Source organism: Convolutriloba macropyga, chromosome 7, assembly GCF_964194025.1.
Source record: "Convolutriloba macropyga chromosome 7, txConMacr16.3, whole genome shotgun sequence".
NCBI lineage: Eukaryota > Metazoa > Xenacoelomorpha > Acoela > Convolutidae > Convolutriloba > Convolutriloba macropyga.
In genome coordinates this window covers 14,770,598-14,914,776 of record NC_134474.1, presented here as the reverse complement: position 1 = coordinate 14,914,776, position 144,179 = coordinate 14,770,598, and the positions used below count along the sequence as shown (strand labels likewise).

The 144,179-nt window shown below is 35.1% G+C and overlaps 3 protein-coding genes across 7 annotated transcripts in view; 2 read left to right on the top strand and 1 right to left on the bottom strand.

Annotated features, from left to right (window-relative positions):
- Positions 1 to 45,184, top strand: part of LOC142342638 (DNA-directed RNA polymerases I, II, and III subunit RPABC3-like) — a 569,350-nt gene extending 524,166 nt beyond the window's left edge. For both annotated transcript variants that reach the window (XM_075394071.1, XM_075394070.1), the window contains exons 2-5: positions 35,642 to 35,795; positions 39,988 to 40,131; positions 44,424 to 44,608; positions 44,940 to 45,184. In XM_075394071.1, the coding sequence (XP_075250186.1) occupies positions 35,733 to 35,795; positions 39,988 to 40,131; positions 44,424 to 44,608; positions 44,940 to 45,021 (474 nt within the window). In that variant the 5' untranslated portion in view covers positions 35,642 to 35,732 and the 3' untranslated portion in view covers positions 45,022 to 45,184. The remainder of the gene's footprint in view (positions 1 to 35,641; positions 35,796 to 39,987; positions 40,132 to 44,423; positions 44,609 to 44,939) is intronic.
- Positions 19,717 to 35,242, top strand: LOC142342630 (uncharacterized). Of its 4 annotated transcripts, none has more exons than XM_075394053.1 (3): positions 19,717 to 20,026; positions 30,039 to 30,684; positions 34,850 to 35,242. In XM_075394053.1, the coding sequence occupies exons 2-3, from the start codon at positions 30,067 to 30,069 to the stop codon at positions 35,138 to 35,140; spliced, it is 909 nt and encodes a 302-aa protein (XP_075250168.1). In that variant the 5' UTR covers positions 19,717 to 20,026; positions 30,039 to 30,066; the 3' UTR covers positions 35,141 to 35,242. The 4 variants fall into 4 exon arrangements, with proteins under 4 accessions (XP_075250168.1, XP_075250169.1, XP_075250167.1 ...); XM_075394054.1 differs by lacking the exon at positions 19,717 to 20,026 and adding an exon at positions 27,799 to 28,388 and having other exon boundaries at positions 30,065 to 30,684; XM_075394052.1 differs by lacking the exon at positions 19,717 to 20,026 and adding an exon at positions 28,403 to 29,253.
- Positions 45,185 to 104,536: 59,352 nt separating the features above from the next.
- LOC142342629 (ephrin type-B receptor 4a-like) lies at positions 104,537 to 143,967 on the bottom strand. The gene is made up of 17 exons (XM_075394050.1): positions 142,635 to 143,967; positions 139,049 to 139,116; positions 138,117 to 138,277; positions 134,724 to 135,241; positions 133,740 to 133,914; positions 133,364 to 133,520; positions 133,000 to 133,126; positions 130,620 to 130,829; positions 126,942 to 127,028; positions 124,689 to 124,913; positions 116,529 to 116,687; positions 115,655 to 115,846; positions 111,607 to 111,773; positions 111,190 to 111,303; positions 106,363 to 106,536; positions 105,470 to 105,753; positions 104,537 to 105,056 (listed from the first exon to the last, which is right to left on the bottom strand). Exons 1-17 carry the CDS (start codon positions 142,771 to 142,773, stop codon positions 104,714 to 104,716), a joined length of 3,300 nt encoding a protein of 1,099 aa, XP_075250165.1. The 5' UTR covers positions 142,774 to 143,967; the 3' UTR covers positions 104,537 to 104,713.
- Between the last annotated feature and the right edge of the window lie 212 nt (positions 143,968 to 144,179).

The following is a 144,179-nucleotide window of genomic DNA, read 5'->3' as shown; positions in this document are numbered from 1 at the left end:
TAGAACTTGTACAATAAGAGGAAAAAAATGATGTACAATTGACCTTTGATGACTCATATATATGTTTTGTGAGCAAAATTGATGGTTTTTAAAGTAGCTTTGTGTTAGTTTTTAATATTGGAACAACTTTTCCTGAAGAAACTTTTCTCTAGGACTTGTACTTTAAGAGGAAAAAAATGATGTACAATTGACCTTTGTTGACTCATATATATGTTATGTCAGCAAAATTGATATTTTTTAAAGTAGTTTTGTGTTAGTTTTCACTAAAGGAACAACTTTTCCTTAAGAAACTTTTCTCTAGAACTTGTACAATAAGAGGAAAAAAATGATGTACAATTGACCTTTGATGACTCATATATATGTTATAAGAGCAAAATTGATGTTTTTTAAAGTAGTTTTGTGTTAGTTTTTACTAATGAAACAACTTTTCCCTAAGAAACTTTTCTCTAGAACTTGTACATTAAAAGGAAAGAAATGATGCACAATTGACCTTTGATGACTCATATATATGTTATGTGAGCAAAATTGATGGTTTTTAAAGTAGTTTTGTGTTAGTTTTTAATAATGGAACAACTTTTCCTTTAGAAACTTTTCTCTAGAACTTGTACAATAAGAGGAAAAAAATGATGTACAATTGACCTTTGATGACTCATATATATGTTATGTAAGCAAAATTGACGTTTTTGAACGTAGTTTTGTGTTAGTTTTCACTAATGGAACAACTTTTCCTTAAGAAACTTTTCTCTAGAACTTGTACAATAAGAGGAAAAAAATGATGTACAATTGACCTTTGATGACTCATATATATGTTATGTGAGCAAAATTGATGTTTTTGAACGTAGTTTTGTGTTAGTTTTCACTAATGGAACACCTTTTCCTTGAGAAACTTTTCTCTAGGATTTGTACATTGAGGAAAAAAATGACGTACAATTGACCTTTGATGACTCATAAATATGTTATGTGAGCAAAATTGACGTTTTTGAACGTAGTTTTGTGTTAGTTTTCACTAATGGAACAACTTTTCCTTAAGAAATTTTTCTCTAGAACTTACATTAAGCGGGAAAAAATGATGTACAATTGACCTTTGATGACTCATATATATGTTATGTGAGCAAAATTGATGTTTTTTGAAGTAGTTTTGTGTTAGTTTTCACTAATGGAACAACTTTTCCCTAAGAAACTTTTCTCTAGAACTTGTACAATAAGAGGGAAAAAATGATGTACAATTGACCTTTGATGACTCATATATATGTTTTGTGAGCAAAATTGATGGTTTTTAAAGTATTTTTGTGTTAGTTTTTAATAATGGAACAACTTTTCCTAAAGAAACTTTTCTCTAGGACTTGTACTTTAAGAGGAAAAAATGATGTACAATTGACCTTTGATGACTCATATATATGTTATGTCAGCAAAATTGACGTTTTTGAACGTAGTTTTGTGTTAGTTTTCACTAAAGGAACAACTTTTCCTTAAGAAACTTTTCTCTAGAACTTGTACAATAAGAGGAAGAAAATGATGTACAATTGACCTTTGATGACTCATATATATGTTTTGTGAGCAAAATTGATGGTTTTTAAAGTATTTTTGTGTTAGTTTTTAATAATGGAACAACTTTTCCTAAAGAAACTTTTCTCTAGGACTTGTACTTTAAGAGGAAAAAAATGATGTACAATTGACCTTTGATGACTCATATATATGTTATGTCATTAAAACTGACGTTTTTGAACGTAGTTTTGTGTTAGTTTTCACTAATGGAACAACTTTCCCTTAAGAAACTTTTCTCTATAACTTGTACAATAAGAGGAAAAAAGTGATGTACAATTGACCTTTGATGACTCATATATATGTTATGTGAGCAAAACTGATGTTTTTTAAAGTAGTTTTGTGTTAGTTTTCACTAATGGAACACCTTTTCCTTCAGAAACTTTTCTCTAGGATTTGTACATTGAGGAGAAAAATGACGTACAATTGACCTTTGATGACTCATATATATGTTATGTAAGCAAAATTGACGTTTTTGAACGTAGTTTTGTGTTAGTTTTCACTAATGGAACAACTTTTCCTTAAGAAACTTTTCTCTAGAACTTGTACAATAAGAGGAAAAAAATGATGTACAATTGACCTTTGATGACTCATATATATGTTATGTGAGCAAAATTGATGTTTTTGAACGTAGTTTTGTGTTAGTTTTCACTAATGGAACACCTTTTCCTTGAGAAACTTTTCTCTAGGATTTGTACATTGAGGAAAAAAATGACGTACAATTGACCTTTGATGACTCATAAATATGTTATGTGAGCAAAATTGACGTTTTTGAACGTAGTTTTGTGTTAGTTTTCACTAATGGAACAACTTTTCCTTAAGAAATTTTTCTCTAGAACTTACATTAAGCGGGAAAAAATGATGTACAATTGACCTTTGATGACTCATATATATGTTATGTGAGCAAAATTGATGTTTTTTGAAGTAGTTTTGTGTTAGTTTTCACTAATGGAACAACTTTTCCCTAAGAAACTTTTCTCTAGAACTTGTACAATAAGAGGGAAAAAATGATGTACAATTGACCTTTGATGACTCATATATATGTTTTGTGAGCAAAATTGATGGTTTTTAAAGTATTTTTGTGTTAGTTTTTAATAATGGAACAACTTTTCCTAAAGAAACTTTTCTCTAGGACTTGTACTTTAAGAGGAAAAAATGATGTACAATTGACCTTTGATGACTCATATATATGTTATGTCAGCAAAATTGACGTTTTTGAACGTAGTTTTGTGTTAGTTTTCACTAAAGGAACAACTTTTCCTTAAGAAACTTTTCTCTAGAACTTGTACAATAAGAGGAAGAAAATGATGTACAATTGACCTTTGATGACTCATATATATGTTTTGTGAGCAAAATTGATGGTTTTTAAAGTATTTTTGTGTTAGTTTTTAATAATGGAACAACTTTTCCTAAAGAAACTTTTCTCTAGGACTTGTACTTTAAGAGGAAAAAAATGATGTACAATTGACCTTTGATGACTCATATATATGTTATGTCATTAAAACTGACGTTTTTGAACGTAGTTTTGTGTTAGTTTTCACTAATGGAACAACTTTCCCTTAAGAAACTTTTCTCTATAACTTGTACAATAAGAGGAAAAAAGTGATGTACAATTGACCTTTGATGACTCATATATATGTTATGTGAGCAAAACTGATGTTTTTTAAAGTAGTTTTGTGTTAGTTTTCACTAATGGAACACCTTTTCCTTCAGAAACTTTTCTCTAGGATTTGTACATTGAGGAGAAAAATGACGTACAATTGACCTTTGATGACTCATATATATGTTACGTGAGCAAAATTGATTATTCATATGTATATTAAGTGACCAAAACTGATGTTTTCCGACTACCTTGTTTTGATCCGTGGATGAGTTATATAGGTTGAAATGATGGAGGAGCTACATGAAGACAAAAGAAATTTTTAACTTACTTTGCACAAGTTTTCTGTTTTGAACCACTCCTCTTGCTTAGGGATTCTTGATGCGCTCTGATGTTAGACAAACAAAATCCTGTTCCTCTCGTTTCCAGATGTTCTCCTTTTTTTTGTTTCCTTATGCCAATTTGTTTTTGAAGCGCTCGGAATTCAAACAAGGTTTTTTCCGTCTTTTGTGTCTTTGTATTCTCTGCAACCAAAGTGACAAGATGTTGTTACACCCAACTGTTCTTCTTGACACTACTCGTTTTTCTGATAGATCCTTCAAAACTAAAAACAAGATGTTTCTATACTTTTCGGATTCCTCAAGGACCTAACTTCTTAGTATAACTTCAAACGATGATTTCTCTTCAATTAATGAATTAACCTGATTTAAATCGCGGGGGGGGGGGGAGTAGAAGTTGCTCTCAACTTGTGTTCTTTCTAATCGAAGATTGTCTTCCCTGTCAACTGATCTTTGCTGGACAAAGCAACAGTTGAAGAGGTCAAAGTTTAAGTAAAGTATTATCTTTCAGAATGCTTTTTTTGTTCCTTTTTTATATAAATTCTATTGAAGAATCAATTACCTCCTTTTATCGTGTTCGAACTTGTTGTTTTCGGATACGAATTTCGTCAAAATGTAATAGGTCTGAGTCATATGGCTTATTGTGTAATAAATGAAAGGGAAGTCTATTAACAGTCTGAGCCAGACGAGTTCGAGTTTGAGTTTGTGTTCTAAAAATAGCCCTTAGGTAATAATTTCATCAGAAAGTAGAACGCTTCCTACCCAGACGTTTCACATGTAGTTGAAAAACAAAATCTTCAACGTGAGACTGCATACGCAATACCAATACATAGATTATTCACATTAGACACCGAGATTTCTGCTACTGCGCAAAAGTGTTCACTGGATTTATAGCCCGCAAACGTTTGTATACAAACAATCTTCTTCACAGGGTTTAAATATCCCTTATAAACTTATAAACTTGTGTGCTTCAAAGTTGCGTATGCAGGAATTAACCCTGATTACGCAATACCAATATATAGTTTATTCACATTAGAAGCCCAGATTTCTACGCAAAAGTGTTCATGACAAATATAGAGTGGATTTAAAGCCCTCAGGCAATTGCCGGGTTTACAGACAGTATTCTCCACAGTGTGTTTATATACCTTATTAAAGAGGCAAGCCAACATGTCCTGTTCAAAAAGGTAAGTCTATTACAAATTCAGGCAACAATCCTAACATACAGGGAATAATTGCCAAGAACTTATCATCCGCGCGCATGATCGAACATGTTTGGGGAAAATGTGCCAAAAAGTGATCTCAGGTGTACACAATTCTTACTACTGACACACTTCAGGGGGAAGGTTATAACTTCAACATCTATGAGATGCTCAAACTTGAGCTGGTCGTTTTTCGTTTGTTTATGCGAGGATTACGCGCCCTATATCAATAATACTACTCGCAACCCATCTGTCAGAATGCAACAAACATAGCTGGCAGATTGCCAGAAAATAGATGCGGTAGCTTCGTAGATCTGCAGTCTCAGAAAAACAGTAAAGACACCAAAAAAATTCGTCTTTTCATTGAAGGCTGATATGTTATATTTTGATTAAAAATCTGTATAAGTTTTGCTGCCTCTATTAGCTGCTCTCAAATAACCTTCATTTAGAGTCACACACATCCATTTGACCTTATCTCTTTGAATTTGAAGTAAATAAAAGTCAATTTCAAAAGGAGGAACTCATTTTTGAGAGTGAGGTAAGTCAAGTGTTAACAAAAATTTAATCACGCGAATGAGCAAAAAAACTCGCGCCACTAAGAGCGAAAAATTACGTCACGCACGCACTTCAGTTGAAATTGCACGAATGAATGAACAGAAAGCAGATTTGAAGTGGCTGTGACGTCAATTGGCACAATTGGCACAATTGTAACAAAAATCGCGACGACGAAATAAAAAAAACAGCCGGAAAAATTCCGGAAGCGACTCGAAGCGTCGAGACTTCACAAAAAACCGTAAATGCATTTATTGAATATTTTTTTATTGAAAACGTTTCGGAACGTTTAAATTGTCCGAAATAATTAGGATGGTTAACATACAGATAGGCTGAAAATACTGACAGGGCTATCAATTGCACTCAAATAATTCATGATTCTACTCTCAAAAAGATCGCGAAAGCAAAGGGCAGATAAATCTTAGAAACCAAGTTAATTTTTTCAAAAATGCCGAAATTTAAGAATCAGAAAACAACTACAATTAGATTTCTAACCATTGCCATTAGGACAAAAACAACACACTTCTTCCTTGTATATATATTGTAGACAACATGATTTCTTATTAATTGAAAATCAAAAAAATCATAGAAAAGACAAGCAACAGAAAAATATTCAAAGGCCAAAATTCGTTTTCAAGCAATTTAAAAGCAAGGCCGGCAGAAAATTGCAATAAAAAGTTATAAATGAACATTTTGGAAAAAGCTTTTTTTTACCAAACTCTCAGTATTGCCTTAGGTTGAATTAAATCCATTGCAAACCAAAGAAATGTCGAAATTCTAAAAAGCTGAAATCCTTCAATTTTTTAACGACTGAAAAATTCAATATAACGAATATGATTGTAGGTGCTAGGACAAAACTAGAATGATACAAACTAAAATTTGAAAAATATGGACAAAATGTAAAGAACATCGTAACAGTCTAAATCTGATTTTTGAAAGTTCAAAATGGAAATAAAGAATGCTGAAAATTTCATTGTCCAGCATTCGATATAAGAAAAACAACCTTGTCTCGGATAGAGTCCTCCGAGACAAAGACGCATCCTCCTGAACAGGACAAAGAAAAAGAAAAGCAGAAATCAAATATACGAATCAATGAAACATTTTCCAATATAGGTCAAAAAAAATTTTGAGACTGCATTTAAAAACAATTACTGCTTAAAAAACAATTAAGCAATAGGTGCCAATATTGAACTTGAAACGCATTTTACCGCATTGCAAAACACTGTGGTATCAATTTTCATGGTTCAAATTTCTATACAGCATCGATTAAAAATCATTTCTACAGAAAACGAAATCACAAGCAAAAAAACTAGGCCACTTAGACAAAAAAACGGCTAAAAACGGTTATTTATATATATATATATATATATATATGTATATATATATATACATATATATATATATATATATATATATATATATATATATAAATATATATATATATATATATATATATATATATGCCATTCAGTCAAAAACTACTTTTCAAAGTCAAAAGTCCTTCACTAAACGCAGCGCATGGTCACAAAACTTCTCTTGATCAGAAAAAAATTAGTTCACCGACAATTTTACTCACTTTCGCTTGTAGGTCGTCTGAACGAATAGTAATTACGGTGAAAAAAAAACATTAAGAAAACCAATACTCCTCTTCGAGTCGTAAAAAAACCAAGAGAAGGCCAATAATAGCCCTAGATATCGCTGTGCGGGTATTGAAAAAGATCGTGTCTCAACTGAATCTCACATGCCGACCAAGACTTAAGTTTAAAAAATATAGTTAATCAACAGCTATAAAAAACAAATATATTCAATCATCACAATTATCATGATTTCAATTGCTCTCACTCCGTAATAAAATGTGAAAATGTGTTGTGGAAACAAAACCGATTGTAGAGTGACGATGACAAGGCCCTGATAGTCGAGTGGTTAATGCCTCTGTTCAGGTGACAGAATCCCACTCAGGAGGTTGGTAGCTTAGTCTCTAGCTTTGGAGCCCATAAACAAATTAATCTAAGCCCTGCCCCTGAATTAAATTGCGCCGCCTGTATTTCGAGAGCAATCAAAAAGAAGTGCGTGAAAAAGTCACTTGAGAAGTCAACGATTATTCTAGAAGAAATGCGCAAAAACGGTCAAGCAAAAATTTGCATAAAAATGACAAACGTTTACAATCATTCGAGAGCAATTACAACAAATATATTCGATTATCAACTAAAACAATATTGACTGTAATTCAATTAACAACATAGTCTAGATTATTTCAGCACGATCACTTGACTGTGAAGTCCTTAGACATAAAAGATAGCGCCCTTTTTAAATTTCCGTCCATTATTAAGATCAACAAAAAACCAAGTATCAATGAAAACAATATTGACAGATTATGACATTTCTTCGAACCAATTCGACTGTGCCCTTAATGGAAAAGGACAGCTGAGTACAGGCTTCCGTTAGGGCACTGTAGATAAAATGACCAATGCTAATCCGCAGAAAGAAACGTATTATTTAGAATTATAAAGATTGCACTCTCTTCAAATTTCCACCCATTATCGAGATAATAACTCCATTGTAATCTTCAGTTGGACCATTCAAACAGAATCTACAATTAACGTTACCTTCTGCAATTTGAAATTCTTCACTCAGCCACGAAAAAGTATCGATATCCATTCTAGTCAATGTCAGCTTTTGATGTACAACATGGGCTTCTCCGACACCTGATACAACCAACAGCTTGACAGGATGCGAATTAATCAGTTCCCCCTTCTTGGCATCCATTTTTCCATATTCAATCTGCTATCGTGGATAAAATTGACTTCGTTCTCGTCGTTTTCCGCACACTGTTTCGAATGCAACAGTAATTTCAGCATGTTCAGCTAAAAACTATCAGGCGTTAAACCCAGGAGACAGTTCACTAACACAAGTATAGATTACGTGACTCTGCATTAAGTGATAAAGAGCTTTTGGTGTTCACAGGAACCACGTAGCGGTTCGAGAGGTTAGGCCAGAATTCTAATTTTCCGCATAGTAACAAATTTTGATAACAGGGAAAATAGTTAAATTTTCCTGGTTTAAAATATACTACTTGCAAGTTTCAAAATGTCGAAAGTTCATGGAAGTCACATTTTGGCTAAGAACATAGGAACTTCTGGAACTGCACTTTCAACATTTCACAACTTACTATCTTTTCTCAAACATTGATGGACCGCAAATCGGCGTTCCTGAGTTAAAAAAAAATTTTAGCCTGACATATTAGATGGGTTTATTACCGATTGAACAATTTTCAGTAAATGGTCGTGATAAACAGGATATTAATACTGATAGTCTGATAGAGCTTTAAAACTCACTACCATCAGATTTTTGCATAAACTTGAAATGGAACTTATTGTACTTTATATCGTACTTTATATTGTACTTTAAAATGAAATTCAATCCCAGATGAGAAATTACTTAGATAAGAACTACTATTATCCAACTTTACCGAAACTGTGCTTTTACTTGTTTCATCATCAAAATGAAGATTTACCTTGGTAACATTTGTGTAGGCCTGATGGCTTCGTTGTCTGCCCTCTCCAGCTTAAAAGTCCAGCTTGACTCTATTGTTAGTATCCTTTCTTGTTTTGCATATCTGTTACCGTTTTTGAAAGTTGTTATTTCATTTAGTACTGGAGAAATAAATTCTTTCTTTCTTTCTTTTTTTATAAACAGGAAACAGTTGCTCTAACAGTGCGAATTTCCAGGAACTCCAGATTTTGAAATCGCTACAAAATAGCCGGAAAAAGATCTGTCCAAACTTCGTCCAAAGTTGCCGTGAAATTCACAATAAGCGTTTTCAGATCTGATTTGAAAGTAAGCAACTGTTACGTCATATCACCCGGATATATCTCATCAACTGTTAAATTCTTCGCGCTCTCACACTTGGCAAATAAAACAATAACAATAACGATAACAATACGTCTGAGGTACCTATAACAGTATCACAGTGCGGCAGTAGATTAAAATAACAATCATGAGGGATATATCTGTCAAAACAAGACAGATTGGTAAATTGTAAATTAGGAAATATCCTGGGAAGATCTTCTGCTAAGTTTATTACGTTCTTAACAGAATCATCAAAACAAGCGAAACGAGTAACACCCGGCAACGACAGATCTTTACCTCAACTCAATTAGAATTGATTTTTGGAGCTGTAAACATTATGCATGAATGAGCCACACAATTCGTGTTTTTTTCGCAGACTTTAAATCAAGTATTTACTGTAGAGTGAACAACAACCTTATATTTCAAATGAGTTGTCACCTCTGACACCATACGAGTCCACCAATTCTTACGTACTAGCAGTTCGAAGATAAGAGACCATTTTCTAAACAATTTTTAAATTATGCTTTTTTAGTTACCATAAAATACACAACTGATTATTGTCTTCATTTAGACGGGTTCAGAGAAACCAATAAACAAAGCCAACAGATTGTCAGATGGAAACTAAAGAAAAATAAAAAGAATTTTCAATCAAACACAAAAACAGAAGAGAACCGCCGGTAACGGAAAGCTGCCATTAAACAAACCATAGAAACAATTTTGATTAGAAAAAAAATGCGGAGGGGTATATTTTAAAACCCAGGCAGACTCATGTAACAAAAAAGTTGCATACAAACTCAGTTCCGGAGCTCTAAAAGACAATGACAAATTCGATTTTTGACTTGATGGTGCATGATCAAACGACCGTAGCTAAATTCGATAAGGCGAATGAAAAAAAATAGCACGACAAGTCATGAAATTCAAAGAACATTCGTTGACTTGAGCTCGAAGGGACCATAAATTGATTTGGAAAAGACTTCAGAAAATTTGAAAAAAAACATAGAAAACGGTTTGAAAAAAGAAGTAAAGGAGCCGCTCATGAACAAAAAGCACTATCAACAAAGCAATTTTTACCAGAACCATTTCATCGTTTTAGTTTAAGAGAAGAGACAAAATTTTACGTGACCAAAATAATCACTCCAATTTGAACTGATAATTTTTCGAAAGGTGTACACACAAAGCGGTGGTGGTCAAGCAAGCCGATGGGCAAGCAAGCCGAATTTTGAAAATGAGGTCAAGTAATCCGAAAAATTTTGAGATACCCGTATTTTAATGCCCGCGGTTTCCGGATTAAATCCCACAGCGGATGAGAGGCATGGCCATGGACAGCGGTCCGCTGAGGCCCGTACCCACTAGATGTCTAAAAGTTGACGTATTTTTGTTTCTTTGGTGCTTTGGAATACATTATGCACTTAAATACTACGCGCGGTATTGATTGTAACGGCTAACAATGTATTATTTCTGATAGATTACATAACTATTACATAACTTTCGGCTTCCTTTTCTGTCGGCTTCCTTTGCGTTCGCCACATAAAGATTGAGACAGAGCCTCAAGACAATTCAAATTACTCGAATTAATAAAAAAAAACGACGAGGACAATAATAAACACGCTATCGATTCCAAAATTAATCTCAAAGTGCTTGTCGCGGGTTGTAAAACGCATTTTTTTACGGAACTGGCAACGGAACTTATGTCAATGTACATCAACAAACGACAGCTCTTTCGTTACAATTAGACTTTTTTAAATGAATTGGTCGGCCAGTGAATTTTAACAATATCCATTTATCTTTTGCAACTTCGAAAAAAGACGTATATTCAAAGGTATGAAAACGTATAAACTACAATCAATTTAAACAGATGATAAACACAAAAAATTTGGAAACCAACAAATACTGTCCAGTGAGTTGCTCTTAAACGATTGGTTAACACTCTCTTCGGTAGTAACCAGATTGAACTTGATCCTGTGAGGTTGAATGGAGGTAAATCTCCGGGATAGCTGATAAGCGAATGCGAACAGTACGTAACCGTTTATCCCCAGTGTTTCCCCCAAAACCGAATTTATATAGTTCAAGTTTATACTATCTGCAGAAGTCATCTCTCCGAGCTGATTTTTCTTAATTTTTAATGCCAATTAATGCCAAAAAATTCTATTCACTCTATTGCGTGTGAAATATCCAGCCACACACATTAACATATTTGCTGGATTAGACCACACCTTTGTAATATATTACAAACCAACTGCTATATAGTTATACCGTACCACTACACAAACAACAAAGCTCCGAAACAGTTGTCTCTCTGAAGCTCGACATTAAAGCAGAAAATATAACAAATTCCAGCGCATCCTAGATTTTCGAACCAAACAATCGCCTCAAACATTTAAATTTTCAGACTTACTAAAAGCTTTGGAAAATCCCATCATTTAGCTGATTTTAACTATAAGCTATAGATTTTACAATCTTCTATACTTTTAGCACATCAAATTTACAGGCTGTCAGGCTTTCTAAGTAAGTCAGAGTTCGATTATCAATGCAGTTCTTTTGTCCAAGAGGCCAGAATATCACCTGAATGAGCCAGCCTGCGGGTTGTCTTTGGAACCAACACAGGCCTTTGACTGGGATAGTAAAATCTATTTATACATAGGTAGCAAAGCCTGAATTTTCCTAGATTATAGCACGTTCAAGTTTCGTAAAACTCATTGACCCTAAAAATATTGAATGAGCTCTAGATAAATCAGGGTTTGATCAAAACCTTCTGATATTCTAAAAACATACACTAGCAGATTCGGGTTTCGCTTTTGCACTTGCTAATACGTGCTAAAAGATCTTCGTTAAGGCAAAAATTTAGATCCCTATATTCCTAAGGTCAGGCTGCTTCTCTGCGATAAAAAACAAATCCTCCCTACAATGCTGAGCATACAAAAAACAAGTTGAAAAACAGAATTCAACAATTCATAAAACACCTGAAAACAAAACCGCTGATAACACTTCGAAAAAAAAACATATGCAACCAACATTTAAAAAACTCAGTAGAAAAAACAATAGCTATAGAGCTATCCTCACGTGAAGTACACGTAATCAGCCCTAGTACAATGAATTTTGAAACGAAAGCAAACTCCAAAGCCTGAAGCGACAATCCAAAAGCGGTGCAAAGCTTCAAAGCACAAATCATAAAAAATTCATGAAATCTTTGAGAAACTGCAACTCAAAGAAACTGCTGCTTGGCCACTTGCATAGTGATCTAAGTCGATTTCAACCTCACATTGTTCTCCAGCAATGGCACTGATGCCCTGATAAGCTTTCAAAAAGGACATATAGTCAATAAAGTTGCAAACACTCAGCGGATAAAAGGTCAAAACTGGAACCCATCTTTAGATATGCTTGTCTTTGCGAAACCAAAACTGAATTACAATGCAAGCTACAACATAGAAATAACTTGAATTCAATAAAGGTCAACAATAACAGAACGGTGCTAACATCATTCGAGGTCAAACAAAAAGAGCAAAATCAAAGCAACTGATCGTAAAGACGAAAATTCAAAGTGCACTGTGTGCTGTTGGAATGAAAAATGAGCACCACGTCTGCTAATGAAATAAATTACCAGTCAGTTTCTGGAGGTCAAAGTTCACGTTAGGTTTCAAATTAGGTTTATATGTACAGATTTATGGGTTGACTTCGGCATTAAATGCACAGGGTGAAGACTCCTCCTTGTAAGAGCGTTGTCCTCTGTGGCCTCTTATACAAAGGATTGTGCTTCTAAGTAGGGCGAAGCTCAGGGATGTTCTGATGAAATTTATGACGTTAGGATACGTGTCTTTCGTCTTTTCAGCAATTCTTGATGCAAGTCGTTTTATAACTATTGTGGAGCCGGGGCCGCTTCCTCCTGTGGTCGAGAAGATCAGAGGGATAAAAGAGCTATGCTCAACTTCAAAAATTCTGTCCAGGTATTTGGTTTTCTTCGTCGTTTCGTGGAACTTGTAGCTCTCTTTGATTCCAATACGTCTGTTTGTTGGAGCAAACGGGTTGAAGACTTTAACATCATAGTATGATTTCTCAAAGCGAGAACCCCATAGGCCTTTAGCTGAGATATCTAATCGTGCTTCCTCGTCCTTGCAGGTTGCGGGTTTTAGGCTCTCATTGCTGAGAGGCTGCAGGTGAGGTTCAACTTCGATATCGTAACAAGTTTTTCGCATAAGCTCGGCGAAGAGATCTCTTACTTCATTATGCCAGGTTATTGGATATCCTCCCTTAGGGCAGTGAAGGGCATGGGATACAAGAAACTTCGAGCCACACGCACACTTCTCGGGAATATTTTTGAATTCCCAGCCATATCGAATGCATAGGGCGTCTCTGAAGTCGGTTTTGGTTAACCAAAGGTCATGTCGTTCTATTGGCAGTGCATTCAACCATGCAGACGCGCCTTTCTCACTGGCTAGTTGTACTGAATATTTGAGATCTTCGGTCATGTTTGCAAGAATGTCTTCTGACTTCTGTTTGTTTTGGGTTTGTTTTTGTCTTCGTATGTCTGTTTTGATTCTCTCTTGATGTAGTGTCGCTGTTGTTACGTCAAAATGATCTAGTGGGCTGCTGAGAAGTTTCGATTGGTCATACGCGGGGACTAAATCGTCAGGAACTCTGATTGCCATCCCGCCATTCTTTACAGGTAGACTTAACAGGGATCTCATACCATCATCGGAGGAGTCCTGGTCGGTCATATTCGGTATTAGGCTTCTACGTATGATGTTCTCTGAGTCAGCTAGGATGGTATCAGCTTTTGGGGTTGTACGTAGTAAGAATGGAAATTTACTTTGAGCGCCTCGGGAAAAACAGTGATAGGCTGCTTGCGGTGACGATTTGGCAAACTCGCTTAGGTTCTTCAGAAGTTTTTGTTGTGTTTCTGATTGCTCTTGCACAAACTTCTGGCAGGCTGCTTCAGACCCTATTACAGAGCCGAGAACTCGTGCACCGTCAACGATTTGTACGTTTGTGTTATTGAAAATATGTTTCGCTTTTTCAATGGTGTGAGGCTTGACAATTAGCTGGCATTTGGGGGCGTTGACAAAGTATCCAAATCCTTCACCAATTTTGTTCAGCTGCTTGAAGAACAACAGGAGTTTTTCAATTGTTCCCGCTGCAGTGCCATCGTCAGCGTACTATTTTTGCGAAACTAATTCCATGTTCATTCTGTCTATCAGCGGCCTTGACGCAATGCCATACATTAGCATTGCCAAGGGATCCCCTTGTGTACATCCTTCCTGGGAAAGAAGGGTCTGCTTGTCGACGTACAGATTGCTGGGGGTTTGGTAGGAGTTGTTTAGGGCGCAGTAGATAGAAGGGCAGATTCTCCTTATGTTTTCAAGCGCTGTTGCTCTGTTTAGGTTGTTGAAGGCATTCGTTTCATCTATAAGTAGCAGAGCTTCACAGGAGTCTTTCTCAAATTCGGTTCGCAGGGAGTGAATAGAGTACTCGATTCCCGCGGTCTGACCCATGCAAAGCTGGTCGTTTCCGCCTATTGAGCGTAGTTCTGCATTCACACTTTTGGCGATACATCTTCCGACTATCCTCCGAAGTACTTCACCAATTCCTATCGGTCTAACTCCAGGGTTTTTGTCCAGAGGAATAAGTCGGCAGCTGTTGTATGGCATCAGGGTTACTGATTCGAGTTTTTGGGTCGCGATTCGTTTGGCAATAGCTGCGACTGTGTTCTTAAGGTTGTCAGAGTTCTTTTCGAAACAGGTCAAAATCCTTCTCCATTGCGCTGAGTCTAAGCCGGACGGACCATGTGCTCCGTTAGTGCGCAGGACAGTTTTTTCAACCAATGCTGCATCGATTCTTTTGAAGACTGCTGGGTGGTAAGCAAGGGGTTGTTGTCCTGTAACAAGACACTGTTCGTTCAACGAGGATGCAGGTGGGTGCTTCGAAAGAAGAATACTCAAAACATCGCTGTCTCCAATCTTGTGTTTCAACGGAAGGACTCCTCCTTTTTCGCCGGCCAGCACTCGCATCGCGCCTGAGACATTTCCTTCTTTCATCATTTCATTGAAACGTTTGATTGGTTTGGGCTCACTTACTTTTTGTTTGGCTACTGGCTTTCGTTTTTGCAATGCTCTTGCCTCATGGAAAAGTTCCGTCAGTTTTCCACTAAACCAAAGGTCGAGACGTCGGCTTAGCGTTTTATTGGCAGAGTTGTCGTCGGCCTTCTTGGTCCGGCAGAGCAGTAGGTGGGGCATGATCATGGCAGCGAGCAATGAGAAGGGGGAATTTGCTGATTGGTCTGCAAGAGGTTTAAGGGCGTCGTTTAGTGCGTTGGTAAAAGAGTTGCCTGCTTTGCAATTGTTGATTCTCATGAAGCGGAATGAGCTGTTGATTCTCTTTGAAATCGACTTAGATCACTATGCAAGTGGCCAAGCAGCAGTTTCTTTGAGTTAAAGTTTCTCAAAGATTTCATGAATTTTAACGTGGTCGTCTACCTCTCGTTGCTACTCGAACAAGTCCGTAACTGCTTACCATTTGATGATTTTCAACCTCAACTTTTTTATGAGTTGTGCTTTGAAGCTTTGCACCGCTTTTGGATTGTCGCTTCAGGCTTTGGAGTTTGCTTTCGTTTCAAAATTCATTGTACTAGGGCTGATTACGTGTACTCCACGTGAGGATAGCTCTATAGCTATTGTTTTTTCTACTGAGTTTTTTAAATGTTGGTTGCATATGTTTTTTTTTCGAAGTGTTATCAGCGGTTTTGTTTTCAGGTGTTTTATGAATTGTTGAATTCTGTTTTTCAACTTGTTTTTTGTATGCTCAGCATTGTAGGGAGGATTTGTTTTTTATCGCAGAGAAGCAGCCTGACCTTAGGAATATAGGGATCTAAATTTTTGCCTTAACGAAGATCTTTTAGCACGTATTAGCAAGTGCAAAAGCGAAACCCGAATCTGCTAGTGTATGTTTTTAGAATATCAGAAGGTTTTGATCAAACCCTGATTTATCTAGAGCTCATTCAATATTTTTAGGGTCAATGAGTTTTACGAAACTTGAACGTGCTATAATCTAGGAAAATTCAGGCTTTGCTACCTATGTATAAATAGATTTTACTATCCCAGTCAAAGGCCTGTGTTGGTTCCAAAGACAACCCGCAGGCTGGCTCATTCAGGTGATATTCTGGCCTCTTGGACAAAAGAACTGCATTGATAATCGAACTCTGACTTACTTAGAAAGCCTGACAGCCTGTAAATTTGATGTGCTAAAAGTATAGAAGATTGTAAAATCTATAGCTTATAGTTAAAATCAGCTAAATGATGGGATTTTCCAAAGCTTTTAGTAAGTCTGAAAATTTAAATGTTTGAGGCGATTGTTTGGTTCGAAAATCTAGGATGCGCTGGAATTTGTTATATTTTCTGCTTTAATGTCGAGCTTCAGAGAGACAACTGTTTCGGAGCTTTGTTGTTTGTGTAGTGGTACGGTATAACTATATAGCAGTTGGTTTGTAATATATTACAAAGGTGTGGTCTAATCCAGCAAATATGTTAATGTGTGTGGCTGGATATTTCACACGCAATAGAGTGAATAGAATTTTTTGGCATTAATTGGCATTAAAAATTAAGAAAAATCAGCTCGGAGAGATGACTTCTGCAGATAGTATAAACTTGAACTATATAAATTCGGTTTTGGGGGAAACACTGGGGATAAACGGTTACGTACTGTTCGCATTCGCTTATCAGCTATCCCGGAGATTTACCTCCATTCAACCTCACAGGATCAAGTTCAATCTGGTTACTACCGAAGAGAGTGTTAACCAATCGTTTAAGAGCAACTCACTGGACAGTATTTGTTGGTTTCCAAATTTTTTGTGTTTATCATCTGTTTAAATTGATTGTAGTTTATACGTTTTCATACCTTTGAATATACGTCTTTTTTCGAAGTTGCAAAAGATAAATGGATATTGTTAAAATTCACTGGCCGACCAATTCATTTAAAAAAGTCTAATTGTAACGAAAGAGCTGTCGTTTGTTGATGTACATTGACATAAGTTCCGTTGCCAGTTCCGTAAAAAAATGCGTTTTACAACCCGCGACAAGCACTTTGAGATTAATTTTGGAATCGATAGCGTGTTTATTATTGTCCTCGTCGTTTTTTTTTATTAATTCGAGTAATTTGAATTGTCTTGAGGCTCTGTCTCAATCTTTATGTGGCGAACGCAAAGGAAGCCGACAGAAAAGGAAGCCGAAAGTTATGTAATAGTTATGTAATCTATCAGAAATAATACATTGTTAGCCGTTACAATCAATACCGCGCGTAGTATTTAAGTGCATAATGTATTCCAAAGCACCAAAGAAACAAAAATACGTCAACTTTTAGACATCTAGTGGGTACGGGCCTCAGCGGACCGCTGTCCATGGCCATGCCTCTCATCCGCTGTGGGATTTAATCCGGAAACCGCGGGCATTAAAATACGGGTATCTCAAAATTTTTCGGATTACTTGACCTCATTTTCAAAATTCGGCTTGCTTGCCCATCGGCTTGCTTGACCACCACCGCTTTGTGTGTACACCTTTCGAAAAATTATCAGTTCAAATTGGAGTGATTATTTTGGTCACGTAAAATTTTGTCTCTTCTCTTAAACTAAAACGATGAAATGGTTCTGGTAAAAATTGCTTTGTTGATAGTGCTTTTTGTTCATGAGCGGCTCCTTTACTTCTTTTTTCAAACCGTTTTCTATGTTTTTTTTCAAATTTTCTGAAGTCTTTTCCAAATCAATTTATGGTCCCTTCGAGCTCAAGTCAACGAATGTTCTTTGAATTTCATGACTTGTCGTGCTATTTTTTTTCATTCGCCTTATCGAATTTAGCTACGGTCGTTTGATCATGCACCATCAAGTCAAAAATCGAATTTGTCATTGTCTTTTAGAGCTCCGGAACTGAGTTTGTATGCAACTTTTTTGTTACATGAGTCTGCCTGGGTTTTAAAATATACCCCTCCGCATTTTTTTTCTAATCAAAATTGTTTCTATGGTTTGTTTAATGGCAGCTTTCCGTTACCGGCGGTTCTCTTCTGTTTTTGTGTTTGATTGAAAATTCTTTTTATTTTTCTTTAGTTTCCATCTGACAATCTGTTGGCTTTGTTTATTGGTTTCTCTGAACCCGTCTAAATGAAGACAATAATCAGTTGTGTATTTTATGGTAACTAAAAAAGCATAATTTAAAAATTGTTTAGAAAATGGTCTCTTATCTTCGAACTGCTAGTACGTAAGAATTGGTGGACTCGTATGGTGTCAGAGGTGACAACTCATTTGAAATATAAGGTTGTTGTTCACTCTACAGTAAATACTTGATTTAAAGTCTGCGAAAAAAACACGAATTGTGTGGCTCATTCATGCATAATGTTTACAGCTCCAAAAATCAATTCTAATTGAGTTGAGGTAAAGATCTGTCGTTGCCGGGTGTTACTCGTTTCGCTTGTTTTGATGATTCTGTTAAGAACGTAATAAACTTAGCAGAAGATCTTCCCAGGATATTTCCTAATTTACAATTTACCAATCTGTCTTGTTTTGACAGATATATCCCTCATGATTGTTATTTTAATCTACTGCCGCACTGTGATACTGTTATAGGTACCTCAGACGTATTGTTATCGTTATTGTTATTGTTTTATTTGCCAAGTGTGAGAGCGCGAAGAATTTAACAGTTGATGAGATATATCCGGGTGATATGACGTAACAGTTGCTTACTTTCAAATCAGATCTGAAAACGCTTATTGTGAATTTCACGGCAACTTTGGACGAAGTTTGGACAGATCTTTTTCCGGCTATTTTGTAGCGATTTCAAAATCTGGAGTTCCTGGAAATTCGCACTGTTAGAGCAACTGTTTCCTGTTTATAAAAAAAGAAAGAAAGAAAGAATTTATTTCTCCAGTACTAAATGAAATAACAACTTTCAAAAACGGTAACAGATATGCAAAACAAGAAAGGATACTAACAATAGAGTCAAGCTGGACTTTTAAGCTGGAGAGGGCAGACAACGAAGCCATCAGGCCTACACAAATGTTACCAAGGTAAATCTTCATTTTGATGATGAAACAAGTAAAAGCACAGTTTCGGTAAAGTTGGATAATAGTAGTTCTTATCTAAGTAATTTCTCATCTGGGATTGAATTTCATTTTAAAGTACAATATAAAGTACGATATAAAGTACAATAAGTTCCATTTCAAGTTTATGCAAAAATCTGATGGTAGTGAGTTTTAAAGCTCTATCAGACTATCAGTATTAATATCCTGTTTATCACGACCATTTACTGAAAATTGTTCAATCGGTAATAAACCCATCTAATATGTCAGGCTAAAATTTTTTTTTAACTCAGGAACGCCGATTTGCGGTCCATCAATGTTTGAGAAAAGATAGTAAGTTGTGAAATGTTGAAAGTGCAGTTCCAGAAGTTCCTATGTTCTTAGCCAAAATGTGACTTCCATGAACTTTCGACATTTTGAAACTTGCAAGTAGTATATTTTAAACCAGGAAAATTTAACTATTTTCCCTGTTATCAAAATTTGTTACTATGCGGAAAATTAGAATTCTGGCCTAACCTCTCGAACCGCTACGTGGTTCCTGTGAACACCAAAAGCTCTTTATCACTTAATGCAGAGTCACGTAATCTATACTTGTGTTAGTGAACTGTCTCCTGGGTTTAACGCCTGATAGTTTTTAGCTGAACATGCTGAAATTACTGTTGCATTCGAAACAGTGTGCGGAAAACGACGAGAACGAAGTCAATTTTATCCACGATAGCAGATTGAATATGGAAAAATGGATGCCAAGAAGGGGGAACTGATTAATTCGCATCCTGTCAAGCTGTTGGTTGTATCAGGTGTCGGAGAAGCCCATGTTGTACATCAAAAGCTGACATTGACTAGAATGGATATCGATACTTTTTCGTGGCTGAGTGAAGAATTTCAAATTGCAGAAGGTAACGTTAATTGTAGATTCTGTTTGAATGGTCCAACTGAAGATTACAATGGAGTTATTATCTCGATAATGGGTGGAAATTTGAAGAGAGTGCAATCTTTATAATTCTAAATAATACGTTTCTTTCTGCGGATTAGCATTGGTCATTTTATCTACAGTGCCCTAACGGAAGCCTGTACTCAGCTGTCCTTTTCCATTAAGGGCACAGTCGAATTGGTTCGAAGAAATGTCATAATCTGTCAATATTGTTTTCATTGATACTTGGTTTTTTGTTGATCTTAATAATGGACGGAAATTTAAAAAGGGCGCTATCTTTTATGTCTAAGGACTTCACAGTCAAGTGATCGTGCTGAAATAATCTAGACTATGTTGTTAATTGAATTACAGTCAATATTGTTTTAGTTGATAATCGAATATATTTGTTGTAATTGCTCTCGAATGATTGTAAACGTTTGTCTTTTTTATGCAAATTTTTGCTTGACCGTTTTTTGCGCATTTCTTCTAGAATAATCGTTGACTTCTCAAGTGACTTTTTCACGCACTTCTTTTTGATTGCTCTCGAAATACAGGCGGCGCAATTTAATTCAGGGGCAGGGCTTAGATTAATTTTTTTATGGGCTCCAAAGCTAGAGACTAAGCTACCGACCTCCTGAGTGGGATTCTGTCGCCTGAACAGAGGCATTAACCACTCGACTATCAGGGCCTTGTCATCGTCACTCTACAATCGGTTTTGTTTCCACAACACATTTTTCACATTTTATTACGGAGTGAGAGCAATTGAAATCATGATAATTGTGATGATTGAATATATTTGTTTTTTATAGCTGTTGATTAACTATATTTTTTAAACTTAAGTCTTGGTCGGCATGTGAGATTCAGTTGGGACACGATCTTTTTTAATACCCGCACAGCGATAGCTAGGGCTATTATTGGCGTTCTCTTGGTTTTTTTATGACTCGAAGAGGAGTATTGGTTTTCTTAATGTTTTTTTTTCACCGTAATTACTATTCGTTCAGACGACCTACAAGCGAAAGTGAGTAAAATTGTCGGTGAACTAATTTTTTTCTGATCGAGAGAAGTTTTGTGACCATGCGCTGCGTTTAGTGAAGGACTTTTGACTTTGAAAAGTAGTTTTTGACTGAATGGCATATATATATATATATATATATAAATAAATAAATATATATGTATATATGTGTATATATATATATATATATATATATATATATATATATATATATATATGTATATATATATATATATATAACCGTTTTTAGCCGTTTTTTGTCTAAGTGGCCTAGTTTTTTTGCTTGTGATTTCGTTTTCAGTAGAAATAATTTTTATTCGATGATGTATAGAAATTTGAACCATGAAAATTGATACCACAGTGTTTTGCAGTGCGGTAAAATGCGTTTCAAGTTCAATATTGGCACATATTGCTTAATTGTTTTTTGTTAATTTGTCTTTTTCTAATAATTTCTTCATATTTGAAACTTTCAGCCGTCTTTTTTGTCGGAAATCAATTAATATGGCAGCTTCCCTTTAATAATTAATACACTCAACGCCTCTTTCTACCTCGATATAATTTTGTTTTATAAAATTGTTCATATCCTAATCCGACTTTGGTAGTTTTTATTTTTCAATTATTCTCAGTTAGTTGTTAGTGTTTTGGTTCTAATTACTGGAAATTTTTTTTGTGCAACATGAGTGACTTAAGTTTTGTTTCAATAAAAATTCAATCAATTTCTGGCGTTGAATTTTTGAAAACCAGTTAAAATTTGCATAAATGCAGTCTCAAAATTTTTTTGACCTGTTTTGGAAAATGTTTCATTGATTCGTATATTTGATTTCTGCTTTTCTTTTTCTTTGTCCTGTTCAGGAGGATGCGTCTTTGTCTCGGAGGACTCTATCCGAGACAAGGTTGTTTTTCTTATATCGAATGCTGGACAATGAAATTTTCAGCATTCTTTATTTCCATTTTGAACTTTCAAAAATCAGATTTAGACTGTTACGATGTTCTTTACATTTTGTCCATATTTTTCAAATTTTAGTTTGTATCATTCTAGTTTTGTCCTAGCACCTACAATCATATTCGTTATATTGAATTTTTCAGTCGTTAAAAAATTGAAGGATTTCAGCTTTTTAGAATTTCGACATTTCTTTGGTTTGCAATGGATTTCATTCAACCTAAGGCAATACTGAGAGTTTGGTAAAAAAAAGCTTTTTCCAAAATGTTCATTTATAACTTTTTATTGCAATTTTCTGCCGGCCTTGCTTTTAAATTGCTTTAAAACGAATTTTTGCCTTTGAATATTTTTCTGTTGCTTGTCTTTTCTATGATTATTTTGATTTTCAATGAATAAGAAATCATGTTGTCTACAATATATATATATATATATATATATATATATATATATATATATATATATATATATATATATAAGGAAGAAGTGTGTTGTTTTTGTCCTAATGGCAGTGGTTAGAAATCTAATTGTAGTTGTTTTCTGATTCTTAAATTTCGGCATTTTTGAAAAAATTAACTTGGTTTCTAAGATTTATCTGCCCTTTGCTTTCGCGATCTTTTTGAGAGTAGAATCATGAATATTTGAGTGCAATTGATAGCCCTGTCAGTATTTTCAGCCTATCTGTATGTTAACCATCCTAATTATTTCGGACAATTTAAACGTTCCGAAACGTTTTCAATAAAAAATTATTCAATAAATGCATTTACGGTTTTTTGTGAAGTTTCGACGCTTCGAGTCGCTTCCGGAATTCTTGCGGCTGTTTTTTTTATTTCGTCGTCGCGATTTTTGTTACGACCAAATGACGTCACAGCCACTTCAAATCTGCTTTCTGTTCATTCATTCGTGCAATTTCAACTGAAGTGCGTGCGTGACGTAATTTTTCGCTCTTAGTGGCGCGAGTTTTTTTGCTCATTCGCGTGATTAAATTTTTGTTAACACTTGACTTACCTCACTCTCAAAAATGAGTTCCTCACTTTGAAATTGACTTTTATTTACTTTAATTCAAAGAGATAAGGTCAAATGGATGTGTGTGACTCTAAATGAAGGTTATTTGCGAGCAGCTAATAGAGGCAGCAAAACTTATACAGATTTTTAATCAAAATATAACATATCAGCCTTCAATGAAAAGACGAATTTTTTTGGTGTCTTTACTGTTTTTCTGAGACTGCAGATCTACGAAGCTACCGCAGCTATTTTCTGGCAATCTGCCAGCTATGTTTGTTGCATTCTGACAGATGAGTTGTGAGTAGTATTATTGATATAGGGCGCGTAATCCTCGCATAAACAAACGAAAAACGACCAGCTCTAGTTTGAGCATCTCATTGATGTTGAAGTTATAACCTTCCCCCTGAAGTGTGTCCCCGAAATGGACGCTAGCATTGCTAAATAATCGGAGAAAGTTCTATGGTAAAATTTTAAATTCTGAAACATGTAGATATACACGGACAGACTGCAGCAAACTAGAAGGTGTTGATATACAGATCGGCATTTTAACGCTAAAATTTGTTCTATTTTTCGGAACAATCTCTTCTGTTTCAACTTCAAGGGATTGACTAGCTGAAAACGTCCATGAATTCATGTGTAGCAAAGTGGTTCAATTCAAAACTTGCGAACGGCTGTATTAAACTGCTGCGTTTCAATTGCAGGCTGTATATGTATCTTAAACAAGGAGGCTCAGTAATGTGCAATTATTCCGACCTCGATGATCCACATTCTTGGCTGAGATATGTAATTTGAAGCCTAATGAATTCTTAAAATGGGACACATATGGCATTTAGGTTAATGGCAGTCGCGTTGTTTTTCTTTCAGTAGAATGATCCAAAACTGAACTGAGCAACGCATTTCACAGTAAGTTTGAAAAAGAAAAACAATACAACAATTTCTTGGTCAGAAAAGTACAACGATTTGATCTAGTAAAAACCTAAATTCATCAAGCATAAAAATGAGATGTTGAATTCAACTTTTAGCCGATTTTCAAACACTGAGGTCCCTCTTCAAGAAACAAAACTTGAGCACGCTTGGTTAACCCCTATCTGATTCATTTAGATTTTGCATTCTCAAATAAGATCCTAAAATCACTAAAAAACTGTCCAGCGATTGGGCAAAACCCATACATCATACTTTAACTTCTTGACGCGTAATCTAATGATCGTAGCTAAAGTTGAGGAAGACAACTGATTAGGAAAAGGTACGAGCACAGGTACCGATTTAACGTCCAAAAAAGAAAAACTTAATAACCTGAGAAACCTAATGACCTGAAAAATCTAATAACCTGAAAAACCTAATAACCTTTTTTTCACAGTTACGTCAGCCTTACAAGCGCCTTACAGTTACGCCAAACAAGCGACAGAAACCAAAAAATGTGAACAAAGCGAAACTCCTAGCTCTTCTACTTTTTATGATGTTTTTTAATTATCATGAGAAATCATTTCATGTTGAGCTTTTTCAAGCGCTTAATTTTTTTGGAAAACCGGGAAGAAATCGCGAAAAGGAGGACAAAAATTGGACAGCATATCAATCACCGCATATCAAAGCGCGCAACAGTAACAAGTGCATATTATTCAGTAATTGAAAACTGCAAGAATCGTTTTTTAATTGCAGTTATCAGCGAAGTAACGAAAATAACACAATTAAATGCCAATAAATGAATGCAAGGTTAAAAAATAACCTTTGAAAGTAAATATGTTTAGTCAGTAATTTTGGTTAGAATACGAAACCTCTAGGCTGCTACGACTTCATAAAAAATCTGACAAGACCTGTAATAATTGAGAATAAGAGACGAACAAAAACATAGACAAAACTCACGAGTGCACTGCTTTTCTGTAAAAAATTAGCATCGAAGTCAATAGATTGAAAACAAATATCTCTGAACAGTAAAATTTATTTTTCAATTGAAAGCAACCTGGAACTGTCATCATTGAAACTGATTTACAAATCGAAAGAAAAACAATGAGAAGAGGCAAATGTTTCTGAAGCAAATAGTTTTAAAGTAAAGAAGAGAATAATCTATTGACCTCAAACAATAGAAAGTTTATTGATGGCTCCTAACAAAATTAAATGGTTCTTTGATTAATGAGATGTAGTGATATCAACACAAAACTAGAAATAGGCAAAACTGCCACAAAAAACTTAAATCATTGACGAAAATGCAGTTAAAACTCTTTCTGTTTCCATATAAAGCGCTATTGTCCTTTCATTTATCAACCTTAGTGATCAGAACTAGTAACGATTAGAAAAACAAGTAACTAGAACCATATGGAAAAGTTAAATGGTTCTTTGATTAATGAGAATTAGTGATTACAACACAAAACTAGAAATAGGCAAAACTGCCACAAAAAGCTTAAATTATCGACTAAAAACGCAGTTAAAACTCATTTATGTTTCCATATAAAGCGCTATTGTCCTTTCATTTATCAACCTTAGTGATCAGAACTAGTAACGATTAGAAAAACAAGTAACTAGAACCATATGGAAAAGTTAAATGGTTCTTTGATTAATGAGAATTAGTGATTACAACACAAAACTAGAAATAGGCAAAACTGCCACAAAAAGCTTAAATTATCGACTAAAAACGCAGTTAAAACTCATTTATGTTTCCATATAAAGCGCTATTGTCCTTTCATTTATCAACCTTAGTGATCAGAACTAGTACCGATTAGAAAAACAGCCGCTACTTAAATGTTTATCAAGTTCTTTATAACTCTGATTTCAAAATCATAAAACCAAATAACCTGTTCAAAGAAAACAACATAGAATTACTCACACCATTTTAAACCGTCAATGAGTTTTTTTCTTCTCAAACTGAAAAGAATTTGATCTCCATTTATTGATATAAGCAAGAACTGCTGTTCATAATTAGAACATATTTTTCAGCCTGGAAAGCATCTGCAGGAAGTTTTAACAAAATGGCCCCTCAAAAGCATCTGCAGCGCGAAAGGCTAAAGTCTGAAAAGCATCTGCAGAAAATTGAAACGAAAGAAACAGACTTGAACTAGCTCCCGGTGACACGTTTGTTCAAACTAAAATTTTTTCCCCCCTTTGAGATTGTTAATTTGAAGAATTTGAATTGTATTAAGGCGCTGTCTTTTTTTAAGATCGGTTCACATTGAATTTTGAGGTCTAATTGAAGTGATGATTTTGGTGAGTTTTGGAACAGGAAGTGGAGTGAAAATGATGGATTTTGAGGCGTACATGTTTTGCCTTAATTTAAAAGTGGAGTGAGAAAAAGGTGTTTTTTGTCTATACATGCGGAATTTCGTCATCGATTTTTACTGATTTTTTTTTCAATTTTTTATCTGATTATTTTCTAATTAGTCTTCCCAGTCCTTTCAAAGTCATTCTGTGTCAATTTTTTTGTTTAGTCAATGAAAAATCTTTTTCTGTGTTAGGACTTGTCCTGTTATGTTTTTTAAATATTGAATGTTAGATGTTTTCACACTTTGATGTTTTATAACAGAATAAACAGTTAACGCCAAGTGGACATTAAGTTTTCAGAGGCCCGTAGCTGATTTTAATAGTCCATCGAGTGAGAAAAGTCCTGGAGCTGCTGGTGAGTCATTAATTCAAGGTTAGAATTTCATGTCCAAAATGGTGCATTTTTTAGGTTTTTCTCTCATTTTTTGAAATCTGATTTGTCTAAAGCCGACTTTTGTCAAAGTTAAAGAAGGTTTTTTTGCATGATATAATTAGGATGACTTCTGCATTTTTAAACTTAATTTTAATTTGAATTAAGTTAAGGTCAAAGGAACTCAAATGCGTAATAAAGGTCCTTAAAAAGGCTTCTGTGGAATGAATTTTAATAACTTTATTAATTTATCGATGGATCGTTTTTGGATAGCCTTTGAATGGCCCCAATAGCTGAAATAATATCTATCCGTTTCTATCTATAATATACGGCACGCAAGTCTATTCTGCAGCTAGTCCGGCAATATTCCGGCTATGTTATGAAAAAGTTTACAGCTCATAATGAATTTTTGAAAAAATTGTACTAAATTGAAAACTTTGAAAAAAAAGTGCGAAAAACAAAGTTTCCTGATAGACCATGCCTTTTTTTAAATTGATATTATCTTTTTCCGCCACCTTTTTATTGCAATTTTGTGCCACGCATAGACTCGTACGAGCCAGCTGTCTTGTTCATTCTATGATTGATGATTATTTGGTAGCTGGTTCATATCTTTTGACCATATAAAACATTTTAAGGTTGATTACACCCATCTGTTTGTTTGTTCTATGCATGAGAAAAGATTTGGCTCTTGGGAGAAAAAAAGTTCAGGAAACTATTTCGACTCGGTTGAATTAGTTTGTGTGAGTTCTACCCATCTAATTACTACTGGAAAAGGCTGTATTCATTTTGATCAATAGTACCCGATAAGATCAAATCCCAGGACTTTCAGTGAAAACGCAAAATCTCATCACGTCTTGTTCAAAGAAGTTTCTCACTGGACGATCAGACTCCCATCGTATTCAATCCCCTTTTGATGATTATAAGGAATGTGTTAACCTCAAAATTCTCCATCCAGTTGTCTTTCTAGAAGATTTTTTTTTTGCAAAAAACCGCATCTCATGTTGTCTTAATTAACTTGTCCTGTTCGCATATATTAACATCTCGTGTAAATTAAAGTTTTTTGTAGCTTTATAACCATCTGTAAAGACTCTTATCAGTGTCTTAAAAACACCATCTTTGGTGAATTTAAGTCCTTTTCCAGTACTACTATTACTATTCTGGAGATATTTGGTCCTTTTCAGATATGTGGTCACAAGGTTGAACAAAAAAATGTTCAGAATTACAAGTTTGCCGCTGCATATTTTGGAATCTATTTTCAATTACTTTGTGACAAAGACAAGCTATGAGCGCGGAGAACATTGTCTGTTTGACATTTCGGAAGGACTCCCGAAGGATATACTCAATATTCGTGAGACTTGCAGAGATCTTTGCGACGCTGTTGATCGAAGTCGTTTAAATCTTGCTTTTCATTACTGCGAAACACATCATTGCTCTAGAGAAGAACATTTTCAAAGGCGAGATAAGATTTTGAGTTTTGTATGCGAGAGAACGTCTTGGAGAATAGTGCAAATTTCTGTAAAAATTGACTACCGTGGCTGTGTCACTGAAATGGATAAAAGAGAATGCCCAAAAATTTTTGCCTCTTTCTTCTCACAGTTCTCATCTTTGTTCAAATTAAACAGAGTGATTATCAACTGGGACTGCAGCGGTTTCTACGATAACAGTCTGTTCGATTACTTGGACGCAGTTTTGCATACCTTTAAGTTAAATAGCCAAAGTCCTAAAATTCAGTTTGATATTTGGTACTTTGGTGGAGATATGCAATGGGACAGGCTGTCAGGAATCCTGTTTTCTTCACCATTTTAGCGTTACTTTAAATAAAATTTCTATTTAGTAAATAGTAACTCCTGTTTTAAAGAAGTCGTTTGAAATTCGAAAATCAATATTCTGAAGCATATTAAACCGTTTTTCTGAAACGATGCAACGTTTGTTTCGTTTCTTTAGCCTTAATTTTGTGTTGTCAGAAGTTCAGAGAATTGGAAAATCACGGACGCGATGTCTGAAAAGCACGTTTTAATTATTTATTATTGAGTTTTAATGTTTGTCGTGTCTGCAACCCACTCGCTCACCTACCCCCCCCCCCCTCCCCCTCCTATAATCAATTAAAACATCTTAAACTAAACCAGAGAAGGGGCGAATGATGTAACCAAGAGACCACATGGTAACTCGCGTTGCTTAGATTTCCGTTGCAAAAAAGTGAGCAAAAAAACGGCTAATCAGCCACAACACGTGCGAGACCGGCAACAGGGCGTACGTACGTACCGTAAGCCGGTTTTACCTTGACAACGCGTACAGATCCATCTTTTCCAGGCAACGTTTCCACAATTCGTCCCAGAGGCCATATCCCACGCGGAGTGAGGTTTTTGAGGATCCTCACCAGGTCATTGACTTTCAATCTTCAACTAGGCGTCTCGTCTCCAGACGTGGTTCGTGGGCTACTGTACGTTTTTCCACGACTTGAAGGATGCTGGCATGGTTGCTAAAAAGGCTCCTGGTGGCAGTGAATTGTAAGGTCTCTGCACCAGAAAATGATTTGGAGTGATGGGTTCTTCATTGTCTGGTACGTCAGCCACATGTGTAAGGGGTCGAGAGTTCAGTATCCTTTCGGTCTCAACCATGATGGTGTGGAAGACATCTGATGTAAGCCTCTTGCTCCCTAGAATGATCAAAATGATCCGTTTAGCACCAAAAAACTGTACTCTGTGTAGAGAACACGTTTTTAGTATAAATTCAGTACGATAAGTTATGTTCAGTCTCTTTTTATCGGAGAGTTACTGTTTTACACGTGTTATTTGGACGAAGTCAAGTTCGCACTTTTTTGGCGGGAAGAGTTTCAACTTTTCCAATATTGGCTTTGGCCATCTTGAATTGATGCATCATCAACACATCTCTATGATGGCTTGATGACAATCATCCACCAGCAATCAGCTTTTGAATCACGTAAATCCTAGCCGACAGAGGTTTTAACTCGGCTGGGGGTAGGGGGACTGATACCGGTTTGTAGAATTCCTAATTGGTGCTGTGATCATCTGTATGGATGTATTTTTCTAATTCACGGAGACTCGGTATCAAAAAGCCTCCCATAGCTGTTGATCTAATGACCAGTCCGTATTTTGTCTCTAACTTAGGCTGTGTCTCAAACATTTCCTATAGGAGTGGCTGGAGATGAGGTTCGACTTGAATTTCATAAAAACAACTTTATCCAGGAGTTGGCAAATATATCCTTTATTGCATCGTAATAGTAGTGACTTTACCCAGTTTTTGGACAGAGAAGTGTATGAGCCACCGTAAATTGGACTGCAATTAACGGCACTTTTAAAATAGATTTTACAAAAAAAAGTCCTGAATTCAACCGTTGCGTTCTTGATAACCAAGATATTACGCTAGCTTTGTATTCTGTGTATAATGCCATAATTGATTCGCAGGTGAAGAAAACGATCGTTCACTTCAGCCATGGAGGAGCTCGATAAACTGGTTATTGATCGATCACCTTGGCATGACAACACCTTTGCTCCCGTTCTCAGCAAAGCTCCTCAAATTATCCCGAACATAAAATATCTCACTGTTTTTGCACCGTTAGTTGAGTTTCCTGCTCTCACTAGATTAAGAAATTTACGATATATCAAAGTGCATTTCATCGACTTTTTGATTGAAAATCGAAACCTTTCTTTACCAACTGTAACCCAATTCATTTATTTACACGGGTCTGTTGAGAAAATTTACAAGTTGGCAACTGTATTACAGAGATTGTTTCCAAACCTGCAAACTTTGGGTAGTTACTTCTGGGGTAATGATGAAGCGGTTGATCAGAAACTCGCTCTTCCAGAGAGTTGCACAACTGTCCAAGTTACTTCGGAGGTGGCTGATCTGTTTTCGGGTTGTGCAGGAATTAAACATTTTGCCGTAGATGGTATACATCCGGGAAAAACGACAAAGAGGATTTTCGACATGAGCTCTGAGTTTGAAACCCTTATCTTAATGTTCTCAGGGAACTTGGAAGAGACGTTCGATGGATTGGTTCCTGATATTCTACGACGATTCAATTCCTTGAAGTTCTTACAAATATTCACAGTGAGAATTGTTTCCTAAACAAGTTAAGGTAACTCTTCTGCAGCAATGGTCTTGGGCTTATAGCCCTGAAAGGCGATAGTAATTTGAAGTAGCTATATGATGTATTTAATGAACATTTTGATCGCATAATTTTGTTCGTCTGATGAAGCTACTGGGGAACGCATTGATTGAATTTTTAATTGCTCTTGAACAAAGTTCAGAACAATTATTGTAAACGCGTGTGCCTTTTTTATGCGAAATTTTTGCTTGATTGTATTGACTTTTCGCGTGACTTTTACGCCCTTGAATTTTTGCGTTTCTCGTGATCTAAAATTCTCTCTCAATCACAATTTCAAGCAGCTGAACTCAATTGGCGGCAATCTGAAGCAGGCTGCAATTGATTAGAGCTCCCACTAGTTCGAGAGCAATTTTTCCGACGTTTATTCGGTTATGTCTATCCCTGCAATCATTTGTGATTTTGGAGTCAACTCGTTTGCTTCCGAGAAGCCTATTTTCACATTGGAAAAACGGAGATTAACAAGTGGCTATTTGTCAAATAATGACAGGGAATGTCCCATGGCAGCCTCTACTTCATAAAAATCAAAAAACAAGCAAAACGTAAAAAAATTGAAGTACTCTGATCATTGCCAAGCTCTAATTGTTTTTGGAAAACTTTGTATTTTCTACTTTTTTGGAAAACTCTGGCGTCTTTTAATACCACCAATTCGTGAATGTTTTGATTAATATAATTTATTTACTACCATAATCAGCTGCTACCTTCGGAAAAGTAGCTATTTGATGTATTTAATGAACATTTTGATCGCATAATTTTGTTCGTCTGATGAAGCTACTGGGGAACGCATTGATTGATTTTTTAATTGCTCTTGAACAAAGTTCAGAACAATTATTGTAAACGCGTGTGCCTTTTTTATGCGAAATTTTTGCTTGATTGTATTGACTTTTCGCGTGACTTTTAGGCCCTTGAATTTTTGCGTTTCTCGTGATCTAAAATTCTCTCTCAATCACAATTTCAAGCAGCTGAACTCAATTGGCGGCAATCTGAAGCAGGCTGCAATTGATTAGAGCTCCCACTAGTTCGAGAGCAATTTTTCCGACGTTTATTCGGTTATGTCTATCCCTGCAATCATTTGTGATTTTAGAGTCAACTCGTTTGCTTCCGAGAAGCCTATTTTCACATTGGAAAAACGGAGATTAACAAGTGGCTATTTGTCAAATAATGACAGGGAATGTCCCATGGCAGCCTCTACTTCATAAAAATCAAAAAACAAGCAAAACGTAAAAAAATTGAAGTACTCTGATCATTGCCAAGCTCTAATTGTTTTTGGAAAACTTTGTATTTTCTACTTTTTTGGAAAACTCTGGCGTCTTTTAATACCACCAATTCGTGAATGTTTTGATTAATATAATATATTTACTACCATAATCAGCTGCTACCTTCGGAAAAAATCTAACAAATATTTCGTTGGCTAAATTTGCAAAACTCCTAGTTTATGGGGTTTTGCAAGTGATTTGCAATTTTTGCAAGTGATTTAAAATTACAATGACCCCTAAATTTTTGCAAGTGATTTAAAATAATTTCCCTTCAAGAAAAATTTTTTCACCAGCAGCGTTTAGGTTTTGAGATTTTAGTGAAGAATTAACTTGAAGGGATTTGGTGGGAAACAGCAAAAGGGGTGGAGAATCTTTCACAACTGTTATTTTGTTTATCCTGTAACTAATGGCGTGACTTCTGTCCTCCTGGCTTAGAACGCTCTCGTGTCGTCAATAAACGTTTAAAAGAACAAGGAACAATTTTTTAAGGAAAACAATCGTTGTCATGCTTATCAAAAACTTTGACTAAGTTTTCAAAACCGTTTGAACGAAGTGTACATGGAAAACATAAGCCAAATGAGCATCAATAAGAGGTGAAGTAAATGAAAAGATGCGGAATTGGATGAAAATTCAAAGTTTAATTTTTGCTTTAAAATAGTGGCTGGCTTCATTGTCATTTAAGCACGTACTACCTACACATTGAAGCATTCAACAGGATCAAACTAGTTACTTGAATACAAAAAAGATCCCATCTTTTGTTAGTAAAACTGATTGAAAAAATAATTAAAAGAAGAGGAGCTGACAGCAAATTTGGTATGTACGATAAAATGGTGTTCTGTTTTTTCTCTCCTTTTCTTTTTACCCCCTATTTTTTAACCCCGATTTTTAACCCCTCAATAATTTAACCCCTATATTGTTTGACCCCAATTTTGAGCTTCCTATAATTGAGGAATATAGGAAAATAGCTTAAAATTGGGGTCTACTTAATCCAGATTGAAATCGGATTATTAATACAGAGTCTAATACAGATTATTAATACAGAGTCTAATTAATACAGATTAAAATCGGGGAGGAATAAATGAAGTGTGAATGTACTTTTTCACTCCTCAGCCATTTATCCCCGATTTTAGTCTTAAATTTCATGGCTCATTCTTGACAGAGGAAGAAAGCTAACGAGTCAATAGTTCAAAGCAAAACTATAAGAATTAGCAAATTAGTTTGCATATAGTCTTTAATGGGACAATGAAAAGCAATTAAAAAGTGGATGGAACTCTAGAGCATTCATTGAATGTTTCTTTGCGTTTTGAATTCAGCATGTTAACTGCCGACTTTGAGTTAACTTTTTCTTCCAAAAACCAAGAAATGTTTGTAGATGGCCATGATTTTTATGTTAAAAGATAAAATAAGTTTACCAGTGCCTGGAATTACTCAAAATATCAAAGCTACAAGTGCCGCGTTTCTGCATTTACAAAAAATGGCCTACCTTTTCGCGTAAACGGTGAGCACAATCAATGCTTCTATTGGAAAGCCGGCCACACAAATTTATAGAAGAGATCAAAGCCCTGAGTAAAATTTTAACGCCTGCAGCAGCCGTAGCTTCCGCAATTTTACCATTAAGCGTCGTTCTCTCAACACAGTATACCTTGCTGCCAAAACCTAATTTAAAACAAACATCGCAGCGTTCAAGAAAGAATGTTCCAAAAGTGTCAATTCATGAACCGTCGGACGCGCATTTTGATATGACCGATATGTTTTCTATGACAGAGGAAAAGATGACCACGAGCGTATTTAAATGGTGATCCATATATGATATCGGTTTTCATAATTTCTAAGTTTTGGCATACGGACTAAACATTTAATTTATGTCCTAAACAGTATTTAGATAGCTTCGTTTTTGAAAAATAGACAAGCCTTGTTTTTTTTCCAATCAAATTATATCAGGTGTCCAATATTGAAGTGTCCTCCTATATTCCCCCAACAAATCTGGAATCAAAGAGACGCAGCCATAAAGGGAATTGCAAGAACAACTAATGCCGTTGAGGGCTGGCATTATGGGATACAAGCCCTGTTCAGCGGATCCCGCCCCGGAACTCAGAAACTTTTGGCATATTTGACGCTGAGTTGCAAATTTTGAACTATCTGAAAACCCCATCCGGACAAAAATACCCGAAGAAGGAAAAGTATGAAAGCGTCAAAGGTATTGAGTTGCTCATTTATGCCTGCTCCGAAGGTAGGTCTTAAAGCTTAACTTACATCCTTTCATTTGAAAAGTACCAGCCCTTCCGTCTTCTAGACTAGGACAGTTTTTGAACTTTTTTGGTTCAAATCAAAGTGCAACATAAAAGAGATCAGACTTGTCAAGTGTCCTTTTTGATCAAAGGCCTTTCGCTGAAAAAGCCGTCTCGTCAATATTCTTCGATTTCAAACATCCGCAAGCTGCTAAATGCCGCACTCAAAACCCTTGGTTGAACTGACAATAGTTGAGACCTTTGAGAATAACTGAAGTATCAAATTAATTTTTTTGTAATTGTAATGAAACACTCTTTTAATAGGACTTGAACATAATGGGTAATGTTACGTAACTGTTTATTTTCTGTTGTGAGAGTTGCAACTGCTCGAAATGACAATCTAACTTTGGACCAATATGTTTATCAGCTATTTTTCAGTTAAATTAAAGAAGGTCCTAGCTCCTCAAATTTTTTTTAATTCCAAAGTCAAAACTACGCCTATTGTATGAACTCATTCTTTTGGCCAAATCTTTACTTCTTGAAAAATTGAATAGCGTATTTAAATTGACTACTAGTTGATGTATTTTGCTGGACAAGTAGATTAAGATTAAATTTTCTGGAAACAGTACAGAACGGATGGATCGAACGATGAAGATTTCACCGATTGCTGCGAGAAGAGAATGCCAGAATGGATGTCAAAAATGGCGGAACTAATTCAATCTCATCCAGTGAAACTTCTAGTTGTTCATGGCAGTGAGGATGATGATCAAGTTGTTCATCAGAAAGAGACCTTGACCGCAATGGACATTGACGAATATGCGTCACTGTCGAATCAATTTGAGTGTGAAATCTCAGGTTGCAGGTTTATTCTGACCCGGCCCACTCAAAACTATAGCGGTGTCGATATCTCCCTTTGATCTTGCATCGATTTTTTGCATGCATCGAACACTGACTACACATTGTACTATGCTATATGCCATTTTTGAATTCTTATGTGGAGCTAAGAAAGCAGTATACATTCTGGCTTTTACTTAAGTGATGATCGGAAATAATCGTCATTTTTGAGTGTATTCCTTCATAGCCTCATTTTTGAGTGTATTCCTTCATAGCCTCATTTTTGAGTGTATTCTTTCAAACCAAAATTATTAAACTGTAACGCAAATTGCCGAAAATGTATACACTTTCTTTGCAAACATTCGAAAATCTTTGTTTTTTGGAATTTATTGCTGAAGTATTTTCAAATTGAAATAATGAAAACTAAATAGTGCCTTTGTATTGTGGAGAGAATTAAAGAGGGCGAGTGGTTGCTGCAAAAATTGATATAGGGATGTGCTAAAATTATCAGCTATATGGGGAGGGGGTTCTGTTATTAACAAAAATGAGCTCCTTAGTAAGATAAGTATCTGCATTTCTTTTTCAGATCTATTGATTTGAGTTTTTGTGGCTGCTCTTCTGAACTGAACAGGAGTGAATTATTTGACTGGCCGGCATTGGTCAGTTAGATGAAGCATGGCAGGAGTACTTTTTGAGGATATTTTTGATGTGAAAGACATCAACCCCGAAGGAGCCAAGGTAAGTGTGTGGATGTCATTTTGTTATTAACCAAACTTTGTAACTAATGTAACTTTTCTTACATTAGTTCAATGGCATTTCAGTTTCAGAAGACATCATAAGTTGCAACTTTCTGATGTTGAGCTATGTCTGAGTAAAGCAATGAAGCTCGATAATGCGGGTAATGAACGCATTCAATGTTCCGACCGCGTCTCATCACATTTTTGGCCGAACAAAACGGAAGTTGATCAAAATAAGGATTTCAAAGTTTGTAAATTGATTGCCTGCTATGTAGTAAAATCATTTTAAATTTTTGATTGAGGCGAAGCAATAGCGGGGCTCTTATTGGTCTCATTGTGGATGTTTACAACCCTGACAATTTTGATAGTACTGGTGCGCAGCCTTTTTCTTTTAAATTATCTGTTCAAAGGCGAACTTTCTGATGTCAATGGCGAACAAGAGTAATTTTGCTGTTCAAGTTGAGTGAGCGAAGTCTTAGTGCTCTAAGTTATCAAAGTTCCTTAGATATGCTGCTAATGGATCTTAGTATTAGGCTTATTAGTTTCCAATTTAGAGGCTAAATGAACCATGTTTATTGAATCCAATAAACTTGCAGAAAAAATTAGAACTTTTTTTGAACTTTAGAAATATATGAGACTGTGTCAAATTTTCTATTTACTTTTAACTAATTCAGTCTCAAAACCGGTCAGTTGGGTCAACTGTGGCTTTTCCGGTTATCTACCGGCTATGTTTGTTATTTTATTACTTGGTCCACTGATGGCAGGACCTGCTGGTTTTCTATAGAGGCATAAGAGAACATAATCTTTGTTTTCCGTGTATGGTTTTTTCACTTCGAATTTATTTGTTTTTAATTGCTCTCAAACGAAGTTTGTAGCAATTATATTAGTCCTGTCGGTTTTTTATGCGATTTTTCGCTTGGCCGATTTTTCGTCTGACCCATTTGACTTTTCGTCCTCAAAAATGGGATGAGCAGGCAGCGCCCAGCGGGCATTAAGTGCTCTTAAAGCCTTTCAGATCACTAGTCTCAAAGCTGGCGATTCACAGAAACTGCTTTGGAGACTCATACTTATGGTGTGAAGGGCTGTTCTTAAAGGTTGATGCTAGTGGTTATTAGTGAGGCTAGCTTTGGCTTATTTGAAGGGGTGTGACGTGAGCGGTGCGGGGGGGGGGGGGGGGGTTGGGGGCTACAACCCCCCCCCCCCCTCCCGGTGCATTCACCTCACACCCCTTCAATTAAACTTAAGCTAGCCTCACTAAACTGTAGCTAGCTACTGACGAAGCCAACCGCTCGCCTGACGTTAGTCCGTTATGTTTATAAATATCGGTGGACTTTTAGCCTGTTCTGTTTCTTGTTGCCTTTTCTTTTTAGTGTCATAAATGACCGGCATATTGACTTTCCTGTAAAAGAAAGGATGCTGCTCAATAGTTTTATCTATTTTGTTAATATTTCGTTTAATTAATTTTTCTGGAAACAATACAGAACGGATGAATTGAACGATGAAAGTTTCAACTACTGCGAGAAGAGAATGCCCGAATGGATGTCAGCAATGGCGCATCTAATACAATATCATCAAGTGAAACTTTAGTGGTTCATGGCAGTGAGGATGATGATCAAGTTGCTCGTCAGAAGAATACATTGACCAGAATGGACATTGAAGAATACTCGTCACTGTCGAATCAATTTGACTTTGAAATCTCAGTTTGCACATTTATTCTGACCATTTCTAATTTGAGATCAGTGCTATTGATGTCTGACTATTGTTCGTAATAAAGTTGTCTTTCAATCTCCATATCAAATTATTAATAGGTAGCATTGGTTCAATCGATTTCAGAGCTTGAATATTTTTTCTAATTAAGTGTTAAAAGAAAAACTATAGTTATGATTCTCTAAATTACAGTACGCTAAAAACCCAAAAAGGTTATTAAAAAACTACTTTTGTTAAATTTATTATCTTAACCATGTTTTTTGACTTGTTTGTGAAATCACCAACTAAAAGAAAATTAAATGTTTGTTTAGAAAAAGGCGAAAACGGATGGGTCAAAGAAATGAACTTAAGATAAAATCAAATGAAATGACAAGAATATTACTTTTTGCAACATGCTGCAATGCAGAACGGGTACCAAATCTTGAGCTGAGACAAAGATCTTTAAGGATAAGTGGCAATCTATGTTACATAGAATCTGTTCCGGGTGGCCAAACTCCACCAGGGTCAATTCTTTTAGAACCCATCCAAGATTGTTCGCTTTGAGTTGATTCCTCTCGATCCATTTAGACTTGAGAATTGTTGACAACGGTTCTTTTACGAGTCGCCTGTGGCGATTGATCAACTGCTGCACGATTTGAAGTTGACTGGATTGTTGGTATCAAATTTCCTTGATGGCGAACAGCTGAATGGAGGACTGATCAGAAATTGATCTTGATTGACTGATCAGTCATCTTCGTGTCTGAAAGTCTGAAAAGTGTGCGATATTTGACCGCGGTCTTGAATAAAAATTGCTTCACTGCTGTGGACGAGAATTGTTTGCACAACTTCTAATGGTAGCCCTCCTGAAACTGGACTTGAACGAGCGGAGTTTTAAAGCTGTATGTATCGAGCATGCGAGATACGGGCCAAATAGGCACCGATAAGGTGGGATAATTTTCCCTTTCATGACTGTCGCTGCAAGAGATTTTAAAATTTTGTTGTCAAGACTTAGCACATCTTAAGCTCTCCTGATATCAATAATTGTTTTGATGTTGTTGCTGTGAAGCAATACTGGTTGGCAGCACCGCTTAGTAAGGCGTCAAGAGTGGTATTGCTTTTATTTATGATACAGATTGTTATCAGATGGGCAACGCTGACAGTCGAAAAGCAGGTTGTATTGATTTTCAACGTTTTCGTTTTCTGTTGAAGTATTCGAAGAAATAGACGTTGCTGTTGACAAAGAAAATTGAGTCAAAGTTGCTGAGAATTGTCTAAAGAAGCCGTTTTGGACTCGAGTTTTGCACAAAATACAAGGAATTTGTTGCCTAATGCTTCAACTGGCTCTGATTCTAGATGAACGCATACACGATGGGCATGAAACAATTACACATTACCTATATTATTAGCGGGCCAGATGATTTAATTTTTTCAATCTAAAGGTCGTCTGGGACAAAGTAAATCTTTCCCCAAGAACTGAAGATGGCGTTTTAACATGAAATGCGTTGAATATACAAAGCTTGCAGTTAGAATGAAACTGTATGCATCGTTTTAGTTTATTGTGGTCTGTAAAACAAACCCTGAGTAAGTTTTATTTAATATTTTCTAAAAGTTCATATCTTCAACTGTGAAGTGATTTTTTCTCGCAGTTTGTTTACTTTGATACAGGAGATAGAAGAATTCATAAGAAAAAATTAAGAGAAATTTAGATAAAAAATTCAATCCACCTTGCTCTCCTGGTGGGTAACTAATGGAACTCGAAAAATCACAATGTTTTATGAGCACCTGGTTGCCTATTCCTCTGGAGAGAACAAATTTTTGAGGTACTATAACCAAAAACCTATTGGGTAATAACCAACCTGTTTGGAGGAAATAGAATATCGAAAAAATCTATCGATGCAGAGTAATCAACCGTCTTTGTCAGGTGCAGTGAAAATTTGTCAGATTTGCGTTCCAATTTTTGCATATCAGGGAATTAAAAGGTAGCAGCAGTACTCGGGGGGGGGGGGCACCAAAGTAAATCATGCTTTGCTAATATGCCGATATAAAATCAAGTGTTTTTAGTGTAGGTTCTCAATTTTCAACAGTTAGGTATGCGATAATTTGCTGCAAGCAGAAAAGATTAGTTTTTTCACCAATTTTTGATCGGTTTGGTTTCACTTACCTCTCTGTTTGAGATTATGGTTGATGTGTAACAGACTTTTTTATAGAAACTTTACATAACTGCTTGAAGAAAAATATTACTGAAGAAAAATTTGTCTGAAGGGGAAATTTGGCCTCGAATATATTTCGTCTCATCTTTGAAAAACTTGTACATCAACAGTAATTCGCACTGAAATAAAAAATTAAGACAGAAATCAAATCAACTATTTATTTGGTCGTCACGTCACTACGAAAGGTAGTGACGATTTTCCCTCTGTTTAGTTTCCGCAGAATGAGGTTTTAAACATTTTATCTCTAAACATTTCCTCCCGATTTTCGTCCATGTTTACTACCTTGCAGGTGTTTAGTTTGATCGAGTGTCTCGACTTCACTGTGACTCGGAGAGTTTCAAGATGGAGTTGATTCTAGATGTGAACACACAGATCTACCCAGTGGATTTGGGTGACAAGTTCCGACTCTCCCTTGTCACCACTCTCAGGGAGGATGGAGGGGTTAGTTAGCATGCATTAATGACCATTTAAAGCCCATTGATGCAATTATGGTCAGATATTTCTCTATTTGTGAACAGGTTCTGCTTTAAATTGCCTGTTTATCCTTGATGAATCAGAATTTTTAATAGCCGCGAGGCGATAGCGGTTATTATTGGGGACATCGTCGTTTTTAACAATCCAAGAATTGGATTGTGTTGGCGCTCTGTTTGTTTTGTTAATAGCCGCACAGCGATAGCTGGGGCTATTATTGGCCTTTCCCTTTTCCGGCTTTTTACAATTAAAAGAATTTGAATTGTATTGCGGCGCTGTCTTTTTTAAGATCTGTTCACATATTTTCATGATTTTTAAAGTCAAATTGGAGTAGTGATTATGGTCACGCCGAAACAGGAAGTGGAGCGAAAAAGCGAGTGGTTTTGTGGCGCGAATTTTATCGCTCTAATTTTAAAGTAGAGTGAGGAAACGGTGTTAAAAATTCGCTTTCTAGCTAGTGATTTTTTGTTTACATGCGGCAATTGCACTTTGATTTTTAATAGCCGCCCTCATCTTCTCAGCCGGCTATTATTGCGCTAGTATTTTTTTTTACTTCGTCAAACTTTTTTTCGCTTTACCATTTTGCCGCTTTTTCGACATTTTGCGTGAAATCTTTATGACTTCTCTAGGCTAGTTTCTCTCCTCTCTCATTCTGCTAAAAGTGAATTTGAACATCAGTTGCTAAGCAAAGCAATTCAAAATGAACAGAGTCGGTATAAAAAATTGAAGTCAGAAATAGAAACGGGATAAACCCATAAAGCCCAATTTTAGATGCCCGCTATTTGAACGTCGTTCCTATAAGTCTTAGTTACCACCTCTAATGCTCATTGGTGTTGATAGTAGCCCCTGTAGCCTCTCTCTAAGAAACAGAAGTATGTTCAACTACGAAATGCCATCAAAATAAATCGGACTTAAAACATATTTTTGTACAAAAATCTTTTTTTTTCAATATATTCTATTCGTTCAATCCCAATCATGCTTATTGGAATCAACGGCGGCAATTTTCCGGCAATCTGCCGGGTATGTTTACAGTTTTTTCAATTTTTTTGGATCGATTTTTTTTAAATGGTTTTCACAATCCATTCACAGCTCATTCTAGGCCTAGTATTTTGTTTGAATCAAATTTCTATTTCTCGCTAGTCGTTTTTTTCGTTCACATGCGGCATTTCGACATTGATTTTCTGTTTTTTTTTTGTTTTTATCGTATTTTTAAATGGTTTTCCCAATGCACTCATAGTCCGTTCTAGGTCTAGGTTTTCTGTTTAGTCAATGGAAGTTCTTTGAATTGTACATCAAGACTTGTCCTGCTATCTTTTTTATTTCGTCGTCAAGATTTTTGTTGCGACCATATGACGTCACAACCACTTCAAATCTGCTTTTTGTTCGTTCGTTCATGCAATTTCAACTGAATTGCGTACGTGACGTCATTTTTCATTTTTGTGGAGCCATTTTTTGTTCATTCGTGTGATTAAATTTTTGGTCAAACGTGACACACCTCACTCTAAAAAATGACTTCCTCACTCTGAAAATGAATTTTGTTTACTTTAATTCAAAGAGATAAGGTCAAGTGTGTGTATGTCACTCTAATTGAAGGTTATTTAAGAGCAGCTAATAGAAGCAGCAATAAATTATACAGATTCTTAATCAAAATATAACATCTCAGCATTTGATGAAAAATTTTAGTTTTCGTCTTTTGTTCTTTTTTTTATCTTTTTGAGATTGCAAGTCTACAAAGCTTTTCCGACCATTTTCTGGTAATCTGCCAGCTATGTTCTTTGTAAGATGTTTTAAACCACTTTTTTCATGACTTTGAGCTTTCAAAACTGGATAAACAGGTAAAGCTCAGCGGGTATCAGGTTTCATTAGAGGCACTTAGGAGCGATTAGTAGTGCTTCATGTGTTTGTGGTGAAGCTACTGGGAAGGCTATATTTCAAGGTTAAAGGGTCATTTGTTTTTTGGGCCCAAAATGTTGCAATTTTTGGCTTTTTGTCTTTTTCGACTATTTTGTACTAGTCTAAAATTGAGGGTTGTAAAAATTGATGAAGGCCTTTTGTAAGAAATAATTACTTTTTATTACCATTTGAAGAGCTATATCTTTTGGTACTCGAATCATAAACACAAATTTATACTAATATTTGAAGTTTTTAACGTTTTTGAATGGTTGTCTTTTTTTGAGTTTTTTCGGCCTAGGTATCGAAGATTTTTTTCAATGTTTGATAATAATTCACTGAATAGTTTCTAGTGGTAATGGATTGGTTTCCAACATTTTAACATCACGAGTTGTAGCAATTTTTTAAATAAAACTTGCGATTTTTTTGCAAATTTTAACTTTTATTGTTATCTAAGTTTTTTCAGCCCCAGGAAAACTCCTAGGGTTTGATAATAATTTAGTGAAAACTTTATTGGCCAATGATTGGTTTTCAAGATAAGATTTAAATTTTACAAAACTAGGCAATATTTTGATAAAACTTGCAATTTTTAAGTTTTGTGAAAATGTTTCATTTTTTAGGTTTCGCCAACCTCAAGGGGCAAAGAACCTTCTCTGGTTTGATAATAGGTTACTGCATAGCCTCTATTGGCAATGAATTAGTTTTCATTTTTTGTTATTACGACTTTTAGCAGTTTTTTTCACCAGCAAGTTTTTCGGCGCCATGGTCCCAAGAATCTCCTCTAGGGTTTGATAATAAGTTACTGCAGAGTTGCTAGATGTAATCGATTAGAAATCAAATTCTTAACAACACGATTATTGGTAGTTTTTTATTAAAATTTATTTTTTTAAATATTTATACTTTTTATCATTTTCATTAGCTTTGAGCCAGTGAAACTATTTACGGATTGAAATATTGATACTGAATAGTCTCTGGAGACATGAAATGGTTCTGAAAACGTTATAATTACGAATTTTATAAAGATTTTAGAATTCGGAATTGTTTTTCAGTTTTAGGAAATTTTGACCTTTTCTGAGTTTAGCAATCTTTGCTGGCCAACGAAAGCTTTTAAGGATTGGTTACATGGCAGAACTCCAGAGACCAAGAACGGTTTTGAATATTTTCTTTCGCGAAATTTAGAAACTTTCAAAATTTTGCTTTTCACTTTTTTTAAGCATTTGTCATTTTTCTCGTTTCTCTACCTTTTATCAAAGATCTTGCAAGTCTGTGCGTGAGTTAATGCGGATATTGAGTTATATCAGATTTGATCTTCGGGGCAAAAGCTTCAAGAGTTCTAGCAATGGTTGTTTTGTTTAGTTGGTTGGATTACTTTAGTTTCTTTTGAGATTGTCTTTTTGACTAGGATTGTTCAATTGAACTGCTGGTCAGGTACATTAGTTCTTATGTTCTCATTCAATTCTTTAGATTGTGTTTCAGAACTTGTCCTGCCATGTTTTTTAATTCGCCGTCACCATGGATGATTCTTGGGACCTGACTTCTTGGAATTGACTTTTTCAATTTCAGTGATTTCTACTGCTTTGCAGTTAAAATGTGGGTGCGGTACGTCATTTGTTTTGCTTTTAGGTCAATTGCGTGACTTACGTCACATAAAAAAATGACTTCTGAAATCGGTCAATGATTTTTAAGTTTTATGAACATTTACTGGTTAAAGGCCAATAGTGTGCATCTAAGTAGTGCCTATAGAATATGCCCTAATTCTTGCGTATAATATTAATTTTGAAAAAGCTCCATTAGGGTTTTTTCCTTATGGAGCGTATATGTCCCACTAAAATGAGAGTCCGAATCTAACCAAAGAGTGGAGTGGTCTATTAAAGGACTGGTAATCAATCTGTCTATCTTATTTCTCTAGTTGTTTAAATTCATGGAAGGCCGCAAACGTTTATGGCGGCTATTTTCCGGCAATCTGTTATGTTTCCTAATTAGCAGAGCATCACATTGTAGTTTTTCTCCTTGTGGCTACTAATTTTGAGGGATTGTGTGCTTTGGCTCAAATTTCTATCTGTTGGCATATAGCTTAATGTTGCCCTTAGTTTGCTTTTTAAGACTGTGCTAGTTTGTAACTATTAACTTTGAAATTAATCTATTAAAAATTTCTGTTATCTCAGAAATGAGCTACATTAAGCACTGCAAATATTTGCCTATCGATGCTTCAGCTTATGGGCAATTAAGGTTTTACTAAGACCGCTGGCTTCATTTCAATCAATTAACAACTCGATACGTTGAAATACACTAGTCTAATATATAGATCCTGATTATTTATCAAACTTTTGTAGACTCGCAGCTGAAAATGTAGATTTTGAACATTTTTTAAGGCTGATGACGGTGAATATGATCCAACAGACTCTACACCCAACAGAGCTAACAGTTACGAGTATGTGATGTATGGGAAAGTATACAGGATAGAGGATGGGGCCACTATGGCATCTGGAGGGGGAGGGGACAACCAACACTCCCCCAAATTGGCAGCATACATCTCCTACGGAGGACTTCTAATGAGGTACAATCAAAATGTCACGCCCACTTGGGAACATAACCTTTTGATTAACTACCTTGATGAATAAGATAACTTTTGGTGTTAACTTCGGTTTGGTTATTTTTGAGAATTATGAGGATATGTGCATTGGTGGGTACGACTAAGATCCCGGAACGGAAATGTACGTGCATCTGCTCGAGGCACTTACAAATGTTGAGCGACGTTTAAATATTTCTGATACAAGAATGTGGAGTACTGCTTGTGATTAATTGAAAATTTGAGATTTACACTAATGTTAATTAACTGACCGGATTTGTACGGTGTTCAGATATGTTCGAATTTGTGTTTTTTTCAGGTTGCAAGGTGATGCGAACAACCTGCACGCTTTAGAAGTAGATCAGAGAGTCTATCTGCTCATGAAAAAACTGGCTTTCTAATATTAGTCAAAGTTGCTTTTGCTGCCTGTTTACCCGTCAAGAAGGAACTTCGATGGAGGAAAGGAAAAGAGATTTCTGTTCAACTGATTAACTGAATTGACTGCTGAGTATTTTTTCATATTTATGCTTAATTTGTATTTGAATTCAGTTTTTTCTGAAACAACCGTCATTATTTTCATAAATTGTTCTATTTAGGCATTACTGTACGGCTTTAAGTGTTTTTATTTTTTAAAAATACATTGACTCTAAGCAAGGATAATGAGCAACGATGCGAATCAATGTTTGTCTAATTTGAAGGTTATTGTAACGACAATTAAAGGTACAAATTTTCTAACGTTTGAAGGTTTGCAGCAAAGATACATCAGTCAAGCAGACAGCAGGAACTCAGATTCGAAAATCGTTGCAAACGGAAATTGTTACACGCCTTTAGAATGCGGAATCGAGGCAATGGAAAGTAAATGGTGTATCTGACTCTTCTGGAGGCACTGTTGCTACGTAGACAACTGACACTCGCTACTTTCACTCGAAACAAATTCCGTGTGAGCATTCATAAACCGTGATGCGCTAAGGTCCAGTGGTTCTGAAACCGTTTATTGTTGCCATAAGCTGCTGGGACTGCTTTTTTAGAACTATAAGTTTTTAAGCGCATCGGAATAATTACCTAATGCATGATCAAATTGTTACCGAGGTTTGAGCCTAGATTTTATGAGATACAAGGTATTAAAAATTGGGCTTTTCCATGCAGTTCAGCAAAAAGTTATAAATTTAAGACAAGGTGAACTTGCTTTTTTGGGCAAAAAACTGTTCCAACCCACATGTCAGCACCACAAAAAGATAACCATGCTCGAAATATTCAAATATAGCGTGCATGTGTTGGTGTCCCTCATGTTCAGTCATTTCACCATATTTTGCTGCGAAAGGTACATTTGCGCGTGTAAGCTTTCTCGAGAATTTCTCAAAACTCAACAATGCTCAAAACAAAACTTTTACAAGTTGGGACCAAAAATTTGTACACCACCCCCCATTTTGGGAAGGGAAAAGCTGAGCAAGCCGAGGTTATATCACACGGTTAGGGTAATCTCTAAGCTATTCATGAACCCAACAAACATTATGGCATCAAACCCACAAGTGTGGCTATTAGCACTTATCTATATCTATATATTAATTCTAACTCGAATGCTATGTCAACATGTTTAAGCTCCTAAACTTCACATGTTTCAAAGCCCCTTAAACACACAACACAGCATTATGCATGACTCTTGAGCGTCATATGCGACGTGGATTCGAATCGGTCTGTTGAGTTCTATCAGGGTATAAAAACGTCGCAAACCACTAGGCTAAATCCCTTGCATCTATATATTAATACAACGTAGAGAGAGAGCCACTGAGCACCATGTTTTAAAGGCCTTCAAACATTCGGCTTGGCAAAAGGAAGGATGGGTGGGATTTGAACCCGGGTGTATTTGGTAAATTGTGGCCTTCTCGACAAATTATAAAGGGCTGGGGCGCGGATCTAACAACTTTTTATTACTAGAGTCTAGTTATATGGATCCCTTTTGCGCCTACGAATTTTTTTAGCAACTTCTGCTCTTTCGCCGCTTTCATCTTCTTCCATGGACTGTGTTTGTGTATACTAAATGTGAGAAGAATGACTGTTTGAACGGAGCCCGCCCTTGACTTTTGCTCTTTTCTTTGAAACTTTTTGCTTCATCTATTGAAAGTGGAAGCTGGCTATTGTCATGAAAAACCTCCCCGTTCAACAGACCTGTTAATCGAGTGAAATTACATACATACTATCGAGAAGCTGCTCTCCCCAAGGCTTTCGAACGCACTAACTGGCAGGTCAGATTTGATGTCCACTGGTTTCTTTAGAATCATTTCTGAGTCTACTTTAAACCCAGAGAATTGTCATGCAATATTAAATGTTTGATAAAAAACGTTTAATTGCCTTTCAGTAGTGGCTAACTTCGGTTCGTTTTCATTTACTAATGTTAAACACAGCATCGGCGGCCGCCAGCTTGCAAGGGCACTTCAAGAAAACTTTTGATAACGCAGAAAAAGATGTTGATCTGACAGTTAATCCTTTTTGTACGAGCTACTGGCGACGGTATCAACCAGGCTGAAGTTCAGGAGCTCCAGAAGAGAATTTTTGACATTTCTACTGATGTCAAAAAATTGGTTGTGAAGTTCAATGCCTCCGCCTTGATCTTTTTTATCGGGATTAACGTCGATCCTTTACACCCCGGACTGCATGACCTGGTTACGGGCTCATGATGAACTATCAGCTCTCCTGAGACGTAGGAAAAGCAAAACGGCAAAGGATTGTGCCGAGACTCTTTGTCACAAAACAGCGAAGGTCTTCAGGGAGGCGGAGACAGTCAGTCAGACGCCGGTGACGAACACAAGCACCGTTCCTGTGGAGACTGCAGTGGTCAACAAGGCGGAAACTGGTTCGACGAATGAAAAGCCCGTCAAGAAAGGGAACAGCGCCAGTGACGATAAGGCTAGGGTAAGTTCTGTTAGTGTCATTGTGTACCGAGAGTGCAATGTTTCGGTAGTATAACAGTGATTTCAATTAGGTTTCAAAGAGGAGGGGCAACGACAACCCTGACAAGAAAAAAGCGTCTGATAGCAGATCTGAAACAGATACACCCAAGGAAATGAAAGAGATTGAGGCTACCATGTCACAGTCAGGCGAAGGAAATCCAGATGAGCCTAGGGTACTCATTACTGAAGCTGTAAAATTGTCTGGAAACAAAGTGATGGGCCCGTTGTGGAGCTTTTCTAAGAAAAATGAGGTTGGATCTTTGGAAAAACGTTCATCCAAAGATTTTGAAGTGATCGGCAGTGCTGTAATGACGTGGATGAACCTGATTTGGATCTGGAAGAAGTCGAGATAATGGAGTGAGATATCTAGCTGTAAAATTCTAGGCTGTAAAAAACTTGAAAATCCAGCTTTTGCTCTAAATTAGTTTAAAAGTTTTGTGTTTCTGTAATTTAAAATCTAGTTTGTTTTTTTTTCATTTAAGGGATCTCTTGGTCTTCTATGATAATCAGAACTCTTTATGTCCTGATTGTCATAGAAGTGGACCGTCACTAGCAATTTTATGAATTGAAGTTGCTTTATGACTTTCAAGTTGATTTTTGCTCTATAATTATTGAGCCTGGCTGACAGTTCTAAAGAACTTTCTATGAGTTTTCAACCTTTTTCACGTAGAAATACTAGAAAGCTCAATTCAATTAGTTTGTGAGACGGTGTGTGTGCAGTGCTTATCACTAAAATTTACGTAAAGATGTTCCTTCGCGGTTAACTGTCTCAATAACTGCATGAGTTTCTATCTGAGTTATAGTCAGCGTATTTTTTGTTCGAATTAACAATTTATCTTATTCTCTGAAAAAGCGTTCTCAGATAAATTTCTCTTCCATTCATGAGTTCATTTTACGGTGCATTTATGTATGGCAGTTCTTATGAGAATTCAAAGGAAATGCGATCTTCCTTCTTTTTGTCTAAACAGTTTTACCTGGCGATTTCTCTTTGTTGTTTAGTTTTGTTACTGTTTGCTGACTATTTCGCTGAAAATTTTGTGCTTCATTTCTTTTTCACACTATAAAATGAAACCTTGATGGAAGACGCTCTCAGTAGTCAAGATTCCCTAGACTTCGACAAAGAAATTTCTCCATCTGAACTCCATTTAAGTATCATTCGTCTTGACGAAAATTGAAGTTCCTGGTGAAATTTTAATTTTCGAGAACACATAAAACAAGCATTATTATTTCTGCTTTTATGTCCAAAAAGTATAAATAGCCTATTATCATTTATTGTTTTTTTTTGATACTGTTTTATCGAGATTTGAATTGAGTTTATGCGCTTCGTTTCGCTTTTAAAACTTTGATAGAACAAGCCCTGGTTTAAGAAAAGACTCCTCAAGACTTTGAAAATAATGAAATTTCTCGATCCGTATTCGTTCCATCAAAAAACTAATTTCCATGAGAAAAATTTGAAAAAAAAGTCGTTCTTTCTGCCTCGAAAACTTCACTTGACGGTTATCATAAGTTTATTTTTGACACGGTTTCTTTTCTCACTTTTTTTTCTTTTCTCTCTTTCTTTTCTCACTATCTTTTCTCCCTTTCGTTTCTCCCTTTTTTTCTCATTTTCCTTTACTTTCCTTTCTCACTTTCTTTTCTCGCTTTTTTGCTTTCCTTTCTCACTTTCTTTTCTTGCTTTCGTTTCTCACTTTCTTTTCTCGCTGTCTTTTATCGCTTCCGTTTCTCACGTTCTTTTCTCACTTTCTACTTTTGCTTTCTTTACTTTTTTTTCTATCTTTCTTTTTCCAATTTGCCTTCTCTCTTTCTGCTCACGTTACTTTCTCATTTTAATTTCTCACTTTTTTTCTCACTTTCTTTTTCTTACTTTCTTTTCTAACCTTCTTTTCTCGCTTTTTTTTCTCACTTTCTTTTCTCGCTTTTTTCTTGCTTTCTTTACTCGCTTTCGTTTCTGGTTTCTTTAATTGTTTCTCATTTTCCTTTTCTTGCTTTCTTTTCTCACTTTCTTTTCTCGCTTTCTTTTCTCACTTTCTTTTCTCGCTGTGTTTTCCCGCTTCTTTTCCCGCTTTCGTTTCTCGCTTTCTTTACATTTTCTCACTTTCTTTTTCTTTCTTTTCTCGCTTTCTTTTCTCAGTTATTTTTCTTGCTTTCTGTTGTCGCTTTTGTTTCTCACTTTCTTTTCTCACTTTCTTTGTTTGCTTTCTTTGCTATTTTTCTCACTTTCCTTTCTCATTTTCTTTTCTCACTTTCTGCTGACGTTCCGTTCTCCTTTTTTGCTCACTTTCTTTTCCTCACATTGTTTTACTATCTTTTCTCAATGCCTATCTCATTTTCTTTTCTCGCAGTTTTTCTTGCTTTCGTTTCTCGTTTTTTTTACTCTTTCTCACTTATTTTTCTCATTTTCTCTTCTCTTTTTCTGCTCACGTTCCTTTTTCATTTTCTTTTTTCAGTTTTTTTTCTCACTTTCTGTACTCTTTTTCTTACTTTCTTTTTGCCCTTTCTTTACTGGATTTCTTTTCTCGCCTTCTTCTCTCACTTTTGTGTATTTTATGACTTTTTCTCACTATCGTTTCTCACTTTTTTTCACTTTATTTTCTCGCGTTCTTTTCTCAGTTTCTTATCTCGCTTTCTTTTCTCGCTTCCTTTTCTCGCTTTTCTTTTCTCACTATCTTTTCTCCCTTTCTTTTCTCCCTTTTTTCTCATTTTCCTTTACTTTTTTTCTCACTTTTTTTTCTCCCTTTTTTCTCTTGCTTTCGCTTCTCACTTTCTTTTCTCGCTTTTTATTCTTACTTCCATTTCTCATTTTCTTTTCTCGCTTTCTTTTATCGCTTTCGTTTCTCACGATCTTTTCTCACTTTCTTCTTTTGCTTTCTTTACTCTTTTTCTCTCTTTCTTTTTTCAATATGTCTTCTCACTTTCTGCTCACGTTACTTTCTCATTTTAATTTCTCACTTTTTTTCTCACTTTCTTTTTCTTACTTCTTTTCTAACTTTCTTTTCTCGCTTTCTTTTCTCACTTTTTTTCGCTTTTTTGCTTTCTTTACTCGCTTTGGTTTCTGGTTTCTTTACTTTCTCGCACCTTTTTCTCAATTTTTATTCTCACTTTTCATTTTTTCTTACTTTCTTTATCGCTGCATTTTCTCGCTTCTTTTCCCGCTTTCGTTTCTCGCTTTCTTTACCTTTTCTCACTTTCTTTTTCTCCATTTCTTTTCTCACTTTCTTTTCTCACTTTCTTTTCTCGCTTTCTTTTCTCAGTTATTTTTCTCGCTTTCTTTTGTCGCTTTTGTTTCTCAGTTTCTTCGTTTGCTTTCTTTGCTCTTTTTCTCATTTTATTTTCTCAGTTTCTTTTCGCACTTTCTGCTCACGTTCCGTTCTCATATTTTTTTGTCACTTTTTTTCTCACTTCCTTTAACTTACTTTCTTTTCTCAATGTCTATCTCATTTTCTTTTCTCGCTGTTTTGCTCGCTTTATTTTCGTTGTTTTTTACTTTTTCTCACTTCATTTCGGTCCTTTTTCATTTTCTTTTCTCAGTGTTTTTTTCTCCTTTTTTCTCACTATCTTTTCTCGCTTTTTTTCTCGCATTCGTGTCTGTTTTTCTTCTCTCGCTTTCTTTACTCTTTTTTATACATTCTTTTTGCCCTTTCTTGTCTCTATTTCTTTTCTCGCCTTCTGTTCTCACTTTCTTCTCTCACTTTCTATTCTTGCTTTCGTTTCTCACTTTCCTTTTTTCACTTTCTTTTCTCACTTTTTTCTCACTTTCGTTTCTCACTTTCTTCGTTTGCTTTCTTTACTCTTTCTCACTTTGATTTCTCAATTTCTCTTCTCACTTTCTGCTCACGTTCCCTTTTCGTTTTCTTTTACTTTCTTTTCTCGCTTTCTTTTCCTGCTTTCGATTCTCACTTTCTTTTCGCTTTCTTTTCTCGCTGTCTTTTCTCGATTTATATTCTCGCTTTCTCTTCTCACTTTCTTTTCTGAGTATTTTTTCTCCTTTTCTCCTCTCGCTTTCTTTTCCCGCTTGCTTTTCTCACTTTTTTCCCTTCTTCTCACTTTCTGTCGTCAATTTCTTTTCTCGCTTTCTTTTCCTGCTTTCGATTCTCACTTTCTTTTCGCTTTCTTTTCTCGCTGTCTTTTCTCGATTTATATTCTCGCTTTCTCTTCTCACTTTCTTTTCTGAGTATTTTTTCTCCTTTTCTCCTCTCGCTTTCTTTTCCCGCTTGCTTTTCTCACTTTTTTTCCCTTCTTCTCACTTTCTGTCGTCAATTTCTTTTCTCGCTTTCTTTTCTCGCTTTCTTTTCCCACTTTCTTTTCTCTTTTTCTTTTCTTGCTCTTTTTTCTCACTATCTTTTCTCGCTTTTTTCTCGCTTTCGTTTCTCGTTTTCTTCTTTTGCTTTCTTTACTCTTTTCCTCACTTTCTTTTCTAAATTTCTCTTCTCACTTTTTGTTCGCGTTCCTTTCTACTTTCCTCACTTTCTTCTCACTTTCTTTTTCTTACTTTCTTTTCTTACTCTGTTTTCGCTTTTTTCGCTTTCTTTTCTCACTTTCTGTTCTCGCTGTCTTTTCTCGCTTTCTTTTCTCGCTTTTTCTCTCGGTTTCGCTTCTCCTCTCTACTTTTTTTCACTTTCTTTTCTCATTTTCTCTTCTCACTCTCTGTACATGTTCCTTTCACTTTCTTTTTTCAATTTCTTTTCTCGCTTTCTGTTCTCAATTTTTTCACTTTATTTTCTCGCGTTCTTTTCTCAGTTTCTTATCTCGCTTTCTTTTCTCGCTTCCTTTTCTCGCTTTTCTTTTCTCACTATCTTTTCTCCCTTTCTTTTCTCCCTTTTTTCTCATTTTCCTTTACTTTTTTTCTCACTTTATTTTCTCGCTTTTTTCTCTTGCTTTCGCTTCTCACTTTCTTTTCTCGCTTTTTATTCTTACTTCCATTTCTCATTTTCTTTTCTCGCTTTCTTTTATCGCTTTCGTTTCTCACGATCTTTTCTCACTTTCTTCTTTTGCTTTCTTTACTCTTTTTCTCTCTTTCTTTTTTCAATATGTCTTCTCACTTTCGGCTCACGTTACTTTCTCATTTTAATTTCTCACTTTTTTTCTCACTATCTTTTTCTTACTTCTTTTCTAACTTTCTTTTCTCGCTTTCTTTTCTCACTTTTTTTCGCTTTTTTTGCTTTCTTTACTCGCTTTGGTTTCTGGTTTCTTTACTTTCTCGCACCTTTTTCTCAATTTTTATTCTCACTTTTCATTTTTTCTTACTTTCTTTATCGCTGCATTTTCTCGCTTCTTTTCCCGCTTTCGTTTCTCGCTTTCTTTACCTTTTCTCACTTCCTTTTTCTCCATTTCTTTTCTCACTTTCTTTTCTCACTTTCTTTTCTCGCTTTCTTTTCTCAGTTATTTTTCTCGCTTTCTTTTGTCGCTTTTGTTTCTCAGTTTCTTCGTTTGCTTTCTTTGCTCTTTTTCTCATTTTATTTTCTCAGTTTCTTTTCGCACTTTCTGCTCACGTTCCGTTCTCATATTTTTTTGTCACTTTTTTTCTCACTTCCTTTAACTTACTTTCTTTTCTCAATGTCTATCTCATTTTCTTTTCTCGCTGTTTTGCTCGCTTTAGTTTCTCGTTTTTTTTATACTTTTTCTCACTTCATTTCGGTCCTTTTTCATTTTCTTTTCTCAGTGTTTTTTTCTCCTTTTTTCTCACTTTCTTTTCTCGCTTTTTTTTCTCGCATTCGTGTCTGTTTTTCTTCTCTCGCTTTCTTTACTCTTTTTTATACATTCTTTTTGCCCTTTCTTGTCTCTATTTCTTTTCTCGCCTTCTGTTCTCACTTTCTTCTCTCACTTTCTATTCTTGCTTTCGTTTCTCACTTTCCTTTTTTCACTTTCTTTTCTCACTTTTTTCTCACTTTCGTTTCTCACTTTCTTCGTTTGCTTTCTTTACTCTTTCTCATTTTGATTTCTCAATTTCTCTTCTCACTTTCTGCTCACGTTCCTTTTTCGTTTTCTTTTACTTTCTTTTCTCGCTTTCTTTTCCTGCTTTCGATTCTCACTTTCTTTTCGCTTTCTCTTCTCGCTGTCTTTTCTCGATTTATATTCTCGCTTTCTCTTCTCACTTTCTTTTCTGAGTATTTTTTCTCCTTTTCTCCTCTCGCTTTCTTTTCCCGCTTGCTTTTCTCACTTTTTTCCCTTCTTCTCACTTTCTGTCGTCAATTTCTTTTCTCGCTTTCTTTTCTCGCTTTCTTTTCCCACTTTCTTTTCTCACTTTCTTTTCTTGCTCTTTTTTCTCACTATCTTTTCTCGCTTTTTTCTCGCTTTCGTTTCTCGTTTTCTTCTTTTGCTTTCTTTACTCTTTTCCTCACTTTCTTTTCTAAATTTCTCTTCTAACTTTTTGTTCGCGTTCCTTTCTACTTTCCTCACTTTCTTCTCACTTTCTTTTTCTTACTTTCTTTTCTTACTCTGTTTTCGCTTTTTTCACTTTCTTTTCTCACTTTCTGTTCTCGCTGTCTTTTCTCGCTTTCTTTTCTCGCTTTTTCTCTCAGTTTCGCTTCTCCTCTCTACTTTTTTTCACTTTCTTTTCTCATTTTCTCTTTCTCTTCTCACTCTCTGCACATGTTCCTTTCACTTTCTTTTTTCAATTTCTTTTCTCGCTTTCTGTTCTCACTTTCTTTTCTCTCTTTCTTTTTTCCCTTTCTTTTCCCGATTTGTTTTCTCGCTTTCTGTTCTCACTTTCTTTTCTGAGTTTTTTTTCTCCTTTTCTCCTCTCGCTTTATTTTCCCGCTTGATTTTCTAACTTTCTTGTCCCTTCTTCTCACTTTCTATCGTCAATTTTTTTCTCGCTTTCTTTTCTCGCTTTCTTTTCTCGCTTTCTTTTCTCGCTTTCTTTTCTCACTTTCTATTTCTCACTTTCTTTTCTCACTTTCTTTTCTTGCTCTTTTTTCCCACTATTTTTTCTCGCTTTTTTTCTCGCTTTCGTTTCTCACTTTCTTCTGCTTTTTTACTCTTTTCCTCATTTTCTTTTCTAAACTTCTCTTCTCACTTTTTGTTCGCGTTCCTTTCTACTTTCCTCACTTTCTTCTCACTTTCTTTTTCTTACTTTCTTTTCTTACTCTTTTCGCTTTTTTCCCTTTCTTTTCCCGATTTGTTTTCTCGCTTTCTGTTCTCACTTTCTTTTCTGAGTATTTTTTCTCCTTTTCTCCTCTCGCTTTCTTTTCCCGCTTGCTTTTCTCACTTTTTTTCCCTTCTTCTCACTTTCTGTCGTCAATTTCTTTTCTCGCTTTCTTTTCTCGCTTTCTTTTCCCACTTTCTTTTCTCTTTTTCTTTTCTTGCTCTTTTTTCTCACTATCTTTTCTCGCTTTTTTCTCGCTTTCGTTTCTCGTTTTCTTCTTTTGCTTTCTTTACTCTTTTCCTCACTTTCTTTTCTAAATTTCTCTTCTCACTTTTTGTTCGCGTTCCTTTCTACTTTCCTCACTTTCTTCTCACTTTCTTTTTCTTACTTTCTTTTCTTACTCTTTTCGCTTTTTTCCCTTTCTTTTCCCGATTTGTTTTCTCGCTTTCTGTTCTCACTTTCTTTTCTGAGTATTTTTTCTCCTTTTCTCCTCTCGCTTTCTTTTCCCGCTTGCTTTTCTCACTTTTTTTCCCTTCTTCTCACTTTCTGTCGTCAATTTCTTTTCTCGCTTTCTTTTCTCGCTTTCTTTTCTCGCTTTCTTTTCTCGCTTTCTTTTCTCACTTTCTATTTCTCACTTTCTTTTCTCACTTTCTTTTCTTGCTCTTTTTTCCCACTATTTTTTCTCGCTTTTTTTCTCGCTTTCGTTTCTCACTTTCTTCTGCTTTTTTACTCTTTTCCTCATTTTCTTTTCTAAACTTCTCTTCTCACTTTTTGCTCACGTTCCTTTCTACTTTCCTCACTTTCTTTTTCTCCATTTCTTTTTCTTACTTTCTTTTCTAACCTTCTTTTCTCGCTTTCTTTTCTCACTTTCGTTTCTGGTTTCTTTACTTTCGCAACTTTTTCTCAATTCCTATTCTCACTTTTCATTTCTCATTTTTTTCTCGCATTTGTTTCTCTTTTTCGTTTTCTTGCTTTCTTTTCTCACTTTCTTTTCTCGCTTTCTGTTCTCGCTGTCTTTTCTCGCTTTCTTTTCTCGCTTATTCTCTCGGTTTCGCTTCTCCTCTCTACTTTTTTTTCACTTTGTTTTCTCATTTTCTCTTTCTCTTCTCATTCTCTGCTCACGTTCCTTTCACTTTTTTTTTCAATTTCTTTTCTCGCTTTCTGTTCTCACTTTCTTTTCTCGCTTTCGTTTTTCCCTTTCTTTTCCCGATTTGTTTTCTCCATTTCTTTTCTCACTTTTTTTTTCTGAGTATTTTTTCTCCTTTTCTCCTCTCGCTTTCTTTTCCCGCTTTCTTTTCTCGCTTATTCTCTCGGTTTCGCTTCTCCTCTCTACTTTTTTTTTACTTTGTTTTCTCATTTTCTCTTTCTCTTCTCATTCTCTGCTCACGTTCCTTTCACTTTCTTTTTTCAATTTCTTTTCTCGCTTTCTGTTCTCACTTTCTTTTCTCGCTTTCGTTTTTCCCTTTCTTTTCCCGATTTGTTTTCTCCATTTCTTTTCTCACTTTTTCTTCTGAGTATTTTTTCTCCTTTTCTCCTCTCGCTTTCTTTTCCCGCTTGCTTTTCTCACTTTCTTGTCCCTTCTTCTCACTTTCTGTCGTCAATTTCTTTTCTCGCTTTCTTTTCTCGCTTTCTTTTCTCACTTTCTTTTTCTCACTTTCTTTTCTCACTTTCTTTTCTTGCTCTTTTTTCTCACTATCTTTCCTCGCTTTCTCGCTTTCTTCTTTTGCTTTCTTTACTCTTTTCCTTACTTTCTTTTCTAAACTTCTCTTCTCACTTTTTGTTCACGTTCCTTTCGACTTTCCTCACTTTCTTTTTCTCACTTTCTTTTTCTCACTTTCTTTTCTTACTCTGTTTTCGCTTTTTTTCACTTTCTTTTCTCATTTTCTGTTCTCGCTGTCTTTTTTCGCTTTCTTTTCTCGCTTTTTCTCTCGGTTTCGCTTCTCTCTACTTTTTTCCACTTTCTTTTCTCATTTTCTCTTTCTCTTCTCACTCTCTGCTCACGTTCCTTTCACTTTCTTTTTTCAATTTCTTTTCTCGCTTTCTGTTCTCACTTTCTTTTCTCGCTTTCTTTTTTCCCTTTCTTTTCCCGATTTGTTTTCTCGCTTTCCCTTCTCACTTTCTTTTCTGACTTTCTTTTCTCCTTTTCTCCTCTCGCTTTCTTTTCCCGCTTGCTTTTCTCACTTTCTTGTCCATTCTCACTTTCTGTACTCTTTTTCTTACTTTTTTTTGCCCTTTCTTTACTGGATTTCTTTTCTCGCCTTCTTCTCTCACTTTTGTGTATTTTATGACAATTTTTATTCTCACTTTTCATTTTTTCTTACTTTCTTTTTCGCTGCATTTTCTCGCTTCTTTTCTCACTTTCTTTTCTCGCTTTCTTTTCTCAGTTATTTTTCTCGCTTTCTTTTGTCGCTTTTGTTTCTCAGTTTCTTCGTTTGCTTTCTTTGCTCTTTTTCTCATTTTATTTTCTCAGTTTCTTTTCGCACTTTTTGCTCACGTTCCCTTCTCATATTTTTTGTCACTTTTTTTCTCACTTCCTTTAACTTACTTTCTTTTCTCAATGTCTATCTCATTTTCTTTTCTCGCTGTTTTGCTCGCTTTAGTTTCTCGTTTTTTTTTTACTTTTTCTCACTTCATTTCGGTCCTTTTTCATTTTCTTTTCTCAGTGTTTTTTTCTCCTTTTTTCTCACTATCTTTTCTCGCTTTTTTTCTCGCATTCGTGTCTGTTTTTCTTCTCTCGCTTTCTTTACTCTTTTTTATACATTCTTTTTGCCCTTTCTTGTCTCTATTTCTTTTCTCGCCTTCTGTTCTCACTTTCTTCTCTCACTTTCTATTCTTGCTTTCGTTTCTCACTTTCCTTTTTTCACTTTCTTTTCTCACTTTTTTCTCACTTTCGTTTCTCACTTTCTTCGTTTGCTTTCTTTACTCTTTCTCACTTTGATTTCTCAATTTCTCTTCTCACTTTCTGCTCACGTTCCTTTTTCGTTTTCTTTTACTTTCTTTTCTCGCTTTCTTTTCCTGCTTTCGATTCTCACTTTCTTTTCGCTTTCTTTTCTCGCTGTCTTTTCTCGATTTATATTCTAGCTTTCTCTTCTCACTTTCTTTTCTGAGTATTTTTTCTCCTTTTCTCCTCTCGCTTTCTTTTCCCGCTTGCTTTTCTCACTTTTTTTCCCTTCTTCTCACTTTCTGTCGTCAATTTCTTTTCTCGCTTTCTTTTCTCGCTTTCTTTTCCCACTTTCTTTTCTCACTTTCTTTTCTTGCTCTTTTTTCTCACTATCTTTTCTCGCTTTTTTCTCGCTTTCGTTTCTCGTTTTCTTCTTTTGCTTTCTTTACTCTTTTCCTCACTTTCTTTTCTAAATTTCTCTTCTCACTTTTTGTTCGCGTTCCTTTCTACTTTCCTCACTTTCTTCTCACTTTCTTTTTCTTACTTTCTTTTCTTACTCTGTTTTCGCTTTTTTCACTTTCTTTTCTCACTTTCTGTTCTCGCTGTCTTTTCTCGCTTTCTTTTCTCGCTTTTTCTCTCGGTTTCGCTTCTCCTCTCTCCTTTTTTCACTTTCTTTTCTCATTTTCTCTTTCTCTTCTCACTCTCTGCACATGTTCCTTTCACTTTCTTTTTTCAATTTCTTTTCTCGCTTTCTGTTCTCACTTTTTTTCACTTTATTTTCTCGCGTTCTTTTCTCAGTTTCTTATCTCGCTTTCTTTTCTCGCTTCCTTTTCTCGCTTTTCTTTTCTCACTATCTTTTCTCCCTTTCTTTTCTCCCTTTTTTCTCATTTTCCTTTACTTTTTTTCTCACTTTATTTTCTCGCTTTTTTCTCTTGCTTTCGCTTCTCACTTTCTTTTCTCGCTTTTTATTCTTACTTCCATTTCTCATTTTCTTTTCTCGCTTTCTTTTATCGCTTTCGTTTCTCACGATCTTTTCTCACTTTCTTCTTTTGCTTTATTTACTCTTTTTCTCTCTTTCTTTTTTCAATATGTCTTCTCACTTTCTGCTCACGTTACTTTCTCATTTTAATTTCTCACTTTTTTTCTCACTTTCTTTTTCTTACTTCTTTTCTAACTTTCTTTTCTCGCTTTCTTTTCTCACTTTTTTTCGCATTTTTTGCTTTCTTTACTCGCTTTGGTTTCTGGTTTCTTTACTTTCTCGCACCTTTTTCTCAATTTTTATTCTCACTTTTCATTTTTTCGTACTTTCTTTATCGCTGCATTTTCTCGCTTCTTTTCCCGCTTTCGTTTCTCGCTTTCTTTACCTTTTCTCACTTTCTTTTTCTCCATTTCTTTTCTCACTTTCTTTTCTCACTTTCTTTTCTCGCTTTCTTTTCCCAGTTATTTTTCTCGCTTTCTTTTGTCGCTTTTGTTTCTCAGTTTCTTCGTTTGCTTTCTTTGCTCTTTTTCTCATTTTATTTTCTCAGTTTCTTTTCGCACTTTCTGCTCACGTTCCGTTCTCATATTTTTTTGTCACTTTTTTTCTCACTTCCTTTAACTTACTTTCTTTTCTCAATGTCTATCTCATTTTCTTTTCTCGCTGTTTTGCTCGCTTTAGTTTCTCTTTTTTTTATACTTTTTCTCACTTCATTTCGGTCCTTTTTCATTTTTTTTTCTCAGTGTTTTTTTCTCCTTTTTTCTCACTTTCTTTTCTCGCTTTTTTTTCTCGCATTCGTGTCTGTTTTTCTTCTCTCGCTTTCTTTACTCTTTTTTATACATTCTTTTTGCCCTTTCTTGTCTCTATTTCTTTTCTCGCCTTCTGTTCTCACTTTCTTCTCTCACTTTCTATTCTTGCTTTCGTTTCTCACTTTCCTTTTTTCACTTTCTTTTCTCACTTTTTTCTCACTTTCGTTTCTCACTTTCTTCGTTTGCTTTCTTTACTCTTTCTCATTTTGATTTCTCAATTTCTCTTCTCACTTTCTGCTCACGTTCTTTTTTCGTTTTCTTTTACTTTCTTTTCTCGCTTTCTTTTCCTGCTTTCGATTCTCACTTTCTTTTCGCTTTCTTTTCTCGCTGTCTTTTCTCGATTTATATTCTCGCTTTCTCTTCTCACTTTCTTTTCTGAGTATTTTTTCTACTTTTCTCCTCTCGCTTTCTTTTCCCGCTTGCTTTTCTCACTTTTTTTCCCTTCTTCTCACTTTCTGTCGTCAATTTCTTTTCTCGCTTTCTTTTCTCGCTTTCTTTTCCCACTTTCTTTTCTCACTATCTTTTCTCGCTTTTTTCTCGCTTTCGTTTCTCGTTTTCTTCTTTTGCTTTCTTTACTCTTTTCCTCACTTTCTTTTCTAAATTTCTCTTCTCACTTTTTGTTCGCGTTCCTTTCTACTTTCCTCACTTTCTTCTCACTTTCTTTTTCTTACTTTCTTTTCTTACTCTGTTTTCGCTTTTTTCACTTTCTTTTCTCACTTTCTGTTCTCGCTGTCTTTTCTCGCTTTCTTTTCTCGCTTTTTCTCTCGGTTTCGCTTCTCTCTACTTTTTTTCACTTTCTTTTCTCATTTTCTCTTTCTCTTCTCACTCTCTGCACATGTTCCTTTCACTTTCTTTTTTCAATTTCTTTTCTCGCTTTCTGTTCTCACTTTCTTTTCTCTCTTTCTTTTTTCCCTTTCTTTTCCCGATTTGTTTTCTCGCTTTCTGTTCTCACTTTCTTTTCTGAGTTTTTTTTCTCCTTTTCTCCTCTCGGTTTATTTTCCCGCTTGATTTTCTAACTTTCTTGTCCCTTCTTCTCACTTTCTATCGTCAATTTTTTTCTCGCTTTCTTTTCTCGCTTTCTTTTCTCGCTTTCTTTTCTCACTTTCTATTTCTCACTTTCTTTTCTCACTTTCTTTTCTTGCTCTTTTTTCCCACTATTTTTTCTCGCTTTTTTTCTCGCTTTCGTTTCTCACTTTCTTCTGCTTTTTTACTCTTTTCCTCACTTTCTTTTCTAAACTTCTCTTCTCACTTTTTGCTCACGTTCCTTTCTACTTTCCTCACTTTCTTTTTCTCCATTTCTTTTTCTTACTTTCTTTTCTAACCTTCTTTTCTCGCTTTCTTTTCTCACTTTCGTTTCTGGTTTCTTTACTTTCGCAACTTTTTCTCAATTCCTATTCTCACTTTTCATTTCTCATTTTTTTCTCGCATTTGTTTCTCATTTTCGTTTTCTTGCTTTCTTTTCTCACTTTCTTTTCACGCTTTCTGTTCTCGCTGTCTTTTCTCGCTTTCTTTTCTCGCTTATTCTCTCGGTTTCGCTTCTCCTCTCTACTTTTTTTTCACTTTGTTTTCTCATTTTCTCTTTCTCTTCTCATTCTCTGCTCACGTTCCTTTCACTTTCTTTTTTCAATTTCTTTTCTCGCTTTCTGTTCTCACTTTCTTTTCTCGCTTTCGTTTTTCCCTTTCTTTTCCCGATTTGTTTTCTCCATTTCTTTTCTCACTTCTTTTTCTGAGTATTTTTTCTCCTTTTCTCCTCTCGCTTTCTTTTCCCGCTTGCTTTTCTCACTTTCTTGTCCCTTCTTCTCACTTTCTGTCGTCAATTTCTTTTCTCGCTTTCATTTCTCGCTTTCTTTTCTCACTTTCTTTTTCTCACTTTCTTTTCTCACTTTCTTTTCTTGCTCTTTTTTCTCACTATCTTTCCTCGCTTTCTCGCTTTCGTTGCTTGCTTTCTTCTTTTGCTTTCTTTACTCATTTCCTTACTTTCTTTTCTAAACTTCTCTTCTCACTTTTTGTTCACGTTCCTTTCGACTTTCCTCACTTTCTTTTTCTCACTTTCTTTTTCTCACTTTCTTTTCTTACTCTGTTTTCGCTTTTTTTCACTTTCTTTTCTCACTTTCTGTTCTCGCTGTCTTTTTTCGCTTTCTTTTCTCGCTTTTTCTCTCGGTTTCGCTTCTCTCTACTTTTTTCCACTTTCTTTTCTCATTTTCTCTTTCTCTTCTCACTCTCTGCTCACGTTCCTTTCACTTTCTTTTTTCAATTTCTTTTCTCGCTTTCTGTTCTCACTTTCTTTTCTCGCTTTCTTTTTTCCCTTTCTTTTCCCGATTTGTTTTCTCGCTTTCCCTTCTCACTTTCTTTTCTGACTTTCTTTTCTCCTTTTCTCCTCTCGCTTTCTTTTCCCGCTTGCTTTTCTCACTTTCTTGTCCCTTCTCACTTTCTGTACTCTTTTTCTTACTTTTTTTGCCCTTTCTTTACTGGATTTCTTTTCTCGCCTTCTTCTCTCACTTTTGTGTATTTTATGACTTTTTCTCACTATCGTTTCTCACTTTCTTTTTTCGCTTTATTTTCTCGCGTTCTTTTCTCAGTTTCTTAACTCGCTTTCTTATCTCGCTTTCTTTACTCGCTTTCTTTTCTCACTTTCTTTTTCTCACTTTCTTTTCTCACTATCATTTCTCCTTTTCTTTTCTCCCTTTTTTCTCATTTTCCTTTACTTTCCTTTCTCACTTTCTTTTCTCGCTTTTTTTTCTTGCTTTCGATTCGCACTTTCTTTTTTCGCTTTTTTTTTCTCGCTGTCTTTTCTCGCTTTTTCTCTCGGTCTCGCTTCTCCTCCCTACTTTTCAATTTCTTTTCTCATTTTTTCCTCTCACTCTCTGCTCACGTTCCTTTCATTTCCTTTTCTCAATTTCTTTTCTCGCTTTCTTTTCTCCTTTTCTCCACTCGCTTTCTTTTCCCGCGTGCATTTCTCACCTTCTTGTCCCTTCTCACTATCTGTCGTCAATTTTTTTTTCTCGCTTTGTTTCCTCGATTTATTTTCTCAATTTCTTTTCTCACTTTCTTTTCTTGCTCTTTTTTCTCACTATCTTTTTTCGCTTTTTTCTTGCTTTCGTTTCTCACTTTCTTCTTCTTTTGCTTTCTTTACTCTTTTCCTCACTTTCTTTTCTAAATTTTTCTTCTCACTTTTTGTTCACGTTCCTTTCTACTTTCCTCACTTTCTTTTTCTCAATTTCATTTTCTTACTTTCTTTTCTCACTCTGTTTTCTCGCTCTTTTTCACTTTCTTTTCTCACTTTCTGTTCTCGCTGTCTTTTCTTGCTTTCTTTTCTCGCTTTTTCTCTCGGTTTCGCTTCTCCTCTCTACTTTTTTTTCACTTTCTTTTCTCATTTTCTCCTTCTCTTCTCACTCTCTGCTCACGTTCCTTTCACTTTCTTTTTTCAATTTCTTTTCTCGCTTTCTGTTCTCACTTTCTTTTCTCGCTTTCTTTTTTCCCTTTCTTTTCCCGATTTGTTTTCTCGCTTTCTCTTCTCACTTTCTTTTCTGGCTTTTTTTCTCCTTTTCTCCTCTCGCTTTCTTTTCCCGCTTGCTTCTCTCACTTTCTTGTCCCTTCTTCTGATTTTCTGTCGTCAATTTCTTTTCTCGCTTTCTTTTCTCGCTTTCTTTTCTCACTTTCTTTTTCTCATTTTCTTTTCTCGCCATCTTTTTTCCCTTTCTTTTCTCCTTTTTTTCTCATTTTCCTTTACTTTCCTTTCTCACATTCTTTTCTCTCTTTCTGTTCTTGCTTTCGATTCTCACTTTCTTTTTTTGCTTTCATTTCTCGCTTTTTCTCTCGGTTTCGCTTCTCTCTCCTTCTTCACTTTCTTTTCTCATTTTCTCTTCTCACTCTCTGCTCACGTTCCTTTCATTTTCTTTTCTCAATTTCTTTTCTCGCTTTCTTTTCTCACTTTCTTTTCTCGCTTTCTTTTTTCTTTTTCCTTTCCCGATTTTTTTTCTCGCTTTCTCTTCTCACTTTTTTTCTGAGTTTTTTTTCTCCTTTTCTCCTCTCGCTTTCTTTTCCGGCTTGCTTTTCTCACTTTCTTGTCCCTTCTTCTCACTTTCTGTCGTCAATTTCTTTTCTCGCTTTCTTTTCTCGCTTTCTTTTCTCACTTTCTTTTTTTCACTTTCTTTTCTCACTTTCTTTTCTGGCTCTTTTTTCTCACTATCTTTTCTCGATTTTTTTCTCGCTTTCGTTTCTCACTTTCTTCTTTTGCTTTCTTTACTATTTTCCTACTTTCTTTTCTAAATTTCTCTTCTCACTTTTTGCTCACGTTCCCTTCTACTTTCCTCACTTTCTTTTTCTCACTTTGTTCTTCTTACTTTCTTTTCCCACTCTGTTTTCTCGCTTTTTTCACTGTCTTTTCTTGCTTTCGTTTTTCGCTTTATTTTTTTCCCTCACTTTCTTTTCTCATTTTCTATTCTAACTTTCTGCTCACGTTCCTTTCTCATTTACTTTTCTCAGTTTTTTTACTCTTTCTTTTTTCGATTTCTTTTCTTATTTTTTTCCTCGATTTCTTTTCTCGCTTTCGTTTCTCACTTTCTTTTCTTGGTTTTTTTCGCTATCTTTTCTTGTAAGGGTGTCTAACTTTCTACTCTAACTTTTTTACTCTTTTTGTCACTTTCTTTTATCTTTCTTTTCTCGCTTTCTTTTCTGACTTTCTTACGCCATTTTTTTTCTCACTTTCTTTTCTAGCTTTCACTTCTCACTTTATTTTCTCACTTTTTCTCTCATTTTCTCCTCTCGCTTTCTTTTCTCGCTAGCTTTTCTGACTTTTTCCCCCCTTTTCTCACTTTCGGTCTTCAATAACCTTTATCAATTTGTTCACTTTGTTTTCTATTCTTGTTACAAACGCTTCGCAATTATTTTTTTTCACTTTTCCTGCTTTCTTTTCCCACTTTCTTTTCTCACTTTCTGTCTTCACTTCCTTTTCTCACTTTCTTTTCTCACTTTTTTTTCTCAAGTTCTTTTCTCACTTTCTTCTCGATCTCTTTTCTCGCTTTCTTTTCTTGCTTTTTTTTCTCATTTTCCTTACTCTTTTTCCCACTTCCTTTTCTCAATTTCTCTTCTCAATTTCTGCTCACGTTCCTTTCCCAATTTCTTTTCTCAATTTTTTTACTCATTTTCTTTTTTCAGTTTTTTTTTTGTTAATGTTTTCCCTCGATTTCTTTTCTCACTTACTGTCTTCACTTCCTTTTCTCACTTTCTTTTATTTTTTTTTCTCATGTTCTTTTCTCACTTTTTTTCGCTCTCTTTTCTCGCTTTCTTTTCTCATTTTCTTTACTCTTTTTCCCACTTCTTTTTCTTAATTTCTCTTCTCTCTTTCTGTTCACGTTCCGTTCTCATTTTTCTTTCCTCACTTTCTTATCTCGCTTTTTTCTCATTTTCTTTTCTCACTATCTTCACTCCCTTTCTTGTATCGCTTTTTAATCAGTTTTCTCTTTCTCGTTTTCTTTTACTTTCTTTTCTCTCTTTCTTTTCTCGCTTTCTTTTCTTGCTATCGTTTCTCACTTTCTTTTTCTCGCTTTCTTTTCTCGCTGTCTTTTCTCGTTTTTTTTTCTCGCTTTCGCTTCTCGCTCTCTATTTTTTTCACTTTCTTTTCTCATTTTCTCTTCTCACTCTCTGCTCACAATCCTTTCATTTTTTTTCTCAATTTCTTGTCTCGCTTTCTTTTCTCGCTTTCTTTTCTCACTTTCTTTTCTCGCTTTCTTTTTCTTTTTCTTTTCCCGATTTTTTTTTCTCGCTTTCTCTTCTCACTTTCTTTTCTGACTTTCTTTTCTCATTTTCTCTCGCTTTCGTTTTTCCTTTTCCTTTCTTTTCCCGATTTATTTTCTCGCTTTCGTTTCTCACTTTCTTGTCCCTTTTTCTCACTTTCTGTCGTCAATTTCTGTTCTCGCTTTCTTTTCTCGCTTTCGATTCTCACTTTCTTTTTATCACTTTCTTTTCTCTTTTTCTTTTCTCGCTTTTTTTTCTCACTATCTTTTCACTCTTTCTTTTCTCACTTTCTTTTCTCACTTTCATTTCTCACTTTAATTTCTCTCTTTTTTTCTCTTTCTTTTCTCACTTTCTGTTCTCGTTGTTTTTTCTCACTTTCTTTTCTTGCTTTAGCTTCTCGCTTTCTTTAGTTTTTCTCACTTTCTTTTCTCATTTTCTCTTCTCACTTTCTGCTCACGTTCCTTTTTCATTTTCTTTTCTCAGTTTCTTTACTCACCTTCTATTCTCGCTTTCTTTTTCCTAATTTTTTCCCTCGATTTCTTTTCCCTCTTTCGTTTTTCGATTTTTTTCTAGCTTTTTTCTCGTCTTCGTGTCTAACTTTCTGCTCTCGCTTTCTTTACTCTTTTTTTCTCACTTTCATTTCTCGCTTTCTTTTCTGACGTTCTTTTCCCATTTTCTGTTCTCACTTTCTTTTCTCGCTTTCGTTTCTCACTTTATTTTCTTACTTTTTCTCATATTCCTCTCTCGATTTCTTTTGCTTGCTTTTCTGACTTTCTTTTCCCATTTTCTTTTCTCACTTTCTGTCTTCATTTTCCTTTCTCAATTTCTGTTCACTTTGTTCTCTCACTTCCATTTCTCAATTTCTCTTCTCACTTTCTGCTCACGTTCCGTTCTCATTTTCTTTCCTCAATTTCTTATCTCAATTTTTTCTCACTTTTCTTTCTCAATATCTTCACTCTCTTTCTTGTATCGCTTTTTTTATCACTTTTCTTGCTTTCTTTTCTCATTTTCCCTTCTCACTATCTGCTCAACTTTCTTTCATTTGTATTTTCTCAATTTATTTTTTTGCTTTCTTTTCTCCCTTTCTTTTCCCGCTTATTTTTCTCACTTTCGTGTCCCTTTTTCTCACTTTCTGTCGTCCATTTCGTTTCTCGCTTTCTTTTATCGCTTTCGTTTCTCACGTTCTTCTTTTGCTTTCTTTACTGTTCTTCTCATTTTCTTCCCTCACTTTCTTAACTCACTTTTTTCTCGCTTTCCTTTCTCAATACCTTCACTCCCTTTCTTATATCGCTTTGTTATCACTTTTCTTGCTTTCTTTTCTCATTTTCTGTTCTCACTATCTGCTCATCTTCCTTTCTATTGTTTTTTCTCAATTTCTTTTTTCGCTTTCTTTTCTCACTTTCTTTTCTCGCTTCTTTTTCTCAGTCTCTTGTCCCTTTTTCTCACTTTCTGTCGTCAATTTTTTTTCCTGCTTTCTTTTCTCATTTATTTTACTCTTTTTCTCACTTCCATTTCTCAATTTCTCGTCTCACTTTCTGCTCACGTTCCGTTCTCATTTTCTTTCCTCAATTTCTTATCTCACTTTTTTATTCTCAATACCACTTATCTTATTCTCAATACCTTCACTCCCTTTCTTATCTCGCTTTTTTTATCACTTTTCTTGCTTTCTTTTTTCATTTTCTGTTCTCACTATCTGCTCATCTTCCTTTCATTTGTTTTTTCTCAATTTCTTTTCTCGCTTTTTTTCTCACTTTCTTTTCTCGCTTTCTTTTCTCCCTTTCTTTTCCCGCTTCTTTTTTTCACTCTCTTGTCCCTTTTTCTCACTTTCTGTCATCAATTTCTTGTCTTGCTTTCGTTTCTCACTTTCTTTTTTTTCACTTTTTTTCTCACTTTCTTTTCTTGCTCTTTTTTCTCACTATCTTTTCTCGCTTTTTTCTCGCTTCCGTTTCTCACTTTCTTCTTTTGCTTTCTTTACTCTTTTCCTTGCTTTCTATTCTAAATTTCTCTTCCCACTTTTTTCTCACTTTCTTTTCTCAATATCTTCACTCCCTTTCTTTTATCGCTTTTTTATCACTTTTCTTGCTTTCTTTTCTCATTTTCTCTTCTCACTATCTCTTCACCTTCCTTTCATTTGTTTTTTCTCAATTTCTTTTTTCGCTTTCTTTTCTCACTTTCTTTTCTCGCTTTCTTTTCCCCCTTTCTTTTCCCGCTTCTTTTTTCTCTTTTTCTTGTCCCTTTTTCTCACTTTCTGTCGTCAATTTCTTGTCTTGCTTTCTTTTCTTGCTTTCGTTCTCACTTTATTTTTCTCACTTTCTTTTCTCGCTCTCTTTTCTCACTTTCTTTTCTCGCTTTCTTTACTCTTCTTCTCATTTTCGTTTCTAAACTTTTCTTCTCAATTTCTGCTCACGTTCCTTTCTCATTTTCTTTCCTCAATTTCTTATCTCACTTTTTTCTCACTTTCCTTTCTCAATACCTTCACTCCCTTTCTTATATCGCTTTTTTATCACTTTTCTTGCTTTCTTTTCTCATTTTCTGTTCTCACTATCTGCTCATCTTCGTTTCATTTGTTTTTTCTCAATTTATTTTTTCGCTTTCTTTTCTCATTTTCTTTTCTCGCTTTCTTTTCTCGCTTTCTTTTCCCGCTTCTTTTTCTCACTCTCTTGTCCCTTTTTCTCACTTACTGTCGTCAATTTCTTGTCTTGCTTTCTTTTCTAGCTTTTGTTTTTCACTTTCTTTTTTTCACTTTCTTTTCTCACTTTCTTTTCTTGCTCTTTTTTCTCACCATCTTTCGCTTTTTTTCTCGCTTTTTTTCTCGCTTTCGTTTCTCACTTTCTTCTTTTGCTTTCTTTACTCTTTTCCTTGCTTTCTATTCTAAATTTCTCTTCCCACTTTTTTCTCACTTTCTTTTCTCAATATCTTCACTCCTTTTCTTTTATCGCTTTTTATCACTTTTCTTGCTTTCTTTTCTCATTTTCTCTTCTCACTATCTCTTCACCTTCCTTTCATTTGTTTTTTCTCAATTTCTTTTTTCGCTTTCTTTTCTCACTTTCTTTTCTCGCTTTCTTTTCCCCCTTTCTTTTCCCGCTTCTTTTTTCTCACTTTCTTGTCCCTTTTTCTCACTTTCTGTCGTCAATTTCTTGTCTTGCTTTCTTTTCTTGCTTTCGTTCTCACTTTATTTTTCTCACTTTCTTTTCTCGCTCTCTTTTCTCACTTTCTTTTCTCGCTTTCTTTTATCGCTTTCATTTCTCACGTTCTTCTTTTGCTTTCTTTACTCTTCTTCTCATTTTCGTTTCTAAACTTTTCTTCTCACTTTCTGCTCACGTTCCTTTCTCATTTTCTTTCCTCAATTTCTTATCTCACTTTTTTCTCACTTTCCTTTCTCAATACCTTCACTCCCTTTCTTATATCGCTTTTTTTTATCACTTTTCTTGCTTTCTTTTCTCATTTTCTGTTCTCACTATCTGTTCATCTTCGTTTCATTTGTTTTTTCTCAATTTATTTTTTCGCTTTCTTTTCTTATTTTCTTTTCTCGCTTTCTTTTCTCGCTTTCTTTTCCCGCTTCTTTTTCTCACTCTCTTGTCCCTTTTTCTCACTTACTGTCGTCAATTTCTTGTCTTGCTTTCTTTTCTTGCTTTCGTTTTTCACTTTCTTTTTTTCACTTTCTTTTTTCACTTTCTTTTCTCGCTCTTTTTTCTCACCATCTTTTCTCGCTTTTTTCTCGCTTTTTTTCTCGCTTTCGTTTCTCACTTTCTTCTTTTGCTTTCTTTACTCTTTTCCTTACTTTCTATTCTAAATTTCTCTTCTCACTTTTTTCTCACTTTCTTTTCTCAATATCTTCACTCCCTTTCTTTTATCGCTTTTTTTTATCACTTTTCTTGCTTTCTTTTCTCATTTTCTCTTCTCACTATCTCCTCACCTTCCTTTCATTTGTTTTTTCTCAATTTCTTTTTTCGCTTTCTTTTCTCGCTTTCGTTTCTCTCTTTCTTTTCCCGCTTCTTTTTTCTCACTTTCTTGTCCCTTTTTCTCACTTTCTGTCTTGCTTTCTTTTCTTGCTTTCGTTTCTCACTTTATTTTTCTCAAGTTCTTTTCTCGCTTTCTTTTCTCATTTTCTTTTCTCGCTTTCTTTTGTCGCTTTCAATTCTTACGTTCTTTTGCTTTCTTTACTCTTCTTCTCATTTTCGTTTCTAAACTTTTCTTCTCACTTTCTGCTCACGTTCCTTTCTCATTTTCTCACTTTCTTTTTCCAACTTTTTTTCTTACGTCCTTTTCTCACTTTGTTTTCTCGCTTTGTCACTTTCTTTTTCTCATTTTCTGTTCTCGCTGTCTTTTCTCGCTTTCTTTTCTCGCTTTCGTTTCTCGCTTTCTTTACTTTTTCCCTCATTTTTTCTCATTTTCTCTTCTCACTTTCTGCTCACGTTCTTTTCTCATTTTCTTTTCTCACTTTCTTCACTCACTTTCTTTTCTCGCTTTCTTTTCTTAATTTTTTTCCTCGATTTCTTTTCTCGCTTTCGTTTCTCGCTTTCCTCTCTCTCCCTTTTTTCTCGCTTTCTTTTCTCGTACTTGTTTCTAACTCTCTGCTCTCACTTTCTTTTCTGTTTTTCTCACTTTCTTTTTTCTTTCTTTTATCGCTTTCTTTTCTGACTTTCTTTTCCCATTTTCTTTCCCTATTTTCTTTTTCGTTTCTCACTTTCTTTTCCTACTTTTTCTCTCCTTTTCTCCTCTCGTTTTTTTTTCTTGCTTGCTTTTCTCACTTTCTTTTTCCCTTTTTCTCACTTTCTGTCTGCAATTTCCTTTTTCACTTTCTTTTCACTTTGTTTTCTCACTTTCTATTTTCACTACTAACGCTTTGCACTTACTTTTCTCACTTTTCTTGCGTTCTTTTCTCACTTTCATTTCTCACTTTCTGTCTTCACTTCCTTTTCTCATTTTCTCCTCACTTTCTTATCGCACTTTTTTTCTCACGTTCTTTTCTCACTTTTTTTTCTTAATTTCTTTCTCGCTTTCTTTCCTTGCTTTAAATTCTCATTTTTTTAACTCTTTGTCTCACTTCCTTTTCTCAATTTCTCTTCTCAGTTTCTGCTCACGTTCCGTTCTCATTATTTCCCTCACTTTCTTTTCTCAGTATCTTTCCTCCCTTTCTTTTCTCGCTTTCTTTTATCACTTTTCTTGCTTTCTTTTCTCACTTTCTGTTTTCATTTTAATTTCTCTGTTTCTGCTCAGTTTCTTTTCTGACATTCTTTTCTCACTTTTTTCTCGCTTTCTTTTCTCGCTTTTGTTTCTCTCTTTCTTTACTTTTTCTGACATTCTTTTCTCAATTTCTCTTCTCTCATTCTGCTCGCACTCCTTTCCGATTTTCTTTTCTCAGTTTCTTTGTTCGATTTCTTTTCTCGCTTTCTTTTCTCAATTTTTTTCCCTCGATTTCTTTTCTCGCTTTCATTTCTCAATTTCTTTTCTCACTTTTTTCTGGCTTTCTTTTCTCGTATTCGTGCCTAATTTTCTGCTCTCACTTTCTTTCCTCTTTTTCTCACTTTCTTTTTTCTTTCTTTTCGCACTTTCTTTTCTGACTTTTCTCGCTTTCGTTTCTCACTTTCTTTTTCTCAGTTTCTTTTCTCTATTTCTTTTTTGCTTTCTTCTCTCAGTTTGTGCTTTGTGGTTTTTAGGGAAAATACATTTGTTGGCGTCCTGCAGAACGACTCGCTGAAGCTTAATGATATGACTTTCAAAAAGTTTGAAACACTATTGACAGCGCTCCTCAGTAAACCTGTTTGTTCTCTGACAAAAATTATTCCCATTTTCTCGTTGAGGTTTACAAATGCACATCTTATCTTTTGAAATTTCTTTATTGTGAGGGATTTTGCTTTTGCATTATCGCAAATGAACTAATAACAATAATAATTGTGACACTTTGTGCTTTGTTCACTAGCGAGAATAAATATATTGACGTCCTGCAGAACTGCTCGCTGAAGCCTGATCATATGATATTCTAAAAGGTTGATAGAATTTTAACAGTGTTTCTCAGTAAACCTATTTGGTCTCCGAAAAAAATTGTTCCCTTTTATCATTGATGTTTTATCAATGCACAATTCATGTTCAGAATTTTTTATATCAGTTTGGAGGATTTTGCTTTTACATTATTGCATTCGAACTGATAACAATATTAGATATGAGACTTTGTGCGTTTTTTTTCTTTCGGGAAAATAAAATGGTTGACGTCCTGCAGAGCTACTCGCCGAAGCTTGGTCATATGACTTTCAAAAAGTTTGAGACACTATTGACAGCGCTCCTCAATAAACTTGTTTGTTCTCTGACAAAAATTATTTCCATTCTCTGGATGAGGTTTATAAATGCACGTCTCATCTTTTGAAATTTTTTTAATGTGAGAGATTTTGCTTTTTCTTTATCGCAATTGAACTGATAACAATAACAGTTGAGATAATTTGTGCCCCGTTCATTAGGGAAATTAAATTTCATGACGTCCTGTAGAACTGCTTTGAAGCTTGATCATACGACTTTCAAAAAATTTTTGACAGTATTAACAGTGTTCCTCAGTACCCCTTTTTGGTATCTGGGAGAATTTATACCAATTCATTCGTTGATGTTTCACCAATGCACAATTCATCTTTTAAAAGTTTCATTTGTGAGGGGGGTTTTGCGTTTGCTTTATTGCATACTAACTGATAACAACAATAGTTGTGATAATTTGTGCTTCCTTGTTCTTTAAGGAAATTAAATTTGTTGGCGTCCTATAGAACTACTCGCTGAAGCTTGATCATATGACTTTCAAAAAAGTTGAGACAGTATAAACAGCGCTCCTTCGAAAATCTGTTTGAAGGATTTTGCTTTTACATTATTGCATTCGAACTGATAACAATATTAGATATGAGACTTTGTGGTTCGTTGTTTCTTAGGGTAAATAAAATGCTTGACGTCCTGCAGAACTACTCGCCGAAGCTTTTTCATGTGACTTTCAAAAAGTTGAGACAATAGTAACAGCACTCCTCACTAAACCTATTTGGTGTCTGAACAAAATTATTTCCATTCATTCTTTGATGTTTTCCCAATGTACAACACCTCTTTTAAAACTTTCATTGGTGTGAGACATTTGAATTACCGCAAATGAGCTGATCACAAATATAGTTGCAATACTTTGTTCTTCGTTGTTCATTAGGGAAAATATATTTTTGACGACCTGCAGAACTATTCCCTAAAGCTTGATCACATGACTTTCAAAACTTTTCAGACATTAACAGCGTTTCTCAGTAAACCTATTTGGTCTCCGAGAAAAACAATTTCCCGTTCTTTCATTGATCGTTTACCAATGCTCATTTCATCTTTTAAAACTTTCATTAGTATCTGGGGTTTTGCATTTTCTATTTTGCATACGAACTGATAACACTAATATTTGTGATACTTTGGGCTTTTTTGTTCATTAGGGAAATTAATTTTGTTGACGTTGTGCAGAGCTACTCGCCGAAGCTTGATCATATGACTTTCAAAAAGTTTGAGACACTATTGACAGCGCTCCTCAATAAACTTGTTTGTTCTCTGACAAAAATTATTTCCATTCTCTCGATGAGGTTTATAAATGCACGTCTAATCTTTAGAAAATTTTTTAATGTGAGAGATTTTGCTTTTTCTTTATCGCAATTGAACTGATAACAATAACAGTTGAGATAATTTGTGCCCCGTTAAATAGGGAAATCAAATTTCTTGACGTCCTGTAGAACTGCTTTGAAGCTTGATCATACGACTTTCAAAAAAATTTTGACAGTATTATCAGTGTTCCTCAGTAAACCTATTTGGTCTCTGGGAGAATTTATCCCAATTCATTCGTTGATGTTTCACCAATGCACAATTCATCTTTTAAACGTTTCATTTGTGAGGGGGGTTTTGCGTTTGCATTATTGCATACTAACTGATAACAACAATAATTGTGATAATTTGTGCTTCCTTGTTCTTTAAGGAAATTAAATTTGTTGGCGTCCTATAGAACTACTCGCTGAAGCTTGATCATATGACTTTCAAAAAAGTTGAGACAGTATAAACAGCGCTCCTTCGAAAATCTGTTTGAAGGATTTTGCTTTTACATTATTGCATTCGAACTGATAACAATATTAGATATGAGACTTTGTGGTTCGTTGTTTCTTAGGGAAAATAAAATGCTTGACGTCCTGCAGAACTACTCGCCGAAGCTTTTTCATGTGACTTTCAAAAAGTTGAGACAATAGTAACAGCACTCCTCACTAAACCTATTTGGTGTCTGAACAAAATTATTTCCATTCATTCTTTGATGTTTTCCCAATGTACAACACCTCTTTTAAAACTTTCATTGGTGTGAGACATTTGAATTACCGCAAATGAGCTGATCACAAATATAGTTGTAATACTTTGTTCTTCGTTGTTCATTAGGGAAAATATATTTTTGACGACCTGCAGAACTATTCCCTAAAGCTTGTTCACATGACTTTCAAAACGGTTCAGACATTAACAGCGTTTCTCAGTAAACCTATTTGGTCTCCGAGAAAAACTATTTCCCGTTCTTTCATTGATCGTTTACCAATGCTCATTTCATCTTTTAAAACTTTCATTAGTATCTGGGGTTTTGCATTTTCTTTTTTGCATACGAACTGATAACACTAATATTTGTGATACTTTGGGCTTTTTTATTCATAAGGGAAATTAATTTTGTTGACGTCCTGCAGAATTACTCTCTGAAGCTTGATCATATGACTTTCAAAAAGTTTGAGACACTATTGACAGCGCTCCTCAATAAACTTGTTTGTTCTCTGACCAAAAATTATTTCCATTCTCTCGATGAGGTTTATAAATGCACGTCTCATCTTTAGAAAATTTTTTAATGTGAGAGATTTTGCTTTTTCTTTATCGCAATTGAACTGATAACAATAACAGTTGAGATAATATGTGCCCCGTTCAATAGGGAAATCAAATTTCATGACGTCCTGTAGAACTGCTTTGAAGCTTGATCATACGACTTTCAAAAAATTTTTGACAGTATTAACAGTGTTCCTCAGTAAACCTATTTGGTCTCTGGGAGACTTTATCCCAATTCATTCGTCGATGTTTCACCAATGCACAATTCATCTTTTAAAAGTTTCATTTGTGAGGGGGGTTTTGCGTTTGCATTATTGCATACTAACTGATAACAACAATAGTTGTGATAATTTGTGCTTCCTTGTTTTTTAAGGAAATTAAATTTGTTGGCGTCCTATAGAACTACTCGCTGAAGCTTGATCATATGACTTTCAAAAAAGTTGAGACAGTATAAACAGCGCTCCTTCGAAAATCTGTTTGAAGGATTTTGCTTTTACATTATTGCATTCGAACTGATAACAATATTAGATATGAGACTTTGTGGTTCGTTGTTTCTTAGGGTAAATAAAATGTTTGACGTCCTGCAGAACTACTCGCCGAAACCTTTTCATGTGACTTTCAAAAAGTTGAGACAATAGTAACAGCACTCCTCACTAAAACTATTTGGTGTCTGAACAAAATTATTTCCATTCATTCTTTGATGTTTTCCCAATGTACAACACCTCTTTTAAAACTTTCATTGGTGTGAGACATTTGAATTACCGCAAATGAGCTGATCACAAATATAGTTGTAATACTTTGTTCTTCGTTGTTCATTAGGGAAAATATATTTTTGACGACCTGCAGAACTATTCCCTAAAGCTTGTTCACATGACTTTCAAAACGGTTCAGACATTAACAGCGTTTCTCAGTAAACCTATTTGGTCTCCGAGAAAAACTATTTCCCGTTCTTTCATTGATCGTTTACCAATGCTCATTTCATCTTTTAAAACTTTCATTAGTATCTGGGGTTTTGCATTTTCTATTTTGCATACGAACTGATAACACTAATATTTGTGATACTTTGGGCTTTTTTGTTCATAAGGGAAATTAATTTTGTTGACGTCCTGCAGAAGTACTCTCTGAAGCCTGATCATATGACTTTTAAAAAAAAATTGAGACAATATTAACAGCGTTCCTGAGTAAACCTCTTTGTCTCTAAAAAAATTACTCCCATTCTTTCATTGATCGTTTTCCAATGCTAATTTCATCTTTTAAAACTTTCATTAGTGTGTGGGGTTTGCATTTTCTATTTTGCATACGAACTGTTAACACTAATATTTGTGATACTTTGGGCTTTTTTGTTCTTTGGGGAAAATAAGATTGTTGACGTCCTGCAGAAGTACTATCTGAAGCTTGATCATATGACTTCTCTGAAAAAAATGATTCCCTTTCTTTTCATGATGTATCTCCAATGCACAACACATCTTTTAAAACTTTTCTTGGGTGTGAGACGTTTGCATTGCCGCAAGTGACTTGAAAACAAATTTAGTTGCAATTCTTTGTGCTTCATTGGTCATTAGGGAAAATAAATTTAATGACGTCCTGCAGAACTATTCACTGAAGCTTGATCCTATGAATTTCAAAAAAGTTGAGAAAATGTTAACAAAGTTACGCAGTGAACCTAATTGTTTTCTGAAAAAAAAGTCTTGCTCTTCTACCAATGTTTTATCAATGCACAACTCTTTTTTCGAAATTTTTATTAAGACGAATTTTGCATTTGCATTATCGCAAATGAACTCATAACAATAATAGTGATATTTTGTGCTTCGTTGTTACTGTGACAAATAAGTTTGTCAACGTCATGCTGAACTACTCGCTGAAGCTGAAGCTTTTCTCAATTTCTCTTCTCAGTTTCTGCTCACGTTCCGTTCTCATTATTTCCCTCACTTTCTTTTCTCAGTATCTTTCCTCCCTTTATTTTTTCGCTTTCTTTTATCACTTTTCTTGCTTTCTTTTCTCACTTTCTGTTTTCATTTTATTTTCTCTGTTTCTGCTCAGTTTCTTTTCTGACATTCTTTTCTCACTTTTTTCTCGCTTTCTTTCTCGCTTTTGTTTCTCTCTTTCTTTACTTTTTCTGACATTCTTTTCTCAATTTCTCTTCTCTCATTCTGCTCGCACTCCTTTCCGATTTTCTTTTCTCAGTTTCTTTGTTCGATTTCTTTTCTCGCTTTCTTTTCTCAATTTTTTCCCTCGATTTCTTTTCTCGCTTTCATTTCTCAATTTCTTTTCTCACTTTTTTTCTGGCTTTTTTTTCTCGTATTCGTGCCTAACTCTCTGCTCTCACTTTCTTTACTCTTTTTCTCACTTTCTTTTTTCTTTCTTTTCGCACTTTCTTTTCTGACTTTTCTGGCTTGCGTTTCTCACTTACTTTTCTTAATTTCTTTCTCGCTTTCTTTCCTTGCTTTAAATTCTCATTTTTTTTACTCTTTGTCTCACTTCCTTTTCTCAATTTCTCTTCTCAGTTTCTGCTCACGTTCCGTTCTCATTATTTCCCTCACTTTCTTTTCTCAGTATCTTTCCTCCCTTTCTTTTCTCGCTTTCTTTTATCACTTTTCTTGCTTTCTTTTCTCACTTTCTGTTTTCATTTTAATTTCTCTGTTTCTGCTCAGTTTCTTTTCTGACATTCTTTTCTCACTTTTTTCTCGCTTTCTTTTCTCGCTTTTGTTTCTCTCTTTCTTTACTTTTTCTGACATTCTTTTCTCAATTTCTCTTCTCTCATTCTGCTCGCACTCCTTTCCGATTTTTTTTTCTCAGTTTCTTTGTTCGATTTCTTTTCTCGCTTTCTTTTCTCAATTTTTTTCCCTCGATTTCTTTTCTCGCTTTCATTTCTCAATTTCTTTTCTCACTTTTTTCTGGCTTTCTTTTCTCGTATTCGTGCCTAATTTTCTGCTCTCACTTTCTTTCCTCTTTTTCCCACTTTCTTTTTTCTTTCTTTTCGCACTTTCTTTTCTGACTTTTCTCGCTTTCGTTTCTCACTTTCTTTTTCTCAGTTTCTTTGCTTTCTTTTTGCTTTCTTCTCTCAGTTTGTGCTTTGTGGTTTTTAGGGAAAATACATTTGTTGGCGTTCTGCAGAACGACTCGCTGAAGCTTAATGATATGACTTTCAAAAAGTTTGAAACACTATTGAAAGCGCTCCTCAGTAAACCTGTTTGTTCTCTGACAAAAATTATTCCCATTTTCTCGTTGAGGTTTACAAATGCACATCTTATCTTTTGAAATTTCTTTATTGTGAGGGATTTTGCTTTTGCATTATCGCAAATGAACTAATAACAATAATAATTGTGACACTTTGTGCTTTGTTCACTAGCGAGAATAAATATATTGACGTCCTGCAGAACTGCTCGCTGAAGCCTGATCATATGATATTCTAAAAGGTTGATAGAATTTTAACAGTGTTTCTCAGTAAACCTATTTGGTCTCTGAAAAAAATTGTTCCCATTTATCATTGATGTTTTATCAATGCACAATTCATGTTCAGAATTTTTTATATCAGTTTGGAGGATTTTGCTTTTACATTATTGCATTCGAACTGATAACAATATTAGATATGAGACTTTGTGCGTTGTTGTTCTTTTGGGAAAATAAAATGGTTGACGTCCTGCAGAGCTACTCGCCGAAGCTTGATCATAAGACTTTCAAAAAGTTTGAGACACTATTGACAGCGCTCCTCAATAAACTTATTTGTTCTCTGACAAAAATTATTTCCATTCTCTCGATGAGGTTTATTAATGCACGTCTCATCTTTAGAAATTTTTTAATGTGAGAGATTTTGCTTTTTCTTTATCGCAATTGAACTGATAACAATGACAGTTGAGATAGTTTGTGCCCCGTTCATTAGGGAAATCAAATTTCATGACGTCCTGTAGAACTGCTTTGAAGCTTGATCATACGACTTTCAAAAAATTTTTGACAGTATTAACAGTGTTCCTCAGTAAACCTATTTTGGTCTCTGGGAGAATTTACCCCAATTCATTCGTTGATGTTTCACCAATGCACAATTCATCTTTTAAAAGTTTCATTTGTGAGGGGGGTTTTGCGTTTGCATTATTGCATACTAACTGATAACAACAATAGTTGTGATAATTTGTGCCTCCTTGTTCTTTAAGGAAATTAAATTTGTTGGCGTCCTATAGAACTACTCGCTGAAGCTTGATCATATGACTTTCAAAAAAGTTGAGACAGTATAAACAGCGCTCCTTCGAAAATCTGTTTGAAGGATTTCGCTTTTACATTATTGCATTCGAACTGATAACAATATTAGATATGAGACTTTGTGGTTCGCTGTTTCTTAGGGAAAATAAAATGCTTGACGTCCTGCAGAACTACTCGCCGAAGCCTTTTCATGTGACTTTCAAAAAGTTGAGACAATAGTAGCAGCACTCCTCACTAAACCTATTTGGTCTCTGAACAAAATTATTTCCATTCATTCTTTGATGTTTTCCCAATGTACAACACCTCTTTTAAAACTTTCATTGGTGTGAGACATTTGAATTACCGCAAATGAGCTGATCACAAATATAGTTGTAATACTTTGTTCTTCGTTGTTCATTAGGGAAAATATATTTTTGACGACCTGCAGAACTATTCCCTAAAGCTTGATCATATGACTTTCAAAACGGTTCAGATATTAACAGCGTTTCTCAGTAAACCTATTTGGTCTCCGAGAAAAACTATTTCCCGTTCTTTCATTGATCGTTTACCAATGCTCATTTCATCTTTTAAAACTTTCATTAGTATCTGGGGTTTTGCATTTTCTATTTTGCATACGAACTGATAACACTAATATTTGTGATACTTTGGGCTTTTTTGTTCATTAGGGAAATTAATTTTGTTGACGTCCTGCAGAAGTACTCTCTGAAGCTTGATCATATGACTTTTAAAAAAAAATTGAGACAATATTAACAGCGCTCCTGAGTAAACCTCTTTGTCTCTAAAAAAATTACTCCCATTCTTTCATTGATCGTTTGCCAATGCTAATTTCATCTTCTAAAACTTTCATTAGTGTGTGGGGTTTGCATTTTCTATTTTGCATACGAACTGTTAACACTAATATTTGTGATACTTTGGGCTTTTTTGTTCATTGGGGAAAATAAGTTTGTTGACGTCCTGCAGAAGTACTATCTGAAGCTTGATCATATGACTTCTCTGAAAAAAAAGATTCCCTTTCTTTTCATGATGTATCTCCAATGCACAACACATCTTTTAAAACTTTTATTGGGTGTGAGACGTTTGCATTGCCGCAAATGACTTGAAAACAAATTTAGTTGCTATTCTTTGTGCTTCATTGTTCATTAGGGAAAATAAATTTAATGACGTCCTGCAGAACTATTCACTGAAGCTTGATCCTATGAATTTCAAAAAAGTTGAGAAAATGTTAACAAAGTTACTCAGTGAACCTAATTGTTTTCTGAAAAAAAATTCTTGCTCTACCAATGTTTTATCAATGCACAACTCTTCTTTCGAAATTTTTATTAAGACGAATTTTACATTTGCATTATCGCAAATGAACTCATAACAATAATAGTGATATTTTGTGCTTCGTTGTTACTGTGACAAATAAGTTTGTCGACGTCATGCTGAACAACTCGCTGAAGCTTGATCGCATGACTTTCAGCATAGTTGGGAAAATGTGAACAGAGTTCTTCAGTGAACCTTATTGATTTCTGAAAAAAATTTCCCATTCGTCTATGGATCTTTTGCCAATGCGCAACTCTTTTTTTGAAACTTTTAGTAATATGAGGGATTTTGCTTTTCCATTATCGCAATTGAACTGACAACAATAATAAAAACTTCTCTGCCTCGTTCACTAGGGAAAATAAATTTGCTGAAGTCCTGCAAAACTTCTCGCCGAAGCCTTATCATATGACTTTGAACAAAGTTGAGACAATATTAACAGCGTTCCTCACTAAACCTGTTTGGTCTCTGAACAAAATTTTTCCCTTTCTTTTCTTGATATTTTTCCAATGCACAACACATCTTTAAAAACTTTCATTGGTTGTGAGACGTTTGCATTGCCGCAAGTGAACTGAAAATAATTTTAGTTGCAATACTTTGTGCTTCATTGTTCTTTAGGGAAAATAAGTTTAATGACGTCCTGCAGAACTATTCACTGCAGCTTGATCCTAGGAATTTCAAAAAAGTTGCGAAAATGTTAACAGCGTTACGCAGTTAACCTATTTGTTTTCTGAAAAAAAATTCTTGCTCTTCTACCAATTTTTTATCAATGCACAACTCTTCTTTCGAAACTTTTATTAAGACGCACTTTGCATGTGCATTATCGCAAATGAACAATAATAGGTGTGATATTTTGTGCCTCGTTGTTACTTTGACAAATAAGTTTGATGACGTCATGCTGAACTACTCGCTGAAGCTTGATCGCATGACTTTCAGCATAGTTGAGAAAATGTGAACAGAATTCTTCAGTGAACCTATTTGATTTCGGAAAAAATTCCCATTCTTCTTTGAATGTTTTGCCAATGCGCAACTCTCCTTTCGGAACTTTTAGTAATATGAGGGAATTTGCATTTCCATTATCGCAATTGAACTAATAAGAATAATAAATAAACTCTCTGGTTCGTTCACTAGGGAAAATAAATTTGTTGACGTCCTGCAGAACTACTTGACGAAGCCTTATCATATGACTTTGAAAAAAGTTGAGACAATATTAACAGCGTTCCTCACTAAACCTGGTTGGTCTCTGAACAAAATTATTCCCTTTCTTTTTTTGATGTTTTTCCAATGCACAACACATCTTTTAAGAATTTCATTGGTGTGAGAAATTTGCATTGCCGCAAATGAACTGATAACAAATTTAGTTGCAGTACTTTGTGCTTCATTGCTCATCAGGGAAAATAAATTTAATGATGTCCTGCATAACTATTACTATTTACTGAAGCTTGATCCTATGAATTTCAAAAAAAATGGGAAAATATCCACAGCGTTACGCAGTGAACCTAATTGTTTTCTGAAAAAAAAACTTTGCTCTTCTACTCATGTTTTATCAATGCACAATTATTCTTTCGAAACTTTTATTAAGACGCACTTTGCATTTGCGTTACCGCAAATGAACTCATAACAATAATAGGTGTGATAATTTGTGCTTCGTTGTTACTGTGACAAATAAGTTTGTTGACGTCATGCTGAACTACTCGCTGATGCTTGATCGCATGACTTTCAGCAAAGTTGGGAAAATTTGAACAGAGTTCCTCAGTGAACCTATTTGATTTCTGAAAAAGAATTTTTCAAATCTACTATGGATATTTTGCCAATGCGCAACTCTTCTTTCGAAACTTTTAGTAATATGAGGTAATTTGCATTTCCATTACCGCAATTGGACTGATAAGAATAATAAATAAACTCTCTGCTTCGTTCACTAGGGAAAAGAAATTTGTTGACGTCCTGCAGAACTACTCGACGAAGCCTTGTCATATGACTTTGAAAAAAGTTGAGACAATATTAACAGCGTTCCTCACTAAACCTGGTTGGTCTCTGAACAAAATTATTCCCTTTCTTTTTTTGATGTTTTTCCAATGCACAACACATCTTTTAAGAATTTCATTGGTGTGAGAAATTTGCATTGCCGCAAATGAACTGATAACAAATTTAGTTGCAGTACTTTGTGCTTCATTGCTCATCAGGGAAAATAAATTTAATGATGTCCTGCATAACTATTACTATTTACTGAAGCTTGATCCTATGAATTTCAAAAAAAATGGGAAAATATCCACAGCGTTACGCAGTGAACCTAATTGTTTTCTGAAAAAAAAACTTTGCTCTTCTACTCATGTTTTATCAATGCACAATTATTCTTTCGAAACTTTTATTAAGACGCACTTTGCATTTGCGTTACCGCAAATGAACTCATAACAATAATAGGTGTGATAATTTGTGCTTCGTTGTTACTGTGACAAATAAGTTTGTTGACGTCATGCTGAACTACTCGCTGATGCTTGATCGCATGACTTTCAGCAAAGTTGGGAAAATTTGAACAGAGTTCCTCAGTGAACCTATTTGATTTCTGAAAAAGAATTTTTCAAATCTACTATGGATATTTTGCCAATGCGCAACTCTTCTTTCGAAACTTTTAGTAATATGAGGTAATTTGCATTTCCATTACCGCAATTGGACTGATAAGAATAATAAATAAACTCTCTGCTTCGTTCACTAGGGAAAAGAAATTTGTTGACGTCCTGCAGAACTACTCGACGAAGCCTTGTCATATGACTTTGAAAAAAGTTGAGACAATATTAACAGCGTTCCTCACTAAACCTGTTTGGTCTCTGAACAAAATTATTCCCTTTCTTTTCTTGATGTTTTTTTCCAATGCACAAGACATCTTTTAAAATTTTCATTGGTGTGAGACAATTGCATTGCCGCAAATGAACTGATAACAAATTTAGTTGCAGTACTTTGTGCTTCATTGCTCATCAGGGAAAATAAATTTAATGACGTCCTGCAGAACTATTACTATTTACTGAAGCTTGATCCAATGAATTTCAAAAAAGTTGGGAAAATATCAACAGCGTTACGCAGTGAACATAATTATATTCTGAAAAAAATTTTTTGCTCTTCTGCTCATGTTTTATTAATGCACAACTCTTCTTTGGAAACTTTTATTAAGACAAATTTTGCATTTGCTTTATTGCAAATGAACTCATAACAATAATAGGTGTGATATTTTGTGCTTCGTTATTACTGTGACAAAAAAGTTTGTTTAGGTCATGCTGAACTCCTCGCTGAAGCTTGATCGCATGACTTTCAGCATAGTTGCGAAAACGTGAACAGAGTTCCTCAGTGAACCTATTTGATTTCTGAAAAAAATTTCCCATTCTTCTATGGATGTTTCGCCAATGCACAACTCTTCTGTCGAAACTTTTATTAATATGAGGGATTTTGCATTTCCATTATCGCAATTGAACTGACAACAATAATAGTTAAATTCTCTGCCTCGTTCACTAGGGAAGTAAATTTGTTGACGTCCTGCAGAACTACTCGCCGAAGCCTTATCGTATGACTTTCAAAAAAGTTGAGACAATAGTAACAACGTTCCTCACTAAAACTGTTTGGTCTCTGAACAAAATGATTCCCTTTCTTCTCTTGATGTTTTTCCAATGCACAACACATCATTAAAAACTTTCGTTTGTGTGAGACATTTGCATTGCCGCAAATGAACTGATAACAAATTTAGTTGTAATACTTTGTGATTCATTGTTCATTAGGAAAAACAAATTCGTTGACGTCCTGCAGAAATATTCACCGAAGCTTGATCGTATGAACTTCAAAAAAGTCGGGGAAAATTGAACAGCGTTACGCCTTGAACCTATTTGTTTTCTGAAAAAAAATTTTTGCTCTTCTACTCATGTTTTATCAATGCAAAACTCTTCTTTCAAAACTTTTGTTATGACGGATTTTGCATTTGCATTATCGCAAATGAACTCATAACAATAATAGGTGTGATTTTTTGTGCTTCGTTGTTAGTGTGACAAATAAGTTTGTTGACGTCATGCTGAACTACTCGCTGATGCTTGATCGCATGACTCTCAGCAAAGTTGGGAAAATGTGAACAGAGTTCCTCAGTGAACCTATTTGATTTCTTAAAAAAATTCCCACTCTTCTATGGATGTTTTGCCAATGCGCAACTCTTCCCTTCAAAGTTTTTATTAATATGAGGGATTTTGAATTTCCATTATCGCAAGCGAAGTGATTACAAAAATAGTTAAACTCTGTGCCTCGTTCACTAGGGAAAATGAATTTGTTGACGTCCTGCAGAACTACTCGCCGAAGTCTTATCATATGACTTTGAAAAAAGTTGAGACAATAGTAACAGCGTTCCTCAGTAAAACTGTTTGGTCTCTGAACAAAACTATTTCCAGTCTTTTCTTGATGTTTTTCCGATTCAAAACACATCTTTTAGAACTTTCATTGGTGTGAGACATACTGCATATGAACTGATATCAAATATAGTTGTAATACTTTGTGCTTCATTGTTCACTAATTTTTTTTTGTTTTCACTTCCTACAGAAGTACTCATAGAAGCTTGATCACCTTTCAAAAAACTTGAAAAAATTTAAAAGTTTTCCTGAGCATAGCTATTTGGTTTCTGAAAGAATTCCCCTTTTTCCCTGTTACTTTAACAATGCATAACTCATCTATTAAAGTTTTCATTGGTGTGAGGCTTTTGCATTTGCATTATCTTAATTGAGCTGATAACAAGTATAGTCGTGATCATTAAGCTTCAGTGTTTACTAGATGAAGTAATTTTTTCCTTGCAGATTTTTTCATTGAATCTTGATCATCTTCTCATAAATTACGAAAAAAAATTGAAAAGTGAGTCTATGAACCTTGATCTGTGAACTTCGGAAAAATAGAGAAGTTTAACGGATACCTTGAATAAATTTGCTGCTCTATCTCTGTCTATACTTTAGCTAAATACCTTGATCGCAAATTCTAAAAAGAGAGAAAGAGAGAAAGAGAGAGAGAGTGTGTGTGCTGCAGATTAATACTTTTTCTTCAGGCAACTTGTAAACATCTGCTTTCATTAAACTGTAGTTTCTGAAAGTCAATTGTTCTTTCTTGACATTTTATTATTATGCAACTCATTTGCTGATATCTCCTTGATTTTGGAGACATTCTTTCGGCTTCATTGGAAATGAAGTGAGAACAAAAAACAGTGTGGTAGTTAACGTCTGTTTCAATGTCAACTCTTCAAATTAATTTTGACTATGATTTTTTCGTTTGTGTGAGACATTTGCATTGCCGCAAATGAACTGATAACAAATTTAGTTGTAATACATTGTGATTCTTTGTTCATTAGGAAAAACAAATTCGTTGACGTCCTGCAGAAATATTCACCGAAGCTTGATCGTATGAACTTCAAAAAAGTCGGGGAAAATTGAACAGCGTTACGCCTTGAACCTATTTGTTTTCTGAAAAAAAATTTTTGCTCTTCTACTCATGTTTTATCAATGCAAAACTCTTCTTTCAAAACTTTTGTTATGACGGATTTTGCATTTGCATTATCGCAAATGAACTCATAACAATAATAGGTGTGATATTTTGTGCTTCGTTGTTACTGTGACAAATAAGTTTGTTGACGTCATGCTGAACTACTCGCTGATGCTTGATCGCATGACTCTCAGCAAAGTTGGGAAAATGTGAACAGAGTTCCTCAGTGAACCTATTTGATTTCTTAAAAAAATTCCCACTCTTCTATGGATGTTTTGCCAATGCGCAACTCTTCCCTTCAAAGTTTTTATTAATATGAGGGATTTTGAATTTCCATTATCGCAAGCGAAGTGATTACAAAAATAGTTAAACTCTGTGCCTCGTTCACTAGGGAAAATGAATTTGTTGACGTCCTGCAGAACTACTCGCCGAAGTCTTATCATATGACTTTGAAAAAAGTTGAGACAATAGTAACAGCGTTCCTCAGTAAAACTGTTTGGTCTCTGAACAAAACTATTTCCAGTCTTTTCTTGATGTTTTTCCGATTCAAAACACATCTTTTAGAACTTTCATTGGTGTGAGACATACTGCATATGAACTGATATCAAATATAGTTGTAATACTTTGTGCTTCATTGTTCACTAATTTTTTTTTGTTTTCACTTCCTACAGAAGTACTCATAGAAGCTTGATCACCTTTCAAAAAACTTGAAAAAATTTAAAAGTTTTCCTGAGCATAGCTATTTGGTTTCTGAAAGAATTCCCCTTTTTCCCTGTTACTTTAACAATGCATAACTCATCTATTAAAGTTTTCATTGGTGTGAGGCTTTTGCATTTGCATTATCGCAATTGAGCTGATAACAAGTATAGTCGTGATCATTAAGCTTCAGTGTTTACTAGATGAAGTAATTTTTTCCTTGCAGATTTTTTCATTGAATCTTGATCATCTTCTCATAAATTACGAAAAAAAATTGAAAAGTAAGTCTATGAACCTTGATCTGTGAACTTCGGAAAAATAGAGAAGTTTAACGGATACCTTGAATAAATTTGCTGCTCTATCTCTGTCTATACTTTAGCTAAATACCTTGATCGCAAATTCTAAAAAGAGAGAAAGAGAGAGAGAGAGAGAGAGAGAGTGCTGCAGATTAATACTTTTTCTTCAGGCAACTTGTAAACATCTGCTTTCATTAAACTGTAGTTTCTGAAAGTCAATTGTTCTTTCTTGACATTTTATTATTATGCAACTCATTTGCTGATGTCTCCTTGATTTTGGAGACATTCTTTCGGCTTCATTGGAAATGAAGTGAGAACAAAAAACAGTGTGGTAGTTAACGTCTGTTTCAATGTCAACTCTTCAAATTAATTTTGACTATGATTTTTCCCAGTATTCCATGCGAAATGTTGAACGTATTTATTGAAAAAATGTTGCCTGCTTTTCTGATTTTTGCTATTTGATTTCCTGGAAAATAGGCTTATTCTGTCATTGACTTTTTATTAACGGAGAAGCCATACTTTAGTTTTCATTGTTGCGCTTTAGATATACTGCTTATGGCCCCACAGCACTCGAAAATCCTTGTTGATAAATTTGAAGCTGCATAGAAAGAAATAGAACGCGCGTTGAAACGGTTTGAAAACTATATTGGTAGTCAAATTGTGAGTACGGCAACTTGATCAGATTCAGCTGAGTTGCGACTAGAAGCTTTCATTCTGGGAGTTAGGTACTCCAAAGAACTGCAAGGTCTACAAAGTCACATTTCGGCTTCTTTGCGATCCTGCAAAATAGAGATTTGTAACGTGACCTCCGGATTCTTGAAATTTATACAACTCCACGTTAACGCTGACAAATTGGAGCTGGCTCGCATATTGGGTATTATCAGCAAAGCGAACAAATCTACCATCCGAAATTACACAGGAGATAGAAAGAAAAATCTCTCGACACATCAAAAAGCAAAAGGTCAGTGCTTCGTTCAAGAATTTGATTTCCAATTGTTTGTTTCAAAATGAGTTATACTTGGTTCAAGGATCATGTTCAGTTATGCAGATTACAGAACGACGATGCTCAAATATGTCAAACCATCAGGTTGACGTTATTGTGCTTTCTCCCGATGGAAACATCGCTGGTGCCGTCAAATCGTTCGAATAGAACTGTCACTGAGCTCAATTCGACTTTCTTCAATAGGCCAAGAGAAGGTAAATTGACATTATACCTCCCTTATTTGCTCTTTACTTTTCTTGGTCTATATAATTGGTCAGTGTGTCTATACAATTTCACTAGTCTTTTTGCTAACTGAAATTAATCTTATTTTGTAGTTCGTTTCAGTTCATCAGATCCTCGGTGACATTTTTTTCAATCATCAACTGCAATGTTTCCCTTCCTAACGTAGTAAGCTTGTGGCCTCTGTTTTAGCGGGCTGGAGAGATGATGAGCAGAAATCTCATTTTAAGAGAAACGAGAAATTGACCAGCGATAGTGGATAACTTTTAATCTCAGAAAAACGGAACTGTGAGAAAGCCAATTTATACAATTCTTCGATAAAGAGTTGGCACGATATTATGCTTTTTTGCAGATTAATGCAGTATTTGTTGCTCTCCTCACTTTATGTCCTAAGACGTCTGATATTGCAATGATTTTCACGTATCAGAATAATGGATAGTTTCTATTTAAAACCAATTGTGGCCTTAACTGTTTATTTTGGTTGATCTGCTGTTTTCGTTTTTGCTGAGTTTGTCAAGATGTGAGAATTAAATGTTGCAATGAACATTATTCAGAAAATTTTACGATTCACTGTTTCGATTTGAAAGCTAAGTGGCCCGTATATTGCCCAGGAGATTCCACTGAAAATGTGTGATTCATAAACAGTTCTCATTATCTTGCGAACCCAAACTTAGCTTTTGATATTTTTGTAGCTGTTCATCGTTTTCACCGGTGCATATCGTGCTGGTTTTTCTTCATTTCTTTGGTTTACGGTTCAGTTTTTATCCTGATCTGTTTTCTCTCTGGTTCATGAATTTTGTCCTATCTCGGAAGATTCCTTTCATTCCGTTTTTTGAAATAGTTGTGGTTTGTTGATTCTGGAAATCGACATTCAATTGACGACACCTGGAACTACCATGGAAATACTGGAAAACCGAGCCGACGCCGTTCAAAAACGTTTTACATTACCAAAGGGTTTCGGTTTTCTGAAGTCTGTGCTCAGCGCAAACAATACAGCTTATTGTATTTCTGGTATTTTTTTCAACCATTAGTACTCCCCTCGCTCACGTGTCAACTGATTTAACTTGCTCTCATTATATTGCTGTACACTTACTGCTTCACAATAGGTTGTTAAAAAACACAGGCTTTCACTTTTATTGCTTTCACTTTAACCTCTTTTTATTCCTGGACACTTTTCGCTTCTCAATAGGTGGTTAAAAATACAGGCTTTCATTTTAATTGACTTCTTTTTCTTTTGTACGTGATATAATTATAAACGAGTTGTCTGCAATTTGTCTTTTTTCTAATCTTAAGTAAAATTGATGTTACTTTTTTCACGACTTTACCCGAAAAGTAGACTGGAAAATCAACCCCTTGACACTAATTTGATAAATTTCTCCAAAACCATGACTTTATTTTCAGATACTGTGATCCTAGATGAAATAGCTCGTGATTCAATGAGCACTCTAAATAGATTTTCTGATGATCTAAGAGCTTTCCTGCTCTCAGCTACTAATACCAATAATAATCAAGAACTACGTTCTCTACGGGACGTTTGAATGCTTGGCAGATACGATGCAAACGCTCTGTGGCCAAGGTGTTGCAATAAGCAAAAGCGTGCTCGGATTGTTTCCATTGCTGGAGGGCTTGTCTTTTTGAGACACTAGAAGTTGCAGTTCTTGCGCAGAAATCGATCCAGAAATTGATCCCCTGTTCTGGACAACTAGTAGGCGTGAGTATTTCGTGTACCTTTGACCAAGTTTTAGTGTTACTGTCAAATCGCCACGTATTTTAGAGCTCGAGGAGTCTTTACTGGATAAAAGCTGGGAAGCACCAACAGACATGCAACTTTTCTTCTTTTATGGCGTGCTGATGAGCAACAATTTGCAAGTACGGGCTTAATTTACTTCTTTCACTTGAAAAATTAAAGGCCATTTCGTTCTAGGTCTAAACCATCCGACTAACTCAAATGCGTCCCAGGAGTTCAGATGTAGCTATCCTAACTTCTTGTGCTCGAAGTTTGAATGAGGAGTTTAGGTGTTGCTACCTCAACTTCTGAAGCTTTAGGTTTAACTATTACTTCCACGTTTTTGATGAACAGTCGTTAGGCAATGTTGTTTGTTTCCAGAAATTGGTCTTCTGTTCTCCAGCATTTTGATTTTGAAAAAACAAATTGTTATCAATGGTCTTCGTCCGGACTTCTTGACGTCAATCAATGAAGGATGAAACCTTAAAATGTTTCAGCTTTTTTCAATCAATGAATTGGATATTTGACTGGATTTAACCAGTCAATTGTATTGGTTCATTTGAGAAGGTCCCTAACTACTGTAACGGTTATCGTTAATCGAAAAGCTTTCAGGGTCTGTTTTGACTATAGAATATGCCAGTGATTTGTTTTTAAGCGTGCAAACGCTGCACAAATCAACTAAGAATTTACCTTTCCACTGCAATTTTTCTGACTTTCGTCAGACTTTTGCGTGACAACTATTATGAACTGATATTGAAAATGCAAAATTTTCACATCAATCCATCATCCTATCTGTTGTGCACTACTGATTAAGAATTAAGCTTTTTCTTCAAACTTGCTGTCTAACGCAATTTGTTTTTAAGTTCTTGTTTTTGAGGACGCTGATTATATATTGTTTTTAAGGGATTTTTGAAGTCCCATGTCCAATAGTAGCTCTTTACTGCTTATGTCAAGCTTGTAGCCAAAGTCTTGACAGTTAATCGGTTCCCTGATATTTGCTTTTCCATTTTGATAACTTGTTTGAGCACTTTTACAATTTGTTCATAGTTTCATTGCATTATGGCCATAGCCGAGGAAATTACTTAAGAGTTTCTTATTCCTTTCAGAAAAGTTGTCTAGTTTTGTCTTCGAAGTATTAATGTTTTAGATTTATCAGTTTGCTCTGCGCAAATAATACAGCTTATTGTATTTCTGGTAATTTTTTTAAACATTAGTCGCCTCGCTCAAGTGTCAAATGATTTAACTTGCTCTCATTATATTCCTGTACACTTACTGCTTCACAATAGGTGGTTAAAAAATACAGGCTTTCACTTTTATTGCTTTCACTTTAATCTCATTTTATTCCTGGACACTTTTCGCTTCTCAATAGGTGGTTAAAAATAGAGGCTTTCATTTTAATTGACTTCTTTTTCTTTTGTACGTGATATAATTATGCACGAGTTGTCTGCAATTTGTTTGTTTTTTTTTCTAATCTTAAGTAAAATTGATGTTGCTTTTTTCACGACTTTACCCGAAAAGTAGACTGGAAAATCAACCCCTTGACACTACCTTGATAAATTTCTCCATTACCATGACTTTATTTTCAGATACTCTGATCCTCGATGAAATAGCTCGTGATTCAATGAGCACTCTAAATAGACTTTCTGATGATATAAGAGCTTTCCTGCTCTCAGCTACTAATACCAATAATAATCAAGAACTACGTTCTCTACGGGACGTTTGAATGCTTGGCAGATACGATGCAAACGCTCTGTGGCCAAGGTGTTGCAATAAGCAAAAGCGTGCTCGGATTGTTTCCATTGCTGGAGGGCTTGTCTTTTTGAGACACTAGAAGTTGCAGTTCTTGCGCAGAAATCGATCCAGAAATTGATCCCCTGTTCTGGACAACTAGTAGGCGTGAGTATTTCGTGTACCTTTGACCAAGTTTTAGTGTTACTGTCAAATCGCCACGTATTTTAGAGCTCGAGGAGTCTTTACTGGATAAAAGCTGGGAAGCACCAACAGACATGCAACTTTTCTTCTTTTATGGCGTGCTGATGAGCAACAATTTGCAAGTACGGGCTTAATTTACTTCTTTCACTTGAAAAATTAAAGGCCATTTCGTTCTAGGTCTAAACCATCCGACTAACTCAAATGCGTCCCAGGAGTTCAGATGTAGCTATCCTAACTTCTTGTGCTCGAAGTTTGAATGAGGAGTTTAGGTGTTGCTACCTCAACTTCTGAAGCTTTAGGTTTAACTATTACTTCCACGTTTTTGATGAACAGTCGTTAAGCAATGTTGATTGTTTCCAGAAATTGGTCTTTTGTTCTCCAGCATTTCAATTTTGAAAAAAAACAAATGGTTACCAATGGTCTTCTTCCTAACTTCTTGACGTCAATCAATGAAGGATGAAACCTTATTATGTTTTAGTTTTTTCAATCATTGAATTGGATATTTGACTGGATTTAACCAGTCAATTGTATTGGTTCATTTGAGAAGGTCCCTAACTACTGTAACGGTTATCGTTAATCGAAAAGCTTTCAGGGTCTGTTTTGACTATAGAATATGCCAGTGATTTGTTTTTAAGCGTGCAAACGCTGCACAAATCAACTAAGAATTTACCTTTCCACTGCAATTTTTCTGACTTTCGTCAGACTTTTGGGTGACAACTATTATGAACTGATATTGAAAATGCAAAATTTTCACATCAATCCATCATCCTATCTGTTGTGCACTACTGATTAAGAATTAAGCTTTTTCTTCAAACTTGCTGTCTAACGCAATTTGTTTTTAAGTTTTTGTTTTTGAGGACACTGATTATATATTGTTTTTAAGGGATTTTTGAAGTCTCATGTCCAATAGTAGCTCTTTACTGCTTACGTCAAGCTTGTAGCCAAAGTCTTGTCAGTTAATCGGTTCCCTGATATTTGCTTTTCCATTTTGATAACTTGTTTGAGCACTTTTACAATTTGTTCATAGTTTCATTGCATTATGGCCATAGCCGAGGAAATTATTTAAGAGTTTCTTATTCCTTTCAGAAAAGTTGTCTAGTTTTGTCTTCGAAGTATTAATGTTTTAGTTTTATCAGTTTGCTCTGCGCAAATAATACAGCTTATTGTATTTCTGGTAATTTTTTTAAACATTAGTCGCCTCGCTCAAGTGTCAAATGATTTAACTTGCTCTCATTATATTCCTGTACACTTACTGCTTCAAAAAAACAAATTGTTACCAATGGTCTTCTTCCTAACTTCTTGACGTCAATCAATGAAGGATGAAACCTTATTATGTTTTAGCTTTTTCAATCATTGAATTGGATATTTGACTGGATTTAACCAGTCAATTGTATTGGTTCATTTGAGAAGGTCCCTAAACTCTGTAATTGTTATCGGTAATCGAAAAGCTTTAAGGGTCAGTGTTGACAATAGAATTGGCCAGTGATTTGTTTTCGAGCTTGCAAACGCTTCACGTATCAACTAAGAATTTACCTTTCCACTGCAAATGTTCTGACTTTCTTCAGACTTTGCGTGAGAACTATTATGAACTGATAATGAAAATGCAAAATTGTCATGTTAATCCATCATCCTATCTGTTGTGTTGGAAAATGACTGTTTGATACTTTTCTGCTTACTTTATTTTATGCAGAAAAACTTCATTGGTTCATTATATTTCTGCGGCGAAATGTTCCGAAATGACTTGTTTTCCGTAAAAATTTTAGCAAAACCTCAAGTAAAAGTTTGAACTCTGAATAAAGTTAATCGAAATCCGAAAAAAAAAATTCAGTTCTTCATGATAAAATTTTTTTTAAAATCAATTAAATAGGTGAAGCAGTGGTAAACATGTTGAGTGGAAGCAGGAACTTCATAGCCTGCCTCTTTTTGTGTTTACTGGAATACTTTTCGTCTGGCTTTGATTTTTGTCAACACTGATGTCCTGTAGACACAGTATTGATGCCTCACTGAACAAAACCAGTCTTAGATCAAATATTTCAAAGCATATTTACTGGTTTTGTAGTTAAAAAGGTTATTTTTTATAAATCTTAAACATGTAAATTAAACTAACCACTTGGTTAATGTTACATGTTAATTTATTAATGAAATTTATTAGTCAAACTTGGAAATTTATTAATCAAACATTTTTAATTTCTAGTTCATAACAAACTAAGGTTCGGTTTTCTTAAAATAATTTAGTAAAAAAATATGTTTGAATCCTGCAACCCTTCTGTCTATTGGAACTCTTTCGTGTCGTTTAAGCATTTCCGCTGTAACTTTTTGTTTAAATTTGGTCTCCGACGTTTCTTTTCTAATCGTAATTTTAAGTGTGTTCCATTTTCGAATAAAGTTACGAACAGTTGAGCCATTACTCCATTTTGACTTACATTTTTGTTCTAAGAAAAGGTTATGGGTTCTTTCGTTTGCAATAATTGGCACGTTTTCTAAAAATCTGAAATGTCTATTATAGTGATTTCTTGTTTGTTGGAGAATATTGAAAAACCTATTTAATGACACCCGTGTTATTTGGAGCTCTGCTGGAAGAATTTTAGTCTCCAGAAGTAGATCTCTGACAGTATCGTATTTGGTTGTCATAAGGCAAACTTTTATGCCCCAGTTTATCTGTTTGTTAATTCTGTCAATAGAGTAAGATGGTAAATTTTGAAAAAATACTGCACTAAAATCTAAATGAGACAAAACTAGTGATTTAAAAAGATTAATTCTTGTTTTCAACGATACCTTCAAGTAATGAATAGATTGCCTAACAATATTTTTAATTTGCGCGGTAAGTTATCACGAACACATCGGTTGAGCAAAAATTTCCGAAGAGCAATTAATACGAGAAGAAGATGTCTTTTGCAAGTTTTTTTCGGAAGAACTAGAAATAAGTTTAAATCAAAGCTGCATTTGGTAGGAAGTTTTTTCCTGCTGCTGATCAAGAAAGCGCTTTGGAATAGAATAGTGAAAATGTTTTAGTTGCTATGAATCAAGCTGCTGATTGTTCAGCAAGCGTTTACTATTATTCAGCAAGCGTTTTTAGCGCCAAAATCAAACGTTATAATGCGCCAGAGGACGATGCCAACCAATGATCTGATGGACCGAAGCCACAAAATCTTTGATATTCAGATTCAGCTTCTGGAAATCGCTAATCCTCTAATTGATGAACGTGTGTGTGTTGACGGCATAATTTTGCGAGGTTGGGAGTAATTTTTACTTAAGTGACGACATGATCCGAGAATTAACCGTAGTCGTTTTAAAATTTGGAGGAGAAAATAGTGAGATCCTTGCCGATTCGGGTAGTGATTTTGTTTTTGCGAACTCAACAGTTCATTTGATTGTAAGATTATTTTTTAGGTTTTGTGAGACAAATGTACTCTAACTTCAGGTGATCTTTTCTGAGACTTTGATATTCAGATTCAACTTCTGGAAATCGCTAATTTCCTAATTGACTCTGATCTGAAAAACGTCAGGACCTTTTATTAGGTCAATAAATACAAATCTTTTGTAATCTTTAATATCAAGGAGGTTCGATAATATGCACACGCACATTATGTTCCGACCCATCTCATCCACATTCCTAACTTAAATGGCTACCAAATGATGAAGAGATAGAACATTTGCAAAAACATACACATCGTTCAATAAACAACCAATGAAATACGATAATGCCAGGCTAGAGGGCTGATGAAGGTTGTTGATAATAGCACTTATAGAAAGGACCATAAAAAAATCAATTAACAAACATTATTTACGACCAAAACTGGTGTCTATAATAGAAAAAATCATAACAAAATCAAACTCGCATGAGATGAAAACCAAAACGAAACAATTTCACTTAAATTTCATTAGAAAAGATCTGGAACTTGTCCCCAATGCGACTGGCCAACAGTTTGACAAAAACAAGAGCAAATAGAAGCGAAGTTCAAAAATACTTTTCCATTTTTGAAAACAGTTAAATTCAAAGTTAATAATGTCATTAGATATCAAATCATATCACTAAAATGTTCATTTATATCTACATCGGAAGCAGCTGAAACACGCCATTATCCAATTTTTGATTGCGCAAGCTTTCAAAGCCAATGTGATCAATGGTTATTGTTATAGTTTAAAAAGAAACCAAAAATCCTATGAAATGCACAAACATATAAAAAAGTAACATTTTGTGGAATCTCGTAGTAGAAGTAGTATCAAAGCCGAGAAACAAATGTGTGAAGCGAAAAACGTTATAAAAACTAAACTATAAATCACTGCAAACGAGTTCTGACCTGGGTTTACAGAGACTGGGCTGCAAATCGACCGCAAAAGTATTTGAAAAAGACTTAGTTCAAAAATCCAAAATTATTTTTGAAAAAACTTGTTTTCAAAAGTCATAACAGTCTTAGGATTACAACCAAAAGCGGTGAATTAAGTTTCAACACCCAAGGAAGCCAATTGGGCCTGTTGATAACGAGACTAAGTCACGCGCCTACAAAAAACAAATAAAAAAGAAGCCAAAACTTCAACAATTTTACGACATGACACAGTTCAAGGCACTATAATTATAAGATTTTACTTGCAAGAAATGTAATATGTCATTTTCTTTTCATCTGAACAACAAAAAATCTTCCTTATAAAAGGACAACTTAGACATGACAGCAAAAAGAAAATCAAAAATTGAACAGTATGAAACTAAATAGTCGAAGCAATCAGTCACAACGTATGACCAAGCGCGACGAAAATTATTGAATCAACAAAAGTAGTTGAGACTTCTAATGAGTGAGATTGAGTTAGATGGTGACAAAAAGCAAAAAGGAGACAGATGAAAAAAAACATCTTTTTTTAATTTAATTTTAAAGTCATACCTCTATGAGTAGAAATCTTTAACTAAGTTGAGTTGTACATCTTGGGGAAGCAATTAAGATCTATCGTTATTGGGTATATGGCGTACAGCAACGAAAAGAAAGACAAACATAGTCAATATAAAAAAAACCCTAACTTTTGTGAGATAACTGTGTCTCAGCATTTGAAACAAAAACTATCCAACAAAAACAATTAACTTATCCAGATAAGCCTTATACCAACGTTGTGCATTTGCCCTACAATGCCTTCTTTTAATTGGACTAGTCAACAATATGATAATTTGACAGCGAAACAAAATGAACTCATAAGATATGCAATTATGATCATGAATAAAAGGCAAATTGAAAACACGTAGTTCCAAAATAATGAAAAACCATTAGTTGAATAGTTGAATACAAAAACCGTTTCCGACATTAATTTAGAACTCACAGGAAGTTGTTTTCCGCCTGTTTTTACTGAGACTGAGCCCGAAGTTTAGAGAAACAAGTAAAAATGATGGCAAACTTCAAAATTTTACCGGTTTTTTCTCAAAACAAATATTTTCAAAGTCATAACAGACAATAGATAGAACTGAAAAAAATGTTTAGGTTCTGTTATACCTTCTAAAAGCTAACTGGATCTTTGATTGAACACACTAAGTCATGGGGCTACAACACGTATAAGAAACAAAATCAAATCGCAAGAATTCCTTTGAATTTTTACGAAAGTAATGGGACAGAGCAATAAAAACCATGGGCTCAACTCTGAAACCATAACATAATTTCGATGGGTTGTAAAACGTTTTTTGGAAAACTTATCTGTCATTAATTGAGCCCTCATTTGAGAATTTGTTGTCCGTAATTTGCATAAAAACATTTACATAACGGAAATATTTTGAAAGAGAGGTCGCGCCGCATTAAAATCTTTAAAAATTTTATCCTAAGGATCAACGGTGAGATCAAAATCAGGCCAGATAATAATGCGCGTCTATCAAAACACTCAATGGTGGATATGGTTGCGAAATAGATCAATTATATACCAAATTTTTTTCTTTTGGTCAGACATAAATATTGCATTTTGTATAATTATCGAGTTTAAGTTGGCAAAATGTTGGCAAAATTATAATTCCAGAGAACGCTTAAAACCAACGGGAATACAACTAGTTTTTTTGAGCTTAATTAGAATATATCCACAGTTTAAAGGTGTCTACTTCTAGCAAATATAAAGGAAGTGAGCTAAAAAAGCCTTTTTTCTACGAAAAAAAGTCCAAATGTTGATATTTTTAGCTTAAATTCTATCCAAAAAACTCAGATCGAACAATTCACCCCCCCAGTCTTTACCGATAAAATCAGTATCACTGCAATTATCCGTTTTAGTAAAAATGACGGAAATTTGGTCAAAAAAGTGAATAAACACAGCTGAATTACGTCTAATATTCACAAAACTTTAAACCTCGATAACTCTCTATAAAAAAAGAAAATTGAAAAAACCTTTTCTATTCCATATTCTACGCTGGACGGGCTTTCTAATGATACCACTGACAACTCTTTACGATTATTATATCGATCGCCAAAATTGTCTGAACAAAAGAAACCCATTGAGCATATAGTTCCTCTCCCCCCCCCCCCACCTCAGGAGGGGTCGGAACAAAAAAGTGCTAATTTATTGTTAAATTGACTCAATACACGCAATTTATTTAATGACTTATAACTTTAGCCCCAACATATGCATCTGTTCCTTATATTTTAAATGAGTTTGCCTAAGCAACCGTCGTGTACTCTTTAATTGAATCTGATGTTGGGAAGGAATTTAATAATAAATTAGCACTTTTTTGTTCCGACCCCTCCTGAGGTGGGGAGAGTTCCTTCCTCCTGAGGGGGGGAGAGGAACTATATGCTCAATGGGTTTCTTTTGTTCAGACAATTTTGGCGATCGATATAATAATCGTAAAGAGTTGTCAGTGGTATCATTAGAAAGCCCGTCCAGCGTAGAATATGGAATAGAAAAGGTTTTTTCAATTTTCTTTTTTTATAGAGAGTTATCGAGGTTTAAAGTTTTGTGAATATTAGACGTAATTCAGCTGTGTTTTTTCACTTTTTTGACCAAATTTCCGTCATTTTTACTAAAACGGATAATTGCAGTGATACTGATTTTATCGGTAAAGACTGGGGGGGTGAATTGTTCGATCTGAGTTTTTTGGATAGAATTTAAGCTAAAAATATCAACATTTGGACTTTTTTTCGTAGAAAAAAGGCTTTTTTAGCTCACTTCCTTTATATTTGCTAGAAGTAGACACCTTTAAACTGTGGATATATTCTTCTTAAGCTCAAAAAAACTAGTTGTATTCCCGTTGGTTTTAAGCGTTCTCTGGAATTATAATTTTGCCAACATTTTGCCAACTTAAACTCGATAATTATACAAAATGCAATATTTATGTCTGACCAAAAGAAAAAAATTTGGTATATAATTGATCTATTTCGCAACCATATCCACCATTGAGTGTTTTGATAGACGCGAATTATTATCTGGCCTGATTTTGATCTCACCATTGATCCTTAGGATAAAATTTTTAAAGATTTTAATGCGGCGCGACCTCTCTTTCAAAATATTTCCGTTATGTAAATGTTTTTATGCAAATTACGGACAACAAATTCTCAAATGAGGGCTCAATTAATGACAGATAAGTTTTCCAAAAAACGTTTTACAACCCATCGAAATTATGTTATGGTTTCAGAGTTGAGCCCATGGTTTTTATTGCTCTGTCCCATTACTTTCGTAAAAATTATTCACTTTTATTCACTCAGGAGGGGTCGTAAAAATTATTCACTTAATTACTCAGGAGGGGTCGGAACAAAAAAGTGCTAATTTATTGTTAAATTGACTCAATACACGCAATTTATTTAATGACTTATAACTTTAGCCCCAACATATGCATCTGTTCCTTATATTTTAAATGAGTTTGCCTAAGCAACCGTCGTGTACTCTTTAATTGAATCTGATGTTGTGAAACTCGTTGTTGCTCTTGTTAGAGGGTAAAGTGTAGTTTATTCTCATCGGGAAAGTGTAGTTTATTCTCATCGGTAAAGTGTAGTTTATTCTCAATTGGTCATGATACGCACGTGCTCTGGATTTATCGACAACTTTCTGAATAGACCATCTTCAAAAACAAATTTTGTAAACAACATTCTGCAACTCTAGGACCCATCTTAAAACCCCTTCCTTTTTTTGTCTCCGAAATTACATTGTGGGGTGGATGTGTGAAGGGAGATTATCCAGACTATCGAGTTGAGGCCGAGGAAGGTCGTCAAAACCGGTTGGATCCAAACTTTACAGCCCACCCTCAGCCCCCCCTCCTCCCTGTCGCCTTTCAGGTCATCGAAAAATAAGATTCATGGAGCGGTTTGCTTGTTCAATCGTTATCGCGTTTTGACCATGAAATACAACCTAAGAGCTAAAGATCTGGTCCAGTCTGAAGCAATTCACGATAACAATTCATCCCCCCTACTCACTGTTCTTTGAATATCACTGATAAGGTGCCAGTTTCTATGTCTCCCGTCAAAAGTTACTCACAGGAACAAACCACTAGCAGTTCAGTAGAAAACGTTATGTTAGACACCTCAACTGGTTTAACACAGCAGATAAGCGAACTGACAATAAACGACGACATATCTCGTTTCCTGATTCCAGTTGGAACTATCCTTTTTTATGCCGACAGAAAAGATAACCTATGTAAAGTCTCCATCTTGGAGCACGACTTGGTCAGGTCCAAGGTGAGGTACTTGCATTGGGGTCCAAACTACGATGAATGGGTGTGCTCGAAATCAATTTGGGCCTATTCACAATTCACTCAACTTTTGTCAACAGTGAAAAAGATACCGAAAGATCTATCTGCACGCATAGACGAGTTGGTTCAATCTGCAACACTGGGCAGTGGCCCATCAGGCCCCAGTGACAATCCAAGCAAATTACCAGATTTGAAAACTATTTGCAGTAAAAATATTCCAACGATCCGCTATATCCCCGTGAAGTTTCGAATGCCATGGTCCGGGATTATTACGTCTTTCATAGATGACTGCATCTCATATCCTGACTGTGTTGATCACTGGAAAAAGTTTTTTGCAGTTAGCAAATGTGTTTTGCGTGCCTCCAACAGAGGGGGTAAAAAACATAAGCAGCAGCAGCAGGAAAACTCAATGATGAATAGATTTGAGCGATTCGAGATCGAGTGAGTATGCTGCCCTTTGGTACGAAGCGGCTTCAATGAAGCAAGCGAAAAATAAAAGTAACAGCACTATGGAAACGCTTGCCTCCCGAGCGAAAAAACTTTGTCTTCCAGGACAGTTTGGTCGTGCGGCAAAGATTTTATCATCGGAGGGAGTAGCACCCGACAACAGAAAAACACTCATTGAACTCAAAAAGCTGCATCCAGAAGAAAACGAAATTCTTGAGCCGTTGGAAGACTATAGCTGCGAAGCTTATCAATTCGATGAGGGAAAGGTCCTGTTGCAGCTCCAGTCTTTTTCGAAATTCACAGCAGCTGGGCCGTCCAAAATGTACCCAGAGCATCTTCTCCAAGCAATCAATTGTTCAACTTTTGATCAATCCAAGCGGGCAATGAATTCCCTAACCAAATTAGTGAACTTGGCCAGCAGTGGCCAGCTCCCCAGTTTTGTGGCTCTAGCTTTTTGTAGTGCTACATTAACAGCCATGAATAAAAAGAAAACCGGCATTAGACCTATTGCTGTGGGTGAAGTTATTCGGCGCCTTGTTGCCAAGTGCATTGCAAAAGAAGCAGCCATCGAGGCGGTTGAGTTGTTTGGATCAAAGCAGTTGGGAGTTGCTGTCAAGGGTGGTGCCGAGAGCATAGTGCATGCCACAAAATTAACCTTCGAAAGAATGAAGAGTGTAAAAAGTGGTGGCATACTTCAAATTGATTTCAGAAACGCATTTATTTCAGTGAAGCCAGTCATCTCCTCGGCTCAACAAAAGTTTTGATGCCTAGTATAATTTCATTTGCATCCTTTTGTTACTCGAAACATAGTGATTTGTTCTTCAATGGCTCAATTGTTGACAGTCAGACAGGAGTGCAACAAGGTGATCCACTAGGTTCACTTTTGTTTTCATTGGCCATCTGGCCTCTTATTGACGAAATCGAAAGCATAATACCGAATCTCTTGCAAAATTGCTGGTATCTCGATGACGGAATTATTGCAGGAACTGAGATCGAACTTTGTAAACCGTTAGAAACTCTCTCAGAATCAGGAGAAAAATTTGGTTTGGAACTCAGGAAGGATAAGTGCGAGCTATGGTCATTTGAAAGCATGACAAAAATTGACAGTTTGATCAAGAGGAACTGTGTAGATGGAATTGAAATTTTAGGAGCTGTTATAGGATCTGACGCTTTTGTTTCCTCTTGTTTACTCAACCGCGTTAAAAAATTAGAGGAACTTCTAGACAATTTAGCATATGTAGACGATCCTCAATGTGCTCTTGGTATTTTTCGTTTTTGCCTTGGTGCTCCCAAAATGGTCTACTCTTTGCGATGCAATTCACCTTCGGACGAATCAAATAAGATTCTTCGAAAATTTGATTCGGTTCAGCGTGCAACCTTTGAAGGTATTCTTGGAGTTTTGTTGTCAGACACTTCTTGGGACCAAGCATGCCTTCCAATCAATAAAACCGGTGTAGGAATAAGGCGATCAGCAGATCAAGTTCAGGCGGCATACGTCGGATCTGTTTTTCAATCCTGTTTTTGTAGAAAAATTAACAGGCCATAATCCAACTGAAGACATCTCATTTGTTAAAGCAGTTGAAGAATTGAGCGAAATTGCGACGACATATCATTCTCAAAGAAAAATCAGGAGGAACTTGATAACTCAGCCTTTGACAACTTGTTAGGAAAACAAAGTTCCATCAGGGAAAATGCTGGCTTACAATCTCTTTCTCTACCGCAGTCTGGTGCCTGGTTATCCGCAGCCCCCATTCCAGCTCTGGGACTACACCTATCTTCCAATGAGTTCCGTGTTGCTCTCAAATATCGACTGGGTGTAAAATTGTACGAGAACGAGAGAAAATGTCCTTTTTGTAAATCTGGGACTCTAGATGTAATGGGCGACCATGCGGTGTCATGCCATGGTCGCGGTGATATGATCCCTCGTCATGATCGTATACGAGACAAAATTATATCAGCTTGCTCGGGAGCTCTTTTGTCACCCATCTCTGAACAGAAAAGTTTACTACCCGACAATAACTCCAGACCGGGCGATATCTTCTTACCTGTTTGAAATAATGGTCTACCAGCAGCTTTAGACGTTACCGTCACTTCTCCCTTGCAGTCAAGCCTCATTATAAATGCGTCGGAGATGAGTGGTTTCGGTCTGTCAGCTGCTGAGGACAGGAAGTACAAACAGTACGCCCAGAATTGTAGTGAAGTCGGAATTCAATTCATTCCTTTGGCTTTCGAAACATTGGGAGGATTTTCAGAGACAGTTCGTAAGACCCTCAAACGAATCGCTACTCTGGCTGATAACAGAAATTTGCAGCCGGCGGGGTTGTCGGTAGCCTTCAGTAGGTTATCTCAATCAGTCTCTGTTACAGCAATTCGGGGGTCTGCAATCATGCTCCTTGCAAGGGATGCAAGATTATAGACACATATGAAACGAGAGCAGATCTTCGAATCCTTGTTGCAGAAGTTAAGAGGCGAGTCGGCATTGAATAGTGTGTCATCCATGAGCGGGGACAATCTATAATGATAAGTTTTTGACTCACCCAATGAGCGGGGAGCCCAAATTTAATGAATTATCATACTAGTTGTACCTCAGTGGCGGGTGAAATGTGATTGTCCAGAACAGGAAGTTTTACCTCAAACAATTTTTCCAAAAAGGAAACTATTTTGATTGCATGATTGATTGCATGGGTTGAACTGATAACAATTATCGTTGATCGTTTATGAACCAAGATTTTCTAATTTTGTGAATTAAGTTTATTTTCATTATCTTAAAATATTCTGTTCAGAGAAATCTCATGTGCAAAAATAAAAGGTGGCTTAAATTAAATGGATTTAGAATTGTGAAAGTTTTTGCACGGCTGCCAAACTTCAGTTTTTTGGAAAGTTAATTTGATAGAAATTGTTGAAATTTAACAATTCTTTAGTTTTTTTTCACCTGCTCCAGTTTTGCTCCAGTTTTTTCGCAGTCGATTTTTGCTGCTAACTTAGCATCGAAGATGCTCAGATTTTCTCACATGATCAAAAAATTTAACAGAAGCAGCAGAAATCAAGAACCTAGTTGACATCAATAATCACTCTTGTTATTTTATGTTGAATTTATTTTATTTGGACTCGCAATTGTGAGCTTGTTCCCTTGAAAGGAAAAGGATTTGGTATTTTCAAAGCAATAAAAATTTGAAAATTTTAAAAGTTACCGTTTAGTGTAAGATATTGAATTGACAATGACTTAAACATATGTTTAGAAAATAATATTAAATTAAATAATGTTGATTAGAGGAGTAACAGTTTTGAATCGAAAGATTATAGTTTTGAAATATCAATTTTGTCACATACACGGGAAATATAGAGAGATTTTCTTCAAAAACTTTCGAGACACCAGTCGTTTTTTTTCAAAAAAACCTACTTGTGCTTAAATAATGAAAAGCAAGTTCGTTCTTACAGTTTTTTCTGTTGATTAAAAAACAGAGAAATAAAGTGATTTTTCTTGCAATTTGAGCACAAAAAGTAAAATGCGCTAAATTTTGATATTATTTGTTAAAGATTGAAACATTATAGTCTTTACGGCCTAAAACTTGAAAAGGAAGAAAAACACCCATTATCAAAAAGGTCAAACAATTTGTTATATCAGCTCCAAGAAAACATTTTCAAAGCTGAACTAATGAACTCCAAAGAATACTTTTTCTGATTGTCAACTCATCAGTTATAGTGCAGTACATATGGTTAATTTTATAAAGTCTTAAACTGAGTTGCTCATCAAAATTGAGTTGGTAAATCTGATTTGTCAGAAGCTTTTCCAAAATGATGTTTTCTTCAATTTTCAGCTGTTTTTTCAGATATACTGCTACCTAATTTTTAGGAAGGCTAGAAAAATAGAGAGAAATTAGAGTCACTTAATTGCATTTGTTTGTATTTACGACACTTGAAATTACAGCAGACACTGCAAAGAATCTTTGCAAGTCAAGACTTCGAAGCTTAAAATGTAAAGACGTTTGAATATTTTTTGAAATAATGAATCTTTCAAGAATTGAGTTTTTCGTGCTGAATGCCGTTAACGCGGTGAAAGTCAAGTTTTTGCAGCTAAAAACAGCAAATCTTACGATGACCATTAGCAAATTACTATTTTTTAACGGCGACTTCTTGCGAACGTGCGGTGAGATGTTTGTTTTCACAATTTGCTATCGTTAGCGGTGAAGAAGTTTTTTTCAACACATCAACGGTGAAAGGAACATTTAAGCCTCTAAAAAATCCTCTAATCTAAAATCCTCGAAAAATTTACCTCTGGTTTTCCAATAATGTGGGCTGAACCAGATTTACATTTTAAAAGAAAGATTTCACTGAGAATGTCGACCGGAATTACGGAGATCAGTTTAGAAAGAATTCCGTTGAATATCGTTGAAACAAATTTCATCGCGAAGGAACGCAGTTCAAAGAAACCTAAAAACCGCAACGCTTACAAATTTCGTCGAATTTACGGTATTCTCCGGTAAAAGATGCGGGCGCTTTGCGGTGAAAAATACTTACTTTCATCATTATTTGCCGTAAGGCTTGCATCAATTCTCTACGACACCTCGACTCAAGTATTTGAGCGGTGCATGGACAAACACAAGCTGTTTTACTAGGCTCACTTGCTTCTCAATTCCATGTTACGATACCAAGTTTTGGGTTGCTTTCTACGCCTTATTATGCTATATCTAGCTTTCGAAAACAATGGAAAGTTGAAACATGTAAATTTGCGAATGGAAGTTAAGGAATGTAGAAATAGAATCGTTTTGCACTGGATTTGCAGCATTGTCATATGTAGTATCAAATAATTACTCATCATATTGTAATATGTCTTACTTACTCATAAATCTAAACATCAACAATCTGATCAAATAAGTTTTTAATTTACAAAATTGAGTTTAGCTGGTTGGATTTGCTGTAAGTTGTGGACTGCTTTCGCTCTTTGATTTTCGCAAGAGCTATATTTGCCAGTAACTTCTTTCGGTTTTTAGCTGAAGTTACTCCTAATGATTTCAAACTCGAATCCTGAAGTTCGAACAAGTCTTTCAACTCCATGTAGCCGTTCTGTTCGAATTTTTCGCTATACTGCGACATGCAGATCTCTTTGAGCCATTCTCGCACTGTGATTGGTTGACTGGGTTTGCACGGAATGCCCGACGAGTCGGTGTTCGTAGGTGAGGAAGTAGGTGGTTCGAGTCCCGATAAGGACACTTTTTGCAATGTCATGCTAAAATATTCAACAAGGTTAGCGTGACTCTTTCAATGACCACGTAGTTGAACATCAATCTGATTTTGAACAATACTTTACGAGTTAAATTTCAACAAGATGCTTAACGTTTTCAATATTACTTTTCATTGACGCAGATTTTGAAGCCGACATCAACCGCTCGACAAATATTTCTACAAGAAAAGAATATTAACATAAAAATAGTTTCCAAAAAGAATCTGGATTATTATGGAATCTTATGAAGCAAGAATGTGTAATTTATAACATGAGAAATTAAGAATTTCCTTCAAGGTCATAATTTTGTCCATTATAATCTGAGCAAGAAGGTGCATGCATATTCTTAGCGGATCATATGAGACGACTATGAATAATCATAATTTATAGCTATATAGAATCACTCAAAAAATACTTACTAGTAATCATTAGGCTGATCCACCAATTTCCCATACACAGACTGTCCCATTCCTACAAGTGTAGCAGTGTGTGGCGGGAACTGAAACTCTCCTCCTCCGGCAACCATCCCCACTCCCCCCGTGCAGTGCAGTCTGACCAGACCCGATACAGCTTCGTTAATCTGGACGAACCAGGGTCGCTGGCTGCGGTTCTCCTGCCAGCAGTCTGAGAGGAGTTTGGACAGCCCAGAGGGACAGTTCGGGGGAGCAGTCAGACGCTGACCAGAAGCGAGAAACTCAGAAATCTGGTAATCAGAAATCAATCACATGATAAAAATTTTAAATTTCAGACAACATTTGAAGGGCTTGAATTTGAAATATGACAACCTAAATATCAAAGGATAATTTGGAAATTTCAATCATTCTTTAATTAAAGCGGAACGTGGATTATTATTTTTTTCTGGAACTGCAGACACTGTTTCATTTAACCATTATACGACGTTTTCGATCGGATAAAATACTATAGATCTAACAATATAATCAGTCCAGGTTACGTCACTCTGATTAAGTCACTGAGAGAATCTTGTATTAGTCACAAACTATGAAGGTTTTTGAGGCAGCATTTTGAAGTGACTTTTAGAAAGTTACGTAACCAAGCTTGAAAAAAGCATTTTGCTACTTGAAATTCTAAAATGCTCAAAAGTTTTTTTTGTAATCTAGCATTGTGTATAGGTAAAGTCTTGCACTTTTGACTATTAAAACTTGTGAATATCTGTTTCAACCATTTATGCGTCGCTTAAAAACTCGTTTCGAATTTTGTCGATATTTGTCCACATTGTAAATTTAAAACTAGTCAACGTTGTACAGTTAAAACTGGTCAACATAGTAAAGACAACACTGAAAAAAAACATCACCTGTTGTGCATTCATGCTGCCGTAGGGCTCCTGGCCCTGACTGATGATCTCCCAGGCGACTACTGCGAAACTCCAGACATCCGATGCAGAACTGTACTTGCCCCCTCCTGTTCCATTCACACCACCCGCTGAACACACTTCTGGTGCCTGCCATGGAGCGAGGTACTCCGACAACTGAAAAAGAGAAAAACGGTTAACTCAGAGCTGGGTTTATTTATATCACTCGATTCTATAAAAAAAATACAGCCAAGTGTGAAATACAGCTCTTTTTGTCAAAAAAAAACAAGGCAGTTTTCAAAAAAAAGACCGAGAAGTTCCGGGGAAATTTGGACCAAAAAAGCATAAGATTTGTGAATGAAATTTGGACCAAAAAAGCATCAGTTGTGAATGAAATTTGAACCAAAAAAGCATAAAAATTGTGAATGAAAAGTTGTGAATGAATCAAAAATGCTCGGGGTTTCTCAATCAGCAGCCAATTGCACCTTTTAGATTATCTTAGCGATATTTTGTCAATTTAAAAATTGAGAAGACTGGTTTCAGATCTAAATTGGTTTTCGATAAGTTTCCGTTTTTATTCTGCTTCACTTCAATGACGCTTATGACCTCCAAATTGAATTTCTGTGGTGACTTTGCGTAAACGTTTATGCCCACTTACAAAAATAAAGGAAAAGATCCAAATTTCCACCTCAGCACACATACACTTTTCTTTTTCTAAGAAACAAGGGTAGTTATACCCATTCAGTGTTTTGAATCACTCCTAACACTCCAAGTCATTGCTCCTTTACTTCATAAGTTTGTTTATTTACCCTGTTTAACCAGTGTGTTTAACACTTAATATTCTAAAGAATTAACGGATTAGATCTCTTATCCCAGATTATCCTCATAACGCTTTGAAATTATCTAAAGTAAGCAATTCCGCTTAAATTAAAGAAACGAGATAAATGGTTTATTTTACCAGATTTGCTCAAGTTGCAAAACGATAAAAATTTATCTAAAACTTAATTGTTTTCAAGTTTTCCTAAATTTATGATCCGTAACTCTGAAGGGATTTGTTTGTTAGAAGGAGGATTTTAATTTACTTTCAACAAACAGGAAGAATTACGGATAACAGAAATCCCACTTAATTTCAGGGCCAAAATAGAAAGAGGAAAATTCTGTCCGCCAGTCTGATATTTACAAATCCCAACACTGTCCAGACAAAAAGATTCTATTTGCTAGTTTTAGTCATCAATACCCCATTTTTGTTTAATTATGAGATTTAACAAGCAATGGGCGGGTTCTTTTTCATTTCTCTTCATAAACTTGATAATTACTATAATATTTTGTCGGTTTGTTCCGCCCTTTTGAATTACAATTGATGAACAGAAGCGCATTCATTTCATTTTAATACAACTCATTTTTGAGTATTTTCTAAGTCTGCAAGGTTGAAATAACTTAATTACGATCACCTGTGTTCTAGTGTGTAGTGGTCACATGATATTTTATTACAAGGAGTGAAGGGAGGGGAGGGGGCATATGGCAATAAATTGTAACGTTAGATATATAAGCAAGGCCAGAAAAATTGCAACCTGATTGATATTGCTCTTGGATTCGTTTTTCCTTTCTTTTCTTTTCCTCTCTCTCCTTTTAGTAGTTTTGAAGTCTCTCTCATATTCGGGATATTATCCACTAATGAGCTCTAATTTGGACCGCCCTGAGGCTTCCAACAGTAGCGAGGAATAGAAAAGAAAAAGAGACCAGTTGAGGGCTGAAATTGAGGGGGGGGGGGGGGGGGGGGGGAGGGGGCTTGCTAACGGAGCTACTAGAATTCAACAAGGCGCTTAAAGTTTTACAGAGCTGCCAGACTTGAAAAAAACGAGAGGTTTCTAGTGAACGTTTGCTGACATGTTCAAGGGTTGATCTTGAAACAATTTGGGAAACGATTTGGGAAAAACGAAAAGAACGCTCGTAAACTTCAAAGTAATTTGAAAAAAAAAATAGCCGCGGTGGAGAAAATGAGCTAGTTGTTGAACCAGACACGGCTTTGCTCTTTGTTCTTTTGATCAGCTGAAAGATTAATAGATAATATATTATTTTCAGACACAAAGACAATATTTCGATATTAAAGCTTCCACGTTTAAGGATAAGATACTTATCATTCTGCGGTTTTGATTACCTTAAAAATAAGCGTAGATTTGCTAAGTTTACATGCAGTTATCAGTGACAATGTCTTGATATCTTGACAAGTACGGGAAACAAAATGCGTATGTTTCGTCAAACAATATTTTGAACCCCCCCCCCCCCCCCAGGACAAATATAATTTCTACGGCAAACAAAAAACAGTTTCTGTGACTACCCAAAAGTTTCTTATTAATGTTAAACTGACGGCGGAAAAAGCGACAACGTACCTCAAAACTTTTCCAATTTCGAAGTTGCAAAATGTAGGCATTAAAATGCACATTATTTTTTTCTCCGATTTTAGTCAACAAAAAGATGAAACTTCTAAACTTAGTCACATTGTTAACTTTTTCGTTTAAAAACTGCAACAGAAACATAATTGCAATATCTGAACCTTTAAGTTCACACCGCAAGCAATTCCAGTCTTAAAATGTTTCACAGTCATTTCACATTTTTGAAGTAACAACAGCAGCATTTGATGTTGAAAATTGTGAACTCTTCTCATATATTTTCACAATTGAGAATGGGACAGTCTGTAGTATAAAAAAGTGAAAAATCTATTTGGCGGTCAATTTTCGGCAGCGCTTTCATCTTACTTCCGCTCTCTTTCTATCATCAATTTATAAACTACTGAACTACTTTTAATCCGCGTTCTGATAAACTCCAAAACTGGAAAACGTATTTAGCCGATAAACAATTTTTTTTAAAAAAGTAAATTTAATTGAATCTTGTTTTCAACTGACCTTTCTAGCTTTCGTACTCTGAAAATGTATTTTCATATCTGATTCCATTATTTTCTAGCACTTGCGTTATGAAGGCACTGGTTTATTTCTAAAATTTTTCCGTCTCCCAATAAAAACTCAAACAGTAACTGGAAGATTTTATGTTAGTAATATTTGTTTACTGTAGATGTTCACGTTATAGGGCAATTTTTTCAAAATGGAAAAATCAATTTTCTTCAATATATGCAAAATATTATACAAAACTGCTTATGTGATATTTCTCAACTCTATAAACAATGTCATTTTAGCAAAAAAAAACAATTTCTAATTTGTGTGCTTTATGCCTGAAGAAGTACACTTTGATATAAACCAGTTTCATAATTTCACAATCGATTAGGGAAATATTCCCTCTTTGTTTCGGAGCTCCCAAAAATCTGGATATGCGAAAAAGAAATTAACCGGTCGTATGTTAAATGAAAAATAGGAAGCGGGGACCAATTACGGATATAACTGGGGCCTCATTTCAATATATTTCCAATTAACTACAAAAGTGATTTATCAAAATCATCACGCACCCCTCCCCCACGCTAAGGGGCACACATGCAATATTCCGTATCCCTATCTTTCTCTATCATTATTACGATCCATCAATCTAATATCTCCAGCTGACTTAGCGCCTAGGGTCTACTTAGCTAGTCTGTTTGAATTTTTTGTTTGAATTTTTCCTTTAAACGCCTCGATGCTGTCTCTATTTTTTGCCGGTGCCGTATTAATAAGTTTCGCAGGTTTCTTTTTCATTTTTGATATTTATCTACTTTATATAAGTACTGCATTAAATGATATTTAATACTTTTCAATATAATATTCTCTCGCTTTTCATATTAAATCCAGCAGTTTCATAGATATATTTTTCTTTGTAGAAATTATGATTTTGATTTCCAAAAAAGGTGTTCTAATAATCAAACACTTAGTGTGCAATTTCATTACTCATGAAAGTTAACCTTTTCGAAGCATTCTAATAGCTACCTCAGCAACAAAAAAAATGAAGCCTGATAAAGTTTCTTAAGTTCACGAATACAGTTAAGAGTGGGTTCAGAAAGTTCCCAAGTTTAGACTTTTTTACGACACATTGGGGTCGTATTTCACATTGTAAAAGTGAGGAAAGACGGATAAAATTTGGGGGGATATTATGTGCATTTTGTTTATCCGGAGTTATCCTATTTTGAATTTGAATTTGCCCTCTGCCCCTGTACCCCAACCAGAGATTTAATAGATCTGTCATAAAGTCAATCAATATTTCAGAGTCCAATACCTGTCATTATATAACACGTATTTGGGTATACATTCTCTGACTACTGGCTGAGTAACAAACACGTTGTGAGGAAAAATTAACACGTCAGTGTGTTGGTTCTATATCTCCTCAATATCGATCAATAAATCAGGAAAAATGGAAAATTAATCGCAGCTAATCCTGCGCTCATAAAAAAAGATTTAGGTAGCGTTCTAAAAATACGCAGGTTAACGAACTGACTAACGATCGTAATTAGCCTTCAAATAAATGTTTGCTTTCTCAATTATCATTTGTAGTATCAAAAAACAACCATTTAACTTTCTTGAAATCACAAAGCGTAATGGAACCAGTGCTGAAGCTGATCGGAATTAGGGTTAATATGTTTTAAGAAAAACTCATTAAAGAGTAAATGTTATAAAATGCTTCTATGTCTGACCTTTTTCAACTATAATTATGTCGATAGTCGAGATGGCGCCGATAAGGCTAATGATAAGATCCGAATATGAAACAATATGAAAAGAGCATCTAATAAACATTAAATTGAATGCAATTTAATGCATCCATAAAACTTCATGATGAAACGTAAATTTTAATGCTGAGAACGAAATATGTTTGATGTAAATTAAATTAAACGCGAGTATTAAAAACTGAGCTGACCTCGTTGAAGGTTTTGGCGTTTGCGTTGCTCTCGTCCAGCAGGGCTCGCATGTCAAACCCACAGATTTTGGGCACTTCTCGTTCATTCACAACTATATTGCCACTGGTCAAAACCTACACAACAACACAAATGTAATCACCAAATATTATCGACACAGATCACAATTTTTTGCAGAAATTTCCTGAAATTCTAGAACAAATATGGTCACAAAAATTAATAAAGCTTATATAGTGATCACAGCCAGTTTCACAATTATTCAAAGCCAATTTCTTCTACCAAAATGCTTTAACTTGCGCCCCAACTTTTAGACATACAAATAACTCAACTGTGCGAAACACTCAATTTTTTGGAATTATTTCTACTAAATTTAAGTTTAGAAACAAAAGTAAAAAAAATCGACGAGTCCAGCTGCTTACTTTATGAACATAGCCGAAGTCAGCCAGATAGTGCATACCAGCTGCAATGCCCTTCATGATCAACAGCTGACTCGCAAAGGTCAATGACCCATTAGCTGCGCCCTCTTGCAACACTCTGTACAAAGGTCCCCTTTCACACAGCTCACTCACTTGCATCCACATGCAGTCTGAAACAAGTAAGAACACTCTAGATTAAACCCACAAGGAGGAGGGTTCGAGTCCCACCAGGACCACTGAATTTTATTCGTGGCTGACACTTGGCTGAGTTCAATTTTAAATTATTAACAGTATTTCACATTCTACTGAGAAAAAAAATTGTTCGAATTTTGGATTTCATAGGTTTTAGATTTGTTCCTATGTAATTTAGTACAAAAACAGTGAAAGGCAAACAAAGTTCAAGCTTCATTATTTAATCGTTATTTATCTGACTTCAGAATTAGGGCGCCCATGGAACAGCAAATCAATCAATAAAAAATAGTCAAAAAAAGAGCAATCAATGAAATTGGACAGAATTGGACTCCTTTTCCATGTCAAAAATCATTACCACATGCAATAATTAATGTGACGCAATTTTAGTGGACTTTTCACTGGAGTCAGTCTTTTACAAAAAGTCAATTATTTTTGAGGAGTGGGTTTTAATTTGGGGGCTGAGTTCAAACTGAAAGCCCTTGAAGTCTGAAATTGGGCAGCTTAAGTCTGCCTGGACGTGAATGCAATAGCGCTAAGGCATGAAATGATAAATTAAGTACATTGCCAGTCAAATTTTAACGCACTCTCAATCTCCACAAAAACGAGTGCTCACTTGGTCGAAAAATCAGACGGTCGAGATTAGTAAAACTGAACATCAAACAGACAAGCTTTCATGATGAAAACTCATCAAATTTTGTTAATTAGACAAGTTTGGCAAAAAATTTTAGGGACGGGTCGGAATATGAATAAAATTCATTTCAGATTATCTCTCCTTTTTCAAGACTTTTAAAAAAAGTGGACGGCAAGAATTGCGTGTTTTAACATTGAAGTGATAACAGAACAGAAAGGAGAATCTGCACGAGTTTGGTTGCCATTTTTCGGTTTTGCAATACTTCGGCTTTCTTGTTGACAAAAGACGTACATAGGAGGACTAAGCATTGACTACCTGAAGGGAGAAACAGATATAAAACCAAAGGAATGCAACGGTGGATATTTTTCAGGGGAAAAATCAATAGGCGAAATACAATACGAGGTAATTGAAAATTTCTGCCTCAGAGTAAAGTCTAGTTAGTCGAAATAGTAGTGGTGGTAGTTAGTTATGGCAGTAGTAGTAGTAATGGTTGTGGTAGTAATAGTGGATAATACAATGGTGTGTGTGTTGTTATGGAGTAAAGATTAGAGGTGGACTCATCCTATTATTCGGAATCTTTGTTTAGATTGACTGTATGTCTGTTTAATAATCCCTATCTAGACAGCTATCTTCACAAAAACAATGTCCCTCTCAAAACTCCATTCCCTCCCTTTTTTACCTGCTGTACGACTACAATAACATTATTTGTGCAAAAGGATGGCAAAATTCAAACTCACTTCTGACCTCTTGAATTTTTCAGTTAATTTTTTTTCGAATTCCCAAAACCGTTTGCCAATTTACACCGTGAAACAACTTGTAATGATCAATGAACTTTATTGGGTTGCTACTTTTATAATAAATCTCATCCTTAAATGTTGATAGCTCCACACTCACCAGTCACGCCATCTTGAGTAGAGAGACTTTTCTGTGAATTTTTCTACAATTTTTTTAAAAATCGAAAACCCTTTCATTTTTCACAATATGTCCACGAAACAGTTACCAAGGAATTTCAGTCCATTTCTGTCATCTTGTCATACTTTGAAAGCTACATACTGCAAAATATTTGAATCAGGCCTCATGATACGTTTATAATATAGAAGCCTACACTGTTAAATGTAAGTTTTCATCCACAAAATCTAACTGACCACATACATTTCAGAAAAAAATTAAAAATTCACTTAGATTTGCGTATTTTTCAGCAGCTTCTTATCATAAAAAATGTACACAAGTTCCATGCTGCGATAGCTGAGCTAGCATAAGATATGAGCAACCCGGGCCCTGGTTAATATTTATAACTAGCCAGTCTGTATCAGTGACGAGGTCAGTATCTACGACTCCATTTGTACTGAGTAGCAAGGACCAAGGGCAGTTGGGGGGGGGGGGGGGTTCAGGGGGTAGGGGTAATATAGAATACGTATATTTATACATTATTAATCTAGATTTAGAAAGCCTTTGCTCATTTTTATTCAGTGAAAGAGGCAATAAAGTAAACTTGAAATCTGTTTCATATGCGACAAAATGATAATACTATTCAGTGGCTTTTTATAATCACTCATTCATTCAATGTATTCACACACGGTGTGTGTGTGGACAATAGAGGCATGAAATGAATAAAAGGAGTTGAACAAGCAGCTCTTTCTCTCTCTTTTGAGGGATTTTGATACCAGATTTACTCAACTGAAGTAAGTATACCTTTGAAGTAGCCATGCTGTTAAAACCACACGCACAAGATTTATAGTTCTGGCCATGTCTAACCTTCCCTTTCCTGATACACAATAAAGCCATCTTTTCAGAATGTTCTCGAAAATCCCATAAAAGCCAGACGCTTTTCACATTTCCACCAATAAACTAAGATCAGCATATAAATGCTGTTTCCAGAAGCATTTGTTCTTTGACTGCAAAGGGCGTTATTTGCAAAATGACCACATTCAGAATTGAACCACAGCAAACGCGCTGGAAATCTGAGTTTTAATTTTTACCTTGATTGCAACCTTTGCATATATATACGCCTTAATAGAAATAGATCGCTGTTGAAAAAAAAGCATTTATATCTAAAAGCATAGAAATTCAAATGATTCCTAAACTACTTTTTGACCCAAATGGCGTCACAAAGTTTTCTGAAGCGTCAAATTCAAAAAAATGCAAAATTGTCTGTCTAAAGAGACTGCTAAACAACATTGTTATAGCAACTCAACGGTATATTTGCTTGCAAAAAATCAGCAGTTTTTTTTCAATTACAGAAACAAAAATTGATGTATCGAACAAGGCTGAACTTTTCCAATGTCTAATAGCAATTTAAGCCTCTTGCGCTTTTTGGGGAAGTGGGGGCAACTAAAAATGGACCCGGTGCTTGATACTGTTGATGTAATTAGCCCTGTTAGCTGTCATAGTAAAGTGAGTTAACACGTCTTTTCTATTCCTGCCAGTTATACTAATTGGTTGAACAAGCACAGGGGAATAAATTACACTCTTAACAAAAGGGGGAAAGAGAAGGAGAAAGAAAACTAGTCTGAAATGAAGGGATACTCTCGGGATATTTCATAGACTTCACACCCAACTCTTAACCTACCCCCACCCCCTCTATAAATCCCCTGCCCCTTTCCGTCTCAACCCGATCCGCCGTACCCTTCCATACCCGCGCCCCAGTCTCAGTTGTATTAAGTTCCACGTCACAACTAATTATGGTGTTGGAATGAGAGATTTAGGGTTCTAAGGTTGGCAATTAGTGTCAAAAATACAACTTGTTCTACAATTTTGAACATGTCAAGCAAACTGATAGAAAAGTGACATTAGTCACACTTCGCATATATTAGCCGAAAACTGGCTAAATACTTTATAATTGAATTATTTCGTTTACATTAACTCTAATGCGTTTTTTAAAATATAAAAACGTCTCAAGAGAACGATAACATAAATAAAATTTTCCAAAAAAACGATAGAAGTACCCGGTCAGTACATGAGTATAAGCAATTTAAGCATTTAGCATTTAGTACCCTTATTTAATGACAAAAATAAAGTAAAATTCTTAACATTCGAATGTTAGTCGAATAATTAAACTGAAATCTAACTTTTCCAAGGTAGATATGAACTTTGAGAGCAGTTATTTAGTACAGCTCAAACGAACAATTTACATCTCAATTAAGTAGGCTTTGAAAAGCCGTGCCATAAATAAAAGTAAAAGGCCAAAAAATATTAAAAACTGAGGACGTCAAACAAATTACAACTCACTCGAATAGATGACCCCGTAGAATGCGCAGACATTGACATGTTGGAATTGAGCCATCAAAGCGGCTTCGATTGCAAACTTTCGACCACTTTCTGGGGTGGCCATGTTGAGGTACAGTGCCTTGACTGCAACTCTGGAATGGTCTCTGGTGGCAGGGTGGAACAGAGTACCCTGGAAGGTTGCTCCTTGCTCTTCTGAAAACAAATTCGCCATCAAAAGTTGATATTTGGGAACAAAAGAAAATAGTTAAGGATTTCAAAAAACTTGGTGAAAAACGCAAAAAACCTCGTAAATTGTTTCGAGATTCTGAAAAAATCAAAATAGTGAGAACGGTTCAACATTTCCCCGTGAACCAAAATGGTACTAATTTTGTTTTGAAGTTTGTGATACTACTTTGTTTGAACTCTCGTCAAGATTTTTTGCTGAACAATGAAAGCATAACCGTCACGGTGTCACTTTAGTGGCTAATGGATATTTACAGTTAACCAGTTAATGTCACCTCCCGGGTTATATTTTCACTGTCACCGAACCATGATTTCTAGAAGTTATCGGGCTTAAAATTGGTGGGAGAAAACAGCACCACACCGAATAAAACAGAGCGTATGTTGAAGTCGGATGGAAGTCAGCTTTTCACACAAGCAGGAAAGAGATATATTTACAGAATGAGACATAAAAAAACCTACTCTTTAAAGCTGTATATAGAATGGTATTGATGATCATACAAATGCCGAACTATCCATATGTAAAACTAAATGCTAATAATACGCACATATAATTCAACATTCTAGTACCGTGTACGCCCTTTCATTACATCCACTAAGCTGGGGGAGGGGTGGCGTAGGAAGGCAACTAAATAGAAGATTGCTAATGCCTTACGTGGTGTTCCTTCAGATGAAAGTTGCAGAAATTTCTCGTCCAGTTCACAAGTGAGCTCAGCCAGAATCTGATCAGTGTCATCGTAGAAAGAGGGTTCCGTGAACAACTGATGTCCCACTGGCATCTTCTGTAGTCCAGCCACACTATTAGCCAGCACTGCTAAAATAGAAATACAAAATTCCGAATTTCATTTACAGGAGGCAATTTCTTCAAAATAATTTGGAACAAAGATTTTTTTGGATTTTTAGTTCATGTATTTTTTATCACATAATACGATCCCGGAGAACCCTGATATAAAAGAAGCCTTAACTAAAATGGGGAGGCAATGCTAGAAAGCAAATTTAACGTTTTTATGCAAAATTGTCCCTGGTTGTTCGAACTCTCTTCAACTTCATTGAAACTGATCCATTATATTTATATATACCAAATAAAACCCAACAGGTGTAAAATTTCTAGTTTAGCACAACAAATTTAATGTTTAATAATTAATAATTACGTAAGCAATTTCTACTTTTATTCACCAATTACTTTACATGTGAAGTAGACCAAACTGATTTTCACTTTCATGGTGCGTGAATCTCATTTAATGCCCCATTTGACGCTTTAATGCTAAACTTTCACTCATCAATTGTATAAATTGATTAACCATGGCAAGAGTTAACAATCTATCTTCCCACAAACTGGAGCGAGAAGGGGCTGATATGGGGGCGGGGGCAAGATTGATATGAAAGCCTTATGGCTACTGGCACTCTTTTCAAATCTGGCCCCAAACCTGGCTTGTTGAAGCACCAATTTAGAATGCGAGGTTTGACGTGCATAAAATTTATGATACGTAATATGAACCACAGATCAAATTTGAAGAGATTTTTGTTGTTTCTGGAATTTTCACAGCATATAAATGACAGCAAGTACAAAAGAAAAACGAATTTATCATGTTCTTGTACAAACGTTTAAACTACATTAACAGCTCTCGAAAACAAAACGCTTAAAAGTTTACAAAATGAGCTTAGTCCGAAAGTGACACACATTAAGTGACCATAATAGCCAAGAGATAATTTTGAGCATGGCTTTTGTGTCTGTTTTTATGTCTTCATTTTCTGGACAAACAAATGCAATTAAAACAATTGAAACCGCTAAAACACAAGCAGTGATCTGGCCTGATATCTTTTCAAAAAGTCAGAACAAAATTTGAAGTAATTACAATTAGTTACCACAGCAGTTTGAAAACACGTTAAATTCATAGCTAGTTGATATACAAGTTACAAAAGTTGTTGCTCATTTGAACTGATTGATTTTTATTTCAGTTTCTGAAAAAACGTTCAAAATTACAAATTAAAAAGAAGTAAACTCGTTCTACGGCAAAAATTTCGAACAGAAGAACGCAAAATAGACAAAAACAATATTTTACAACTCAAACAAAAAATTATAGTAATATAAAAAAGAGCTTTGAAGGCTAATTTGAAGTAAATCGGAGTGGATCCCGAATGAAAGATACCTGAAAATGACTCAAAAAATTACAAATTCAAATCAGATTACATAACTTTTGATAAGAAAAAAAAACAGTTGTATTGAAAAATACTTCGGCGTCACCAAAAAACAAAACTGTAAAGCTCTCATAAAAACAAGGCAGAGAAAAACAAATTAGTGAGAAAGACAAGACAAGATAAATAAAAAAGGTAAAGGTCACACCAAAAGTATGGGAGCTAGAAACAAAAATCGATATGCTTTCTTTAGAGAGCACTCTCCATTTCACTTTTTCCTTCGATTGATAAAAATCGACGTCAAGCAAGCGGATTTTAATGCAGGGTTGTTCAGAAACAATTAGGCCCAGCAATTAGGTCTGAGATTCAGGACACCAGAGCATCAGTACAGGTAGTTGGTATCAATTTTGGCGAAATTGGAACTCAAAATGACTAAAATAAGACTCACGAGAAAGCTTTCACTATTCGACCATTACTTCAGGCCAAAGTTCCACAAGTTTTAGAGAAGTTCTTTTTCCAAAACTTTGAAAAATTCATTAAGGCGGAAAATCGACGTGAAGCAGGCGGTTTTTAATGCAGGGTTGTTCAGAAACAATTAGGCCCAGCAATTAGGTCTGAGATTCAGGACACCAGAGCATCAGTACAGGTAGTTGGTATCAATTTTGGCGAAATTGGAACTCAAAAAGACTAAAATAAGACCAAGTTTTCGAGAACTTTTTTTCGAGATTTTTTTTTGAAAAATTCATTAAGGGGGAAAACTCTAAGATGAGGGTATCACACGAATAACAAAAATAACGAAAACAAAGCTCAGGCTGGCGTTAAGGTTTTGAGTCACAAAAATGAGACATACAATAAAGCACGTTTAAACATAAACCGACAAACATTAGGCGAATTGCTCCCGAACGACTGGCGAGGCAATCAATTTAGAAGGGTACGTAGGCTATAGAAACTTCTATGATGCAAAAACTTCGGACAAGATAGGTGTTCGAACCCGTTACGTCCAGAATGAACATCCTGGACTGTTACCTCTGAGCTACGCGGGCTATAAACGTTCATCTTAATTTCTGAATGCTCGCAATTGAAATCACTCAGAAAAAAAATCAAAAGTCAAGCGTGAACAGGTCAAGAATGTTCTAGAATAAAACAGTCAAGCAAAATTCTGCATAAAAATACACACGTAATTACAGAAATTGTTTTAAACTTCGTTCGAGAGCAATTAATAAAATCTAACATAATTCGTCTAACTGGTCCCGTTTTTGTCGGCGCATAAATTATTTCAGAAAATTGGATTTCGGAGTATTTCTGAGAAAATTTATTTGGAAAAGTCGCAAAGAATCAAAACCATCAAAAAACATGTCTGATATAACCCACGCACGTTCAAGACACCTAAAACCCCGGAATTAGTATATCATAGTCAGCGCCTCTGTTCGGTTTAAGTGAAAACTTTCCCTTCAAAGAATTCTCACTCCATTCCATTTTCTGGGAATTGAGCGTGTATTGCAAAACTTTATTTCACGGTCCTCTCACAATTAATTGAGGGAAAACATAACCCTTGCACCCGATTTTACAGAAATAAACGGCACAAAACGAAGAAAAACAATTTCCGTGGGTCTATGTTTGAACTTAAAGCGCACTGCCCCGTGTCGATGTTTACCATAGCTTAAGTTCTAAGAGTTCACTCAGCGTATAAATGTCCACAAATGAACAAATAGTAGAAATTTGAATCAAAGACTTCTGCAGACATAATAAATTTAATAATAATAAATAGATAATACTTTTACAAAAAGTTCTGCAAAGATAATACAACAACAATACCTTAGCATAACTTGAAACGATCTGAAAATTTATGAAGCCATTGTACGATCAGCATGTTGAAAATTGTACATATTTTATCTCTGTTTGCTACTTTGCAAAGGAGCTAATGAGAGCTCTAATGGTCTCAGCCCAATTTGTATGCTTTTTAGTCAGTGCACTGGAACAAACTCATTTTCCCTCCTCTTTCCTTCAGCATCCCAGAAAAAGGGTTGAGAGGGTGCCAAAGAGCAGCTAATCTATTCAACCTCCAACTGACAACCTTGAACTCAATTAGCCTAGCTCACATTAAGCCGATCAATGGTTTTTTTGTTACAGAGCATCAAAATAACACACAGTTTTTGACAAAATAGGCCAGCCTCGTTGCATCATACTTTAAAGATCAAATGAATGATTATTTTAACACAGCCTAATTTTTTATAATTGATACCTTTAAAACTACTATGATCTTTTTAGTTGCCGTTTTAGTGTTGCTTTTAGGTCATTTAAAGTATGCCATACATTGGTAAACATCAACCTAAAAGCAATTTAAAAGCGTTTCCTGTCGATTCAAAAGTGCGATCAACTTTTTTTGATCACATGGTTAAAAAATGACGAACTATTGACTTTATTGGGCTATGAGATCTTTTAGGCTAAGTGAGACGATGCCGGAGTGATAACTGAAAGAGTGTTGACGTGACTTTTCATTTCGCTTCATTTGCCTCTTACCAAATTCGCCTGAGTTTTTTTCGCCATGCACAATGTGTCAATCAGCCGAAACTTGGCAAACTGCTGAGTTAGCAGAAACAGTTTTCTGCTATTAAGACAACTTAAACTTGAACTGCAAACCTTTTCAGTAAAAAATGTATCGGATTTCTGAGTTGCTTTATTCTCGAAATTTTTTAATTTTTCACGAAAAACAGGGGAAAAGATTCTCAATATTTGTAGAAATTTCTTCTCGAAATTTTTTGGTGTACTTTGGCGTGGCTTATCGCATTAATTTTCCCCAGTCCTATTCTGCAAAATTTTGACAAATCAAGCTCATTTAGGAGAGCAGGGAATTTATTCCTATGGAAGTAACACGCCCGCGCTAATAATCAATCTTTCCCAAATTAGAACTCCTTCCCACCCCCAACTGCATCCCCTAATTTCAACAAAAGTATAAATTCCACAAAATGTCCGCTCAAAAATCAATTCCCTTTTGAGAAAAGCCATTACATATTATGTCAAGTTTTCAATTTTTAGCACCCGAGAAGAAATTGAAACCCTAAATTTATAAGCGTGGGAACTGGCTTTAACAATGGCGAGATAGAGAAGCTTATCAGCAATTACTTGGGAACCAGAACTTGAGACTAATCAGGCTGAAAAAGGGTGGAAAAGAAAAGAATTCATATTTAATTTACTCAATTTAAGTACTGAATGGATAGGGCGGAGATAGTAATAATACACAGCTAGGTAAAGTATGGCCAAAAGTATTGGAAATAATTGATTGAGACATACTTAGAAGTTAGCAGTTTTCACGCGTTACTCAGATTCCGAGTAGCATATGGTCTAAAATGTCAGATTTGTGCCTTTAAATTTACGTTTATAATTTTCGTTCAACGACCGGAAAATTCGTGCCTAAAAATTAGATTTCGGACAATTTTAACCTATAAATTTTGAGGATAAATACTTTTGGGCACATTAATGCAAATTTTGCCCATAGTTAAAATTGAAGTGAAAGTGTACAAGTTAGAATGCACCAAAAAGTGGAGCAATTCAACAAAAAACCGCCTCATGTAACGGAAGAAAATGAGTTATGGACGTTCACCTTGCTCACTAAAAATTCACGCATGTTAAAAATTTTACGCTTAAATAATTGTCATTTAAGAGCACGTGTCGCATGCCTTTATAGAAACTCGTTTTTAACAATAAGACTGCAAAAATTTCACCTTAAATAAGGCAAATACATTTGATATTTTATAATGTTTTGTCAATGTTTTAAAAGCAAATGAACGGCGAATGAAAGGAAATAGGGGTATGATCAAATTACGGAGAAGCCATGACCAATTTCCGCTGCGAGTTGTCATTTATGTCAAAGTGTCCGCGTGCATTTCCGCTTTTGGGTTAACAATCTTTGAGAATGCATTTGGAGATACTGTCTTAAGTCGTTTCAACGACTTCCTTTTTCTTTTCAATTAAATGTCAAAGCAAATTGACACATTCGTACTTGCATTAGTTGGGAATACGGCTACGATGGGAATTGTATTTCACATATAAGGCATCGGGTGAAAATTCTGCTAATTGCTGCAAAAAATCTCATTTTGAAGCCCTCGTTACTTTTTAAAAAATTCAATATGTCCCTATCGATAGTGAAGCCATACACAGAGACAGATGTCACTGTATTAAACTTAAAATAGACTAGGTGATAGTCGCACTGTTTTTAGTGAAATATATATATTCAATTCTATAAATTACGAAATAAGAGAATTCGGAAAACTGAACTTCTCAAGAAGCAAAAAGTTTTCTTTTAATTAGGACTGTAACATCCTAAATAGTCTGTAGGTTTAGTTGCTAGACATTAGAACCGCTATAAGATTTTATTTAAATTGGAAATTGTCTTAAGTCAAACTTGAATCAAATTCTTGTCTCAAGCAACAAATAATCGAAAAACTGACTCTCAATCCAGTACCCTCCAATTAAAGTTAGATGTCCTTGGGTGGATATTAAGCCGCAAACTAAGGCATCCTTTCTTTTACGCGACATTTTAATCGAGCAAAAATAACTAACATTCAAAGGAATTGAAAAAACCATGGCCTCAATAAAATGAGAACAGAATTCAAAAAAAAGAGAGAGGAGACATCAGTTGAGAAGAGACGTCAATGAAAGCTCCAAAATAATATGTTCTATGATGTCTTTGAGTTTGTCTACGGAATATCGTGAAAGTGTAGATTGGCAGCATTCTCCTAAACATATATTTTTTTAAAAATTAAGTTAGTTAAAATGAGTTCAACAACAGATCAGATATCCTACCTTTAACTGTTTATTATGATATTCTTTGCGAAATGAACCATCCGATGTAACTTAGGGTACTGGGAACCAAGGGGTACTTCAAATACGACAACACTGAACTGCTCCAAAAATTGACTATCTTAAAAAAATTCCGCCTACATTGAAGAGAGTAGCATGTGCAAAAAGTAATACACTCGATCTCAAAAACAAGAGTACACAAAACAGAACTAGAGATAGTATAAAACTGATTCAATAGTTTTTTGTTTTGTAAAAAAAATTGTGCTTAAGAGAGAGAGAGAGAGAGAGAGAGAGAGAGAGAGAGAAAGCACACATTTTGAAACTTCTCAAAATTACCTGCTGACCTTGAATTTTGCCGGCAGTTCCTAATAATTGTGCATTAGAAACTAAGCTACTGATAAATCCCAGAGCTCAAAAACGGAAGTCAACGTTTCAAAACACAAGTAAATGTTCGTAAAGAAAAGTCAACTTGCTTCACCAATAATCCTCTTGAAGTCTAAAAAAACCAAGAGCACCGCATTATAGCTACGCTCAGCTTACAACTTCTCAGCTACAATAATAAAAGTTGCACTGACACCATAGTATCTATCTGATCATATAAACACCTCGGAGTTCTCGAGCACGAAACTATCAAAACCGTCCGTAAAACATGCCAGAAACAATTTCCATTATGTCCCAACTCCTTGTTAAGGAAGTATTTGTTAATTATAATCATGCGGGTAGCCCGCGGATTATAATTTAGAACAAGCTTAAACTCCAAGAGCTATATTTGTAAACAAAGCGGCAAGCTGCAAGTTTACACCACAGGTATCGCCGCCTGTCTATTTTCCCACGCTATTCCAGGTTGTTCCAATTTCCGCTAGAATAATCTTGGAAGTCACTTGGGGGAAACGCTGGCGCTTGAAGTTTTGAAGAGAAAATAAATTGAGTTTTGATAAGGGCATGGGGGGTTAAATAAAACCACAAATAGTGAAAATTTGACTCGGTCAATCAAGATTTGGAGGCGAAATGAGGAAACTAATTTGGAACTTGAGCTTCGAGACATTTTCATAACCTAAAGGGCGAACTATAGCGACTAAATTAGTTGGTGTACATTGGCGAAACCCCGCAAACTAAATGATATCAGATTTGGCTTAGATATTGAGGAATATTTAATATCCCAGTAATTTCAGAAAACCGACAAACAGTTTGACATAAAAAAAAAACACTATCAGATTTTTTTCTAAATCAACACGAGATCATACCTTTGAACCAACAGGTACGATCTTTCACGCCTTATTTTTTTTAACCTATAATGGACTAATAATTCCACCTACAATAGCCAAAACGACGAATTAAAATCTCGATTGTACAATTATATTTGCATTATTCAAGTTCAATCAATTTATAGCAAAACATTTAAAAATTATCTTTTCCTTATTTCCATGTTTGGAATCCAAAAAAAAACACTACAAGAGAAAACGAAAACGAACTCTTGGTCTGAAAAATTTAGCAGCAAAAATTATAGAGTTTGCAGATAACCAAAATTTAGTGCGCCAACTGAAGGTTGTGACCTGTAAAAGAAACATTTTGAGCCAACTTTCTTACAATTGGTAATCTTTTCCTATCTCCATTAAACACGGTTTATTAACATCTTTTAAGCCAACCATACTGTGAGTATAAAAGAACATTTTTGAAAAAAAAAATCTTTTTCAAAATGTCCATATGGACACAGTACATTTTACAACTGCTCAGCAGCCGGAATTTCTTAACAAAAACCTAAAAATTAAACCTGATGCATTTAAGCCTTTTTATGACTTCAATTAATACAATTTAGTTCATAACACCGATTATGGGCACTAAAAATCTTGAAAAATGACAAACATAATTTACAGCTTACCATCGGCAGGGTTCATCATATCAAAATGGGGTTGGTGTTGTACTCCTGGAGGACCCATAGTACCCGTCTGTTCATATCTGTACCTGCTGCCCCCTCCCCCAATCCTCCTTTTGTAAAGAAGAGCCATCCCGATGCAGAGAATGATAAACAACATACACACTGTCAGCATTATGCCCACCACCAGCCCCAAATGTCGCATTCCCATCTGCATAGCAGACTCTTGGACTGAAACGTAGTCATATTTAGATTTGTGAGGCTTTAAAATATATCAATAAACGGATTTGTTTTTATTTAAGCATAATAAAGTCAAGTATCTAGACTGTAAGAACGCTCTAAGCGATTATGATCATTCAAATATCCAATATTATGGCTACAGTGAGGATCGGAGCCTTGAGAAGGTTCTCGTAAAACTACCAGCAGAAGAAATAACTCAAGCAAGTGAAGTGCAAAGAAATTTTAGAACCGTTTATACCTTTGAACTAAACTGAAACACTTGTGAAAACTGAAAAATCCAAAACAGGGCGAAAAATTCAAAGGATGTTCTAACTCTGTGAAGGAATGTTCTCTTATAAATTTGCTAGTCATGCCCTGTTTAGACTAGTAAAGACAAAAAAATTACGGCAACTCAACTTATTACTGTTAAGACTAAATATTGCATTACAAATAACCAATTGATTGCTGAAAAACCATTTTGATGGATTCTGATGACTTCAATTGTGTTGCAGCACAGAAAACTCAATACCAATATACCCAATGAGATAAAATACCAAAATATACCCAATATTTCATCCTAAATTTGAAATTACCAGAAAGATTATTTAGCATAACATTTAGCTAGCGCACTTTGCCATGCTTTGCGGGCCATGGTCATGCCTCAGTGGCCTGTGGGACTTGATATGAAACTATCACAACCGGACATGAGATTAAATTATCCACTGAAGTTTGATAAAAGATTCTTAAAATACTGAGTGCTAATTTGTAATCGGACTATTGAAGGAAAAGATCAAAGGGAATAAATTGGGTGTAATGTCACATTGGGTATTTTGGCATTGGGTATACTGTCATAAAACCCTTCAATTCGGATTGCAACTGGAACTGATAGAAAAGTGTCATAAGATACAATGTAGATTGTTTAATTAAAATACAAAAATAATATCAAATAAGCGCAATTTGGTTGAGAAAGATTAGTAATGATAACAGTTACAATTAGAACTAAAATACATCAAACATAACCAGGAGATTACTCAAACAGATTACTCAACTTAATTTCGAATAACCGTGGAATTCAAAAATCAAATATCTAATTTCAAATTCTATCCTCATTTTTCCATCAAAGTTCCATTACTAACGTTTTTTAGTGTAAAAACCCCCTTTCAAGAGAAAAAACTTAAAAGCTTTATTGTGCATGAATTCTATTGTTTTGATTTAGATTCATGCAACTGTATGGATGACAGCAGAAGTCCCGAGACTGCGATAAGTCATATATGTCCAAGGTTTATTACAGGATTGACATAAAAAATTACGCTAAAGTGAGTAAATAATGACTTCATACACACTTATTCAACAACTGAGTGACAATAGTCAGCGAAAAAGTGCTGCTTTTACATTAGATTGCTCTTCGGGGTATCCTGTGTTTCGACGCGTTGAAGGTAACTAGTCTATACAAATCAAAATATTTCACCAGATTATAGCAAAAACGCGAGATTTGATTATGAAAGAAAAAAGATTTATTTTACGTAAAAATTTTTGTTATTTGACAAAAACAAAAAAAAACAGGAAACTCTATAGTAATCGGCGGAAAAGATGAGCCGCCAAAATAACCAAAAAGATCAAAGTATTTGCTACAAAAATTTTATATCAGAACTATTACTGTTAAAAACATCTGGTTGAAAATTTACATACAAATTCAACCAATTAGTAACCAAAAATATCATCAACTGGTTTAAACTGCGAACTTTGATTTGAGAACAACCACGACAAGGCTAAAAATTTTAAATACACGTTACCGATCATTAATTTGAACTTTTCTAAATACAGCCTTCATCTGGGTAGACTATAGTCTTGGCTGTAATTTTTAATTATATAGAAGAGCTCGAATTTCAGAAAAAGTGGTGAACTCAATTTTAACACTCCTTTAAGAAATTCAATTGTCTCAGCGGATTTTTGAAATCCATAAACTTCTAAAAAGTAATAAGAATCTATCCAGTGAAAAAAAAACCATTGTTTTTGAATAGAAGCAAAACGTAAACTCACTTTCGATTGCCACCTGTGAACTGTAGGGTCCCGCATCTTCTCCGAGTTCAGTCCTCACTGCAAATTGATATGTGCCAGGCTGCAGATCTAAAGCAACCACAATAATTACAAAATAATAATTTAACGGTTCGACAAAAATTTACTTCATTATTTTTCAAGACAATCTCATTAAATGTTATTTATCAAGCGATTGAATTGACACATAATTTCTCAGAAGACAGCATAGCAATTTTAATAGATAAACAATTTATTATTAACACATGTGAATTGCATGTTTAACTCTTTAAAAATGAGCATATAAATCGAAAAATTAGCCATCAAAATAAATATTCAGAAAGTTTTTTTTCAAAAAGTACAAGAAATACCCAATAAAAGTTGTCAAAAAATAATGCAAAAAAGATTGACAATATTGATGACAAATACGTTTCAATGAACTGAAAATAAAACCATAATTTTTGCGAATGTCTACAATTAGCAATCAGAATATTCCATGAATTCTGTTAAATAAAACATGAAAGTTGGAATTGCAAAATGACCACTGAGTTTAACTTGGCAATTTTGAAAATATTTTTCAGTGTTAATGAAAGAACAGACAGTGAGGTCCTGTTGTGTTTACGCTTCTTTGGACTGAGACTAGAGACCCTTGTGAATATTAAATCAGTCTGAAATAATCTCGATAAAAGGAACATAACGTCTCAACAAAATGTTTGAAGTTTTCACGAGATCTAATATTCCTCTGAAGCTAATTTGATTGAACTTTAACCTGAATATGCTTATGTGATTATTTATCATGAATCTAACATTTCATAAATCTGTTATCACTCTTTGAGTTGTGACCTAGTTATTAAAAAGTTATCACTATTTATAACAGAATGGGATTGAGGTTAGTAATTTGAGGCCCAAAAGCGGGGTGTTTTTTAATCTGTGTTTGAAGGCCGATTAGAGGGAACTGAACACCGAGTGTTTATTATTTTCTCCTCTTTTCAATATAAGATTATCAGCGCGTTGTTAAAATTTGAAAGTGTATGAAAACGGAAACGCTTATAATACTCAGCTTAGCAAAATATCAAAACTTTTTCCCCTTTCATCAGATTATTTTAACTCCTTTACTTTTCTATATTTCAAAAGCGTGAACATTTTTTTAAAAATATTTTTTATAAAAAGTTTGGAATGCGAAACTTTTCAAAGCAATTTTGTTAATGTTTCCCGAAATTTCCAATTCGTTAGCCAATTCGTCTCCAACCAAGCATAGTATTTTGAGGGTTAAAAACCGCTTGCAAGCTATGGCCATTTTAATCCTGTTTAATGCGAACTAATTCTAGCGCAAATTGAGCAAACTAATGCTCGCACCCTCAATATGTCGCAATATTTTTATACAGTTTCAATGATTTAGACACCATTTTAGACAATCCAGTGTTGAAAAGAGCAGTGGAAATTGCAATTTGAACTTGAAAGAGATCTGATTAGCTTCAATTTGGATTTTTCTAAACAATCCATATGTCCGGCTATTTTTTGTTCACACGATGATGCTTCAATTAAAAGTGGATTAGAAATCATTCTCTGACAGTACAGTTGTACATTGTATAAAAAGTTGGGAGCATTTTGGAGTGGTAGTTTGATCGTACGGTTGGGGTAATCATAGTTAGGGAGACGGTGGGGGGGGGGGGGGGGGGGGGGGGGGGGAGGGGGTTGTTAGGGAGAGGAGGGGGATTATGCTTTAGCTAATTTAACGCAAGCGCACGCTTCACTGAAAAAAGTATTATCAATATTTTATCAGAACAATACAGGCTTTTGTCTATGTGGAGTTAGCCTTTTCTCCGTTATACGTTGTACTAAAGATACTTATTTAAAATTCTAATTGAAAGCCCAGCCGGCTATTGTGTGGGTCATGTCCGCGTCTTGAAAGATTCTTGCAACTGCAACTTAAGAGGAGCCAACATCTCGATAGCTGGATGCGCGTTTGCAAAATATGGACAAAATTCTAAAACTTTAAAGTCCTTTTGGAACGCTTAAAACTATTGTTCAAGTCTTTTGTGGATAAAGAGGCTGACAGTATTTCTTAAGCAAGCACAATTTGTCAGTATTCCTTTTTTTAAGGAATAAAAGAATAAATTTGTTCAGTTGTTTGTAATTATGGGGCACATTTAAAATTGATCAGTTCTTTTTGAAGCTTTTATTTCCTTCTTTTGTATCAATTTCACCTGAGTATAATCAATCAATTTTCAACCAAGTTGGAAAACTTTTACTATCTCTTATTTGCTCTTTCAGCAAAATTATCATTCAAATATAAAAGGCTTGTCAAAGGCTTGTGAATGTTTATTTAGCTGGAAAATAATTAGGATAAAGTGTATATTTACACGGAATTCATTCACACTAAACTGAACATTTCTGACAAAAATTGTCAATTTCTTCACAAAACAACTGAAGATTTCACGTAGAAAGACAACTTCACATGTATCTTTGGCGCCCACGGTCAGACAAGCTATGAATTTTGTCCCAAAAACAAGCTCAGCAGAAAAGTTCCACATACTTTTCAAACTATTTGTTTGGGTTAAAATTATACAAATAAAATTGATCAAAAGTTTTCATGGTGCTTTTTATGCTCAAAATCATAAACTGCAAAAGCAAGGCAATAAAGCAAATAAAGCTAGCTTGGTTATTGAAAGAAGTAACGACCCGAAAAGCAAGTTAGTGTCAGAAAATAGACACAACTTCAAGAAATTGTCGACTTTCCCATAAATTTCAAGAGAATTTCAGTTGATCTAATCTTTCATGCAAATTATCTAGATAGCCATGTAGAAAACTTTGATAATTTTCACGATGGGACATTAAACGTGAGTGTAATTGCGACGAATTACTGCGATTTTATGGATTTTTACGACCCATGAAATAGCTGCGCAGATGTAATTATCATTTGTGTATTAACTAAACTGATAATGTTTGAAGTTCACTTTGTTAGGGTGATAATATGTTAATGATGTAAACAGCATCAAAAAATGATTCCCCTTCTTTGCTAGGTCAAATCTGTTTAGATATGTTTGCTGATTTTGATGGTTTTAGACTGACTGTAATATTTATTGGGTTCACTGTAAACATTGCCCATTCTTTTACAGGATCATATATTTTGCAGGAATTTGCTCATTTTAAGTACCGGCGGGACAGAGTAGCGTCAAGCGAATCAGACTTTCTGAAAAACGACAAAAGACTAACATGTTTTCAAAAATGAGCAAGCCTGAAGAACTTCATACGGCGTCAAATCATGTATCTATTCGTTTCAAAGGATTAAATTCAGAATGACACAGCTCAAAAACGATAAATATAGTAAGGAAATAACACATTTTGCGCCTAAACACTGAGTCGAAAAAGCTTATAAATTCAATAAAGTTTATAAATTCAGAAATTTGAATTCGGCGAAGTTTATGAAATTGGTATCGTTCATGAATTCGCCAAAGTTTATGAACTCAATAAAGTTTATGAATTAGTTTAAGTTTATGAATTCAATAAATTTTATGAATTTGTTTAAGTTTATGAATTCGAGTAAGTTCAGAAATGTATGTTGCAGAGAGCTGAAATTCAGCAAATTTCCATTTATCAGGTCAAAATTTGACATCCATAATTTTACGATATTACGATTTTCGTTTGCAACTAGTTGTCTTTTATAAAAACAGGTACACTTACTAGATAATATGATCTCTGGGTGTTGAGCAGAATGATTAGTGCAGGATACGTCGGGTGCCATTTGGCTTTCGTAGTTTGGAGGCACGGGGTAGTTGAACTTGCGTGTGATCCGGATGCAATACTTGTTGCCCGGGTAACCTCTGGGTCGCTCCCATTCCAGCTTGACCTCATTTGCTGTCAACTCACTCACACCAATTCCTTGCACAATATCTGCACACGGAAAAATTAATGAGTAAAATATTAACCTTTTTGATCATTAATTCATCACAAATTATCAAAGGAATTTGCAAAAAAGTTTGTCCAAAATGCGAATTATCTGATATTATCTTAGTGTTCCCCAACCCTGTAAAATTTGTAAATTAGTTGGTTAGTTCAGTTATTTGGCGAGCCAGTCATTTATGCTTCCAATTTTCATTATTTACCCACATATTCAATTCTCCAGTTCATTGAACACTTTGTTTGACCTGGTCAGTCGGGTTTTCAAATGAAGAGGAAAAAATTCCCTAAATAGGGAACAGTGTTTTCTAAATACCTTTTTGAGAAATTGGTAAAATATTCAAAGCTATTGACTTTAAATGAACTTTGCGAATAACAGGCGTTTAGGAAGTTGGTAAGGTTCATGATGTTTGATTTCAACGACACATTATAGGTGATCAGCTTATGAACAAGAAAGGCGAACCGGATGTAAGAAACACGTACGCCCTTAATGGTACTCTATATTCGAATTATCTTGCTTGTCACGAAATATTTGCACACCATTTCGAAGATCTAATTTAATAAATACAGAAATAATTTAAAACAGGATTACCGGTTAGAGATTAATTCTATTCTAGTCAATATTACAAATTTTAATAATCAGCTTCAAAAGAAATCATTAGACGCGGAGATATCTGGTGACAGCAAATCAAATACTAAAGAAATTGAGCCATTTAAAGTCAAAAGTTGATCAAATTATCTGGTGAGCTCCAACGACTGGTTGTATTTTACCATCGATAATTGATCCCATAACTTTAAAATTAGTAAATGCCTCTTTGTTTATGATATTTGCCTGGTCCAATTTTTCATTCTGAAATGCCTGAAGGCCAATTTCAATGCTAAAATAATTTTCTTATTTGCGGATAAAAGCTTTAAAACTGAAACGTTTGTTTATTCAGGTACACTGAAGGAGGGAAGGGGCAATACTAGCGATTAGCAGTGGATGTCGGTAAAAGAGGCGGTTCAAGCTCATAATAGTGCGAAAGCGAACATCAAATTAGAGGTTGCTTTATGAATTCCCTTTGATATGGAGGTACTTTATGATCTCTCATCGATCAATTCAACAACTTGAACAATTTATTAAAATGCACGATCGCGATTCCAAAATGTTCCTCCCAACGCCCACCCTCTTAGGTTGATCCTAATTTGGGAACTAAAACCTTATTACTAGCGAATGGTTATGGTTGTTTTTATGGTAACAAATGCTATTGGCTATGTTGAACTACCGTCGGGTCTGCCTTACTACTGGCTAGGTTGATGAAAGAAATACTGCCAACTATGATCAACTTCAAAGTGCTTTTGATTTTTGGGAGCTAACTTAATTATGATGTGGTTGTCCGGGGCAGTCCCCCCTCCCACCCCCCCTTCTCTCGTCAGATCACGGAAGCCATTGAAAAACATTTTTACACCTCCATAATGACGTAATAGTTATAATGTTGTAGCCACTGTTACCACTCATTTGGCTGAACCAACCATTACCGTTTTTGAAGCGCGAATTCGTTTGAATCACGCACAGGTCCATGCGAATATACCTGTTAAAGTGTTAAAGGGGACGAAAATGGTGTCTCGCCTTTTCACCCCATTAGTTTCACCCACTACTTAACCCCGATTTTAATTCTTGGTATAATTGGTACAATAAACATTCAAAAAAAGGAAACATAGGAATTGGGGATGTTTGAGGGGTGAAATGATAGAGGGGTTAAAATCTATCATGCTAAGATGGTGGGGGATAAAATGAGTCGGGGTGACAAGAAGTAAGAAGTAAAAGGAGAAAAGCAATTGGTTGTTATTTTTCGATTTTGAAAATGTTCCATAAAAGTCACTCGCTTAAGCTGCTTACAAAAGGTGATAGGATGGAAGGTTAGAAGGCTCAAGATAATGGAAGCTGTAATTGCAATTTAGAAACAACATCAAAAGTTTTGTCTATACAAAACTATTTAAGTTAACAGTTTAAATCTTGAAACGTTTTGTTCGCATGAAACTTTTTCTGTTGCTTTCAAATTGCAATTACAGCTTTCATTATTATGAGCCTCATAACCTCTAAACAATTTTGGGCCTGCTAGTGGGAAACAAGTTTACGCAAATAACATTATGACGCAAGGTGAGGTATGACTGTGAATCTTACACTTTTTGGGTGTTTTGAACTCAATTTCTGCATATCTGAGATCATCTGAGGAGTAGAAGCCACTGAGAGAGTTGAGAGAGTAGACTCTATATGTGTACAAGGTGTCAGCTTCCACTGGGATCTTCACCTGAGCACAATAAAAGAAAACATAAGTTGGATATTAGGGTTTTTCTTTGCAAGACACGAAATTTCGATTCTTAGATAATCTTAAACCTCCTATATATGGTATCAAAGAAGCCATAGAACAATAAATGTCTTACGTATGGTTTCCAAGAAACATTTACGGCGGTCAACCCGGGCTATAATAATTTCTGAGAAATGATTTCAAAAAGTCAGAGAGCAGAGAGGAAACTTAGTTACGTACCTCAGTGATGTTGGTGACTATGGGTTCCCGCAGAACGCAGCCACTCACACACATGATCTTGTACGTCACCGTTGCCCTCATACCATAATCCATAGGCATTTGCCAGAACAGCCTAGTTTTATCTGCATCTACGCCAATTGAAGAAAACTGTAATTTTCTAAACAAATTAAGAACTACTAGTAGTTGCTCACTGCAACTCGGTTTGATTTCTGATTTGACCATAGTTTGTGTCACCCAAAAATTTCCATAAATTACGCCTATTAAAATGCAAAGCGGCGAAAATGATCTGATCAACGAACAAAAAACTGGTATTAATCAAAACTGCAATTGAGATACTCAAATCATGACTTTATCCAAGTAAGGAATACAAGCTCACCTTGGCTTGGACGGAGTTGATCCACAGGGCAAATCCGGAGACTCGTCTGGGTTCCTGTAATGACCTGGACTACAGTCGCACTTTGCAGAACCTGACCTTCTAGTTTCAGTGTTAGCCGGACAGGGCATACAGGACGCCAATGATAGAGACGATTTGAAAGTGCCTGGATTGCAAGCTGAAAAGAAGGAAGCATTGTCCTAAAATTGCTTATAAATAACAGTTCAGTTTAGCCGAGTATAGGAACATTAGTTCAAGGTTGACAAATTACTAGATTTGCTATTAAGGCATGCTATTAAAAATATGGTATTGTATTATATTTATTATAGATTGGTTCGTTATAACTACACACTTATAGATGTACTCATTAGTACCTGTAGAATCAGTTCACCAAAAAATTTAACTTTTTATAGATTTTATCGAATCTAAGATTAAGACTTGCAGAACCTGTTAAAAATTAAGCAACCATGATGAATTCAATCAGATTGTGTGAATGAATTTAAACAAAATTCAATCATTTAACAAGTACAATGCACAAGGTTTTGCTTGGTTCTTCGCAACGCTTGATTGGTTTCAGAGTTTTGAAGCAATAATTCGTGACCAACAACTGTGTTTAAATGTCTGCTTTCATCTCCGAGTTTTCAGCTCTCTTACTATTTATTAAAGCAAAAATTATAAGCATAATTTGAAATAATCAATGTACCAAAATGACATCAAATAGCTCCAAGTATCAACATAGCTATCAAAATTTTTATGAACAGTTCAACCAGGGAGAAAGCATTCAGACCTCAAATTTTATGTCAAAACGTGATCAAAAAAATTCAAAAGCCCTAAGAAAAGATTTTGCATTGACATGCATCTACAGTAAAAAAAAAAGCAGAAGTGATCAATTGAAATTACTGCTTCGACAACCCATCCCCCACCCCCCCCCCCCCAAAAAAAGATGGTCGATTAGAAAAAAATGGTTTTAAAATAGTCGCTATCAACCTTTGCATGCAGTGTTGTCGCGATTCGCTTCAGTTCCTGGATTACATTGACAAGCAGAAGCTGGGTTGTTCCAATGTCCAGATCGTGAACAATCTTGACTGCTCGCGTACTTCACACCCTCTGGCAAACTCGCATTCATAACACATTGACCAAAAACAGTCTGGATACCATCGGGCGGATTATTGGCAACAAAAGTCACTTTAAACCAGGCCAGGTTCATGGTCGTTTCCTGGCATATAGGGTGGAATAATTGCACTGCCGAAATTCGAACGCAAAATTTACCAGCACTTAGACCAAGTTTGAACTTGGAACTTTGTGGCATTGAAGGCAATTCGACCATTTGAGATCTGTAACTCGGAGAACTCTTAGAACCAGGAGCTGGGTTGTAATAATGGTGAGCTTTCAGCGAAGCATTGACGTTGATCGAGTTTTGCGGTGACCCATCCGATGTCAGGACCACTAAGAGAGGCTCTGTCATACAACTTGAATCGTCGGGTTCTTCACACCAAAAGAGGTATCTAAAACATTCGTCTTATTTATTTGCAGATTTAGAGAATCAGGTCCCGAGGGAATTCCTTTTGTCCATTTGTCTTGTTCATTGCGTAGTTTCTCCTTAGTGCCCCCTCCCCAATCAGTACCCTATACAAACCGCAACTGACAATCATGTGTTATTGAATAGTCATTAATGTGTCTTAGAAAAGCATTTCCGCGAGTGGGAGCCAAAATAACATGCACCCGCTAGGCTGTAGGTGGCGTTCAAGCAAAAGCCTATGAAGTCTTCATCAAAAGAAAAAGTTAACCGTTTTTTCAATAGAAAGTGTCTCTCATATTATACCGCATAGTTTTGTTTTCCCGATTCAATCATATTTTCAATCAATTCATTTTGAGCATAATTATTATCGCGGCAGAGTTTGACGCATGCCCTACAAAATGAAATTTAAGCATTTATTTTTATATTCACAAAATATGTAGGAATTTTGAGTGGGTTCCATTTCCTAAACCTGCTGCATTAGTTGAAGAAAACACTGTCATAATAAGTACAGCGTCTACACTTAAAAACACAGACAGAAACTAGAGGGGAAATTTTCTACCTCGGCGGGAGTTAATTTTTTCGTTAAATAAAAGAACATAGCACATGCTAACTTCTTTTAACAATTCAGATTTGAAAAACGCTCAGCTTCAAAAATCCATGTCACATTTCAGAAAAACCAGACCAGCTAAGTCGGAGCATTTTCAAAACCACACAAAGCGCTTCAACAATTATGTTTACTCTTCTAACAAAGCTTTCTTGCTCAAATTGTTTTCTGCACCACCCATTAAAAGATTGGAAATTTGCAAACAATCTGGTTTTTGTTGTTCATTAAAAACAAACAGGAAATTCCTCCTTTTAATTAAACTAATTCCACAAACATCTTTGCTTATTTTAATTCTTTGGCGGCCTGATCATTATTTTCACAATAAAAATTTCATAACTCCCACGACCATGTTTTAGTTCAATTTTGGGGTAGTAAAATCTATTGAACAAAGTGTACATACAAAAAGCGAGGAAAAATGCCATGCTTTGCAAATTATAGCCCCGAAAGCTTTGTATTAGTATCATAATTCTCAGTCACTTGTGTAATTTTACAATTCGCTTTTCTTTGATACCAAAAAGGGAAATCTTTATCACGTCAAACACTAGGCACAGTTTTGAAGGCATTTATCGACAAAGCCAAATATATCACGTCAAATCTCAGATGTTACTCGATAGAAGAGTGCTTGAAATGTAACGGTTGTCTTTTAAGTCCCATGGCGGTCAAGTCACTTCTGGTAGTTTAAAGGAGGCATTTAATTGGCAGCCATAATTCGATAAGTTATCCCGATGACTGAAAGTGCTCAGGTAGAAATCTGCAGATTTATTATCCATCAATAAACACTATCACGCATACCTAAAGGTATGTTTAACGAATCGTTAAGCATTATGAAAAACGAACACGGTTGAATAAAAAACCGTGAACATACAGCAATAAGAAAAAAGCAAAATTGAGCCAAAATAATAGGATCATTTTGAAGCTTGAGTAGTTTTTCGAACAGACGTCGAATCTTTTGAACAAGAGATTTTGTGATTTTTTTGGGAAGCCTAAATCAAAAATGGCATTGAACTGAAATTTTTCATTTCGGTTTGCTTTGATTTGGTGTGATTTCAAGAAATTGCATTTACGGCTCTGCAAAAGGCTATCAAATTTCAATAACCTCTTATGAAAAAGGGTTTAAACAGCTGCTGGCCGTCACAATTTTCACAAGTTCTCAATTTTTTCCGAATAAATTTTAATTTATTAACACTATAGCACCGTTAAATTTATTTATTTATTTTTTTTAATCTTCAAAAATGTAAATTTAAAGTTATAACCACAAAAAAAAAACGTTTGGTTAAATATTTACATTTTCAAAATCGCCTCGTAAATATATGAATAGTTTGGCCTTTATACTTCAGTAGAACAAATTTCTAAAGCCTCTTACTTGTCTATCTATTGGAACACGTTCATGCAGTTTGACCATTTCGCTGCTTAGTTTCTCCTTAAATTTATTTTTAGTTTTCTCTTTTCGGATTTCAATTGGCAAATTATTCCACTTCCTAGAAAAATTTCTAATCAGTGATCTGTCACTCCATTTGGATTGGCACTTATTCTTTGGAAAGTACTGGAGAGTTCTGGAGTTATTGGTCAGTTCGTACTTTTCAAAAATCTTGAATGAGGAGTTTTTGGTTTCTCGACTGCTCTCTTTATATTGTGAGAGGAGGTCAAAAAATTTAAGAAGACAAACGTTTTTAATGAAAAGCTCTGCTGGTAAAATTTTGTCTTTCAATAAAAGATCTCTTGCGCTGTCAAACTTTTTGCGCAGGTGGCAAACCTTTATTCTCCAATTTATTTGTCTATTAACTCTCTGAAGTGACTTAACCGACAACGATTGAAAAAAATGGCACTGAAATTGAGATGGGACAAAACAAGTGATTTAAACAGCCCGATTCTTGCTTTTAATGGTAGAAAATGTCTTACTAAGTAAATTGACCTAATAGCATTTGCCATTTTTGTTAACGTTTTGTTTAGCTGAATATCAAAATTTAGATTGTTATCAATCATTATACCTAAATAACGACAACTTGTTTTTGGCTCTATGAAAATTCCATTATAATGAAATTGTTCAATTTTTGATTCACCATTTTTTGAAAAAATCACAATTTCTGTTTTATCTCTGTTTAAGGAGTCAGGATACGAAAATCCAATGTTTGACTTAGTATGAACAAGTCTTTGCCCAAGAAAGAATTAATATTCAACGATACCAACAGTAACAACCAGTTATAACTGATATAAATTATAGTTATCAGTATTAACAAAATTGTTGGAAACAACTCACGATATTTTGAGTCGCAGGACCAAATTCTCGTGCGAGACACTTTTGAGCCAGTCTGTGATAATCCAGTCATTGCCATCATCTATTGAGCCAGCCTTCTGGCCTCCCTTGCCTACGTCACAGTTCTCCCAGAAGTATGATTTGTCACCAGCTTTGAACTTCCACTGAAAAGTACGCGAATTTTTTTTTAAAAAAAGCTAATCGTTTGAAGTATTTGTCATGGGTGAATATTCAAAACTATCCAATAAAAATCATTTAAAATTCATCAAAACCCGCCCGGGTTGAGCGCCCTATCTGAAACACGCTTATCATGGAATTCCATATATGGCTTTGCTGAAAAATGCTTGTCACAAGATGAACATATTTTCTTTCAATGGCTGAAAGTTTGGCAGACAGAAAATTCGTCCATTTTATTATACAATCTGAATACGATTGAGAAACGCCATCTGTTCTAAAAGACGCAGTCATACATCCTTGTAACAGGTAATGAAAGGCGATAGAAATAGACGTATTTCTGTAAATTTAATACAATGGGTCAAAAGTTTATTTGATGCAAATGGTCAATATTTCTGTAGGTCTAAAGTTTCTCTCAAATCTCATCATCAAGAATTATATATTCGAACGGATGTTGTAAATATCGGAGCCAGATCAAAATGAAAACTTGGTCATTTCATCATTAACTTGCACACTAGACAAATAGTCCGTTTAAAACCGAAACTAATGATTTAGTTGTCGAAACTCGGAGACTGGAGGTCAACTCGAAGTAAAAATAATTTGAAGGTTGAAATGAATCGAAGTAGATGTCCAAAATTTCGAGGGGAGATCGATTCAGAAGGAGAATTGAACAATTTGATTATCACGATGCATGTCATTAGTTAGGCTCAACGGAAATAAATCAAAGAAAGGGTTTTTAATGAAGGGTTTATAGGCATTACGTTTGAAGTAGTCGGGTTCTCAGGCTGCAGTCCACTTAGCTCTTGATCTTCTAGATTGGCCAGAAAGTCTGAAACAACAAAAAAGCACAACATAAGCTAATATCGAACGTGTAATTATCATCAGATAACATATCATTATCGGTAACATAAACAATAACAATCAAAAACAATAATTTATGAACCAACTCGTTGTTGAACACGTTTTAAATGCATTCTTCATAAATAATCTTATGGTTTAGAGCATTTTTATGACAAACTAACATTTATAGTTATTTGAAAAACTACAGGTGAGGATTTAAAACAGAAAATTACATGTTATTTTAAAATCAGTGTTGTTATAACTCATTATAAAAAATTCAAAGATAAAAGAGTTATGACAGACTTGTTTGTTTCTGTCTTGAAATTAATAACTTTTTGATTAAATATTACACTTCATTAGCATTGGGATTAGACTTTCTTTCATGGTAATTTCACCGCCTCAGTAAATCTGTCTCCAGTAACAGTGAACTCCATAAATTAGCAAAATTATACAAAGTTTAAGTTTCAATTGAGCTGTTTTCATTGTAGTATTTTTATGTTGTTTTAAGACATTTGCAAAAACTTTTCATGTTTTTAATTGTAGTTCTAATCGAACATAAGAGCATCGATTAAATACCACCTATATGCTAAATTGACAGGCCTTAGCTGGATATAGGCAATTGGAACTCATCATTTTATCTGGCAAAAATGTTCAAATCGCAGCGTGAAACCAAAATTAACATCCAAAGTGTTCGATGGAACTGATCATTTTTGTGATATTGTTTTAGTAATTAATTTTTCTAAACTCGATATACCAACACATTTTATGAAACGAATCTTAGCGGGGCCAAATTATAGATTGTTAAACTTGGAGTAATTAAAGACTTCATGCTGCGACTTTAAGCTGTGCTGACTGTGAGATGACATCAACAAAAGTTCTTCTATGAAACGTGGCACATGCTCACATTTCCGGCACCACAAATACACAATCTGAACACAGTCAAAGTTGAAACTAATGCTCCAATTACGGAACTTCAAAACTTGAAAGTTTTCATTATTTTACAAAAATTTCACTGTTTTGCTAGGACGCAGCATGTATTCGCTAATAAGATATATCACTAAATTTTCACGCAACAACCACAACAACGCACGCTCTGCGGTTTAAAAGATTTGAAAACATTAATGTAAACAGTAACTTGTTCATAGATATTTTTCTTTCTAGCTATATTATTGCACTAAATTGGGACATTTATTTCAAAACTAACTCACATTTGAACTGTTAAGGTAGCTTTAAAGTCTTTCAGAACAAACAGCTTAGATTCAAGAATCAAGCAAAACGACAGACGAACAACATATTCGAGCAAGGGATAATCAGCTATCAAAGCTATGAAGACAAGCAAATGTTACATTAATGCGACATTGTTGGAACGCTTGACAACAGCCGCCTATCAACATTTCGTGAGAGCAAAAGCGAGATCAGTAGTCGAATGCTTGCCTATTTTGCACAAACAAATTTCCCATACAGTTTTTCAAACTGATGGTTGTCTAAAGTTAAAAAAACTGTCTGAGTACCAAAAAACTCCAAGACTCGTGAAGACATGTTATACTTTAGCGCCAAAATGCCGAAAACAGACAAATGAAAACATTCCAAAGAGAAACAACAAAAACCCCAAGAAAGTATTTGTTAAAACAGCTCCAGAAAATTCTTGAAAAATGCTGTTAAAACTTGTGTCACTTTATAAAATATTTATACAAATGATAACTCTCAAGCCCACCTCTCAAAACTTTGAATATTTCAGATTGCGGGGACAATTGGGGGGGGGGGGGGGGGGTAAATGGGTTGTTGGCGTGGGAGGGGGGGGGGGATAAATGGGTTGTTGGCGTGGTAGGGGGTGGTTTGGTGGTACCTGCGGGGAGAGACGAGAAGGAGTTCAAAACTTCTCAAAACGACCTTTTCACCTTGGATAATAACGGTGGCTGGTTAATTACTATGCATAAGAAACTATGCGTTTTCTGAACGTTAATGCCCAAAGTTTTAAAAGTTGAAGCCCCTGTTCAGAAACAAAGACGTCCAAATCCTAGTTGCAAACAAATGTAATTGCACATCTTCAATGCGTGAAACGTGTTTCTATCAATTTTTACAAATTCAACTATCAACAACAAGAAAACATGAATTTATAAAATATAAACCGTGAACCGTATTTTGATCTGAATTAAAGAAACTAAAACAGGAGAAACAAATTTTTAATAAGATATTTTGAAAAAGTTGACATCAATTGCTACTTGAAAATTGTAAACAACGAAAGAGCAGGATTATCAGTACGCAGGACAGAACAACCGCTTTAAACTATTTAACCTCAAAAACAAAACAGAAAACAGGAAAAAAGGGGGGAAACATTCGAACAAAAACCTGCAGTGGTCTTGTTTCTCTCAAGGCATTCTTCTATTTCTTTTTGTCTCGGTATAACTTTGAAAACCAATGACTAGAAAAATTACTAGAAAAACGCAGTTCTTCGAACTTTGAGTAGCGGTTACAAATTATACTGACGTGGAAAACTTACAGATCGCCAAACACAAAAAAAAACAACAAATCCTATCTAACATAATGAAATCAATAAACCCGTGAAGTTAAGGTGCGCACTATTTATGTTCAATTACAGTTTTACATTCAGTTAATTATCAGATAACTAAAAATTTTTCTTAGGAGCCTAGAAAAAAAATTATTTAATGCATAAAATGCTTAGGAAAGTTACAAATTTTACGATGCTCTTCTTTCAGAACTCAAAAGTATGATAAAAACACATTTTTCCCTATTAATGCCAATAATTCTGTACTTCCTGCATAACCAGCAGACGGCATAAGTATGTGAGCCATTATGTGATGAATACTTACAAAAGTCACATTACTAGCCAAATGTGTGTCACTTGATGTTTTCATTCTAAATTCCAGTGATGCTACCCCCTTAAGCGAGCTGACAAAATTATGTCAGCTCTTATTGTGAGTCTAGCTTCGACAGATGGCAGCGAATACTTTAAAATAGACTATTTAGCAGTTTTAAAAGATTTATGAAAGCATGAAACAAATGCTTTTGTCTGTTCTCAATGGCTGCACACAATAAGATTTCAACTAAAACGCGTACCAATTCTAAGTTGCGCATTTGTAGCACGTGAAGTTCAGAACTTGTTCACACTTTTCGCATGGAAAAGCTCAAACACAAGCATGACCTATTATTATTTTTAAAAGTTCAAATTCTGGATATATTAAACGTTTTAAGACATAAGCGTTCTTAGAAGTCGATCAACATCAAAGCTTGTTTTGACTCTTTTGAATTCAATTTTATAACTATTTCCTTTGCAATGAACAAGTAATAAACTGGTTATGTTTACACTTATAGACTTCCTTTGTAGGTTGTTGCCTAACCTATAAACCACGCATACATACATAGATAGATACATAAAAAAGAGCGCAAAGTAAGAAAAAAGTAGTGAACTATATTTGCATAATGCAAAGATGATTTTCTGTATTTTTTTCAGTTTTTAAATGCAAAAAAGCACTACAAAGAACTTACAATCGTCGCATATGGTTAAGCGCAGCAAGGTAGCAAACACAAAGTAAGAAAAGATAACGTTCAAACAAAATGGATGCTCGCTTTTGTTACAGTTCAAAGTATTTCGAAGTGACAAGCCAAGGAAATTTGCCCACAACATTTTGGGTGGTGAATAATTCCAGTGATAAATTGTGCGCCTTTCTCAAAGGAAAATATCTGGCAGTGATTTTAAGAACTGACCACCACCTTTCAAAAATACTCGGCAAAATCTCCACAATAATTGGATGTATTGTACAGGCTGTAAATAAATAAAAGCCCAGTCTACCAAACTAATGCACAGCGGTGACGAAGGTGATCCAGGTTTATTATAACCAGTGGTTTATGACAAAGTTGGCAATTATAATACACTAGGGTGAAATAAGAGTCCGAGCGTGAAAAATCCTTGGAAGCCGGCAAAATTTTACAGGTGGAAATTATAAACTTGGAAGGCTAGGATCAGAATTTTGACGGATAAACTTTCGGACCAAGTTTGAACTTTAAGGATAGGCTTGTAAAGCAGATTAATTAAACCACTTTGAAACTGGATTTGATTTTGAAACCAACAAATTTGTTTACAGATTTAACTGCGAGTCGTAAATCTAAACGAGATATAACAAAGTCAAAATGTTCGGGTTTAAACGTGATTGCATGACCATAGCGCCATTGTAATACTTATCCATAGATTCGGGGATTATTCAGTTCGATTGATTCAAATGAAAATTTCACACTGAGAATTTGTAGCACGGAGAAATGTCAGCAAATGTTGTTTTAGCGTCTGAAACGATCGTCGGTATTTATTACAAGAAAACCAAACAAAGTATTAAATAGCCAGACCTAACTTATTTCGGACTGTAAAAGTAGACAAAAATTGTCAATCAGCTTATCAACTGTCTTGCTGGGTAAATTCTGTAAATAACAGTATAGTAATATTGACTGCAATTCGGGTTATTATAACTGAAATATGAGCAATTTGAAAGCCAAACTTGTGAAACAAATATGTTGCAAGGTTTATCTGGGAAATAGTGGAAATAATATCACATTTGAAATAAACTAACTGGCTTTAGGGAAAGAATAATAGTTATTTTTGGAGTATATTCGTTCTATTTGGAGTATTATATTTGAAAAGATTCACTGTTGTATTATTACTATTATTATTATTCTGCTATGCAGCATTAAAGTCTGGTTATGTTCAAAATTACAATTCTGCAATGTGATTGGCTGAAAAAGAGCAAAGTGTTGGCGTGTCTGAAGACATCGAATTATCGTATATTTTTTTAACAAACACATTAAAAACTTTTCGATTTTGTAGTATTTATTGATTAATCAATGACTATTTTTGTGTTAACTTGTAGCCGCAAAATTCGCACTTTGAAGCAAAACTACATTTTTAAGCGCGATTGAAATGTGAAGTGGGTTAGCAAGTACCTTCTAATTTGTGGTCAGTCGGTGCAGTGCGAAAGTCGAGAAGATGATAAACTGAACTAACAGACGTTAACTGCACTTGTAGATTTTGTCAGTTAACCAGTA

Excerpts from the sequence above, each read along its gene's own strand:
- LOC142342630 (XM_075394053.1), top strand. The coding sequence starts at position 30,067 with ATGGAGGAGCTCGATAAACTGGTTATTGATCGATCACCTTGGCATGAC. Across the intron at positions 30,685-34,849 it reads AGTTCTTACAAATATTCACA|TACAGAACGGATGGATCGAA; the intron begins GTGAGAATTGTT and ends TTCTGGAAACAG.
- LOC142342629 (XM_075394050.1), bottom strand. The coding sequence starts at position 142,773 with ATGTTGTGGGCAAATTTCCTTGGCTTGTCACTTCGAAATACTTTGAAC. Across the intron at positions 111,774-115,654 it reads CTACGGGGTCATCTATTCGA|ACTGCATGTGGATGCAAGTG; the intron begins GTGAGTTGTAAT and ends TACTTGTTTCAG. Across the intron at positions 106,537-111,189 it reads ACGCCAAAACCTTCAACGAG|TTGTCGGAGTACCTCGCTCC; the intron begins GTCAGCTCAGTT and ends TCTCTTTTTCAG.